This window comes from Gouania willdenowi, chromosome 21, assembly GCF_900634775.1.
Source record: "Gouania willdenowi chromosome 21, fGouWil2.1, whole genome shotgun sequence".
Taxonomy (NCBI): Eukaryota; Metazoa; Chordata; class Actinopteri; order Blenniiformes; family Gobiesocidae; genus Gouania; species Gouania willdenowi.
The window spans coordinates 35,611,896-35,733,791 of record NC_041064.1 but is presented as its reverse complement, the minus strand read 5'-3'; the positions used below and the strand labels follow the sequence as shown (position 1 = coordinate 35,733,791).

Genomic DNA, 121,896 nt, shown 5'->3' with positions numbered 1-121,896 from the left:
TGTGTGTGTGTGTACACACACACAGATTAGCAGAAAACATTTTTTTCTAAGACTTCAAACGCTTGAGGAGTTTATGCATCACAGCTGAATATTCTTGTTATCAATACTGGCAGTGTCTGACAGGTAGGCGTGGCTTGTACGATATACGCGCACACACATTTGTTGTTTATTGGTGTGTTGGGGAACGTTGTGCTATTATTGAACAGAGAGGCCAACACTGCCTACTGTAAGAGTGCCTAATCCATTCTTTTCTCTTTTTATTTACTTTCCTCCTGTTTGCAGCAGCCTTGTCTTTTTCACTCTCGTCACACACACACACACACACACACACACACACACACAGAGAGATATTAATCCTCCCCTAGCTCCACAGCATCTGCCCTTCCACTGTTATCCAATTTGTTTTCAACCAAAGCCCCAAAAGGCCACAGTGGGACGAGTGTGTGTGTGTGTGTGTGTGTAGTATTTTTACATCACTCTGATTCACTGGCTGCCTTTGTTTCCTCCCTAATCGATTCCTCATGATTTGGGTGTTGGGTGTGGCTGCTCATGCTCTGATGGAGGCTAAAAACAGAGCTTTGGTTAAACTGAACCAGTTTTCACTCAGAGATGCTTTAAATCCTGCAGCTGTTTAACTTCCTGCAGCGCACGTGAGTGTGTAAGCAACATATTATGGGTTAATAATAGGGATGCACAATATTATTGTATGATATCGGCTTTAAGATGGAAGATATCTGTCATTCGGCAGATATAATTAACCAATAAAATAACAGGTTTTGCTTTCTTGATCAACCCGTAGGCGTCATATATGTACACGCCTCCAGTGCCGTTTAGAGAGAGAGTTACGACATCTCCGTTTTTAACAGCAATGGTGATTCATGGAAGCTCACAATAGTTCCTGGAAGTGAACCGTTGACTATTGCAGCACAACGGAGCTGAAAGACTTCCTAACAAAATTCTAAATGAGCTGTATAAATGAACCCACAAGAAACAAAACATACATTTTTCCGTGCACAATTAAATCAGCTTTAAAAACATATCAAATATCAGTTCTAAGAACACTTGTGGAATTTGGGTTTTTAAATAAACGATGGATGGATAAAGAAATAAATATCATGTCACGGCATGTACATATGTGCTGCCACTCATCATGTTTTACAGAACATAAGTTGAAGACTTTATATATATTGAAGGACAAATAATTACTGATTACATTATTTAGAAATGATCTCTGCAATCAGGTGAGGGAGGGGAAAGATTGGTATTGGTTATCGGCCATGAATCTAATATCGTGCTACCCTATTTGTCTCCCAACATTGCATAGTTTGAATAAACAAAAGGATTCAAGCTTTTCATCTATTTTTAATTCATTTAGGACGGTCACTGTTGTTGGACCATCACCATAGCAACAGCTGAAGGGAAGCAGAGCGGCTGCCACTGCTCAGAGTTTTCAAAGTGTTTTTAACTCCTTTCTGAAGCTCTCGCTTCCATCTGGACCCGATCTGTTCATGTGGATCATCAGCAGTGATAAAAACACTGTAGAACATTGTACCCTAATGTCCACTGTGGGGTCACGTTGGACAAATGGGCAACACATTATTCTGTCATTAATTAGCATTAATAAGATGTCATAAAGGTTGTCATTAAGTCTTGTTTGCTAGATTATGACACCTTTGGAGCTATGTTGGCAATTTTTGGGTTAGGTGGAGGGATCTAGTAGGGTTAGGTAGGGTTAGGGTAACGAAGGGTTAGGGGCTTGGGGTAACAAGGGTAAGGGTAATGAGGGGTTAGGGTAACTAGAGGTTGGGGTAACGAGAGTAAGGGTAACAAAGGTTACTTAATGACACCTTATTCATGCGAATGACGGTCTTCATGTCATAATAATGACAGCATAATGTCAGTAAACTGTTACAAACAAATGTTTGAGGTACTCAATGTTTACATCTTCATCATCTTCCAAACCCAGTGATGACATGAGGTGAGGAACGTGAACGTGTGAGATGTTTCCACCAAACACAGACCTGAGCTCAGTGTCTACATGTCATTATTTATCCTCTCATTGTTTAAGAGATAGTTTTATCAAAGTGGGTGGAGCTAAACAAACAGGTTCCATGTAAACATCCAGATCAATACATTAAGCCAAAAGCCTGCAGGTAGTTTGATTAGAGTACATGTGTCAAACTCAAGGTCCAGGGGCCAAATTCGGCCCTTTAAAGCATCCAATTTGGCCCACAGCAGAAAACTGATTCTGTTGCAAATATCGAGATAATAATCCAAATTCATTGAAACTTCAAAATATCAGCAGGGCTCACATTTTCTCCCATGCTTAGATCACATGAAGGCAGTTATTTTTAATCTCAAATTGTTAAAAGAACTCTAAATTTTTCCTCAATTTCTTCAAATTATTTCACAAATTTCCCCCCAAATAGTATAAAAATTGGCCATGAAATCAAATAATTTAAAAGTGAAGATCCTGCAGGAACTAAAATCTGTCACTTATTGCTCTGATATTATCCGTGCCCTATATATTTTTATTATTTATTATAAATAATGATTAAATTACTAGTTTTTCCACCTAAAATTTGCTCCCCACTTAAGATAAACTGCTCCGTATTTGACCCCTGAACTAAAGTGAGTTTAACACCCCTGGATTAGAGAGTGAAACCTAAACAGAGCCAGTGTGTCCGTATGAATGCAGTGAATGATGTGTATTTAAAATGTGTCAAAGTCTGAAAACATCTACAGCCAAGAAAACAGAATCCACAGACAGAGATATTAATATTAATCCCCCTAAAGTAGGAGAATTATTATAAGAAGTGACTGAATGGCCTTCATTGAAACGACTTTATTATATTGTACATACACGTAGAGCACGCGCTTCTTACCCTCCCATGATGCATTGCTCACTGAAAGTCCTCTGGTAACCTTGTGCTACATCACGTGGTTACTGCTTCGCCATTATTTGTACAACCTTTTGTTTTCTTAGAGATATATTGTAAAGATGGTTCATTTGGAATTAAAAGTAAATATATTCGTACCACTTTGTTGCTGTTCCTCTTTATTGTGTCAGGTCTAAACATGGAGAACCTTCACACTGACCGTACGTGGTGCAACAGTGACACCTACAGCATGGAGAGGCTACTGCAGATCCTCATCTCTATTCTAATTATGTTGTAATTGAGTTCAAATAATTGACTTTGTAATTGTATTTGGCATGAAAATTCAAGATAAACTGTCAATGCCACGGCATGAAATGGAAATGGAAATTTATGTTCTGAGATTCTTATAAAAGCCTAAAAACCAGTTCAAATATTTTGAAGTGAAAATGCAGAAAGGCTTAAAAAAAATGAGAAGAATTTGGAAAAATACCAAAATTGTGGAGGTATAGGCATTAACATGGAAAAATGTTGGACTTTTTTTCTGGACTAAGGCTACATATATGTAAATATAGTGAGGCATAAAAGAGGGGGGACTTTTTAATTTCAAATGCCTCAAAACAAAGGTAAGGCTATAGTAAGACATCAAAAAGGGTAAAAAAAAAAAAAAAACCTCAAACGCCTCAAAAAGGAGATAAGGCTATAATAAGGCATAAAAAAGGGCAAAAAAAATTTAAACGCCCAAAACAAAGGTAGGGCTAGAGTAAGGCTTAAAATAGGGCGAAAAAATTTAACATGCCTCAAAAGAGAGATAAGGCTATAGTAAGGCATAAAAAAGGGCAAAAAAAATTAAATTGCCTCAAAATGGAGATAAGACTATAGTAAGACATAAGAAAAGGCAAAAAAACTTCAAACGTTTCAAAATGGGGGTAAGGTTATAGTAAGGCATTAAAAACGGCGAAAATTTGTCAAAAGCCTCAAAATGGAAGTAAGGCACAAGAAAGGGCAAAAAAAACTTAAAATGCCTCAAAATGGAGATAAGGCTATAGTAAGGCAGCTTAAAAAGCATGAAAATTTAAAACTCCTCAAAACAGAGATAAGGCTTTAGTAAGGCATAAAAAAGGGCAAAAAAAAAAAACTTCAAACGCTTCAAAACGAAGGTAAGGCTTAAGTAAGGCTTAAAAAAGGGCAAAAAAAATTTAAAATGCCTCAAGACGGAGATAAGACTATAGTAGGACATAAGAAAGGGCAAAAAAACTTCAAACGTTTCAAAATGGGGGTAAGGCACAAAATAAGGCAAAAAAAATTTAAAAGCCTCAAAACGGAGATAAGGCTATAGTAAGGCATGAAAAAGGGAGAAAACAAACCTTCAAACTCTTCAAATCAAAGGTAAGGCTATAATAAAGCATAGAAAATGGCGAAAATTTGTCAAAAGCCTCAAAATAGAAGTAAGGCTATAGTAAGGCATAAAAAGGGCATAAAAACTTCAAACGTTTCAAAATGGGGGTACGGCTATAGTAAGGCACAATATAAGCCAAAATTTTTTTTAAATGCCTCAAAATGGAGATAAGGCTATAGTAAGACATGAAAAAGGCCAAAAAAACCTGATGCGCCTCAAAACGGAGGTAAGGCATAAAATAGGTCGAAAAAATTTAAAATGCCTCAAAACAAAGATAAGGCTATAGTAAGGCATAAAAAAGGGCTTAAAAACTTCAAACGTTTCAAAACGGAGATAAGGCTATAGTAAGACATCAAAAAGGGCAAAAAAAATTTTAAACGCCTCAAAACAAAGGTAAGGCTTAAGTAAGGCTTTAAAAAGGGCAATTTTTTTTTAAAACACCTCAAAACGGAGATAAGGCTATAGTAAGGCATAAAAAGTGCGAAAATTTGTCAAAAGCCTCAAAATAGAAGTTAGGCATAAAAAAAGGCAGAAAAAATTAAATTGCCTCAAAATGGAGATAAGGCTATAGTAAGGCATAAAAAAGGGCAAAAAAAACTTCAAATGCTTCAAAACGGGGGTAAGGCTATCGTAAGGCACAAAATAAGGCAAAAAAAATTAAAATGCCTCAAAATGGAGATAAGGCTATAGTAAGACATCAAAAAGGGCAAAAAAAAATTTAAATGCCTCAAAACAAAGGTAAGGCTTAAGTAAGGCTTAAAAAAGGGCAAATTTTTTTTAAAACACCTCAAAACTGAGATAAGGCTATAGTAAGGCATAAAAAAGGGGGAAAAAAAACCTTCAAACTCTTCAAATCAAAGGTAAGGCTATAGTAAGGCATAGAAAATGCCGAAAATTTGTCAAAAGCCTCAAAATAGAAGTAACGCTATAGTAAGGCATAAAAAAGGGCAAAAAAACTTCAAACGCCCAAAACAAAGGTAGGGCATAAAAAAGGTCAAAAAAATTTAAAATGTCTCAAAAGAGAGATAAGGCTATAGTAAGGCATAAAAAAGGGCGAAACGCCTCAAAACGGAGATAAGGCTATCGAAAGACATCAAAAAGGCCAAAAAAAAACCTGAACCGCCTCAAAACGGAGATAAGGCTATAGTAAGGCATAAAAAAGGGGGGAAAAAAACTTCAAACTCCTCAAATCAAAGGTAAGGCTATAATAAGGCATAAAATTGGTCGAATAAATTGAAAATGCCTCAAAACAAAGATAAAGCTATAGTAAGGCATAAAAAAGGGCAAAAAAACTTCAAACGTTTCAAAATGGGGGTAAGGCTATAGTAAGGCACAAAATAAGGCAAATTTTTTTTAAAAGCCTCAAAACGGAGATAAGGCTATAATAAAGCATAAAAAGTGCGAAAATTTGTCAAAAGCCTCAAAATAGAAGTAAGGCTAAAGTAAGGCATAAAAAAGGGCAAAAAAACTTAAAACGCCCAAAACAAAGGTAAGGCTATAGTAAGGCATAAAAAAGGGCGAAAAAAATTTAAAATGCCTCAAAAGAGAGGTAAGGCTATACTGAGGCTTAAGATAGGACGAAAAAAATTTAATTGCTTCAAAATGGAGGTATGGCTATCGTAAGGCATAAAAAAGGGCAAAAAAAACCCTCAAACGCCTCTAAATGGAGATAAGAATACAGTAAGGCATAAAAAGTTCAAAAAAACTTGAAACTTCTCAAAATGGAGATAAGGCTCTAGTAAGTCATTAAAAAAGGGCAAAAAAAAACTTCAAACGCTCAGGCTATAGTAAGGCATAAATAAAGGGCAAAAAAATGTAAAACTCCTTAAAACAAAGGCAAAAAACCGGGCGAATAAAATTCAAATACCTTAAAACTGAGGTAAGGCTATAGTAAGGTATAGAAAATGGCGAAAATTTGTCAAAATCCTCAAAACGGAAGTATGGCTATAATAAGGCATTAAAAAGGGCAAAAAAAACTTAAAACGCTTCAAAACGGAGGTAAGGCTATAGTAAGGCAACAAAAAGGGGGAAACATTTTCAAACACCACAAAACGGTGGTCAGGATTTAGTAAGACATACAATCAAGTTAAGCAGAGCAGAGTCTGGTTAGAACTTGGATGGGAGACCAAAGACAATTCCATGTGCTACACAGTGGTAGACCTGGTTAAGTTTAGATTTTTTTCTGAGATAAAATTCCAAGCGCCTAAATACGGAGTACACTTGTATTGATTTTCCACAACTGAATTATTTTTTATACAATGATACATTGCTCTAAAGGGCTGGATTTGGCCCCCGGGCCTTTGATCTGGACACGTGATTTAAAGACACAGAATAGAAGCTCCATTTATTGGTGGATTTATGGATCATACAAACGACCTGGAACGATAGTCAATAAACTGGTCTAATGTTTGTTTTTACCTGTGTTATTATTATTTATTTTTTTATTAATATACTTGTGAACATTGAAACTCAAAAACCAATCAATGGATTTTGATAACATTTTTTGTAAAAATCCTGATTTTAAAAGGAACAAGTGATTAGATTTTGGGGATGATTTGGATCAATAAACTGACTCAACATGGGATCACCACTCTAAAATAATAAAGAAAAGGTTTGAAACCACTGATTTAAAGTGTGAAAGATCCTGGTACCATGATTAGGATCCTTGATCCAGATCACTGATCAGGATTATTGATCCAGATCACTGATGGATCAGAGTTAAAGATGGGAGGCGGCTCCTGATTGAAAGCTGATTGGTTTTGTTTTTCAGCCAATAGCAGGAGGGAGGGAAACAAAACATAACGACTTATTCAGAGTCAGAAGATGAGGGAAATGAGTGAAAGAAAACAGAGTAAAGTGTGAACACAGTTGAATGTGATTTCACAATAAGGAGCTATAGGCTACATATCAAACCTAGTAAATAATGAATACATGATATAATTCATGTTTCTTAAACAGTAATTGTGTTACATGATAATATGTAGCCACATGGACCTGATGGAGAAGGTTCTGAACATGAAATCCCATCAGTCACAGATTCGTCCTCAGACTGCAGAGCAGAGGATGAGCTGCTGTTTATAGAACGTCCAGAAAACGTCACAGAAACTCCATGAAGCATCACTTTGGTTTATATCTGCGTCCTCTGCTGTTTCTGAATTAGTCAGAAGGATGGTGATGATGAAGATGATGATGATGACTTTCTTCGAGAATGTTCAGAGCTTTTAAACAGTAGCTGTTGTGTTATTTCATTTCATAACCAACACTGAGTTTATTGTGTCCTCACACCACAGATCCTCTGATGGATGAGGATGTAAATACAGTTTATTCATCCGTTCATCTGAGGGGTGTTCCATAAAGGAGGGTTAACGAACTCTGAGTCTATCCATAAACTCTGGGTCAACATACCCCGTGATGGAAAACTCTATGTATCTGATTCCATTACAGCTGGTATGAAGTGGGTTAATCAACCCTGAGTATGTAAACCTTGGGTTACTGACGTGCACGCACACGATAAAAAGCCATCATCAATGGATCAGAGATTTACTCGAGCTGCCATGGCAACCACCTGAAAGAGAGTGATTTATTCACCCTAATGGGTGAAATAAGCCAGTGTTTGAGGAATATGATCCTGTTCTAAAGGTGCGTTCAGTCTTCAGTGACAATAGTAGTTTAAATCACCTGTAATTAGTCACACTTTTTGGTCGCTTCATCACTTTATAGCTCCAGTGCTTAACGAGCGGTGAATAATATGAATAAAATGTGTCTGAGGAGGCGTGGCAGCAGCATAGGATGTCTGCATTGAGAGTCCTCCTGTTACACTGGATATAAAGACAGTAAATGCCGCTTGATATCGAATCAATTATATAGATTTTTAATGATGATTAATAATGTCATCTCAACGTCCTAAAAAATGTCATAAAAAAACACTGAAGCGGGACGCGAACCCGTGACCCATCACTTCTAAGAGCAGCGTCACAATTCACTGCCTTCAAAGATGTGTGATCTACAGATTTAACTGTATAACAATATAAAACAACAATCAAGCCTTAAAAGTGGATTCATTAAAATGATCATCTCCTCATTTGAATTATCCACAGGTTTGTATTCAGTGAACTTTACTACAGACGTCAGTAGATGTTTTAATGCAGATCAACCTTTGTCTTTAACTTAATGATCTGTATCCACAATGTTAGAAAGAAAACTACCATTTGCATAAAAAAAAAAAAAAAAAAAATATAAAGCAACACAACATTAGTAATGATGTGAACACGTCTGTGGTGTGTGATGTTACTAATGTGTTTCAGAGAAAAGTGTTAAGGTTTATTAAAGGGTTCAGAAACGGTGTTCAGGTGGGCGGAGCCAGGTAGAAACCCAGGATTTCTTTGATGAAACCTGTCAGCGACCAGGTTTAGTTCACGGACAATGTTGCCATGGTAACATACTCAGAGAAGAACATACCTCACGTTTAGGAATGAGATACTCAGAGTCTCCCTCTTTTAATCCTGAACCTACTCAGAGTTTGAACATAACCTGTTTTATGGAACAAATGTCATCTTTACAAAGTGAAACACTGACACCCTGTGGGCTCTTGATGTAACAACACCTTATAAAGACCATGGCGGTGTCTGATTATTCCCTCCTATCTCCTTTCCTATCCACTTTCCTTTAATCCCTTAAGTGTTTCAGTGGCGGTCATGATAAGGAGTGTTCCAATTCTCTAAAAGCTTAGGAAAGGAGGCTCAATGCTTCCTTTGTTTCCTCCTTTAGCCTAGGAAACACTGATACATCCTTTACCAAAGGAGACCAGATAGTGGTGACCCACAATTCTTTGCGGTGACATCATTTAAAGGGACCCGCTCATCAGACTGTTCCCGAAAACTCACAAAGACTGAAAGGGGATGGAGATCATGTAAGTTACCAATGCAATAAAATGCTTTGAACAACTTTAAATACATGATCTAAAACCAATTTATTATGATATGCAGACATATTATCAGATTATAACTGACATAAAACAGACACTCTGTGGTTCTAGAAAAAGGATCAGAGACATTTTTATCCACATGATGTTTTATTCAACATAATTCACATTAGTGAGTGGAAGGTGAGTGTGAACAACCATTCTCAATGTGCCGTACTTTTAGTTTCACTTTTGTTCCTTGTATTTAAACCTTCAGATATTTGAGATTATATCCGTGGTTAGAGGCACAGGGGAAAGTGTATTAAATGTGCTTTTAGTCCATTTTTTGAAATGTGTATTTTTTTCACCCCGGCAGACGTCACTAACCTTTACCGCCATCAGATTATTGCGTCACCTAGTGGAAGTGTGTCTGATTGTTAAAACAAAGTGATGTCCTTCACTAACTCCTTTAGGAAGTCTCCTAACACATTTCCTCAACCCTGTGACGTCATCCACGGGGTTAAGGAAAAGTGGATAGGAAAGGAGATATAGGGACTATTCAGACGCAGATGAATAGCACAGAAGTGAATGGTTATAGTAGCAGGGTCACATGATCAACATTCATGTCAGTAGAGGTGAAAGTAATGGATTACAAGTACTCACATTACTGTAATTGAGTTGCTTTTATGGGTACTTGTACTTTTTTGAGTATATTTCTAAATCAGTAATTTTACTCGTATTTAAGTACGTTTCAAAAGAAGTAATTTGTTACATTTCTACAACCAACCATTACTGAGTAAATTGTTTTTTTTGTGATTATTTTTCATTTCAGTTTCATGGTCTCTATATAAACTGCTGACCTCAGGTACGTGGCACTGTTTTAGATTTTTTTTTATTATTGAATCAATTGGTGTTATTTTATTTAAAAAATGAATTGTACACTTTGACAAATGTTTTATTTTATACACGTCTTTGTGGAAAATAAACAAAGTTCCAATTGAGCAAGATTTGGTGTCTTCCTTTTTAAGTTTATTCATGAGACGTTTACTGTATGCAACTTCTTCAGATAAAGAAAAGTAATAAAGCACAGATTTAGTCTCAGAGTTGTATAATCTTACGGAGGACAGTAGTGTATAGAAGAGTGATGTACGTGTGTTTGCTGCTGAGCTACTTGCTGTTGGTATGGCAGTGGAAAGGATTGAACAGACTGGCTGTTATTTGCAGTCATTCTGCGGCAGCATTGACGAGTGTAGGAAAAGGTGAAGCAAAATCTCACAAATTTAGTTTTTAAAATATTGAACTCTAATGAAAGAGTGAAAAGCGTGTGTGAGCTTGCGTTCCTTTGGGTTCCTGCACATGTGGGTATGGTTGGAAATGAAAGGTCCGACAGACTAGCACAGGAAGCAATCAAAACACAAGTCAAGATGTCAAAAACAGAGGGCAAAAGTCTGGTGCGAAGCAAAGTAATCAAGATATGGCAACAAACTGGGACTTTGAGGTAAAAGGAAGTAATTTTGAACAGGTAGTGCTGTGAAATTTGTATTTATTTTTTGACAAAAAACCTATCAGCCTTTAGGCCTATTAAAAATACATTTTAAAAACAAATAAATGGATTGAGATTCACTACTGTATTGTCATATACACTTCAGTGCACACGGCCAGAGTCTGTAATGCACAGAAAACATCATCATCAGAGGTGGGGACGCAGCGTCTGTCTGCAAAGACTTCCTGGTGATAGATAGATGAGACAGCCTTGGATAGCTGGCTTTGGGAGCCAAAAGAAGATAAGTAATGTGTTTTTGATTTACGCTAGCTCAATTTCAATAGCCTCGTGTCCTGGTTCTCTCTGCATTAATCCAATAAAGTGGCCTTAATTTACAAGCCGGAGACTCAGCTTCTCCAAATTTGTTTCAATACCACGTAAACAATCCAGAAGCAGCTCCTGCTTGCTTTTGAGTTCATTCATCACATAATCCTGAGTGCTGAGAGTCCTGCCCCATCCTTCAGAAATGACTAGCAGCCTTCTCAAAACAGTAACACGTAATACGAACTTTGCGATAGGTCAGAAAGCTGCCAGCTCCAATCAGCAGCATGCCTGCCATCATAATTCCAATCATGTGATGTCTTCTATGGAACGTATCGACAGACACACAAGTCACCACATGTTCCAAGGGTCCAGTGTATATCCAGCCGCAAACGTCCTGCTTGGACACGCGGGCTCACCACTGCCTGATCTTTGCGTCAATAAAATTTGATCGATTGCATTGAGAGACAAACTGATCAATTCCAGAATTTAAGTTTTGGATGAGATGCAAAGAGAGGCTCCTATTAGATTCACAAGACCAGACAAAACAAAAGCAGCAGCAAAGACAGATACAGGTGGGATGAGAGGGAGCAAAGAAAAATGCTGCCGCCTTCATCGAGTAGCAGAAGAGAATTCAGTTAACGTCCAAAACACATGTAATAACCTCCCTCTATTCTCTAATGTACTGTATGCATGTGTATATATATATAACCTCACCCTCTAATAGCACAATACCATTATTATCTCACGCACACACACAAATATACTGTAGGTGGTCTTTGGCCTATGGTCTTTTTTTTCTAATTGTCTCTAGAAAGGAAAAGTAGGAAATAAGACAAATATTGATTAATCAGCAGTGCACAAAATATAATTTTTGTGCAGTACTTCATGTTGTATTATAAAACATGCCAGTTAAAAAAATTAAAAATATTTTTTTCATCTATCTCTCGCCACTAGGAAGCGCTACAGCACCGCCACCTCCCATGGCCCTGAAAGGAAGAGATTTATATACAATACAAAATAGAGTAAAATCCTTACGAAACAGAGGAAATAATAGAAAAGAGCAAGTTGTAACAGCCAGATGAAGGATTGGGCATAGCAACCTAAATAACACATTGCGTATTATAGGAAAACAGGATTGTGTGATTATTGCCAGGAACCAGAAACAACAGAGCATGACCGTGTATCGTGTAATACATACAGTCAGGAAAGGCAGGTTCTGTTTGGAGAGGGTAGAATGAACAGAGACGAGTGTTCTTATTATACAGAAGACGTGAAAGTCAGAGAGGAGTTGATGACTTTCTTAACTGGGACTGGACTGGTCAATGGAGTGTAGGGGTGGACTGGTCATAAGGTGGCCATAAATGGCCCAAAATTAGAAAAAAAAAAATAGCAAAAAAGAGTGAAAAGTAATTAAAACGGGCCAAAAGCAGTCAAGAGTGGCCAAAAAATGTACAAATAAAAAGGAACCATGTAATGGGTAGCTTAAATTAGGTGGTCAACAATAATGAAAAAGGGCAAAAATGTGGAACAAATACAGGCAAAAAAAGGAAAAAAGTGGTATTTATTGGGCCAAAGGTAGTTTATTAGGATGAAAAATGGACAAAAAAATACGGAAAAAAGGAATTTTTTGGCAAACAGTAGCTAATGTCTGAAAAAACCTTTACTGAGATAAATGAATGTTTAAACTGACAGCAGTTACGGAGTGTTTTGTTTCTCAGAGTGTTCTGTTTGATTGTCTAAGCTAAGCTAGGCTAAACTAAGCTAGGCTTTTTGTGAGTGCTGTGACAGAATGATAAGGGAAACAAACAGAGTGAGTTCACAGATTTTATTGAAATGGCAGGATTCAGTCAACAGTAGAAAAGGCCTCATTCTTCACTTTACCAACGATCTTCAGTGTGTGGACACACACACACACACACACACACACACACACACACACACACACACACACACACACACACACACACTCAGATGGATTTAAGGCACTTCCAGAGGTCAGATGAAAAACAGCCAATCAGAAGCCGTACTTTTCCTTCAGCTCCTCCACCAGAGCCACGTACTCCGTCATGGCGTCCTCTTTGCTCTTTCCTGAAAGAAAAGAAAGAAAAACACACTCCATCATGTTGATCTGAATCAGTAGCGTTACGTGTACACCTGGGGGTACGCAATGGCACTACAGTGGGTAATTGAATCTTAATATTCCACTTATTTACAAAATGAGATTATTTAAAATGTGAGTCACTCATTTATTCCATCATTATGATCTAAAGTTATATTTTCACAGAATTCTGAACAAAATGTTCTCAAAGAAACTAAATTTATAGTTGACTTTATATTTTTGCCCTCCCGTAGGCCCACCACCCGCAGGAGGGATCATATGAGGCCGGTGCAATGTGGATCGGGCAGTCATCCAGGGCGGGGGCCTTGGCGATCTGATCCCCGGCTACAGAAGCTAGCATTAGGGACGTGGAATGTCACCTCTCTGGCGGGGAAGGAGCCTGAGCTTGTGTGCGAGAAGAAGCCAATGAATTTAAATTCTAGTTCTATAGTAAACAATGCAAAACTGCATAATAGTTCTTTATCTTTTTAAAAGTGCAACTGAAAATGTATTTTGTGCCTTAACAATTGGAATTAAAAAAAAAAAAAACAGTAATTTCACTGTATTTACGTCAGATATTTGTTTGGACCAGCAGAGGGCGCTGGTAACCCAGTGGTCAGTTGGCATGCAGATATTTTGCAGTGAAAAAGAGATGCTATGCTAGCAGACAGAGCTAATAGAAAAATGTGACTTTTACAAACATTCATGTAATACTACAGATATTCTTTTGGTGCTAAAGGGGTAAGGAATCATTTATGAACATGTTTAAGAGTAGAAGGAGGCCAGAAAGAAAGTAGTAGCAGATTCCGCCCGCCGCCAACACTTCTGGTTAAAAAAAGTACTGCGATTCAATTTTCACAGTATCGACGTGAATCGTGATACCTATGAATCGGTTTTTAACTGCCTTACGATTAATCATTACATCACCAACATCAATCAATATGGTTGATACTGTGAGAGTCATGAATGTGCACCCCAAATTAGAAAATATTTGGATGAAAGATTTTCCAGATCCACTAACGCTAAAACTGAAAGTTTGACCAGATGGTGGCGTGCAGGAAAGATCAAAGGTCATATCATCACCACAACCAATAGGGTTGTTAGGATTTTACTGCAGTTGTTCTCAGTAGATCATTTTTCATTACAAACACTGATGTTAGAAGTGGAAAAAGTCCATCTCAGGTGAACTTGTTGGTTTTAAAATCATATTAAATATCAGGTAAGAAGAGGTAAACACAGGAACGTGAATCTACTTTTCTAAGTCTACGCACCTTTCTGCTTCTCCCAGGCATCCCATTTAGCTTTCCCAGTGAAATCCAGCATTCCTGGACGAGCTTTGGAGAGAAGAAAAGACCAGAAGATGAATAAAAGACTTCTTCCTGACCAGAGGTCAAAGGTCACAGTTGTTCACCTGTGTTGACGTCTCCCACTGAGGACTGTTTGAACAGAGCGTAGACACGTAACATCTCCTCATCCACTGGTTTGGCCTTTAGCTGCTTCACCTCTGATGCTGCAGCATCAAACTTAGCCTACACAACACAAAACAACACAACACAACTTTATGATCACGTGGTAAAAAAGAAAGTTTCAGATAACCTGGATTACATTTTGGCATCCAGAAGATGATTTAAGAAGAAATTTAGAAGAAAAAGGAGATGTTTTAGATAAGGCTGCATAATTAATCCAATTTTAACAACTCATTGGCTGCCAGCCATTTTCAGAACAGATCCCCCCCCCTCATTGCCCGCAATTTTAGAGTATTTTCACTGATCTTTTAAGACCCACAGAATATTTGGTACTTTGACTATGTAAAATCTGAAACCAGATTCTGAAAGAATAGACTCTTTTTTTTTTTGTAGTTGGTTTCATTTTTCCGTAATCAACTGTTCACAAAAACATCAGTTTCTGACCAAAAAGCTGAGAAAAAAGTATTTTTGTGAAAAAAAGCAACAACAACAAAAACCTGTAAAGCAGAACAGGGACTTTGAGGCTAATGTTGTGTTTTGCTTTTGTGACATCTCAAACATCTGAACACTGGTTTCTTTCTATAAAACATCATCAACAACAACAACAAAAACACTGAGACTGGGCTTTTGATGGCAAAATTCTTATTGTTTTACAAATATAAAACAATATACTGTGGCGGTCCACTAGGGGCACTCATCGCCAGATTGGCCAGGGTATGTGTCACGGTGGGATTGGTTGCACAATCAGGAAGTCTTGTATATATGGTGGTGTTGTCTTGTAGTGAAGTCCTACAATAAACCGCTGGCATCTACTCCGTTCTCTCCGCGCCTCTGTCTTGCCTTGCCTTCCACATTGGTGACCTCGACGTGATTTTCTTTTTCCGCTCTCGACCATGTCGCTTGCCGCTGGCGATGCCGTTCCGCTTGCGCCGGTTGTTGCTCCTGCGGTCTATGCGGCTACTGTTAAGCTTCCGGAGTTTTGGCAGCACGACCCCGAGCCCTGGTTTCAGCATATCGAGGCTCAGTTTCGGCTTCGTGGGATTACTGTGGATGACACCCGCTACTACCATGTTGTCGCTGCTCTGGATGCTCAGACTACGCGTCGGGCGATGTGCGTGTTGCGGGAACCCCCGGCGGACGGTAAATATGCCGCTATTAAGGCTTTGCTTTTAAGGCTGTATCAGCTGTCGGATGCCGAGCGGGCCGACCGGCTCCTGTCCCTCAACGGTTTGGGGGATGGTAAGCCGACGGAGCTGATGGAGAACATGCTGGCGTTGCTCGGTTCGGGGGATGCTTCCTTTTTGTTTGTGCAGCTTTTCCTCCGTCAGCTGCCGCCTCCTGTACGTACTGCGCTGGCGAGCTCGCCGCTGGTTGCTACCAAGGACTACAGGGGTTTGGCGGAGGAGGCGGACCGGATTCTGCTGGCTAACCGGCCGTGCGGCGTGCATGCCCTGCTTCCTGAGCCTTCCTGGTCGGCGCCGGACGAGGTGGGCGCTGTGGCCGCGGTGACGGACCGTCGCCGGCGGGAGGACGCGCTTTGTTTTTACCATCGGCGGTTCGGTGCTAAGGCTAAGCGCTGCGTGCCGCCGTGTGCTTTTCTGGCTCAGGGAAACGCCAGGGCCATCCAATGTGGAAGGCAAGGCAAGACAGAGGCGCGGAGAGAACGGAGTAGATGCCAGCGGTTTATTGTAGGACTTCACTACAAGACAACACCACCATATATACAAGACTTCCTGATTGTGCAACCAATCCCACCGTGACACATACCCTGGCCAATCTGGCGATGAGTGCCCCTAGTGGACCGCCACAATACCTCTGTGTGCTACAGAGAATGTAGTTGAAAATAGGAGTTGAATGAGAGCCTGTAGAACAAGAATGTGTTGGAGTTTGCTGAAAACTATTTGATTTTCAATGAATTTTTAGGACAATAAGCCTGTACAGTGCTGTTGGTGTGATTTGAGGTGTACTTGAACGCACCGTGAAGCTGTCACCATGTCACGGTCTGAGTTCACATCAGTCTGTGATCGGTTATGAGCAGTCGCACTACCAGAAAATGAATATTGAGAGTGAGGAGTCACGTGGTGAGTTGGGTTGTTTTGGGGGGGGTCTGAGCCCGTCAGTCATGATGGTGGTAGACGCCCCCAGAATTTCACGCATTCGCCAGTGCTTTACTTTTTGCGCATTTACGTAGAGGAATACGACAAGGAAAAAGAAGAAAAGCAATGCAAAAAGAGAAGGCGAAAGAAAAGTGACCTCACCGGGACAAACTGATACCAAGAGCAAAAAAGATGTATTTGGAGAAGCTAGTGGACATTTGCATCATCGACCCGTACGAGCTATCTGCAGCGGAATGGCACAGAGACCTGGACCTTTTACCTCCGTGCACATACATGGACATCGTAAATTACCTAGTTTTTGGTGTACGTTCCTACACAATGCAGGAGTTCAAAAGCCACAAGTCTCTGGAAAGTTACGAGACTTTCTGCTGCGGCTGGGTCCAGGACTTGGTAACCTAAAAAACTGTATCCCGTTGTTCCTCCGTCTTCCATGGCTATCGTGGGAGGTATTGGAGCAGTTCTTAACGCAGCAGTGACTTCCAGGCATGGTCAAACAGTGCGGAATAGCAAGTACCTCCGCTACTACTACTACTAAAAACACATGTAAACAATCTGTTTTGCCGCGGGACTTATGCCAACATGACAGCGGGGAGGATCGGGGGGAGGGGCTCTAGGCCGTGACGACAACGCCTCATTCTCAATATGCTACGTCCTCTTAGCTTATTTCTACTTCCGCCGTGCTGAGATAAAAAATGTATTTCAAAGCTAATATTATTAGAAGAGTGCTGAATGACTCCTTTTCTTGTACAGAAATGTACAACTGCTCAATATACGAGGCAGGAGACGTTCCAACGCCACAAAGAAATGATAGACAAGTTAATCTTCTTCATGTGAAGGGCACGACATCACCAGACACCGACAAGAAGGAGCTCCATACGAAAATAAATAATTTATTTTCCAAAAAAAACATGATTATAATATACATTGCAGTAAAAAACAGTTAACCTAATGTAACTTTATTTTTAAAAATCAGTATAACCCAGTACGGGTACATCTCAGTACGTAGCAGTCACAGAACTGAGATGTACCACTGATTATCTCAGGTTCCTAGTTTAGTTAACTAGCTCGTGGCTTTTTTTTATTTTTTTTATCTCATCCATGTCTCTTACCGGGCTCCGTAAAATCCAATCTTTGTTTTGAGTTTTTTTCTTTTTCTTTTTTTTTTAAAATCGGGATTCGAATCGAATCATTGGTTGAGTGTATCCTTACAGCCCTATTACACATATATGATATGATACACACATGACGTGGTAACCTCAGCTCTACAGCAGGCCTTAAGGGCAGGAACTGATGCACTTTGGAGTTTGATCTCAGCCATAGACATAGTACACATAGACATAGTACACACAGACATAATACAGTGTTCTTTATCTGCAACGTGTGTGCGCGTGCATGAGAGTCAGGTGTTTAGGTGGATATTCCTTTAACTCTTTGTTCCTGTGTTCAAATATAAGAAGTTTTGATGTTAGCTGATTATAAAGAACTAAAATATTAAAGAACGGATTCATTCTATTGTAAACTAATGGTCATTTTAGCAACAAATCCAACATATTTTTTTAACATATTCTCTATTAGAAACAAATAGCTCAGATAAAGGACTTCAGAGCTGAACCTCTGAATGACTCAGTTCATTGCTGCTAGTGCTGCTAGTGCTACTAGTGCTGCTAACGTGTTTCCTAATGAACAGAGCCGCACATAACGGACTCTGTTGCCCAGAAGTCGCGGACTAACGGCGGGTTTCCGGGTCGCGGTGCTCCGTACCCACCTGGAGGTCAGCCATGGTCGACACGGTGCGTTCAGGGACAGAGAACCGACACAGAGCAGTCAGTGAGCGGTCAGTGAGCAGCAGTCAGCGGTCAAGCCCAGCAGCTCCACCCGATCTATAGCAGCCATAGAGCACCAGCTGCAGCACACTATAGATGCTGCATTGACCGTAGAGGGGGCTCGCATAAAGAGCCGCCATCTTGGGACAGGACGACTCTTTAGTGCAGTCAAAGATAACGCACAAAAACTGACTAAATAGAACAAATAAATGAAAACAAAACACTCAAAAATACACTAAATTACTCTAGAAACACACATGCGACTCAGTGCAGCAATCAAAGATTACAACTCCTATAAACTATACACAATTACAGGAAAATACACAAAAGGTCAACAAAAATATACAAAATTACTCCTAAAACACTCAAAAGAATACAAAAATACACTAAATGATCCAAAAAATAAAAAAAAATGTGGAAAAAAACACAAAATGAGAAAAATATATACAAAAATGACTAAAAATACCTAAAACAACGAGACAACAGAGAAAATATACAAAATGGCACCAAAGACAACAAAAAGTTGACAAAATGACTCCTAAGACACTCAAAAGACGCAGAGACACAACAATCCGTAAATCTGAAAGGATTTAAGGAGAAAACACGGAGGATATTTCTACACGCATACAGGTCTCAAGTCAACTCTTCATCGAACTCTACAGCGACGACATGGAACTCATCAACTGGTCACTGAGCGCCATCGACAAAATCTTCACGACGAGGCAATTACTACAGCACGAACCAGCGTGTCCAAAGGACACATACCCAAGTGGATATGTCATGGATGCATGAGGGAGAAGCCAGATGCTCTGTCTCTCCCTGCTGACAGTGGAAGATGTGGAGGACATCTATCTGCTAGGGGTCATGATCTTTGGCCTGCTAATGATGGGGGTATGTGTATGTGCATGTGTCGTTCTGATGCATCGTAAGCTGAGGCGACTTTCCGAGGATATGAAGGTTCTCCGAAAGAAGAAGAACTTTTCGTTTGGAGAGTTGGAGGAACGTAGACAACGACTGGAAAAGAAAGCTCGAGGAGATACGGAAAAAAAGGACAGTGAAGAGGAGTAACAACAGGAACAATGACTGCAGACGAGAACACGTCACATAAAAAAGGAAAAAAAAAAAAGAAAAAAAAAAAGAGACGTTAATGAAAAGATGAAATTATGGTATGAAGAAAATAAGAATGTTTGACCAGGGAAGAAACGAGGTTTGATGTAAAATTATCTGTGTTCAAATCAGGGGACGGATCTGGATAAGCAAAATGCTTTTTTCCGTCGCCCTTTCCGGCATGCAAAAGGACAAAAAAAACAAACAAAAAAAAAAACCAACGATGTGATTTTGCTCTGAATGTCAAAGTGAATTTCTGTGATTGCAACCATGTCGGAAATGAACTGAAAAATAAAAAAAATAAAAGAATACAAAAATATACTAAATGGTTGAAAATAAAAACAAATGAATGAAAAACACACAAAATGAAACATGTATACAAAAATTACTCTATATACACACACAAAATGAGACAAAAACACACAAAATGAAACATGTATACAAAAATTACTCTATATACACACACAAAATGAGACAAAAATACACAAAATGACAACAAATACACTGAAATACTGTAAAAACACAAAAATATACTGAATGACCAAGTTAACACACAAAAATGACTCCCCAAAACATCAAAAATAACAGGAAAATGCACAAAAGGACAACAAAAAGACTCCAAAAACACACGCAACAGCAACAAAATACATAAATGAGAAGAAAATATACAAAATGTCAACAAAGACAACAAAAATTCACTAAATGTGTCAAGGGGTGTGAGGAGAAGGGGACTTAGAACCCGAAATGGGATTTAGATTCTTTATTGCTTGGAACCAGGCGGTGGTTACAAGCGGGCAGAGGCACCAGGGGAAGACGAAGCAGGATGATCAGAGTTCAGTCACAGGAAGAGCAGCCGAGACGGCAGAGGTGTCCAGGGGAAGAAGGTCTGAGGAGGGTACAAAAGCCGAGGAAACAATCCATGATCACAGTAGGAACGCTGAAGTTCTAGAACATTAGAGAACACAGACAGTCTGGCAGTGACCTAGAGACACAGAGGGAGCTAATGCCAGCTGGTGAGAAGGTAGGGAAACTCTTCAAAATAAGAGTGCATCATGACAAAATGACTCCTAAGACATTAAAAAAAAAAAAATCAAAATTTGACTAAATGACTAAAAAACAAAAACAAGTCAATAAAGTAAAAAAAAAAAAAAATATATATATATATACAATATATATACAATACAATATACAATGACTCACAAAAAATACAGAAATTGACTAAAAAATACACTGAAATACTCCAAAAACACAAAGAAAATCCAAAAATGGCTCCAAAAATATACAAAAGAAGAAAAACACACCTTAGTTGTTTCTTGTATTAATGCTTAGTTATTATTCTAAATGTTGACATGAATGTTGATAATGTGACCCTTGGATCAGACAATAACATTATTGTGGCCCCTGCTGTACTAACAGTTGTAGATCTCTGCAGTCGTGCATAAATTATTCACTGATTTACAAACTGTTAAATTTGTTAAAAATGTCACAGGATGTTTGGATAATTCAAAAATACTGGTTTTACTTCCCAGACGTATTACATGCCTGTTTACATGTGAAATAACTAATTTGAGACACAATTTCAGTAAAATTCAATGTTATTTAATTAATAAACTGCATCTGGGACGATAATATTGATAGTATTTATAATATAGCACTACAAAAACACGACAACAAATGAGTCAATAATGATCACTTTAATAATGCAATGCATTGAAGGCGTAAGTATCCTGTACCAAGATGGCCGCCACAAAGGCAGGTTGCTCCAATGGACAGCAGCCAAAGCAGCGTCTACATTAATATATCTATGTGCACCATGCACGTCATGTGAGCAGTGAACCTTCCACGGGGTCAAAGGGGGTGTAATATATGGGGTAATAAATGTGTAATAAATGAGTAATAAATGAGTAACAAAACCACAGTATATAAGAAATAATGTTTTCTAACTCAAAAACTCTTTACAAAAAAGGTTCAAAATAAGGAATATATTTATGACTATTCATGTCTTTGTTTGGTTTGATGACAAAGCATTAAAGAAAAAGGGTTTAATTCATGTTAGTATTTAGAATAATGACTCATAAATAATCTTAAAGGCTTTTTGAATTCGTCATCGTTTTATTTCATTTTGTTGTTCATTAGTACGATATAACTTTGGGTTTTTTTTTTTGTAATTTTGAAGTAATTGTTATTGCTTGTTTTTGGTGTTTTAGGAGTCCCTTTGATTAGATTATTTTTAGTTTTGTGTATTTTTTTGATGTCATTCTGTATCTTTTTGAAGTAATTTTGAGTATTTTTATGTAATTTTGTATATTTTTTTGTAATGTTTTTCATTTTGTGTATTTTCCTGTGGTGTTGTAGTAATCATGTTACAATGTGTATTTTTTGTTGTTTTGTGTGTTTTAGGATTTCCTTTAATTAGATTTGTGTGTGTTTGTGCAGTCGTTTTTTGTATTTACCTTTAAACAATCTTTTCTGTGTTTTTCTGTGTTTTTTGTGTTTAAGGAGTCACTTTGAATACAACTGTTGCAGTTTTGCAACAGAATTTTCTGTCATTTTACGATTAGATATTGCAGTAAATGTGTTGTTATTCTGTGTATTTTTGTTGTCGAGTGTTTTAGGGGTCCCTTTGTTTACATTATTGTTGTTTTGTGTATTTTTTTTGTCAGTCTGTATCTTTTTGACGTCATTTTGTGTGTTTTTTTCTGTGGTTTTGAAGTAATTGTGTATTTTTTAGTTTTTGCTTTATGCGTTTTAAGAGTCCCATTGATTAATTTTGTTGTTTTGAGTGTTTTTGCAGTCATTTTTTATATTTTCTTTCATTTTGTGTTTTAATCTTTTTTGTTATGAGTATTTTTCTGTGTTTTTGGATTGTTTTGTGTAATTTGCAGTTTTGCAACATAATTTTTCTGTAGTTATCAGTTACTTATTGGAGTAATTATGTTGTTATTCTGTGTTTTAGGAGTAGCTTAGTTTACATTTGTTCTTTAGTGTATTTTTGTTGTTATTCAGTATCTTTTTTAAGTTATTTTGTCCATTTTTAATATAGTTTTGTGTATTTTTATTGTGGTTTTAGTTATTGTTCTTGATTTTTTATGTTTTTTTAAGTCATTTAGTGTATTTTTGTTGTTATTTTAATTACTATTCTTGTTTTCCAAGTCATTTTGTGTGTTTGTGTTTATAACTCTTTGTGATCAGCTTTGCTGGTGTCTTATCCAGGCAGAATAGTCAGTCACATTAGCATCAGAATTCTCACCGCGTTAAACTTTAATAAACCCAAAACTTAACCTTTTATAATCATGTTATCATCTAAGTTAGGAATAAATTAAATGCACACAAGTTCAGATACAATTTTGAAAATGTATTCAGCAGTTTTAAAGATGATTTGACCAAAAAAACGTCTGTGGGTTTATTAAAAATAACTGTAGCTACAAGGAGGCGTTTGTTTTGTCCTTTTTTTAAATTCGTCCAATGTCTCTGTACTTTAACGAAGGGTCACCAGGTTGTTTTTGGGTTTGCTTTAAAAAGACCGTAATCCTCTTTTTTGAAGAAAGCCACTTCAGTTTCATTTGCTGAAAAAAGAAAAGCAGAAAGACAAAAATTAAACATTAAACAACCAAAGAAAGACTCTCCATGTGATGTTTGGTTATTAACATTAATCTTCATGTAGAATCTGTGTTGACTTTAACATAAAGAACATGTTTACGTCTAATTCTACATCGTGGATGCACGTCGAGTCCTGTCTGGAATAACAAAGTCAAGTATGAAAGAGTTTATATTTCACTTTGAAGTTTTTAATACCTTCATATACAGTTTTTAAAAAGTTCAAAACAGTGGTGTCAATAGTTTGATCTTAAGAGGGACGCAGATTTTAGGAAAAAAAAAAAACAACAATTTTTGCACTTTGACGTGTAAATGATGTGTAATTAATACATAAAGTATGTAAAGCGCCGACAATATCAAAACAATACGTGACAGATGTCAGACAATGCAGGATTTTCTCTTTTAAAATTTCATTGATTTTGTGACTAAATATTATTTAATTTTGGGAATTCATGAAAAAATTATTTCAGGAAAATTTTAGAATTAAAAAGACGGCAGTCATGTGATACAAGCATGGGAAAAGTTTCATTGAATTAGTGGATTTGAAGGGCTGAGATATCCACAACTGAATTATTTGGTAATTTACACAATAATTTAGTTTTTTTTTTAAAACTTTCTCCTGTGGGCCGAATCGGATGGTCCACAGCAGGGTTTCTCAAATAGGGGTACGTGTACCCCTAGAGGTATGTGATGGCACAACAGGGGGTACTTGAGAAAGAGAGAGAGAGGAAAATTAACAAAAAAAGTGTCAGTCTTGGTCCCGCCCTCGGTGTGACATGACCGGAAATGATAAAAATCACAAAAGGGTTTTTCAACCTTAGGGTCGGGACTCCATGTGGGATCGCCTGGAGTTTAAATGGGGTCATCTAAAATTTCTGAAAAATTTAAATTGATATTTGAAAGTTTGTAAATATTATTCTATTAAAAAAAACAACCAAAAAACCCACACAATCTTAAACAACTGTATTGCTATATTTTCACTTTGTGAAATATAAATCTAGTTAAACTAAAATGCAGTAAAAAAAAAAAAAAAACATATCTGAGATCAAACATGATAAAAAAAAATAATTCTAGAAAAAAATGTTTTTGGGGTCGCCAGAAATTCTTGATATCAAAACGGGGTCATGATCCAAAAGATGTTGGTCACCACTGCATTAAATACTGTTTATTTCCTCTTATTTACAAAATGAGATTCTTTAAAATGTGTGATATTACTCATTCATTCTATCATTATGATCTATAGATGTTTTCTAAGCAAAATGTTGTGGTTGGATCAAGGGGAGACTTTGATTCAGAAATAAGAAGAAAGGGCCGCCATAGTTTGGCCCCCGGACCACGTGGTTTAAAATCTCACACAAGGTATTAAACAGTTTAAAATCAAGCTGTATTTTGGAGCCGTTTGTTTTTAAAGTTTCTGTTTAAATACAGTTTAATATGAAGAGATGAATTTAAATTTTAGCCTCAGAGACTAATTTAAAAATAAAGTGTATTTAAGGAGAAGAGTGAGTGTTCATCTCTTACCAACACCAGCAGCTTTCAGCGTCAGATCGCTTCCCAAAATCAGCGTTTCATCGTCATCTAAACTCATCACCAACTCATTAGTCTAGAAAAACAAAACAAATAAAAAACATTATACATTTCATGTTTACACATTTCCATTTCATTGTCTTTCCCTTTGACGTTTAGCTGTTAGCTATGCATGCTAACGCTAACATTAGCCAAACCGTTTTAAGTGAAAAATTCCCAAATCATGTGGGTGAAGGTTTAGTTCATGTCATAGAAATATTTACATTTCAGAAACTGAAAGCTGTGCTTCAGTAAAAAATAGTCTTAAATCTATTTTAATTTCTGTTCTGTGAATGTACATAGTTGTATGTAGTGTATTTGTTTCTAGCCATTTATATATTTTTGATAAACATATGTTTCCTTTATCATATTATATGTACTACTGTCAGTTTTTGTCTCTCATATTACTTATTTTAGCTAATTACATGGTGTAAGCATCTCATAAACTCCTCATGGTTTCACTTCTTCCAGCACTGAAACTGTAAATGTGTTTTAAATGTAATAAATAATAAAGTTATGATGTTTTAATAGATTAAAAAATACCTTTGCTCCATGAGCCTGGTGAATAATCTTCATCGTATCTACAAACCAAGAACAAAAAAAGGAAAGTATAATATTTGTTGACCTTGTTATGGCAATTATTATATTCATCATCATATCATCAAATGTGTGTTCATGTGTACAATTTGTCATGTTTTAATACACAGTGACTACATTAGTCTTTGCACTTTTGAACAGCTGAGTCATGTTAGATTAACAGCACAGATCGTATTGTATCCACAGTGCAACACACAGTCTCTACTGAAGGCCAAACTCAAACTCACATACAGATATACACGCACACACACTATCAAAGACAGATACCAGTGGCGCAGGCCTTCCTCATAATATACACGTCTTCATCATACTCCAACGTTTCCACTGTTGGGAGCATCTGACTCCCTCCTTTTCTTTCTTTCAGGGTTGGGACTTGTTCTCATACCTGTATAAAGCTTAAGCTGTGAAACTGTTAGTCAGTCCTGTATATCCTGCTTAGTACCTGGCCACCTTTCCTTCCCACAGGATGGGACTCTCCTCTTTTTTATACTTTTCATTAAGTTTTATAATAAATCCTTTTTTTTATAAAATCATCGAGCTTTGACTGGACATCATCATTCAGCACAGAGCATAATTAATGTCACCAAATGAGGTCAACCGCAAATTTGCCATGACAACCCTCATAGAGAACTTTAGTAAAAACCATTAGAAATAATAACCACACAATACCTGAACCAGCTCCTACATACAGTACGTACCATAAGCATAATTCTTAAAAGGAGGAGGAAGTCCAGCCCTGGTCGCCACATCTGGAAGGAGAAATGTTCATGTTTAATACAGCGCTGACTCAGCATTTTATATTATGGTCATGGAGGACTGCTGTCCTGCTCCACCTGACAAAAATAATTAAAGTTTATCTAAAAACTGCCAGAGTTAATAAAACAAGACCAGGCTTTAGCACAAAGAAAATGTTAAAACTTCTACAAAAAAAGAAGAAAACATGTATAACCAGGGGTTCTCAACCTTGAGGTCAAGACCACTTTTGGGGTCGCCAGATGCCTTCAATAAACCAAGAATATTTTTTATTTCTATTTGAGCCCATATTTGTTTATTTTTACAATTTTTAACCTTTAACCTATTTTCATCACTTTTTCTTGCCATATTTTTACTCCTTTTGATGCATTTTTGCTACATTACTTCCATTTCTGACACTTCTACATCACGTTTCAATGCATTTTCTGCACATTTGGCACCTTTTTTTTTTTTTTTTTTTTTTTTACCACTTTTCTGTCTGTTTTATCCACTCTAATTTGCAACTTTCAAGCAATTACTGTAATTTTTAAATCCCATTTCATCACATTTTCCACCATTTTTGGTCACTTTTAACGCATTTTATTCTGATTAAAACAATGATTTCCATCTTTAAGATGACTATAATAATAATAATAAACGTTTCTGGATAACAGTGAATATTATTCAGATGAATAAATAAATGTGGTTATCACAGATTCATAGAACAATGAACCATTATATTAACAACTACCAGAAACAGTGTTTAAAGTTAACTAGTTAGAGTTTGTATATAGTGAATTTATTACATGTTAACTAGTGAATATAGTGAAAATTGTACTAAACTGTATAAGATTCAGAACGGGCTAAAAAAGATACACGTTCATGATCAGTTCCATTTGTGACTCAGATCAGTTTGACATTATTTCTAGTTAATATCTTTTTATTTATCATTTAATGGTGGAATCCACCATTTTTTTCATTGAGGAAAACTTCTGTATCTATTCTTACAGTCTGTACATTATTTAATACTAATAAGAACAGTTGTCAAATTAAATGCATGTAGATATATGTTCAGTTTGAACTGATGATACATTAGGGATGGAGATCCAAACTCGCTTAGGGCCCAAATATCATCATCAAAGGTTTTTCTATAATCATTTACGGTCAAAGTAAAGAATTGAGTTGCTTTTATGAGTACTTTTACTTTTTTGAGTGTATTTTCTAAATCAGTAATTTTACTTTACGTTTTAAAAGAAGTACAGTAACTTGTTACATTTCAACACCCAACCGTTACTAAGTAAATTAGATTAAACGTGATGTACCGCACCAAAACAGACACAAAACAGGTTTTACAGTTCATAAATGTATCTATTCTTAGAGCCTGAGAATTTTTTTTTTTTTTTTTCATTTTTATTTTAAATTGAATTAATTGGTGTTATTTTATTTTAAAAAATAATTATACATTTTGACAAACCTTTTATTTTATACAGATGCCTTTGTGGAAAATAAATTAAGTTGAAATTGTGGTAGATTTGGTTTCTTTCTTTTTAAGTTTCTACATGAGATGTTTACTGTATGTACCGGACCCGTACCAAGATTTATTACCAACAATAAACGTGAAGGATGAAAGTAACTTTAGTAACTTTTACTTTGAGTATTATTTAATTGAGATACTTTTTACTGGTACGTGATAATTTTATGTATGGTTTACTTATAAATGTACATGAGTACAATTTTAATCAAGCAGCAGTATTTCTACTAGAATACTCTACAACTCTGGTCATTTATCAGCGTTGTTACGGTAAATTATATTTCTATTTTTTCACTGTATTATTAGTTTATGTATTTGCGTAAATATGTATAATTCTGAAAAGCTGAATAGTGAAATTAAAGCCACAATAAATCAGAAACCAGCGGTTGTTTATTGTTGTTTACATCGTCATACTGGCGGTTGTTAGGTATACCAAGATGGCGGCCAGTGACGTCTACTCCGTTCAGAGGCTCGCTCCGCGCGGCGCCTACAGTGCTTTATATGAAGCATCGGTTTCATCCTAAAGGAGCCTCTCAGATTAAATTAAACTTAACAGATGTGGGTGCGTGTGAACCGCTCACCGTCTCTCACGAGCCTGATGAAGTCCTCCACCTTCTGCTCCAAGCACACTCCGTGAAACACCACCGACCGGAAGTTCCGGTGCTCGAAGGAGCGCACGAGACGAACCGTGACCACCGCCTCTTCAGACATTCTACAGCGGAACACGGTCTTTATTTAGAAACAGGATAAGCCGTGTTTTTTTTTATTAAGAACCAGGATAACGCGGGTCTTTATTTAGAAGCAGCGGTTCACTCCACGATGACTGATCCAGTCTGACTAGGCAGAGAAGAGCGTCGATCAAGCAGACCTGATCAGTAGATAATAGAGCATGTAGAACAGAATTAGCGCCCCCTGCCGTTCGCAGTTCAAACACCTGCAGGCTGTTTGAACTACGGTGTGGACGTTTTATTTGTATTCCTTATGCTAACTTGTAATTTTCATATTACAAACACGTTTTGTGAGTTCACTTGTATATTTGAACAGCACCTGTGTTTTTAAATGTTGTGTTATATCTGTTATAACACATACACCTACAACTGTATGTTTTACTCTGTCAGTCATAATAATAATAATAATAATAATAAAGAAAAAATGTTAATATGAATTATTCCTATTATTCCTATTCTTATTATTGAGACAAGCTTTGATGTAAATTTTCTGTGTTCAAAACAGGGGACGGGACTTAGATAAGCAAACTGCTTCTCTCGTCTCCTTTTTCGGCATGTACAAAAAAAGAAAAAAGTGAATGTAACCATGTCGGAAATAAACTGAATCAATAAATAAATAAATAAATTATACTCATTTTTATTAATAAAAATAAAGATAATAATGATGATGATAATTATACTATAATAATGATAATATTTAGAGTAATACTGCACCTTTAAAGTAAATATAAGGAAAATATTTTTGGTTTAAAGTTGTGCTAATAATTAAATACATTGAGTGATAATTGTGAATCAGAAGTGTTTTTTTTTTTTTGTACTTATAGATTTTTTTAATAATATATTATTCTTCAATAAGATAGGTCAAATTCAGAGACAAATTTCACTGTAAGGCTACACTGTATATGACACTACATCATCATTATTTTTAGTAGGACGTACATGGGTTCAGGTTAAATGTCTGATGGAGTACAGGACTGGGAAAAGTTTAGGAACGACTGTTGTAGAGTTTTATGTAAAACCCAAAGGTCACATTTATTGTTTTGTTGTAACACAAAAAAGTCCGACGTCACAAAGTATTTAAAACATTGAATATTTTAGTGTACACTTAATTTTATCACAGCAAGGCCACAAAAATGTGATTGTATCTGATTTAAGGACTAAATTATCAACATTTAGAACAATTAGTAACACAAGAAACAACAAAGTTTTGTCTGTTTTTATGTACTTGTTTTGTCATATTGTATATTTTTCCAGTTGATTTGTGTATATTTGTAGTCGTCTCATATGTTTGTGAGTAAATTTGTGTATTTTTGTTGTCCTTTTGTTAAAAAAATGTGGTTTTGTTTGTTTTTGGGAGTCATTTCATGCATTTATATTTTCCCATAAAGAGTATTCTGTATCCAGTTCATGCAACAGTAATAAAGTTAGTTTTTTTATATTTGAATGAACATCTTTATTTTCTTATGACGAAATACAAAACTCTTTGAGGACGAGTATGTGTCACACAAACTTAATCCAGGAAAACTGAAAAAAAAATATAAAAATTCAATAAACAGGCAGTTAGTGGCATGACTCATCTAAGAATTATTAATACTGTATTAAAGCACTGAGTAATAAGGCTTCAAACATACTGAAAAAAATCTAAAAGTGAAATCTAAATGCTAAATGTTAAATCTACATCTAGATGTTAAATGTAAATCCCAAATGTTAAATCTAATTGTCACAGGTGAAACTAAATATTTAGCTATAATGCAAATTCAGCACTTAGATTTAAATGTAATATTTAGGTTTAAATGTAACATTTAGATTAAACATTTATAATTAATATTTAACATTTAGAATGAACATTTAGACATTATATATTAAAGAGAATAAAATCCGACAAATTTCACAAATATTGCTGTAAATCTGCTCAAATAAAAAAAAAAAATCCCATACATTTTATAAATGTGGTTTGTTGCTGATTAGTTGGGGTTTATTTCAGCATTCGTAACTTTACAATCATATTCATATTCAAACATATTAAACATTCAGACGTCTCAAAATGTGCACATGAAAGTTTCACTCTGTGGTGGTAACGTTTAATTAAAAAAAAAATAAAAGTTGAGAAAATGTAATAACTAATGTCTGAGGCATGACTCAACAGCATCAAATCGAGGTTTGTGTATTTTATGCTGACTCGTGAAAAAGAAGGACGTTTTTCATTTTGTAAAAAGAGGACGCTCTTTTTCTTCACTGTTGCTTTCGATGATTCACAATCAGCTGATCACTCATCAATGAGTCACAATAGAATGACCACAGACAGACAGTATAAGACAAACATTAGTCCAATGTGTGTCAAACTTATGGCCCGGGGGCCAAGTCAGGCCCTTTAGACCAGTGGTTCTCAACCTTTTCAGAATACCTTCAAAATAAAGGTTACAGAGAGCTATTTGCTTTAAGTATTTAGATTTTTGCCGATTTTAGCATAAAGGCCAATAAAAAGTCTTAAGACTTGAGAGGCCACATATATCTTCTTTTTTTAAATTGAATTTTGATCCCAATAAAAATGAATTCAGCATATTCAAAAACAATATATAATAAATAAATACTTTACTTGTCATCTATATGTGGAAGTGAAAACTTGGACACAATAATAATGTTGAAAATGCTCATTTTCCCGCCTAAAATCTGCGACTCTATTTGAGGTCAAAGTGCTCCGTATTTGAACTAAAATGAGTTTGAAACCCCTGCATCAGATAATTAGACACAGTAGAAACATTCCCTCTCTGCTCCCTGTATAGTGCTAATTTATAGAAATCAATGACTTTTGTTTATTATGCCTACAACTAAAGTAATCTGTAAAACCTTACACATATGTTCTCTATTCTAGAAGTCCGTTTCTGCCACTATATTAAAAAATCACCATAACAAGTCATAATTATGAGATAGAAAATCATAATCATAAGAGAAATTTATAATTATGGGAAATCAAGTCATAATTATGAGATAAAAGTCATAATTATCAGAAAGAAAGTCCTAATTATGAGATAAAAGTCATAATTATCAGAAAGAAAGTCCTAATTATGAGAAAGAAAAGCAAAGCTATGACAAAGTCATAATTATGAGATAGAAAGTCATAATTGAGATAGTCATAAACATGAAAAAGAAAGTCATAATTATGAGATAGAAAGTCATAATTATGAGAAAGAAAGTCATAATTATGAGATAAAAGTCTTAATTATCAGAAAGAAAGTCATAATTATGAGATAAAAAGTCAAAATTGTGAGAACAAAAGTTATTATTATCAGAAAGAAAGTCCTAATTATGAGAAAGAAAAGCAAAGTTATGACAAAGTCATAATTATGAGATAGAAAGTCATAATTATGAGAAAGAAAGTCATAATTATGAGATAGAAACGCTTCATGAGAAACAAACTGAATATTTGCTACAGTCTACTGACACTGACTGTTTCCATTCTTAATTTCACTTTGAATTAAACTCATGGTTTATAATTGTAGAAAGTAGTAGAAGTATAATAAATACGTATTTATTTAAAAATTATTCCATCAAATTTTTGTTTGTTTCTTTGCAAATTTCCAAAAATATATATTTTTAGTGGCAGAAACGGGCTTCCATACCTCCCAGTGCAGAACAGTGCTGAGGAAATGTTGTGAGAATAAATCCTTGAGTTGAGGCTCAAAGTGCAAAGTGCAGAGTTTACGTCACACGTGAAGCTTCAAACGTCCCTGAATCTCTGAGGATTCTCAACATGTGACTCCAGAGGGCGGGGCTTCCTCTCCCAGCCTCTACGGATCCTCGTCAGACGCCTGGACACACACGGTAGAGCCACCATCACCCGTCCCACCAGCACCAGGCAGGGCAGCACCAGGGCCAGCATGTGCACGGGGGGCATGTAATAAGGGTAGGCACTGGGGTGGAAGACCAGGTCCCAGCCAAAGAACAGCGTGTGCATGGTAGAGAGAGTCAGCGCGGTGAAACCCAGTCCAGACTGGAGGAGCAGAACAAGATATTAATATGTCACACACACACACACATTTATTATGAAGAACAGCGTGTTTTTATTCCACCATCTTTAAATGAGGTCCAGAATATTCACATCAATGCAGTTTTTATATTAAATATTGATGGAGGACTGAGTGCAGATTAATATTTTATCATTACAAATTATATCTGCTGCGCAGCAATGGTCGGGGCCAGGCAATTTTGGAAAAAACAGCAGCTGCTAGCGTCTAAAGCAGGGGTCACCAACCTTCCTGAAACTGAGTTACTTTATAGATACTGTATAGTCTAAAGGACTACCAGTTAGAAAAGCACTTCTAAAATACTTTAACTAGAGCAGGGGTCTGCAACCTGTGGCTCTGGAGCCTCATCTGGCTCTTTGACTGTTTTGCACAGTCAGAGGGTATTAATGATAAATGACAAATATGACACCAAATAAAATCATGATAAAACAATTTGTTAACCTAAAAATAAATCACGTTGTGCAATAACTCAGCCACCTTTCTACTCCGCCTCCTCCAACATATACATGTTCCTGCACATGTGGTGAACCTTAGGTTTGAAATCCCAAAAAGACTATTCTGGAAGAAAATGGAGATTTTATTTGTGTGGGGAAAGATTTCATTAACTGCCAATGTGCCAAAGAAATTAGCAATTAGCATATGTTGACCGACATGATCACGTGTTATCAAATTCAAGTTATTTTTTTGTAACTAAAAAAACATTGAGAAGGCATTTTTTCGGCTCCAGAAGAACTTTAATCCAGGTGAGATGAGGCCAAATGTTAACAGGGAGGACTAGCAGTAACTTAACTGTTTAAGTTTCAACATGCAACACTTTATTTCTCCTAAATTATGCAGTTTTATTTACATTACATTTCATAGAAAAGGATCGTCTTCCAGTTAAACTAGCTACAAACAATGTTTGAATAGTCATATAACATACAACAACTGTAAAATGTAACAATTATGTCATATTTTATATTATATGTAACATACCACAACTCATACACAAAATCTGCAACACTTAAAAACATGTGTAACAATGTGTCAGTGAAAATAAACATTTAAAGATGGTAATCTAATACTAAAACTTGATCACGTGCAGAAGTATTTAACTCTAAATAATGACTACATCTGTCATATGTATTTATCTTTGTGAGTTTGAATCAGATTTTAGATGGCGCTCCTGAGGACCTCTCACGTGGTCCACGTGGGCTACCTGGGGCCCACAGGCACCATGTTGGTGACCCCTGGTCTAAAGGCAGTTATTAAGATAAAAATCCAAAAATATACAGATTACATCCAGACATCCAGACTATATTATTATTTTTTATTTTCAACACATGATCTACACCAGTGGTTCTGAACATTTTCAGCCCACGGCCCCCAAAATAAAGGTCCCAGAGAGCGGGGACCCCCACTGTAGCTGAAGGTGGTTGAACACAGACATGAACATTGAAGAACAGTCATGTGGAGACAGGACCATCAATAAGGGGGAATAAAGGAGAGATTTTTGGGGTCCATCCATAAAGTCAGTAAAATGATGGTCTATTGTTCTATGAATCTGTGATAACCACATTTATTTATTCATCTGAATAATATCCACTGTTATTCAGGAACATTTATTATTATTATTATAGTCATCTTAAAGATGGAAATCCTGGTTTTAATCACAAATAAAATGGGTTCAAAGTGAACAAAAAATAATAGAAAATGTGATGAAATGGGATTTAAAAATTCGGTTAAAAATTGCAAATTAGAGTGGACAAAAACAGACAGACAAAGTGGTAAAAAAAAAAAAAAAGGGTATTAAGTGTCAATAATGGAACAATTGATTTAAACTGTAGACGTAGAGAGTTGGTTCACAACAATTCCAGAAAAAGAGAAGGAAGTTTGGTTTATTCTTGGCAGTGAAAGCATGTGTTTGTTTTCCATTTCCTGTGGACACTTATTGCACCACCGTAACCATGACAACCATAACATCAGAGCACGTTGTTGGACAGAAAATGTGAATCATTGTGTAAAATAATTCAGTTATAGATATCTCAGCCCTTCAAAGTACATAATTACAATGAATATCCACATTATTTCCCACGCTTTTTCCACGTCAGTCATTTTTAATTGCAAATTGTTGAAAAATAAATCTCCATCTTTTCCAAAATCCCTGAAAAGTTAGAGATTTTTTGGGTCCATCCATAAAGTCAGCAAAATTATGGTCCATTGTTCTATGAATCTGTGATAAACACATTTATTTAATCATTTGAATAAAATAAATAATAATTTTTCTAAATTATTCCATTATTTTTTTTCCAGAATTTAATACATATTTGTCACAAAATCAAGGAAATTTAAAGACTATATTTTCTGTAACTTCCATTACGTTACATCATAGGCGAAGTTTGAGATTCTTACCAGGGGGTTAAATAAAAAATAAAATTAAATATATAAACCGTCTCATTGTAAATTCATGATAAAATCTTTCAGTTTCTTTTTTGCTGCAGTACCATTAATGAACTGCTGGGGGCAGTGTTCCTTCACCATTTACATTGTGAAGAAGAGAAAGAAGAACCAACCTAAAGTCTTTTTAGTATTTTTAAAAGAACAACACATGAATTCATATGTATTTTGTACAGTCACTGTGATTTATGACACTTAAAATATTTGTATATTATGTACATTATAATAGGAATTCAATTTTCTTGGATTCAATTTGAAAAACTGTGATAAAAAACTTTTGACCACTAGGGGGGGCAATGCTCATGTATGCTTTACGGAGGCAGAATAATGTTGAAAGTTCTCTTTTTCCTGACTACAATTTGTGGCCCTACTTGAGATCAAACTGGTCCGTATTTGGCCCTTAATACGTGTATGTTTTAGTTGTTCCTCAGGTCTCAGAGTCAGGTATCAGGAAAACCTCTGTCATTGGTCAGAACAAACGGACTCATGACTCACCTGTCAAATGGCACGTCCTCAGACTTCAAAGTAAAAGTCCTCAGACTCAATGGCCTCAGGCCTTAAAACACGACATGTTGTTTTATTTTGAAGGAACCAAAAGTACCAATGAGAAGTAAGTTGAAAACCGTTCGTTCCTTTTATTTTTAAAAGTTAAGATATATCAATGTATTGTTTGATTAATAAATACATAGTTTAATGAAACATTGATACAGCTTAACCTTTACAAATACATAAAAAAAATAACAGCTTTCAATTTACTCTCTTTTCTTTCTTTCTTTTTTTTTTTTTTAAATTGAAAAATTTAAATTTACAACAGGTCAGAAGTGAACATTATAAAAATATACAGAAAGGGGACAAGAAAGAATCACATATACAAAATTGAAGGAGAAAAATAAAAATAAAATAAATAAGGGTAAATCAGTAATAATTCCACTTCAAAAATACGATTGTATATTGTCACATTCGGATGTTTTTTTTTTAATAAGGGATATAGTTTTGATGTATTCTTTAAATTCACACAGAAAGTTACAAAGAGGAGCAGATTTGTTGATCTTACTTTCTATCAGTAAGAACACTGAGTCTCCATCTTTAAAAGCTAAAGACCAAATATGGTGTTGTGATGGACTCAGATCAGATCAAATCTATCACAAAAACATCTTCTACCACCTAAAGAACATCTCCAGAGTGAAAGGTTTAATGACTCAGAAAGATCAGGAGAAACTGGTCCATGCTTTTATCTCCAGCAGACTGGACTATTGTAATGGTCTTCATCAAACATCTACAGCTGGTTCAGAACTCTGCAGCTCAGGTCTGAACCAGAACAAAGAGGTCAAAACACATTAGTCCAGTTTTAAAGTCTTTACACTGGCTCCCAGTCAGCCTCAGAGGAGACTGTAAAGTTCTGCTGCTGGTTATAAATGTGTGAATGGGTTTGGTCCAGAATACATCAGTGAGATGTTAGTCAGGTATGAACCCAGCAGGTCTCTCAGATCTATGGACACAGGTCAGATAGTGGAGCCCAGAGCTCACAGTAACCATGGTGATGCTGCTTTTAGTTGTTATGCTGCAAAGAAGTGGAACAAACTGCAGCAGAGCTGAAGTCAGCATCACATGTGAACATTTTTAAATCAAAGTTAAAGGAACTTTTTTTCTCTACTGCATATGATTGAGAGAGAGATTTATGGTCATGTTGATGATGTCATGTGTTTGTTTATGAATTTAATTGATTTTACTGATGATTTTAAATGTTCTTATTGATTTTAAACAGTTGAATGTTTTATCATGTAAAGCACATTGACAAATACAAATAAATTTGCCTTGTCTTACATTTGTGAATATAGAATTTACCATATAAAATAAACAGGTTTACAATGAAATCAACATTGTTATTCTTATCTTCAATATACATAATGACACATTTACAATTAAATTGAATATTATTAATCTTATCTTTTAAGTAATTTTCCATTTGAGCCCGAAAACTAATTGAGTGAATACAGTAATAAAATAAATGTGAGAGGGATTCTGGTTCGTTATTACAAAAACTGCATTTATTGTTGGTGTCTAAAAAAGTTTCCCCAAAAGGCCTTTCCCCTTGGAGATATTTTCAACTCCGACGACTTTTCATTAAAAGGGATGAATCATCAGGAATAGCTTTGGATACGATGTTAAATTATTTGCTATTAACAGGGAATGATTTGATTAGAAGGAAACACTCATAGCTTAGTAATACTCCTTCAGAGTAAAAGAGATGCTTTCAATTTACTCTTGTATCCGAAGCAGCACATATTGATGACGTCATGTGTATTTCTGTATACAGTATGTGTATTTTGAAAGCTATTATTTTATTTGTTTATTTGTAAAGGTTAAGATATATCAACATTTCATTTCATTTAAGTATGTATTTATTAATCTAACAATACGTTGATGTATCTTAACTTTTTTTAAAAAAAAGGAGAGAACAACTTTTTAACTTACTTGGTCATGTGTACTTTCGGTTCCTTCAAAATCGTCTTGTTTACTTTCGGTTCCTTCAAAATAAATACCATGTCGTGTTTTAAGGCCTGAGGCCGTTGAGTCTGAGGACTTTTATTTTGAAGCCTGAGGTTGTACCATCTTATGGCGCTTGTTTTTGATAAGTGACGCCGTGTAATTTGACGGCGCTTGGTTTGACATGTGAGGCCGTTAGATTTGACGGAGGTTTTGCTGAGTCATGAGTTTGTTTGGTGTGACAAATGACAGAGGTGTACCTGATACCTCACTCTGAGCTTACATAGAGAGATGATGACAGTCGTACCTGAACAAAAGTAAATTCTCTCCAACTGAGCATTTTTCCCACTGAGGGCAGCGATGAAACAGCCAGCAGAGACAGAACTCCAAGTCCCAGAATTCCACAGGTGAGGAACAGATCAGACCTCCACACAGACCTCCCCACACCAAGGTTTTCCACCTAAAACCAGGGAAATGAACCAATGATTGAGAAGCAGTGAACACAGAGCAAAGCTGGAGCTACAGACGCTGCACATGCTCAATGCTGACCTGCTGGTGCTCGATGGTACCCAGCGTGGAACCAGCAGCCCGTCTCAGAGCCAGACACAGGCTGTAGACGGTGTGGAGCAGAGCACAGAGGAAGCTCAGCAGACCCAGTTCTTTCCTCCTGCAGAGCCACACGTCCAACCACGCAGGGAACCTCTGATATTTGGTTCCCCTCCAGAGCTGGACCCCAGCCGCCAGCAGACCTGAGACAGCACAGCTTAGATCAGGACCCCAAACTCACCCAACACAACAAGTGTTGTGCACTAGGGCTGGGCAATATGGACCAAAACTCACATCTCAATATTTTTTTTATCTCAAAACGGTGATTTACGATGCTAACCTATAGATATTTTTAACTCAAAGTCTGAGCAGAAAGACAATTCTGGGTTAAATTTGCTGCACAATATGTGCCACTTTAGTCTTTTTCTACTCTAAGGCAGTGTTTCTCAAATAGGGGTATGTGTACCCTTAGGGGTACGCGATGGCACTGCAGGGAGTACCTGATAGAGAGGAGAAAAAATAACAAATAAAAGCACTAAAAATAAAGGTTTTATAATGTTTATTGTTAGTTAAAAATGAAAATCATACTAAATATTACCAGAAACTCACATAACAACAACCACACAACATAAGATAAAAATATACTGAATAATGAAAATAACAGACAAACAACAACAAAATACACAAAATGACACAAAAAACACACACACCAAGAGAGAAAATACTTACGATGACCAGCAACACACAAAACGACAACAAATACACACTAAATAAGAATGAGAACACACAAGATCACTCGAAAATACACAAAAATAACAGAGAAACATACAAAACGACATAAGACATACCAAACGACATCAAACACACACACACACACACACACACACTGAAAGAGAATTATTTAAATAATACCAACAACACAGAAAGGAGAAACATATACTGAATAATACACACAAAAAACAAGCAAAATGATGGTAGAAATGATGATGATTAGAACATGAAGTGAAAAAACAAAGGTCAGTCTTGGTTCCACATCAGGAGGGAGATGATAATGATAAAAACTATAGAAATAAATCTATTCAGGAGGCAATAAATACTGTTTTATTCACTTATTCACAAAATGAGGAGCTTTAAAATGTGTTATCACTCATTTATAGTTGTTTTTTCACTGAATTCTGAGTAAAATGTTAGAGTCAGACATACTGTAAGAGAGGAAAGCAGTTTGAGAACCACTGCTCTAAGGGACAGCACGTGTGAGTGAGTTGTGTAGTGTGGCTTGTATAGATGAAGGTCTGGGTTAGAACGCACTCAGGAATCCATCTAACTGAGCTTTTCATGTTGTTCTGAGAAGTAATGAAAGCAGCGACTCCTAAAACCAGTATTTTAATAGAAAATAAGCTACAAATATATACCTCAGAAATAAGTTCAAATTTTAAAGAAGCACAATTAACAAACACTCACTTCCTTTTTTTTGCTGGATCACAAAGATGCTAAGAAAAAAGGTCCGCACAGCTGCGTGGTTAGCTCCCATCATGTCTGATGAAGGGCGGTCAGCCCGAAACTTCACGTTTTTAGTGTAAATTAAAACTGAAATTGGGAGCTAACCACGCAGTTGTGCAGACCGTTTTTCTTAGCAATTTTTAAAGAAGGACACTGTTTGACTGTACTCTGTGAACAATATTAAATACTTGCATTATTTGATTGTATAAATGAAAAGAAGTTAAAAAAAATATAGATATATATCGATATAGGTGATATTGTCATTTTCTATATCGCTAAAATAGAAAAAATATATATCTTGAATCCCGATATATTGCCCAGCCCTACAGTGCACGTTTACTAACGAAATGAACTGTATGTGTCCACACAAGCCTGTCATTGGCCGATCCCGTTAGATCTCAGAAGCTCAGCAGGTCTGGGCCTGGTTAGTAGGTGATGGAGACCACTGAGAATTCCAGGGGCCACAGTGGGGGACAGTCACCTCAGTGGTATCTGTCATTGTGTCCTTGGGCAAGGCACTTCACCCACATTGCCTGGTATGAATGTAGTGTGTGAGTGAGTGTTGGTGGTGGTGGGAGGGGCCGATGGTGCACTATGGCAGCTTCGCTTCTGTCAGTCTGCCCCAGGGAAGCTGTAGCTACAATAGTAGCTTACCACCACTAAGTGTGGAGTGAAAGAATAATGCCTTAATTCCGTAAAGTGACTTTGAGTGTCTAAAAAAGCGCTATATAAAAAAACTATATAAAATCCAATGCATTATTATTATTATTATTATTATTATTATTATTATTATTATTATTAATAATAATAACTCAAATTAATATTAAACATTTGATGTGAGAAATCATCACACAGATAGATATTATTTAACATTTGAAATAATTTTTTTAGCCTTTGGAGCGTTATCTTGTCTGAATAACCTGCTGTAGGGGTTCTATTGTTTTTGTATATTATTTTATATTTGTATTATTTTTGGACATGTTATATTTATATAACTGATGTTTTTCTACACTGGCATCCTGTCCCGGGTGCAGAGGTGAAAATATTGGAATACAAGTACTCACATTACCGTAATTGAGTTGTTTTATGGGTACTTGTACTTTTTTGAATATAATTCTAAATCACTAATTTTACTTGTATTTAAGTACGTTTTAAAACTGAGTAAATTATTGATTTTTTGTTTTAAAATGATCAACGGACATTGTGGAACTATAAAACTGAAATAAACAGACAACAAACAAATGCATCACATCATAGCTAAACGTAATGCATAGCGTCAAAAACAGCATTGAATGGATGTTATTTTCTCTGTTTTAGAGCAACAGCTCAGCAACAGGATAAAGGAGGAAAAATGTACCCGAAATAAACAAACTACAGATTGTAAACATACACTGAATAGATACTATGAAAGTTAAAGGTATATTTCTCACTGTCTACACATTACATCGTGGATAAGCGTAGTTAATCTACGCTTTGGAGTGGGACAGGGTCATCAGACCAAGTGATGAAGTTGGTTTGTACCTGGTAGATAGACCAGAGCCAGTAGAACCAATGAAATCGACGGCAGAGTCTGGTTCATCACCATACACCAGTGGAAGTTTGTAGAAGCTGTTCTCCCTCCGTTGTCCAGGTACGGCAACAAAAACGTTCCTCAGAAACAAGTAGAGATAGAAGAAGAGGAAAAGGAGAAAGGTGGCCATGGGCAGGGCCCCCCCAGGATGGAAAGAGGAGGAGCGGGACCTCCTCGATTTCTCTGGAGGCGCAGAGACCTCCCAGGTCCACGGGGCTGAAGCCCAATCTACGGGTCAGATCCAGGACTAAGGCTTTGGATTCAGGGCAATCACTGCAGACCAGAACCTGGAGATGAGAAGGTTCAGGTTTACTGTAACCTGCTGCGTTCAATACATCAGACACACACACACACACACACACACACACACACACACACACACACACACACACACACACACACACACACACACACATTCCATCACTGAGTGCTACATCATGTTGTAATATGAATAAATAATATTATGACTACATTGTTCACAAAGCGTTAAATTAATATTAACTAAGATACATTCATTGCTTTTCTGGATTTTTAGTAATTTTTAAAACAAATGTGTTTTTGTATTAAAATAAAAAAACATAATTTAAGTCCAGAACATTCCAGAGAATATAAACTGAACAGTGTAAAATAGTTAGAATATCTGTGGATATCATGAAATAAACAGAAGAACTGATGAAGATGATGAATTTAGTTTGAAATAGTTTTTCTACATAACACTACAATCATTTATCACTGACTTTGTTCATTTGTCACTCATGGATTTATTATTGGTTCTGAACCCTGTCTGAGTGTCAGTGTGGATTGGAGACACTGTCTGCTCCACTAGGACATTGTCCCTGCTAGCTGCTACATGTTAGCATTGAGGTGCTAGCTGCTACATGTTAGCTTTGATGTGTTTGCTGCTACATGTTAGCATTGATGTGTTAGCTGCTACATGTTAGCATTGAGGTGTTAGCTGATACATGTTAGCATTGAGGTGCAAGCTGATACATGTTAGCATTGAGGTGCTAGCTGATATATGTTAGCATTGAGGTGTTAGCTGATACATGTTAGCATTGAGGTGCTAGCTGATACATGTTAGCATTGAGGTGTTAGCTGATACATGTTAGCATTGAGGTGCTAGCTGCTACATGTTAGCATTGAGGTGTTAGTTGATACATGTTTGAATTGAGGTGTTAGCTGATACATGTTAGCATTGAGGTGCTAGCTGATACATGTTAGCATGGAGGTGCTATCTGCTACGTATTTAACATTGAGGTGCTAGCAGCTACATGGTTAGCACTGAGGTCAAACTCATTTTAGTTCAGGGCCAAATACGGAGCAGTTTGATTTTATGCAGTAAAATGAGTAATTTCCCTAGTTTGCACTTCTACGTATTCATAAAATACTAAATATATAAGAAACTGACCATATCCAAGCTGTAAGTGACAGATATCAGTCCCAACAGAATCTTCACTTTAAATTTTGTGAACAATTTCTATTTAATTAACTCATTCAGTGCCAGAGATTTTCTACCCCCCTCAGTACCCAGCCGTTTTTGAGCATTTCGACTGATTTTAAAGACCCACAGAATATTTTCTACTATGACTAGTATTAAATTCACAAATTCACCAGATTCTGAAAGATTGAAGCCTCTACTTTCATCAAAGAAAAAAAAAAAAAATCATTTGTTTCTGGCTCATTTCATTTCTTTGTAATCAGCCTTTGAATAGAGCAAGTTTGACATAAAATCTTCAGTTTTCAGAGCAAAAAGCTGGAAAAAAAAGCCTTTTTGTAAAAAAAAAAAAAAAAAAACCCTGTCAGTGACTTTAAAACTATTTTTTTTTTTTTTTTGCTTAGGTGACAACTCTAACATCTGAACATTGTTTTTCTTATATAAACACACACAAAAACACTGAGACCGGGCTTTGATGGCAAAACTATTATTATTTATCTATCTATGTCAGAGTTGAATAGATTTCTTACTGTATTTTGGAGTTCCTCCAACTTTCTCTGCCGTCAGTCTGCACAACACCAACTTACGTCCTCCTCCTCCCGGACATGCAGATGTGTCACTCTGCGTTCCCCAGTTTTTTTTATGGTTTTATCTCACCATCGCCACACTATCTATGAGTTCCACACATGCTCTGGTTGAGTAATTCCGCTGGCTGTGTGCTGCTGAAACGTCAACTCTCGTACGTAGCCACCATTTTTCCTGTCTCATAAACGCCTTTCCTCTCTCCCTCTGAGCTCTGCTTGAGCATGGATGATCTCTCATCCAAAGGTGTGCTGCAACCTCCTACATCATTGGTAGCATCAGTGGCTAATCTCTCATCTAAAGGCGTACTGCTGCCATCTTCAGGGCACAGTTGGTCACTACAACACCCCACAGCTTAGATATTAATGAGGGACCTCCGCCAGGGTGTTTTCTAGTAATCCCCGTGAAAAAACGCAAATGACGAGTCATCTCGTCAATGGCACTGAGTGAGTTAAGGTAAATATTATGTCATGATTTGAGGAAAATTAAAGGATTTTGTAAAAGATTTTGAGTATTTTCAACAGTTTAACATTAAAAATTCATTTACACGATTCATGTTTTCTCTGACATTTCTACTTTCTCCTGCGGGATGAATCGACCGTATAAAACAAACATCACATGATGACGACTGACTCTGATGACCTTGTTGCAGGTGGTGGTGCTTGCTTACTCACCTGTTTGCTTCCATCGTGGGCCCCGGTCTGCAGGTCCCAGGCTGAGACCACATTGAAGCCCTTCACCACTCTGCTCTGAGGGAAAAGCTCAGCCATCTTCTCAGCGTTGGATTCCCTCCTGAGGTCCATCCTGGTGGCGTTGCTCACATCCACCAGCACCTTGCCCACCAGCTGCTCCCGAAGCCCCACCAGAGTGTGGTAGTACTCTGGGAACATGGCCACGAACACCACGCGTTCTGCTGCCTGGACCACCTCCCTGTGTGAGACCACCTCCACCCCATCAGGAAAACTACCAACAGCAACTCCTGTAGGGTTACGGCTGCCCACCATCACCCTGAACCAGAGGCCAGCAAACGGATGGAGAGGGACCCGCGAAAAGTCTCCAGAACCAATGATGGAGATCAATGGGCCCCCCCCCCCTGGGGGCAGGCTCTGACAGGATGGAGGTAGAAGTGCTCAGCAGAGGCGTCACAAGGTCGCTCTGCATTTTCTGAGAAGTTGGTGAAGGTTTTTACCCCAGTTAAAAAACTGCAACGAGATTTAAATAAAAATATTCAATACATCAAAAGAAATCAACTATACACTGAAAAATCACTGTTTTAATAATCAAATAACACAGACAACATCCACAGGCTTGTAGAGAACATGCAACAACACATACAGAATAAAACCTGGACCAACAAAAACACAACCTTCTAAAGCAGTGGTTCTCAACCATTTGCGGTTACAAGACCCTTGGAGGGGGTCACCAGATGCCTCCTACACAGTAAATTTCGCAGTGTTAAATATGCAGTGTCAACGTTCATTGACTCTTTCAGAGTTATTACAACAACAGATTGAGTAGAATGCCCCCTAGTGTTGGTGAAAATTTCCAGAGTTATACGACTTAGTGTTGATAGTGTTAGTGTTGTTTGTGAGCTGTTCCACTTATTTCATGTGAGTTTGCTCATTTATATTTGTTCTCTATGTTCTTGTACATGCTTTAGCTTTATATAAGAGTTATACGCTCCTGCTTAGCTGCACTTTTGTATTTGCAGGTCTCATTCATCTCTGTCATTAAAGAAAACCATTTGACATAGAGGAGTGTGTTTCTTCATGAATGAGACATGAAATAAGTGGAACAGCTCACAAACACGTCTTAGCAGGAGGGAATCAGCAGAAAACATGGATGCCTCCTGACTAACTCAAACACCAACGAAGCAGAGGCCTACAGTGGGCCCTAGTGGCCGGTGGTAAACCCTGCAGATTTGACCCTGGAAAGCCCCGCCCATGTCATCGTCGATGTTCAAACTGACCGGGAAAGATTTTTTCTGGAAACCATTTTCACCTCGTCGAACGGCAGCGGTAAGTGTATTTTTTTCCCCCACATAATAACCCCAATCTTACGTTGGTATTTCAACAAAAATGTTGGCTTAGAAGAACATTGTGCTGTTTGGTCCCCGTATTTGAGTGGGTTTTCTATTTTAATACCAAATTAAAGACGGCTAATGTGACCGAGTGAATGTGACCTAGCTTAAAATGCGCGCGTGTCCGCTAAAGGTAGTAAATTTAGCAATATGATGTGGAAATATAGTTTTTTTTTTTATTATTAAACATGACTTAAATTCTGTTTAAAATCACCGTGGGTTGAGAAAAATGTAACGTTAACTCCCACAGAGGCTGTTCATACGGTCAACGGTTGAGCACTTTTTTTTCTCGTTTTTTTTTTTCTCCTTCCAAATAAACTGGTGACTAAACAAATCCACGAGTTAAGTTAATGAATCATGTTATATTCAGATTTTCCTGTGTTGGTTTGGGTATTTGCTAAACTAGTTAACGTTCGCGTTAGTTTAACCTAGAAATTAGTTTGAAATTACTTGGCTGCATAGCTTTAGACATTATATTCTACCTACGGTAAAGGATGTGATGTAAGGCTAAGTTATGTTCGGGTTGTGGAAAGCAGTTTGCACGTTTGGGGAAAAATTGACCGGTGCCGCCTCCCCTGCAGCTTTGTCTGACAACAGGCGGCTTGTGTGAGTGATTTCTAGCCTCCTCCAGTAACGTTACCGCCACCAGACTCGGGTGTTTTTAATTTGAAGTATAAAGGGAAGTAGTCCGTGTGAAATGCTGCTAACTGTTGGCAGTGCATGATGTACAGTCAGCTGTAGCAGCTGGTGTCTCCCGCCCTTTGTTTTCTCATTTGCGTGCTGGCATGTTGCTGAAATCACAAACGTTGTCTGTTGAAATGTTACGGTGGATGCAGGTGGAGCCTCATAAGCTCACGTGATTAAACGGTTCCCTGCTCGTCATTGCTGCAGAGTTTTCCTCAGTAGATGCGGGGGTCTAAGGGTATGTTATGATGCCATGTAAAGCCCTTGAAACAAACTTTGTAAAAACAACCTAAATAAATTAAACTAGCCTTGCCTAGCTGATAATTTGTCTGCTGTTTGATGGCCTGAAGCAAACAACTCATCTTATTTTCAAATCTAACATAATTCATTAAAGTTGGTCTTGTTGACAGCTCTGTTGAAAACCGCGTTGTTGATGTTATATTTGATTTTTTGTTATAATAAGCATACTCTGTTGTGACAATGAGGAATTATTCTGCAGGAACCATGTTGATTAAGGCCAGGCTTGGAGATATCCAAAAATTTGTGCGAGTAACAGAGCCGCATCTGAAGGACTTTTTGATTGCAGGTAAGAAATTATCATTGGAATTAGGTTTTCCACCAGAAGCTTTAAGGTGCTAAGAGTAACTGCTATGGTTACTTTTTAGTACAAATGTTACCATCTCACATTGAATTATTCTGAATGCATGCTTTGCTTAAGACATAGTTATGAGTAGTTTTATTTCACACTTATTTATTGATGTTTATTCAAAAGTAATGTTCAAGATTCATTGGATATTTGTGAGTATTAAACCAACATGAACTAGGGATGCACTCGATTATCCGTTTAACCATTAACCGATAACAGGAACTTTGACCGATTTTAATACTATCGGTTAATTTTTTTTATGATGTCATATCATGGGGGTTTGTCAGCACGTGCCTTCAGTCATATTTCCCAGCAAAAGGTTACACAGGAGGACTGACAGTAGCCTATGTGCCGTGCAGTCTCTGTGAAGGAAGATCAGACAGCAAATGTTAACCTCCAGCTCCACAGAGGAGCCTCTATCTGCTGTTCCCCTCTTCAGTCTAGTGTTTGGCTGCACTTTGTTGAGAAACAGTTAAAAATTTGATGATCTAACCCTACATGTGTAAAAAAAAACGTGATTGCCCTGCAAGCGTTGTAATCTTGTCAGTTAACGGTTAATAATTGGTTAACGAGTATATGCTTTATTGATCAGAAATGTGCATTTCTAACATGAACTCATAAGTCATTTGTCTTTTACTCTAGCATTTGCAAAGTTTGGTGTGCCAGCTGTGACAGAAGGTGTAAAGGTTGTTGACAGTACGGGGACTGAGTTGGATGATGACGTATTTGAGGATGTTGTTAAGGATCCTTCAGTGGGAGTGCTAACCATCAAATATGACACTGGTTTGTCTCAGTTATAGTTGTAATTTATAGTGCAGTATTTAATGGACATACTAATTCCTGGTGCTTAATGTTTTTCCTTTCATCTGCTTCTCCGATCGTCATCAGAAGAGTCTGTCTCCATGGCACCATCTCCTGAGCAGTCAGACCTACAATCCCGTGATTTGTCTGATTCTCAAGATACAATCATCCTTTCAGAGAGTCCTTCCGCTAAACAGCAGAAACTGGATACAGAAGCCAAGAATGTAAGAATTAACACACAAACACCAGAGCACAACGGGAATTATTTTTAAGGCCACCAAGGCTGTAAAAAAGAATATAGCGTCATTTTAAAGGAACTACCAGGAGTTTTGGAAAGTGAAGTGTTTTCACACCACGGTTCCCAAGAGCCTCCACGCGCACAGTCAGTGAAATTCTTGAATCGGCGCAAGACGGGTGAAAGCATTTGCATCAAGAACAAAAGTCAGAGGTTTGAAGACTATCAGATACGATTGTAGTTCTGACCATAAACAATGCCAACTAGCGATCCGGTGGTGTGAATCCCATGATCCGTCGTGCAGCATCCGTGAAACCGAAACTAGGAAATGCTGGGCAGGTCAACCACTAAATAAAAACAAAAATAACTATAAAGAGAAACCGATATATTTATCGAAAACTGATCCATTAACAAGTGTTGGTAAACGTAGATTCTTCTACATTGAGACATTTTTATAACCAAATACAAATACCTCAGGGTCTCTTTTAAAGAAAAGTTTACTTATTATTGTGATGTGTTCTCAACATGCTAAATTATTTTGTTTTTTTTTGTCTGAAGTTGGTGGAATCCATTCTTACCAAGAAACCTGGTGAGGAACGCATAATGAATGAATACAATCGAAGCAAGTCCCTGACAGATGAAACCAGGAGGAAAATGGTGAACATACTGGCAGCTGACATGACGGGACATGACAAAAGAACGGGTAATTTTACTTTTTAGTTTACTCACTGTAGCTTTTACATTAAATTCAAAACTTTAAATCCAGTGCAAATAAAAAATCTTTACCATTTTATATTTTGCAGTACATCACCACCCAGACAGGTGAAAGAAAAGTATGCCAGAGGAATTGTGAGCTTATTCCCCTACCTCAGTGATCCGTTCTCCAGGACTGGTTATGTAAGTCACACACTATAATGGCTGTAAAAATAATAAATGCAACACCAAAACCCTTTGATTTCTACTAGAGCATATTTTTAAAAGTTGATAAATCACTTGAGTGCACCTTAACTTAAAAAAAAACAACTTGTGAATGGATTGTCTGTTTTTGTTATCCTTTTACCCTCCAAGGACCATTATTATGATGGCGAGAGTGGCACTGGGTACTTGGCCTGGAGGATTAAAACTATACAGAGATCCACTGCTAGAGACAGACGATCATCGTATGGCGGTAACACAATAATAATACTAGAAAATCTGGACTGATTTTTTTTTTTTTTGCTTGTATGTTTTTATATGGTTCTCAAAATATGCTATTTTTCTATATTTTGCAGCGTCATCTGAAGGAACATCTCGTGAAGTTGGGCTTGGAGGACCAACTGCCAGACGAGAGACCCAGTTTGTTCCAGAGACTGTCCTGAGCGAAAATGAGTGTAAGGAAGCAGTTGCACTGATGAAACATTGTCCTGATGAGGACACAATCAAGAAGAAGATGAAGCTGACATTTGATTTCCGCCACAACATGGTCCTCGACCCACAGCAGTCAAGCAATGTACTGTCTGTCTTTCCACGTTTCAAAGACGTCAAAGGCTTGGTAATTGATTTTCATTATTTTGGCAGTGTTATGACAATTTCATAATTATTTAAAAAGTATGTGTGTATTTTATTAACGTTCAAACAATGAACACAATTCATCTGGCTGTGAAATCTTTAAGTTCCCCATTATCCTCACCCTAGGAAGTGGAAGATTTGTGCTGGCGATGTGGGGAGTGGAACAGGATTTTGTTCTGATGTTTGGGGAGGATGTCTCTGGCAAGTTTCTGGAGAAATGGACGACCACATTTAAGAAAAAGATCATCCAACAATGCAGAAAGCTTCCATCCACCAGTGAGCTTGAAGATCTCCTCCTGGCAGCTGATACTCCTGAGGATGGCATTGAAGTGGATGACGACAAGTAGTAAGTATGAATTGCTATTGAAATCAAGACAGTCTGGCTGCAGACCTCCCCTCTCAGGTCCCTTCCTCACAGAACTGAGACCTTTGCTTCTATATATTTATCATTGAAAATGTAGCCTCCTGTAACTAAATTCCGGTCGTGAGAGTGGAAGAGACCTCATAGTGCAGGTCTGCAAGGAAGGGTCCTGAAAGTAGAGGTCTGCAGCCAGACCCCTCTCATTGAAATAGCAGAATCACAGAATTTTGCTGATGGTCCACATAACATTAAATTTGTGTATTTACAGGTTGGGACAGTGACCTCTCATCGATTTTGCTGCTGTTACACCTGATTCCTCCCTCTGCCCAGGGTCGTAAAAGACCAGGAAAGGTGTCTGCTTCCCAAGCAGAGAAGCATCTCGTGGTCTTCAAGAAGGTTTGTATTTGTTCTTAATTTAATTTACCTTTTTTTTTTATTCAAGGATGTTTCACTGAGGGAGCCTCGGTTTTTTAGGTCGTGATCGCGTACAGTACCAGTCAAAAGTTTAAAACATGAATATGGGATAATGTTTCAAACTTTTGACTGGTACTGTACACACTCAGTTAAATACTATACAAATACACACGAAGGCTGATTTTCTTGTGCAATATTACCACGATGTAATTGTAATAGTTTTGCCATGTGTTTTTGTTTTCTCAGACAGGAACCAACATCCAGGAACATCTTGATTCCATCACGACAAGCACACAACCCTACCTCCTGGCTTTAGGACGAAAAAAAAAAGAGGTCCACCAGTTCTTTGTCATACTTGACAAAAATGCTATCAGTTGCAAGTCGGCCTCCTCACTTGGTGCCATCGACGAGCTTTTTAAGGTGCATTACGTTTTTGCCACCTCATATCACCCCATGCTGAACAACATGTTCATGTTCATCCAGACCACTGTGTACGGCATAGATGTTGGCAAAGTGAAGGAGAGTCCCCGTGTTGCAGAAGTTCGGGCTAGGTTGCTTCATTAGTACTAGTACTTGAACAAATCTGTTTGACATGAAGTGTTTTGTTTGTCAGACTCAGTTAACTTCTGCAAATACACTTGTTCGGCATTTACGTGTAGTTCATGGTTACTTAGATGGAAAAAATCTTCACCTTAAATGTGCTCAGTCTGGATGTGGCCGTGTGCTTGGAACCTTTTCTGGGTTTAGGAAACATTTAAACACCAAACACACTGACAATATCGACCAACAAGTTAATAATGATGTCAATATAAGCAGAGCAGATCTTGGTGATGCAGGAGAGCTGGTGGCAGCTAATGTAGAGGAGACAGCCACAGCATCTACTCCACTGAAAGAGTCATGTAGCAGCACGTTAGATATGTGCGCCACTGCTATTGCACAACTCAAAGCAGCTGGATTAAGTCAGTCTAATGTTAAGAGCTTTGTCTCATCCATGGAAGAAGTGATTTTTGAGATTCACAATCAGGCTAAGGATGTAGCTCTACTGTGCTTCTCTCCACAGGATACCGAAAATAGGAACAAAATAGAAGAGTCCTTCCAAACTTTGGAAAATCCATTCACACCTTGAAATTCAGAAGCAAAACTAAACAAACACATGAGACAGAAATGGGGACTTGTTGAGCCTGTTCAAAAAGTGCTTGGCACAAGATTCGACAGCAGAAGAAACAAAACTACAGGGACATATGACCAAGTCTTTGTAACCGATATGTTTTCATATGTTCCAATTTTGGAAACACTGAAGAGTATTTTACAAAAAAAAGAATATGCAGACATGATCAAAGTCCCAAGGACGGTGTATATGCAGACTTGAGAGATGCCACCTATTTTAAAGAAAGTCCCCTATTTTCTATTGAAAAAGATGCCTTGCAGATTCAGCTGTTTTATGATGACTTTGAAACTGCAAATGTCTTGGGACCCAAAAGGGGTTTACATAAATTAGGCGCTATTTATTTTACTTTAAGAAATTTTCCCCCAATCTTTAATTCATCTTTGATTAATATTAATTTGTGTGCGCTATTCCATGCACAAGACATAAAGCGATATAGTTTTAATTTGATACTTGAACCACTTAATAATGATCTTAAAGTGCTTGAGACAGAGGGATTTCAAATTCCAACTTTTGAACATACGATTCATGGTACTGTAGTTCAAGTCACTGGCGACAATCTTGGCTTGCACGGTCTATTTGGCTTTGTAGAGTCATTTGGGGCACGATATTGCTGTCGTTTCTGTCTCCTTGAGAAACACTGTTTTCAAACTATATTCTGTGAAGATGAGCCAGAAGTTGTTTTAAGAACAGTCGATGCGTATGCACAGCACTGTCAGACTGTACAAACAGATCCTCTGCTGCCTCATGTATATGGTGTGAAACGCAGTTGTCTGTTGAATTCACTGGAGTATTTCAAAACAGCCAACAACTTCTCAGTGGATATAATGCACGATATTTTAGAGGGGGTTTGTCAGTTTGAGGTGAAACTAATTCTGAAGTACATTCAAGGCAACTTTCTAAGTGCTGAACAAGTGGTTGGTAGAATACATGCTTATGACTATGGTTTCAATCAGCAGCGAAACCGTCCACCTCTGCCATCAGACAAGTTAATGGATGGAAGTAATGATTTGGGGCTGAATGCCATACAGTCTTGGTGCTTGTTACGTAATATGCCTTTACTATTTGGTGATGTAATCGAGACCGATGATAAACACTGGCATCTCCTACTTTTGCTTCTACATATTGTTAACATTGTATTTTCACCAGTCCTGTCAGAAGGCATGACCATATACCTCAAACATTTAATCATTGATCATCATCGGCTTTTCAAGCAATTATTTCCTGAAATAAATCTCTTGCCCAAACATCACTTTATGATACATTATCCTCGAAGCATAAGGTACATTGGTCCGATTTTGCATACATGGTGCATGCGTTACGAGGCCAAACATAATTTCTTCAAGCAACAATTAAAAAGCTTTAAAAACATCACAACAACATTGGCCAAAAAGCATCAAAATTATATGGCAATGTATCATGAATCTTTTAGCAAGGAAAGATTAATTGTAGGTCCAGGAAAAATGATGACACTTTATGAGTTAAACCAGGGTGCAGCAATTGCTGAAAAACTTGGAACTGTTATGTCAACCAGTGTGTTTTCTGCCAAATGGATAAAATATCACGGTACAGAGTACCGTTGTGACTTCATTATATGTACTGAGGTAGCATGCGAGATGCCTGTGTTTTGTAAGATCAACACAATTGCTGTAAAGGATGACTTTGTTTTGCTCTGTGGAAAATTGATGGAAACTATGTGTTTTGATGATCATTACCATGCCTTTAAGGTCAAGCTACATCCAGACAAGGTTCTAAAAGTGTTGCACATAAATTATCTTTTTTACTCCAAACCATTTGATGTCCAAATGAAGTATGGTACGACAGATACGCCTTATATATTGTTCCATATTGCCATTTTATGCAGACTTAAGGTCAGTGTTCTCAAGTGGTGGCATCGTTAGGCTGACCAAAAGTTAAGTGTTTTTATGCAGACTTGAGATCAGTTGCTTGGCACGGCAGGCACACTTAACTCATGGATGTTGTATTTACAGTTCAATTGGAGCTCTGTACACTGTTACATGACCTTACTGTAACTGTTTGTGTGGCATATGTTTTTCTGAAAGTGAATGTTGTTGTATTGGTGCCTGGCATGGCAGGCACACCCATTGCACAACTATTCACTTTTTATTTTTTTTCTAAAGTGCAGAATGTCAACAGTTAAGTGCTCTTGTACAACTAAAAGTTGATTTACAAATGTTAAATACACTTTCAAAAGGTGCTTTTGTGAAATAAAAAGTGAGAAGTTAAATGCATTTTTGTGATAGCTTGTTTTATTCAATGGTAGATTTTCAATTATTGATTGAGCCAATTTGACACTACACAAGTGTAAAAATAACACTACTTATTTATCTGTGTAGTGTTAAGAATTGACTGAGTTGTTTTTTCACTGCAACAGAGTAAATCATTAACACATAAGTGTGTTAAATTAACACTTTTCTGAGTTACATTAGCCTCCAGTGTTAACCTTCAGTAACTCAATGCAGTGTTAAAAAGCACTAGAATCAGAGTTAAATTGTCACCACAGTAGAGTAACTTTTCTACACTGCTGGGAGTCATATTTACTCTCTCCAGAGTTATTCAACCTGTAGTGTTAAGTTTCATTAACACTGTGCAGTGTTAGCCAGTGTTAATTTTTTACTCAATTTTGAGTTAATTTTACTCTAAAATTTTAACACTATGGAAAGAGTTAAATTAACACCAATTCCGATAAGGACCAAATACACTCGGACACAGTGTTAAATTTTACTCTTTAAGTGTTGATTTAACACTGCAAAATTTACTGTGTACTAGGACTATAATTTGAACAATTTGAGCCCATTTTTGCTTATTTTTACCCTGTTTCTGTATCTACACCCAACTCACCATAGTTTAACCTATTTTCATCACTTTTTCTTGCCATATTTTTGCTTCTTTTATTGCATTTTTGCTACATTACTTCCATTTCTGACACTTCTCCATCACATTTCAATGCATTTTCTGCACATTTTTCCCCTTTCCAGACATGTTCAGCACCTTTTCCACCACTTTTCCACCTAATGTTGCATATATTGACCCGTTATTGTCACTTTTTACCTCTTTTCACCATATTTCATGCTCATTACCAGATTCACTATTTGTCATGCCCATTATTTGCCCGTTTAAACTACCGGTAATTGTTCCTACTTTCTTCGGCTATACTTTTAAAGCTGCAATATGTAAATAAAAAATTGGCATCATTTGGTCAAAAATCCATAATCATCTTTGAGCATATTGTAATCAAAGTGTTCTGAGTGGACAGTGAATCTATTCTCCTTATCCTGGCTCTGTAAAATGCGCTCCTGGAAACTGGATGTCAGCCAATCACAGATCTTTCTACAAACACGTGTGCTTCATGAGCTGTTGTTGGCATTTCTAATGGCTGCTCAACTGAAGACAGACGCATTCAGGAGTAACAGCGTTAGACACAATCAACGCAGCAAATCAAGCGGAAATTGGCCACCTGAGGTGGAGAAGCAACAGTTTAGAGCCACAAACACTAGGGCTGCACGATTTTGACAAAAAACCTAATTGTGATTTTTCTGACACATGAATTCGATAAGATTCAATTTACGATTTTACATTTTTTTTTTAATATATATATACATTTAAATGCATATGCGTTTATTATTTTTTTTCCAAATTCTGTTTTCTACATCATTTTTTTTTTTTTTTTCGTTTCTTAGAAATATTATCCATTTTTTCAGAAAATATTAGTTCCTGTGACTCCTGTATGGAAACAAAAGACTAATAAATAAAAAAATTATAATTAAACAAAAATGTATGTCAAAAATAAAAATGATTTTAAATGAGTAAGAAAACAATAAAGGTAGATATAAGTTTGTAGTGACATGGATTATTCTGAATGCTCCTTTTTAATTATTTATATGTCATATAAAGATGTATGTCACTCATTTTCCCCTCAGGGATCAATGATTTAATGAATTTGATCAGGTTTATTGATGAAGTTTTGATAAACTTAATTTAAATTAACCTAATTTAAATGATCCTGATGACATTGTTCCAGAATGTAATGATTAAACAAAAATAAATGTGCAACACAAAATCTTCAATGTTTCAGAATCTACAATCCCTGGTATCGATGGTCTCGTCCACAACAACAGAACAACTTTATCCATAGATCTTCAGTAGCTCTGATGAGATGTTTAAACGCTCTGAGCAGATGAAGCTGATTAAAGCTGATCATGTTCTCATGTAGCACAGCAGCGCTATATGAGAAACAGATGGAGTTTTACAGACAAGTTAAAGTTAAACGCCCAAGATGAGAGTGGGAAGGACATTAACGTATAAAAAATGTCCTTTCCCTCATGGTGACAGCGTTTAAATCGCAGCCCCCTCTGTGTGATCTCTGGCGGGGACGAGCTGACGGCAGCAGCCGCGTTACTCAGGGCAGTAACTAGAGTGATACATGCGTTTGTGTTAGAGTCTCTAAAACACTAGAAAAATCTCCACCATCACAAGATAAAATCCATACATAAAACACTGGTAAGGGAGGTTTAGTTTCGGTTTTGGTTTCAAAACGGAGCCGAGAGAGGATTCTGCATACTGCAGCTTTAAGCCAATATTGACACTTCGAACCCTTTTTTTCCACTTTTTCTGTCCTTTTTTACCCACTATAATTTGCAACTTTTAATCAATTTCTGTGTATTTTTTAAAATCCCATTTCACCACCTTTTCCGCCATTTTTGGTCACTTTGAACCCATTTTATTTGAGATTAAAGCAATGATGGTATGTGGCTCCAATCTGACTCACATGCGCATTGTTGCCTTTTTTCTGCAGCGGAGCCGGAGAATGAATGAGCAGGTGGGGGAGAAAAGAGAGACAAATATTTTGTTTTGACGTTTAGTGACGTTGATTTGCTTTTAAACACAGACCATCTATGATATGAACTTTATTCAAGCTTTGACCAGAACCCGACAAAGCAAAAGTGAAACCTACAGGTCTGACAGTCATTAGGTATTTATATCAGAAAACCTATTTTTTCCTCATACAAATGACATATTTACGTTTGTTTTAGTGGTAAACCTGCTTTTAATAATAAACAACTGTTAATCCAGTGATGTGTTTTTAAGCCACGCCCACACAGAACATCGGAAAAAACAACATTTTTAATGAACAATAATAGCTTTAAAGAACTTACTGAGCCTGTCAGTCCTCACCGCGGGACAAAACATTCATCAAGGTCCACGCGCTGCTCAGAGGACAGTTTCCTGTGTTCTGTGTTACATGAGAAACAAGCCCCGCCCACTGCTGCGTTCGTGGACCTAATGAGAAGCTCGGATTTCCCAGAATCTCCACGTTAAAGGGAGTACAGTATTTCATAATTATTAAGAAATTAATGTGAATTTTTCAGGCACAAGCATTTTGACTCCTGAACTTCATCTGTTATTGTTACATCAACAGCAACAAGAGCTGTGTTTCACTGATGGTCCTTGAAGGCATCCTATGTGTGAGACACAGATAAGGTGTTGCAGTGACGCTTACTCACTGATAATAGATCGTACACTAAGCGCACATCTACTACTGACCTGAAAACAAAGATATAAGTCCTTGGACTTGGTCAAACCACATGTTTAAAATAAGTACATTAGTACATTAAGGGGCGTGGCAATTAGGTTGGTAGAAGAGGGTGAAAAGGTTCTGTTGGGAAGGACAGGAAGCAACAATCCACACAACTATTAATTCACCAGGGTTGGGGTAAATTCCATTTTAAATTACATTCATCGCTGTCAATTATCTATTGTTCAATTACAATTTTTGCACGGACATTTTTCCACAATTACAATTAAATGACAATGATTTTCTATGCCCTGAAAGTCAATTAAATTACATTCTCGCCACAAATTTTAGGTGGAGGAAAAAAAAGAGCAATTTTGACATTATTGTGCTCTAGTTTTCAATATCGTCCCTGCAGGATCTTCCTTTAAAAAATTATTGATTTTGTAACAAATTTTTGTGTGTAATTTAGAGAAATTATTTGTAAGAAATTGCCAGATTTTTTTGAAAAATTGAGATTTTCCCCCATAATTTCCCTAAATATATTGTGGAGTTTCATGGAATGTGTAAATTTGAGATATCTACAACTGAAATATTTGGTAATATACACAATAATTCATGTTTCCTCTATCATTTTTACTGTCTTCTGTGCGGCCGAAGTGGATGCTCCAAAAGGACCGGATTTGGCCCCCGGGCCTTATGTTTGACAGATGTGTCTGATAACTGTTTGGTTTTGACCTACTGTATGTCTTAAATCAGCTTTAAAATCACTAAAAACAATTATTTATCATCTGCTCATTTAATAATTAACTACTCTAAGCCATAGAACTGTAATATGGTCTCACAGTTTTATCATTTACGCACTGCGTCTTTATCCCTGTAAAGCGTCTGTGAGCACTGTAAAAACGCTATACAAATAAAATGTATTATTATTAATTGACAGTTTTCATATAATTTATATGTCAATTACACTTACAAAGTTGATATTCTGAACCCAATTACAAGTCGTCATGGAACATTTACGGTACCTTGCACTTCAGTCCAAAGGTGGAGAAAAGCTGAGAAAGTGCAAATGGTTGCAGCTGAAAGCTGTTAATGGTGGAGCTGTAGAACTGGAGACCACTTTTTTGAAGATTTTGTTCTTGTCTCGGACTCAAAAGCATTTTTATTCTGTCTTTGTCTGTGCCCAGACTCTGACCAGCCACTGATTTCTGCTATTCATCCTGTATAAATGTAATAGTTATGAGAAAAACTTGTTAAAGGTTCAGTATTACGCTAATGTTCAGCCATCTCCATTTGTTCTAAGACGCCCAACAACATTATTTCAGGTTTATTTTCCCAAACTCGCCTGTTTTCCAGAGTTTAGCCTCTGAAAAGTGACTTTCATGACACTTCTAAAAACAGGCTGTTTTGGGGCCTTCATGCATATGCATGAGTGGGTGTGTCTATAGACGCTGACTTCTTGTGAAGGAGATCAGTGATCATCAAAGCCATTTTATTTTGCTATCCACACGCTTGTTGTTTTCAGCCAAAAAACTGCACATTACAGTAAAACACATGGATATTTAAGAGGCTATTGTGATTGTGAGTCTGACAAACGCTGCTTCAGGTGGTGTGTGTTTATCACAGCAGCAGCAGTGGAGTCAGTCAGCTGTTTCAAACTCTCACCAGAGTGTTAAGCTGCTAAGTCACTTTTTTCTCCTCCTCATCTCTATTAACTACAGGAATCGTGCATTTAAGGCGATAGTCCATTGTTATGTCCAACCGCTGCGTTGCATTGGGTCACAAACATGTCAGATCAAGTCAAAGGCGATACAAGGTGATATAACAGTTACTAAATATGGAACCCTCCCTGGGCGCTACACCGTAGCAGCCCACTGCTCCTCAGGGAAGGGTTAAACGCAGAGAACAATCATTAGAAAGTGAATATTTCATAATGCTGCCCGTTTAAAACGAGAAATATCTTCAATTAATGCATTAATCCACCCCATGATGAGTGCAGCCTCTACTACATTGTGACTGAGTGACTGAAAGTTGGAGGCGTGGCTAAAGGTGTTGAGCTTGAATTTTTTATTTGCTTTTGTATTTTGTTCCTGAACTTGTTCAGACTGAACATTTGACATTCATGTGCACATATTACTTACTTATTTGTAAAATTTGCTCCTTTTAATCACACCACAGTATTTGATATAATAGGTATCATCATGTATTAATTGCACGCCAGCATCTTCATCATGGTTACAGTTGTGATCATTGATCTAAGCACATTGCACGCCAGCATCTTCATCATGGTTACAGTTGTGAACACCAACTGCGTTGCTCGGGCAGTCAAAGATATCACGCTCTGCTCCCGAGCATCTCAGCTCATCCAACCAGATACTCCCAGAGCCTATAGGGATACAGACACAAGTGTTATTATTATTACACTGTATGATTGTTACCTGTCACCGTTCCCACGTCCTACACTCTGATTATTTCTATTTTATTAATTATTATTGAAGAGAAAGAACAGTAGCTTCTACCTAGTCAAGATGTAGCTTCGTTTTTTTTTAAAAAAAAAAAAAAAAAAAAAAAGATGTAGCTTCGTTTAGTTTTCAAACCCATAAATTTGTGTTTCTGTACTACGGTAGCAGCTTTAAAAAGCAATGTAGAAAAAACAATATATGGGGCGTTGATTTAAAGTTGGCATGCTAAAATAAATAGCAACTTTTGCAACATTTAGCAACAAATAACATTTAAGTTTTATATTTAAGTTAACAATTAGATTTAACATTGCAGATTTAACATTTAACATTAAATATTTAACACTGACATTATATTTTTACAAGAAACGTAAGTTTTAACATTTAACATTTAGATTTAATATTTACATTTAACATTTAGATTTAGCATTTAGATTGATATTCAGATTCAACATTTCAATTTAACATGTCAGATTTAGATTTAACATTTCGATTTACATTAAACATTTAGATTTAATTTAACATTTAGATTTAATTTAACATTTAGATGTATTTATATTTTTATTTGTTCCTTTCATTAAAATGCAAACCAACATAGATTATTAGATCAATAATATCACAGTCCAAATGAAACATTTCATAATGGCATTATATTTTTAAGAGAAAAGTAATTTTAAGATTTAAACATTTAAGGTTTACATTTAACATTTTGATTTACTGTAGGTTGAACATTTAGAATTTATCATTTAATGTTTAACATTTAACATCTTACAAATGTAAGAAAATGTTGTGGAGAACATTTAATTGTATGAATGATTTACAGAAACCACAGAGGATGAAGCAGAACTCTCACCTGGTGCAGCAGTGAAGGTTGTTGAAGCCAATTGGTAGCCCAACATCTTACAGATCACTTTGGCGTCCAAAAGACCAAACGAGTCGTCACAAACGGTACCCCAAATATTGTTGTATTAACCTCTACTCGGCCCCCTGGATGGTCCTGGTACAAGCCGCACCTTGACTGATAGGACAACCAAATGTAGATAACAAGGAACAAAGGGAGGATTAGAAATCAACAAAAATTCAGCCACTGGCATTTTCCATCATCCCAGCCCACTACTTTATCAGAGGACACCACGTAGAAGTCCACAAATCTCACGGTGTCCTTCTCTCATACTACTACAAAGCAGAGTCATATTCCTTGATAGTGAACAAAAAAGCATGTAGCAGAAGGACTAAAATTGACAACTATATCAATCAATATTTATTGATTACAGTGTCAAATCACAACAGAAGTTACAGTATGTTATAACTAAGGATGAGAGGAGACCAACAGGCAGGGCTGTTTCTAGCTTTATGGGGGCCCAATGCAAGATGCTGTTTGGGGGCCTCTATTGCAAAACTAGGATGGAAAAATTCCTAATCCATTAGATCCCAACCTGGAGTCCGGGACCCCAGGGGGGAGCCAAATATTTTGGGTGTGCAAGCAGGCATGGACTGGCCATCTGGCATACCGTGCAATGCCCGGTGGGCCGTCTACCTGAAGTGGGCCGGTCCGGTGCACTAAGTTTTTTTAATGATTATTTTGACATGACACATCAGATGGCATATGTGGGGCGGTGCAAATTTCATTTTCTAAATTACCTCCTATTGGGCCACTCATCATTGGCTAGCAGTGTGTGGCCAGCGGCCATCGACACATAGTATTGGTCCATTGTTTGTCATTGTCAATCAATCATTGGCTCAGAGAGCCCTGACAGTAGTGTCAATCACAACATGAGCCAGGAGGGGGCGGGATCTCATGGGTGCAACGGGAAAACTGTCTGCTAACTTTACCTAAACGCCGGGGGGACACTGAGAAACAGTGCGCCAAAAAGATAAAGTCACCACCCAGCAGTGCTACTGACAATGCTGCCTGCACTGCTGCTGCTGGGCTGAGAGACAAGTGAGCAGGGGCCGACTCAGCAATGGAGACTAATGGTGATAAAGTCTGAGACTAGCGATGAGTTAAGTGGAAGTAAAGTGACAAGAAGTAAGTAACAAGTGGCATTAAAATGGTCCAAAAGTGGCAAAAACGTTGCAAGAAAAAAGTGAAAAGTGACTAAAAAGGGCCAAAATAGTCAAGAGTAGCAAAAAAGGAAACAGTTCTAATGTATATATATATATAATGGTCAAATGTAGCTTAAATGAGCAAAATGTGGCAAACAATAGTGAAAAAGGGCAAAAATGTGGAACAAAGCAGGAAGGTCCGGAATGTGACTTAGGACATCAGAAGACACCAATAAATGCTCAGAAATGTTTGACTGACCGTACCCCGTGTACCACTCATTGTTCTCTTCTTCTGTAGGTCTTTCTCACTGAGCCCAAACGTACCCAGACTCTCCTTCAGGGAGAATACCTTCTCCTTTTGTCCACACCATGAATAATTACTCAACTCGGCCTCTCGGTGCGCCATGCCGGCTGTGCTGCGCTAAACAAGGTCCTGGGTCTCTCCAGAGTGTCCTGGGTCTTCCACGGGGTCTCCTACTGGTGGGACGTGCCCTCAATGCCTCACCAGGGAAGCGTCTAGGCATTCTCCCCTGGCCTACGTCTGTCTAGCGTGTCCTAGGAACTATTTGGGTATTATATCTTCTCAGTCCGCTCTCTTCCTTACAGTTGGGTATGATGGCATTCATCCAATCATATTATGACAATCTCCTGTTGCCAGGGAGAAGATATTTTTCTTAACTATCTTCTGTTCCATCCTATTTTTACTCTTCAGGTCATGGGGTCAGTTGGTGCCAATCACCATCTTAATTTGCTATCCTACTTACAGACACACTCTCTTTAATTATTTCTTTCATAAATGCAGTGAATCTTTGATTGCTAAGGTAACCATGAAGAAAAGCTAGTCCTAGTCTTGATCACTTTAGCCACCAAGACCTTGATATTTGTTCCAAACAGGATCAAATCTGGGACTTATTTGAGTGTCTAGCACTTCAAACATCACTTGTGGCTATTTTTCTAAAAAAGAAAGAAAAAAGTTGACCCTTCATGTAAAACTACATCTTTATCATTCTCCAGAGAAATGTCTCTGAGCTCTCTCTTTCATACTGATTACTTACCATTTTGTGCTGCATCTCCTTTTTCTCCCTTAGCGCCTTGCGGTCCTGGTGGACCTAAAGAGGTAGAAGCAGCAGATGGTGTGGGTTAGTCTGACTCTATCATCTATGATGTCTAATAAACGTCTACCACAGTCTCAAGTATTTTTAAAGTCTCCCTTTTCTAATATTCAAGACGTGACTATAATGTCGCTTCTAGTTATAGTTGTTTAATTAAATTTATGTGCTTTTAAATGACTTTGGGTGAATTGAAAAAACTTGTTCATTTTGGTCTCAACTTCAGTTCCATTGAAACCAGCCGGTCCTTCTGGGCCTGTCAATCAAATAACAGAAAAAGTCTTGATTGTAAACTGCTGTTTTATGCTTTGATTAAAAATTGGTCTGAAGTTACTTTACACGTCATGGAGTCTGGAGAAAAGGAACTTAGGAATTTGAATATGTAGAATTAGAGAAAAGCTTGTCATTGGCAGACATTCAAGCTTCAACAGAAGTTCAGATCAGTTTACTTAGAATGACTCCATTCTTAATGGAAAACCAGCTCACGAGATAACATTTCTTCAGTCTTTAACGGCCCAGGTTTGATGAGCCACTGTGACCTAAAGCATTAGTTTCCTGTTATTTGTTTGTTCTCCACTGCTGTAGTCCACATATGTTGTGATTGGGCATGTTGTGTAGTCATAAATGGTTTTCTTTGTTCCTGCATACTTTTGTGTTTGTGGGCCGTTTTGTCCCTTTGTCCATGTCTAAAAACCCTTTGTTGCCATGTGATAGACATATACGCGATTGAGATGTTGAGATAATATAGGAATACCTATACAGTAATTCTCTATAGTACTGTCAAACACATTTGAAGCAACTGTGAAGTGATTTTCCTCTAACCAGATCTTTACACAAGTAAGAAAATGTGGGTATCACTTGGAATAAATCTTTTTTCTTACATGGCTTTGTTATGGATTTTATGAAAGAAATAGATGTTACAATTCCTGGTGTTTGCATTACTTCTGCTGGGGAGTTATTTAGGGGATGGCAGCTAAGAGGCTTTACCATTCTTGTTGCCTTAAGTGACTCACTTTGAATGAGAAACGTGATGTGGCCTTGCTTTGTTGAGCCAAAACATAAATAATAATAAAAAACCTAATATGAATAGTTTTAATCACATCAACTGGTGAAGCCATGGAATAAAACTACTGATCGACTGTTGTCAACAGAACATACTGTCATGAAAAGAAGGAAAGATTATTTTGAGGAAGCCATTACGGTAAGGAAAGGGAAACAAAGCAGTAAAAACTTTGGGTCATTTTAGGTCATACAAAAGCCAAAGCAGAAGTTGTTGAAGTTGTGAAGATTTGTGTGCAAGTTACTGTATGTTTCTGTTCAGTTTGGTGAAAACTGTAATTCCTTCTTTTTTTTTTTGTAAAACGAAACTATTGGAATAATTTATTGACATTAAGAGATATGTTTTAGTCAGTATTGTAATGAAGAAGAACCTGTAATATTGAGACACAAACAAGTGCCAGATTTATTTTGTGATACTGCAGTAACTTCAGCTTACCTGGAAATCCAGCACGTCCAGTTACTCCTACATCTCCTTTGTCTCCCTTAGGTCCATGTTCACCAGCAATACCAGGGGGTCCTTCACAACAAGCCAATAACAATAAACCAATGTCCAAGAAATATTGTCATGCAACATATAATTAATCATAAATGACTGAACTTCAGTACTGTACCTTGCAGGCCAAGGGTCCCAGGGTCTCCTTTCTCACCTGGAGGACCTGGAACCATCAGACATGAGACAACAGTGAGCTTTTTAATTTTAAGGAAACGTTTTTAAAAACTGATCTCAGTTATTAAAGAGAGCTCTCTCTCATTAAAAATACAATAGTTTTGTAGAAAAACAGGTAAACATATTAAATAGAAAGGAAAGTGTTAGCACCAGGTGTTCCAGGTTCTCCTTTTTCTCCCTTTTGGTGTTGTGTTGCGTCTCCAGGTGGACCTAAACACACACACACACACACACACACACACACACACACACACACGCACACACACACACACACACACACACACACCACACACACACACACACCACACACATACACACACACACACACACACGGTTGGAGTCTATTACTATTACATTTTTCCGTTACAATTACGTTTTCAATTACCTATGTTCAATAACCCGGTATGATTACAGTGACCAGCATTTTTTCCAATTACAATTAAATTACAATATTTCTTTATCCTCAGAAAGTCAATTACATTCTCAATTACTAAATTTCAATTACAATTAATCACAATTACTGAGCTTGAAATAAATAACCTAATAAAAGTTAACCTTCCTCTTATGTTAGCTTTCTGTTAGCATCTCTTAAGCTAAACAGTTTTGCTTTAAATTATAATTGAAAATTTTATAGAATTTTCATGGCAATAAAATTACAGTCAATTACTTAAACTCAATTACAACTTAATTATGATTACAACAGTAACAGATTTTTTAAAAATACAATTATAATTATGCCATAATTGTAATTGATTATCAATTATGCAATTACAATTATAATTGACCCCAACCCTGGTGACAGATCATTTTACATTCATCATTCATACATTCACCTTATAGGGATTATAATGAAGCAATAAAGCCAGGTTTTAGGTGCCAACTTTCAGCCTTAATTTAAATACATTTAACTCGAGTAAATGGTGTAAAGTTTTCAACATATTTTGAGCGTAAAATAAAAACTGGATTCTCAACTTTTCCCCAGCCATGCATGTCTTAATTTACAGGTGTTTCATTCAGAAAAGGAGTTCATTTTCATTTGGAATTTATGTTTGAGCTCAATATTAAATGTGATCTGTTAATATTGTATCATTTGGATTACAAATCAGACCATCAATAATCAAACCAATATATAAACGAATAAGACCATGTTTGATGTTTTGTCCGTAGAAATAAAACATTTAAATCTACATCTGAGCAATCAGCAATGCACTGCTTTGACTTTAAAAATATGATCACTGACATCACTAGAGTTTGATTCTTTCTGACGTTGCTTTACGTCAAGGAAACCAATGATTAAACTGTTGAATCTTTGGTTTCTGAAGGTTGAATTTCAACATATAAGCCGCTCTGAAAGGCCACACATACACGCATGCAGACACACACATCTTACCCATGACTCCTGGATCTCCTTTTGTTCCATTGTCCCCTGAAAAAAAGCGACAAATTAAGTACAACTTAATTTCGCCGACTGTGGCTCAGGTGGTAGTGGGTCGTCTTCTGATCGAGAGGTTGGGGGTTCGATCCCAGTACCTGACTATGTGTCGACAAATGGGCAAGACACTGAACCCTAAGTTGCTCCCAGTGGTAGACTAGCGCCTTGCATGTCAGTCCTGTCCCACTGGTGTGTGAATGTGAGAGTGATTGGGTGAATGAGCTGATATGTAAAGCTTTGAGACTGTTTCAGTGGTGATAAAGCGCTATATAAGTCCATTTACCATTTAATTATATAATTGCTTAAAATAATCAGATTTTACTGAACATCTGGTTTGTTGTATGTCTGTAAACCACTTGTCTTGCTGTTCAAGTGTCTCTACTAGAGTCAGTGAAATTTAAGGAACATGATAAACTAAAAAGCAGCAAGTCTCTGTAGCCGAGACACGTGGGCCCAAAAGTAAATGCACAAAAGGACTTTTTAAAAAACAAGCAAAAATATACAAAAACAGCAAAAATACACAAAATGACTCCAAAAACACACAAGACAAGTGCAAATAAACTGAAAATTACACAAAAAAAACTACAATAGAGGGTTTTCACGGCTCGTCATCATCCACGTCATCAACCCGGAAGTCGCCATTTTGGAGATTAGCAGCAGGTTTACAAACAGCACACAAATCAGCAAATCCCGCATTTTGAGAGGAAATGGTGAACTATTGCCGTGTTTTTGGCTGTACTAATTGGTCAGACCGTGAAAAACAAGTAGAGTTTTATAGAGTGCCAAAAGTTATAACAGATCAGGGAAGAACAATGTCTGCATTTTATAGTCATAGTTCTACATCAGGAGAGCAGTGACATGAGACTAGCTCACCGTTGTTATTGGTGTATATACAAACACCGCCGCCCTCATCTCCCGTCTTCAGTGACGTGCCGTCAGGGTTGGCAAGGTAGGCAGTGCCTACCCAAGGGTAAATTGATATTTTGATTATTTGTTTTAATTAAAATATAATTATAAATTATTTATTTTTTCATTTCCAAAAGCCTACAGTACCTATAAGTTTGAAAGTGTCCGCAATTTGTGCGTTTCATAGCCAAAATTACTAAACAGCGCTATTCCCTGGAACAGCTGCAGTCTCACTCCACTGTAAGGCAGAGGGAGGCCACACCCCCTCCCAAAAGCACATTGCTGCTCTGCCTCTGTTCCCATAGTGTGTTTTTATGTTTGCGCATGCGCAGTCAGGTCCCCAAGATGAAAACCATTTACGTCCAAAGGCAGGACGTAACCGTGCTAAGCTAAATGCTATACGTAAGTTCACAGTGCATTGGTGAATGGATCCCATGTGACCGCTGCTGTTACGTTCTCTCTCGCTCTAGCAAGTGGGCGGGATAAAACTACAGTCAGGATGACAGCGCTAGAGACGATAGAGAAACTTTTGGTTTCTCTATCATCCAGCTGTGATATAAGTTGCCCATCCCCGTTCCTACCTTTGGGGCCTTGTGCTCCTGGAGGTCCCTGGGGTCCCGCTGGACCTAAGAGTCAACACACAGATAGAGCGATGAAGTTGACATTGCACTCTCTGGGGTCTGGGTGTGAAAACGTAGAAGCTAAGTTGAAGAAATGAAGACGCAGACCTGTTTTGAGGCTGATGCTGTTTAGCTGACTCAGCAGATTTGAGCTGCTGCTGTTGAGCTGATTCACGTCCACCCTCAGCCTCCCCAGCTCAGATTCATCTCCACACATGCTCGTTACCTGTTGACAAGTCAAAGAAAAGTCCAGGATAAATGTTTTCTACTCTTTATTTCATCCATCCAGGATGGGTTCATTCTGATATGACAGGAGGAGGGGGGGGGGGACCTGCTTCTGCAGAGCCCACACGTGGCTTTTTAAGCTTTTAGTTTCTTCACTGTTGTTGTGGATGAACTTTTCAAACTTGACCCCATCCTGGGATTGGAGCTTAGACACTGACTTGGCTGATTGTGGGTCAGTCAGAGACGTTTCTAAAGAGAGAACTGAACCGTAGAGATGGAAATGTTAGCACAGCTTTACTCATGTTTGGGAAAATAATGCATGTTTTACCTTTGTAGAGAAGATAGAAGCTCAACGCAGTTAGGAAGACTAGGTACACAGTTATTATGTAGATACAGATCGGCCTTTTGCGTCTCGCTGGCTTCAAATCTGAAAAACAAGCAAATGCTTTTCAAACCTCACTTTGAGAAAAACGTAAAGTTTTTCTGAATGACAAGCTTTTTCCCCACAAAACTCTTCTAAATTAAAGTTATGATTTTTGAAGTGTTGATCGTGCAGGGAATGATATCCGTCACTTATTACCAGAGGGGAAGTATTCAAGCTATTGTAACTGAGTGGCTTATATGGGCATTAGTACTTTTTCAGTTTATTTCTAAATCTGTATTTGTGAATAAGTACATTTTAAAAGAAGTAAAGTAATTCATTATATTTCTACACAGTTAATCAGTAAATTGAACATAATTAATTTGTTCATAGTCGTGTAATTTCTGACTGAAGCCACTTTCTATGGTTCAGATTATGCTTTCTATGCTGTTACCCACATGGATCTGTTTTAAAGTTCATACATTTAGCTGATTTGATGCTGATTTGATGACTGAGAATTATTTTTATTTTGAATTTAATTCCTTGGTGTTACTTTATTTATTTTTTTTAAAAGAATTCTACATTTTGACAAACCTTTTTTTAATATACAGATGCCTTTGTGGAAAATAAATTAAGATTTGGACTACACATTTAATACCAGAGGTGACAAGTAACAAAATACAAATACTTTGTTACTGTACTCAAGTAGAATTTTTCTGGTATCAGTAATTTACTTGAGTTTTTTGGTGACTATATTTTATTTTTACTTATTGCTTTTTAAAACAAATATCTGTACTTTCTACTACTTACAGTACATTTTAAAAAGGAGCTCATTACTTTTAAGACCTTTGAAGATGACATCACAACGTAAAAAGACCCAAACCAACAACCACGAAACTGGAGAAGACCAAAACGGGAACATCTGCATTTTTAAAAATCTGGAGAACATGATTGTCTTGAGACTAAATGAAAAATGTATTTCCATTTACGTTTCCTACAAGTCCTTAAAAAATTAAATATATGGATTTTGCTGGTTTAAAAACCCTGTCTTATTATCGAGTCATTTTTTATTCAAGTATCTATACTTTTACTTGAGTACTGCAGACCAGTACTTGTTTAATACCAAAAATAAACATAGGGGTGAAAGTAACTAGTAACTTTACTTTGAGTACTATTTCATTGAGCCACTTTTTACTTGTATTTTATATATGACTTACTTGTACTTAATTTCAATCAAGTAACAGTGTTTCTACTTGAGTAGAATACATCAGTGCTCTTTACACCTCTGTATAGATCTCAGGTTAGTGATAATAATATTCTGATCAATGCTCACCATCAGGCTGGAAGCTGCAGAGGTCAGTGTTGCTGTTCATGGTGTCAAACAACGGGTTGGTGTGGGTGTAGGACACCCTGTCCCTGTGGTCCACTGATGTGTCCATGCTAGAGTCCATTCACTCCCACAGTGTGATCTCTGATCTCACACTGTGTGTTTTACACTCCTGTTTGTTCCTCTTTCGGTTATACTGGCAGAACTTCCTCCCCCAGCTGAGGGCTGCGGACACTCAGCCAGGGGGAGTTTGAGCAGGCGACCCATACAGGGGCCAGCATGCATGGAGTTTGCGTGCGGGCAGGGGGGCATTGCCCCCCTGGAGATCAAAAGTTTTCACAAATTCATTCAAAAAAATCAAGTCAAATGTTTTAAAGGACCAGCAGCTGATGTCATGTGACCCATGCTTCCCGTAGCAGCTCAGAACTTTATTTACAACATGGCGGACACCGCGGGTGCTCCGTAGACTCATTAGTCTGTTGTTTGTGGTGATGCACAAGAAAACAAGCAACTGGAACAGAGAACGAGCAAACACCGTTCAGTGTCTGGCTATAAAGCAGTGATTATTGTTCTAATCTACTGCCCCCTCCCCGACCCAATTGGCCTCCACGGGCCGCCACGGGAGTGTGCATGCATTTAGCGTTCAGCAAAGGTGGAATAACGTTGTTAGAGACTTTTAATGCCATAATCTACGTTGTTGGACTTTTAAATGCTTTTAATCCTTTTATTCTCTCCTACCTGTGTCTAACTTAGTGATTTACAACTGACAGAAAGGCTGTCCTTCCATGTTAAAGTGTATCTCACATATTAAAGCACATGTATCTAGTGTTGTATCATATATCATGTAGAACATCATAAATAATAACACTGTGTCATGCCCTCTGGCTTCTAGGTGGGTGGCAGCTTGGCAGGTGGATTGTCTTCCAATCAGCTGTTGAAGTGCACCTGGGTCTGATCTTCTCCACTGAATAAAGCTTCACTCTGGACTTCAGTTCCTCGTCGGACTGTAAAGCTGAATCGTCAGTGTCTGACCTCCAAAATCAGTCTGTTTGTATATTTGTTGCCAATACTTACCGTTATCTTTATTTCTTCAGTTGGAACTCTGCACACCCTGGCCTCCAAACCCTCCTCTAATAATAATAAAAACAGTTATAATTGTACTTTCTTATTTCATCAGTTTTTTGTGAAGCGAAACTCGATATAAATATTTATTTATTTTTGCTGCCCCCTCCCCCCGGCAAGAATCTCAAACTCCACCTATGGTTGTCAGAGGAGGAACCCTGGGTCTGCAAAAGTCCTGCTGGTCCTTGATGGTATCCCTGCTACCTAGTTCTCCTGTCACTACTGTCAGTTCAGATCCCTCATGCCCACTAGCTACCCGTTTAGTTTTTTATTGCCAACTGGTTTTCAGAAAGCTAGGGCTGCGTCTGAATCGTCTCTACTGTATTTTTTTCAAACATAACATATTACTGTTAGTTTCATGTCATAGATTTTAATTCTACCTCAGGCAAGGCAAGGCAAGGCAAATTTATTTATATAGCGCATTTCATACTCAAGGCAACTCAATGTGCTTTACATGATAAAACATTCAATTGTTTAAAATCAATAAGAACATTTAAATCAATAAGAACAATTAAAATCATCAGTAAAATCAATTAAAATCATCAGTAAAATCATCATTACATCAACAACATGACAAAAAATCTCTCTCTCAATCATATGCAGTAGAGAAAAAAAGTGCCTTTAACTTTGATTTAAAAATGTTCACTGGATGCTGACTTCAGCTCCGCTGGCAGTTTGTTCCACTTCTTTGCAGCATAACAACTAAAAGCAGCATCACCATGTTTACTGTGAGCTCTGGGCTCCACTATCTGACCTGTGTCCATAGATCTGAGAGACCTGCTGGGTTCATACCTGACCAACATGTCACTGATGTATTCTGGACCAAACCCATTCACAGATTTATACACCAGCAGCAGAACTTTAAAGTCTATTCTGAGGCTGACTGGGAGCCAGTGTAAAGACTTTAAAAGGTGTGTAGTATACGTTTTCAGTGAAGTGGTCCCAAACTTTTGAGACTTTAGGTTGGTCTTCTTCTGTTGCGCAATTTTTTTTATCACAATGTAAATGGAGAAGTGACACTGCACCCAGCAGGTCATGTATGGTACTGCAGCAAAAAGTGAAGCAGAAAGGTTTTATCATGAATTTACAACATTAAACGACGCATCAACGTACATTTTTGTAGTCAACATTATCAATAAGCCTTTTCACATTATAAAAATGTAAACACAGCGCTGTTTGTGCTATGCGCTGAGATATTCAGCAAACTTTTTGTACAATAAAGGTCGGGGTTATCTAATCTATCTGACATTCCAATATAGTGCAAGTGTAACAGTCAGACTGCAGTCACTCACTTATACCAGCTTTCACACGTTTCATTGAATATTTGAGCTTTTATTAGGCTGGGCTACCGGGCTCAAAACACCACTCACTTTGTTGTTGTTCCTCTTGTTGTTTACACTAGTTAAAATCACTGCTCCGCTGTTATTCGAGAACAGATCGGGCTGAAATTAAGTAGCTATAATCTATGGATGTGTACGCAGCAACGCTCGGAGACTGATTTTCGATTTGTTTTTAATGTGTGAATAAAATTGATGAATATAAATTATTATATTGTTTAATATTATAAATAAACATAAATTAATGGTAGTGGTACTGTGAGATAGTTAAAATACACAGAAGAACAGAATATACTGTATTGCCTATTTCTAATCACTTGAATCTGACCATTATTTTGGCCTTTTATCATGTTTAGCACTGTACATCATACCAGTGCAATATACCTAAAACATTTTATGGAGCCTAAGTAGTGTAGGCAGGACCTTACATTTAGCACAACAACCTCCATTTACTTATTTTGACAAATAAAAAATGATTAACTATATACTCTGTAAACTTCATGGGATTTGTTAATTGGTCGTTTATTTAAATAAAGTATTTTCTGAATCTGATTAAGTGAAACAGCACTGATCAGCCCAGTCATGTTTACAAAATGTGACTATAACCTGGGTCACTGTTGAAACGGCAGGAAAAACTGGAATTTTCAGCTCGTGTGCAGCATTAGCTTTAGCAGCATTAGCTTTAGCAGCATTAGCTTTAGCAGCATTAGCTTTAGCCGCTAACTTTGTCTTTCTGCCTTGGAGACTGATGCCAAGTTTGCGCAAAACATTTTTAAGGAATCAATGATGCAACGGCAAAATTAATCAAAATCTCTGTCAGACTCGTGTCCTACACCGTCAGCTATGGCGAGTTTATCCCTCTTGACCTTTGACCTAATGCAGAAGAACTGAACCAGAGCGAGAGTGTGAAAAGGCTTATTGTGTTACTAATTATTTTTGTATTATTGTATACGTTACACACATTGTGCTGGTGCAAATCTAGAGACGGTCTATATATATTTTATTTTTATAGTGTTTTTTCATCTCAATGGAGTGACCTTAAAAAATGTCATGTGTTGCAATTGTAATTTATCTTAAAATGAATTGTTTAATTTCCCTAACATACTTAAAGTTTATGTTACATGGTCTCCCTAATTAAAAGTGTTAGGAAAATAAATATTTATATTTCTTTGAATTTTTGTAAGTAATGGATTCACATTTTGTTCTATAATGTCAAAGCCCGTCTTTTGTTTGTCTGTGTGTGTGTGTGTGATGGTGATCAGGCTCCCTCCTGTTTTCCACTCAGGTGCGCTTCATGAATCAGCCTCCTTCATTATTAAGCTGAGTGTTTGGACGCTGAATGGTTACTGGTTCATATGATGTGGCGTCCTCACTTCAAATCAACTCAGGTTTTGTTTCCTTGGATTCATTTTTATTCCTTTCCTTGTAGATGTCAGTTTATGTAAATAAACCATGGACTTGTTATATCAATGCTCCTCCTGCTCGTTGCTTCTTTTCTCCGAGTGTCTTGGTCCTCCAACATCTCACCTCGTGACACACACAGATCCAAAGGTTTATATAAGAGGGGCATCTTTGTCCTTCATTACAACATTGCTGACATGAGAAGTGCTGAAAGTTGAGAAAAACTGTAATTCCGCCGCTGATGCGTGTTATAAGAATGAGGAAGTGGGCTTGTGGAACAGTAAATTTTCATTACTTTTTTGATGACTCTGCAAAAATTACTATTGTTTCCTGTGAGAAACTGAGCCTGAACGATGGGCAAAGCCCTGCAAACTAATCACTAAATGTACTAAAGTATTAAAATCACAGAAAATAATTAAATTAATGCCCAGTACACATACTTTGTTACTGTATGTACTTTACTTAAGTATTTATTTTTTTGGCAACTTTTTACCCTGTACTCTTTACTTTTTAAACAAATATCTGTACTTTCTAATCCTTACATTTAAAAATTGAGCTTGTTACTTCTACGACAATTCAAAGATGACGTCACAACGTAAAAAGAGGCCAAACTTTTGTAGTTTGAGATTTTCCTGACAGGCAAGTCCTTTAGTTTTATAGTTAACATTTTCATGTTTTTAAAAATGTTGAACTCAAAGCTGCTCTGGGTTTAAATGAGCATTTGCATTTGTTTTCTTAACATTTTTAAAATTTTATTTTACCCTGAGGTATGCGATGGCGCTACATGGGGTACCAGAGAGAGAGAGAGAGAGAGAGAGAGAGAGAGAGGAAAAGCATTAAAAATATGGGGTTTTATAATGTTTGTTTTAGTTAAAAATGAAATTAATACTAAATATTACCAGCAACTCAAAATACAACAAAAACACACAGAATAAGAGAAAAATATGGTTAATAAAAAAAGAACAGACAACAACAAAATACACAAAATGACACCAAAAACACACACTAAGAGAGAAAAATATTTGCTATTACCAGCAACACACAAAACGACAACAAAGACACAATAAATGAGAGAAAAATACATAAGATCACTACAAAATACACACACAAAAAAAACAGAGACATACAAAATGACACACACACGCACACACTCAAATAATACCAACAACACACAACAATGACAAAAAAAAAAACATAAAAAAGGAGAAAAATATACTCAAAAAAAAAAAAAAACAACAGAAGACACAAAATGACAGAAATGATCTTGATTAGAATGTTCTAATGGTGTTACAGTAATGTCGGACAAATTTGGGGGTACTGGATTCAAAATAAAAGAAATGGGGTACCTGAGCTAAAACATTTTGAGAACCACTGTTCTAAAGGTAACAGATTAATTTAGTTCCATGTACCAGTGTTTACAAGTTCTTAAAAAAAAAAAACATGGAATTTGCTGGTTTAAAACCGTCTTATTTTTGAAGTGACATTTGTTTTACTTAAGTACGTTTAGTAGCATGTACTTTATTACTTTTACTCAAGTAATGGTGCAACTGCAATACTTTTACCAGAGTCATTTTTTATTCAATCATCTATACTTTTACTTGAGTACTGAAGACTAGTACTTGTTCCACCTCTGAGTATGCAATCAATGAGAAACAAACCTAATAAGCATATTTTATTTTCCATATTAGCAGCGGATATAGTTAAGCAACCCATGCGAAACCACTTTGGGCGAAGCAAACAAAAGAATGTGAAAAATCCCTGAAACTAGAAGCTGTTCCTCATATTGACGAGTCTGAATGCTGAACAATCTGCATCTAAATGTAATAAATAAATAAAGCAGCTGGGAGTTTTCTTATTTCAAATGACAGTGATTGTTACGACCCCCTCTAGGACGTGAACCCAAAGGCTTGAGGGGCCACAACATAAATTTGCCACACAGAACTAATGATTATCAAAGTATTTATGACCACAAAGTGATAAAAGTAAAGCGATAAGGTAAAAGTAGAAACAGAATGAAACATTCAGCATCATTTATGGTGCTGCCCCTCAAGCCTTGGGTTCACATCCTGGAGGGAGCCGTAGCATAATTTGGGGGCTTGTCTGGGATATGAACCCGAGACCCCTCGCACCACCCTCTAAATCAGTGTTTCTCAAATAGGGGAACGCAATGGCACTACAGGGGGTACTTGAGAGAGAAGAAAATTAACAAATAAAAGCATTAAAAATATGGAGTTTTATGTTTATTGCTAGTTCAAAATGTATAATCATTCTAAATATTATCAGCAACTCACAAAATGACAACAACAAAAAGCACAAAATATGAGAAAATATACTGAATAATAAAAAGAACAAATAAACAACAACAAAATACACAAACTGACACCAAAAACACACTAAGAGAGAAAAGTGTGTACCATTAGCAGCATCACACACAACAACAACAAAGACACACTAAATGAGAGAAATACAGACAACATCACTACAAAATACACAAAAACAACTGAGACATACAAAAAGACATAAAACGACAATAAAAACACACAACATATGGGAAAAATATATTGAATGATAAAAATAAGAGACAAACTGACAACATACACAAAAACACACAAAACTAGGAGAGACCTGTATTCACGAGGCAAACACCCCAGTGGCATCTGTCATTGGTCCTTGGGCAAGGCACTTCACCCACATTGCCTAGTATGAATGTAGTGTGTGAGTGAGTGTTGGTGGTGGTGGGGGAGGGGCCGATGGTTCACTATGGCAGCCTCACTTCCATCACTCTGCCCCAGGAAGCTGTGGCTAATAGTAGCTTACCACAAAGTGTGGAGTGAAATAATAATCCTTAATTCTGTTAAGTGACTTTGAGTGTCCAAAAAAGCGTTATATAAAATCAATGCATTATTATTATTGTATGATAAATATTCCTGGAGATATGGAAAATGTTGGTTTTTGACACTTGATGCGACCTTGAGGCTCCAAAAAAGGTCGACTGCACATCCTTGACATTGTCCTATGAGATGACATACGTGTTATTAGTGCTGCATTAACAGCCTATGGTTCCACGACAAAGGAGTTGCGGAAGAAAAATAACAAGAATTCTTAAGAGACAATGTATTTGGCAATTGAAAAGTGCCAAATACAATGAGACAGAAAACACAGAAAACGATGATAGAAATGATCTTGATTAGAACATGAAGTGAAAATACAATGATCAGTCTTGGTCCCACATCAGGAGGGAGATGAGTGAAAATTATTAATAAAAAAAAAAAATAGAAATAATCTTCAGGAGGGACTAAATAATGGTTCTTTTCACTTATTTATAAAATGGGATTCTTTAAAATGTGTTATCATTCATTCATTCCATCATTATGTTCTATAGTGCATGTTTTTCACAGAATTCTGAATAGTCGGACAAAGAGGGGACTTGGATTCAGAAATAAGAGAAAGGGGTACATGAGCCAAGAAAGTTTGGAAACCACTGCTCTACATTATAAAAAGATACAACAACAAACTGAAGAAACGTCTCCCCACATGTCTGCTGCTGGTCGAATGTCATGTTCTTCTTCTTCTGGTCCTCTCAGTCTTTTATAAGCTCCTCCTCCCTCTCCACTGATTACTGGTGTGAATCAGCTGTGTTCATTGTGATAGATCTTCGAATAATAAGTACATTTCCAAGATTTTAGGCCAAGCTTGTAAAAACTGTGGAGGATCCACTGTATTAGAGCCACCCTTTCAATAAACACAATACAATTTAAAAATAAGGGCTGACAAATGAACACTTGTAAAATCAGGAGTAAAAATGCACATTTAAACTTTGATACATGAGGAAAAATAATATAACAAAGTACACAAAATCAATATCAAAAACAATGAAAACATTGAACAAAATATGAATTGAAATGAAAGAAAGAAATACAAAAAAATAAACATATACATATATCCGTATACACATGCAAATACAAACAACAGTACGTATTACACGTGGATCATATGGTGAAACGGAATAGAGTATGTTTTGTGCAATTGTTATTTGTGTATTTCATGTCATTTTGTGTGTTTTTGGAGTTGTTTACTTTATTTCATGTTCAGTGTCTAACAGTAGAATGGGAAAATATCCACAGTTACACAATGTGAATAAATGTGAGTAGTGAAATGAGAAAATAAGCATCATAGACATTTCTCAGGTTTTTCTTCCTATTGGTTAATACATGTTCTTCACCACTAGGTGTCCCTCTCATACTGAGATATTGTGTTGCTCACTGTATTAAAGACTAAACTGTGTGAAGGTATTGAATAGGTTGGACTGTAAGAGTGTGATTGTTTCTATTCTGAACATTTTGACTCCATTCAAAGGGATTTAAAATAATAATAAAATCCATTATAATGAACCAGTCGGTATTAAGAATCATGGCTACATGATAAATGGGAAGGACTGAACAAAATGCAATCCTTCCAATAAAACAAATTAACATGTAACAGCTTATCTTAAAAACATGAACAAAAAGTGAAATTGTTCCTTTATGGTAACTTACATGTGATCATATTGTCAATTAGCAGCTATAGGTTGTGGATCATATATAAATACACAAAATGACTCAAAAACACGCAAAATGGCAACAAAAATGCTCATGAAATACACAAAAGATTCTAGAAATGCAGAGAATTACACAACATGCCTCCAAAAACAAGACAAAAATACACTAAATAAGAACAATGCATCACGAAAAAATACTAACAAAATTACTCCAAAAAAAAAAAAAAAACAATAAAAATACAGATCATGTCTGAAAAAAAAACAAAATTCATGACTCCAAAAACATACAAAACACACAAAATAAAAAAAAATACAGCAGATGACAAAAAAATGACACAAAATGACTCCAAAAAGCTCTTAAAAAACTTTACCCTAATAGGATTAAATAGAAATGTACTTTTTATTTAATATGTATGTGACTATAACCTGGGTCACTGTTGAAACGGCAGGAAAAACTGGAATTTTCAGCTCGTGTGCAGCATTAGCTTTAGCAGCATTAGCTTTAGCAGCATTAGCTTTAGCAGCATTAGCTTTAGCCGCTAACTTTGTCTTTCTGCCTTGGAGACTGATGCCAAGTTTGCGCAAAACATTTTTAAGGAATCAATGATGCAACGGCAAAATTAATCAAAATCTCTGTCAGACTCGTGTCCTACACCGTCAGCTATGGCGAGTTTATCCCTCTTGACCTTTGACCTAATGCAGAAGAACTGAACCAGAGCGAGAGTGTGAAAAGGCTTATTGTGTTACTAATTATTTTTGTATTATTGTATACGTTACACACATTGTGCTGGTACAAATCTAGAGACGGTCTATATATATATTTTATTTTTATAGTGTTTTTTCATCTCAATGGAGTGACCTTAAAAAATGTCATGTGTTGCAATTGTAATTTATCTTAAAATGAATTGTTTAATTTCCCTAACATACTTAAAGTTTATGTTACATGGTCTCCCTAATTAAAAGTGTTAGGAAAATAAATATTTATATTTCTTTGAATTTTTGTAAGTAATGGATTCACATTTTGTTCTATAATGTCAAAGCCCCGTCTTTTGTTTGTCTGTGTGTGTGTGTGTGTGATGGTGATCAGGCTCCCTCCTGTTTTCCACTCAGGTGCGCTTCATGAATCAGCCTCCTTCATTATTAAGCTGAGTGTTTGGACGCTGAATGGTTACTGGTTCATATGATGTGGCGTCCTCACTTCAAATCAACTCAGGTTTTGTTTCCTTGGATTCATTTTTATTCCTTTTCCTTGTAGATGTCAGTTTATGTAAATAAACCATGGACTTGTTATATCAATGCTCCTCCTGCTCGTTGCTTCTTTTCTCCGAGCGTCTTGGTCCTCCAACATCTCACCTCGTGACACACACAGATCCAAAGGTTTATAAGAGGGGCATCTTTGTCCTTCATTACAACATTGCTGACATGAGAAGTGCTGAAAGTTGAGAAAAACTGTAATTCCGCCGCTGATGCGTGTTATAAGAATGAGGAAGTGGGCTTGTGGAACAGTAAATTTTCATTACTTTTTTGATGACTCTGCAAAAATTACTATTGTTTCCTGTGAGAAACTGAGCCTGAACGATGCAAAGCCCTGCAAACTAATCACTAAATGTACTAAAGTATTAAAATCACAGAAAATAATTAAATTAATGCCCAGTACACATACTTTGTTACTGTATGTACTTTACTTAAGTATTTATTTTTTTGGCAACTTTTTACCCTGTACTCTTTACTTTTTAAACAAATATCTGTACTTTCTAATCCTTACATTTAAAAATTGAGCTTGTTACTTCTACGACAATTCAAAGATGACGTCACAACGTAAAAAGAGGCCAAACTTTTGTAGTTTGAGATTTTTCCTGACAGGCAAGTCCTTTAGTTTTATAGTTAACATTTTCATGTTTTTAAAAATGTTGAACTCAAAGCTGCTCTGGGTTTAAATGAGCATTTGCATTTGTTTTCTTAACATTTTTTAAAATTTTATTTTACCCCTGAGGTATGCGATGGCGCTACATGGGGTACCAGAGAGAGAGAGAGAGAGAGAGAGAGAGAGGAAAAGCATTAAGAATATGGGGTTTTATAATAGTAATTTTTTTGGTTAAAAATTAAAATCATACTAAGTATTACCAGCAACTCACAAAAACACACAAAATAAGAGCAAAACATACTGAATAATAAAAAGAACAGACAACAACAAAATACACAAAATGACACCAAAAACACACACTAAGAGAGAAAAATATTTGCTATTACCAGCAACACACAAAACGACAACAAAGACACAATAAATGAGAAAAAAATACATAAGATCACTACAAAATACACACACAAAAAAAACAGAGACATACAAAATGACACACACACGCACACACTCAAATAATACCAACAACACACAACAATGACAAAAAAAAAAACATAAAAAAGGAGAAAAATATACTCAATAATAAAAAAAAAAAAACAACAGAAGACACAAAATGACAGAAATGATCTTGATTAGAATGTTCTAATGGTGTTACAGTAATGTCGGACAAATTTGGGGGTACTTGGATTCAGAAATAAAAGAAATGGGGTACCTGAGCTAAAACATTTTGAGAACCACTGTTCTAAAGGTAACAGATTTAATTTAGTTCCATGTACCAGTGTTCTACAAGTTCTTAAAAAAAAAAAACATGGAATTTGCTGGTTTAAAACCGTCTTATTTTTGAAGTGACATTTGTTTTACTTAAGTACGTTTAGTAGCATGTACTTTATTACTTTTACTCAAGTAATGGTGCAACTGCAATACTTTTACCAGAGTCATTTTTTATTCAATCATCTATACTTTTACTTGAGTACTGAAGACTAGTACTTGTTCCACCTCTGAGTATGCAATCAATGAGAAACAAACCTAATAAGCATATTTTATTTTCCATATTTAGCAGCGGATATAGTTAAGCAACCCATGCGAAACCACTTTGGGCGAAGCAAACAAAAGAATGTGAAAATCCCTGAAACTAGAAGCTGTTCCTCATATTGACGAGTCTGAATGCTGAACAATCTGCATCTAAATTTAATAAATAAATAAAGCAGCTCTGGGAGTTTTCTTATTTCAAATGACAGTGATTGTTACGACCCCCTCTAGGACGTGAACCCAAAGGCTTGAGGGGCCACAACATAAATTATGCCACACAGAACTAATGATTATCAAAGTATTTATGACCACAAAGTGATAAAAGTAAAGCGATAAGGTAAAAGTAGAAACAGAATGAAACATTCAGCATCATTTATGGTGCTGCCCCTCAAGCCTTGGGTTCACATCCTGGAGGGAGCCGTAGCATAATTTGGGGGCTTGTCTGGGATATGAACCCGAGACCCCTCGCACCACCCTCTAAATCAGTGTTTCTCAAATAGGGGAACGCAATGGCACTACAGGGGGTACTTGAGAGAGAAGAAAATTAACAAATAAAAGCATTAAAAATATGGAGTTTTATGTTTATTGCTAGTTCAAAATGTATAATCATTCTAAATATTATCAGCAACTCACAAATGACAACAACAAAAAGCACAAAATATGAGAAAATATACTGAATAATAAAAAGAACAAATAAACAACAACAAAATACACAAACTGACACCAAAAACACACTAAGAGTGAAAAGTGTGTACCATTAGCAGCACACACAACAACAACAAAGACACACTAAATGAGAAAATACAGACAACATCACTACAAAATACACAAAACAACTGAGACATACAAAAGACATAAAACGACAATAAAAACACACAACATATGGGAAAAAATATTGAATGATAAAAATAAGAGACAAACTGACAACATACACAAAAACACACAAAACTAGGAGAGACCTGTATTCACGAGGCAAACACCCCAGTGGCATCTGTCATTGTGTCCTTGGGCAAGGCACTTCACCCACATTGCCTAGTATGAATGTAGTGTGTGAGTGAGTGTTGGTGGTGGTGGGGAGGGGCCGATGGTTCACTATGGCAGCCTCACTTCCATCACTTGCCCCAGGACAGCTGTGGCTACAATAGTAGCTTACCACCACAAAGTGTGGAGTGAAATAATAATCCCTTAATTCTGTTAAGTGACTTTGAGTGTCCAAAAAAGCGTTATATAAAATCAATGCATTATTATTATTGTATGATAAATATTCCTGGAGATATGGAAAATGTTGGTTTTGACACTTGATGCGACCTTGAGGCTCCAAAAAAGGTCGACTGCACATCCTTGACATTGTCCCTATGAGATGACATACGTGTTATTAGTGCTGCATTAACAGCCTATGGTTCCACGACAAAGGAGTTGCGGAAGAAAAATAACAAGAATTCTTAAGAGACAATGTATTTGGCAATTGAAAAGTGCCAAATACAATGAGACAGAAAACACAGAAAACGATGATAGAAATGATCTTGATTAGAACATGAAGTGAAAATACAATGATCAGTCTTGGTCCCACATCAGGAGGGAGATGAGTGAAAATTATTAATAAAAAAAAAAAATAGAAATAAATCTATTCAGGAGGGACTAAATAATGGTCTTTTCACTTATTTATAAAATGGGATTCTTTAAAATGTGTTATCATTCATTCATTCCATCATTATGTTCTATAGTGCATGTTTTTTCACAGAATTCTGAATAGTCGGACAAAGAGGGGACTTGGATTCAGAAATAGAGAAGGGGGTACATGAGCCAAGAAAGTTTGAGAACCACTGCTCTACATTATAAAAAAGATACAACAACAAACTGAAGAAACGTCTCCCCACATGTCTGCTGCTGGTCGAATGTCATGTTCTTCTCTCTGGTCCTCTCAGTCTTTATAAGCTCCTCCCTCTCCACCTGATTACTGGTGTGAATCAGCTGTGTTCATTGTGATAGATCTTCGAATAATAAGTACATTTCCAAGATTTTAGGCCAAGCTGTAAAAACTGTGGGGATCCACTGTATTAGAGCTCCACCCCTTTCATAAACACAATACAATTTAAAATAAGGGCTGACAAATGAACACTTGTAAAATCAGGAGTAAAAATGCACATTTAAACTTTGATACATGAGGAAAAATAATATATCAACAAAGTACACAAAATCAATATCAAAAACAATGAAAACATTGAACAAAATATGAATTGAAAATGAAAGAAAGAAATACAAAAAAATAAAACATATACATATATCCGTATACACATGCAAATACAAACATACAGTACGTATTACACGTGGATCATATGGTGAAACGGAATAGAGTATGTTTTGTGCAATTGTTATTTTGTGTATTTTCATGTCATTTTGTGTGTTTTTGGAGTTGTTTACTTTATTTCATGTTCAGTGTCTAACAGTAGAATGGGAAATATCCACAGTTACACAATGTGAATAAATGTGAGTAGTGAAATGAGAAAAAGCATCATAGACATTTCTCAGGTTTTTCTTCCTATTGGTTAATACATGTCTTCACCACTAGGTGTCCCTCTCATACTGAGATATTGTGTTTGCTCACTGTATTAAAGACTAAACTGTGTGAAGGTATTGAATAGGTTGGACTGTAAGAGTGTGATTGTTTCTATTCTGAACATTTTGACTCCATTCAAAGGGATTTAAAATAATAATAAAAATCCATTATAATGAACCAGTCTGTATTAAAGAATCATGGCTACATGATAAATGGGAAGGACTGAACAAAATGCAATCCTTCCAATAAAACAAATTAACATGTAACAGCTTATCTTAAAAACATGAACAAAAAGTGAAATTGTTCCTTTATGGTAACTTACATGTGATCATATTGTCAATTAGCAGCTATAGGTTGTGGATCAATATATAAATACACAAAATGACTCAAAAACACGCAAAATGGCAACAAAAATGCTCATGAAATACACAAAAAGATTCTAGAAATGCAGAGAAATTACACAACATGCCTCCAAAAACATAGACAAAAATACACTAAATAAGAACAATGCATCACGAAAAAATACTAACAAATTACTCCAAAAAAAAAAAAAAACAATAAAAATACAGATCATGTCTGAAAAACACACTAAATTCATGACTCCAAAAACATACAAAACACACAAAATAAAAACAAAAATACAGCAGATGACAAAAAAAATGACACAAAATGACTCCAAAAGCTCTTAAAAAACTTTACCCTAATAGGATTAAATAGAAATGTACTTTTTATTTAATATGTAATGTGACTATAACCTGGGTCACTGTTTGAAACGGCAGGAAAAACTGGAATTTTCAGCTCGTGTGCAGCATTAGCTTTAGCAGCATTAGCTTTAGCAGCATTAGCTTTAGCAGCATTAGCTTTAGCCGCTAACTTTGTCTTTCTGCCTTGGAGACTGATGCCAAGTTTGCGCAAAACATTTTTAAGGAATCAATGATGCAACGGCAAAATTAATCAAAATCTCTGTCAGACTCGTGTCCTACACCGTCAGCTATGGCGAGTTTATCCCTCTTGACCTTTGACCTAATGCAGAAGAACTGAACCAGAGCGAGAGTGTGAAAAGGCTTATTGTGTTACTAATTATTTTTGTATTATTGTATACGTTACACACATTGTGCTGGTAAATCTAGAGACGGTCTATATATATATTTTATTTTTATAGTGTTTTTTCATCTCAATGGAGTGACCTTAAAAAATGTCATGTGTTGCAATTGTAATTTATCTTAAAATGAATTGTTTAATTTCCCTAACATACTTAAAGTTTATGTTACATGGTCTCCCTAATTAAAAGTGTTAGGAAAATAAATATTTATATTTCTTTGAATTTTTGTAAGTAATGGATTCACATTTTGTTCTATAATGTCAAAGCCCGTCTTTTGTTTGTCTGTGTGTGTGTGTGTGTGATGGTGATCAGGCTCCCTCCTGTTTTCCACTCAGGTGCGCTTCATGAATCAGCCTCCTTCATTATTAAGCTGAGTGTTTGGACGCTGAATGGTTACTGGTTCATATGATGTGGCGTCCTCACTTCAAATCAACTCAGGTTTTGTTTCCTTGGATTCATTTTTATTCCTTTTCCTTGTAGATGTCAGTTTATGTAAATAAACCATGGACTTGTTATATCAATGCTCCTCCTGCTCGTTGCTTCTTTTCTCCGAGCGTCTTGGTCCTCCAACATCTCACCTCGTGACACACACAGATCCAAAGGTTTATATAAGAGGGGCATCTTTGTCCTTCATTACAACATTGCTGACATGAGAAGTGCTGAAAGTTGAGAAAAACTGTAATTCCGCCGCTGATGCGTGTTATAAGAATGAGGAAGTGGGCTTGTGGAACAGTAAATTTTCATTACTTTTTTGATGACTCTGCAAAAATTACTATTGTTTCCTGTGAGAAACTGAGCCTGAACGATGTGCAAAGCCCTGCAAACTTAATCACTAAATGTACTAAAGTATTAAAATCACAGAAAATAATTAAATTAATGCCCAGTACACATACTTTGTTACTGTATGTACTTTACTTAAGTATTTATTTTTTTGGCAACTTTTTACCCTGTACTCTTTACTTTTTAAACAAATATCTGTACTTTCTAATCCTTACATTTAAAAATTGAGCTTGTACTTCTACGACAATTCAAAGATGACGTCACAACGTAAAAGAGGCCAAACTTTTGTAGTTTGAGATTTTTCCTGACAGGCAAGTCCTTTAGTTTTATAGTTAACATTTTCATGTTTTTAAAAATGTTGAACTCAAAGCTGCTCTGGGTTTAAATGAGCATTTGCATTTGTTTTCTTAACATTTTTTAAAATTTTATTTTACCCCTGAGGTATGCGATGGCGCTACATGGGGTACCAGAGAGAGAGAGAGAGAGAGAGAGAGAGAGAGAGGAAAAGCATTAAGAATATGGGGTTTTATAATAGTAATTTTTTTGGTTAAAAATTAAAATCATACTAAGTATTACCAGCAACTCACAAAAACACACAAAATAAGAGCAAAACATACTGAATAATAAAAAGAACAGACAACAACAAAATACACAAAATGACACCAAAAACACACACTAAGAGAGAAAAATATTTGCTATTACCAGCAACACACAAAACGACAACAAAGACACAATAAATGAGAAAAAAATACATAAGATCACTACAAATACACACACAAAAAAAACAGAGACATACAAAATGACACACACACGCACACACTCAAATAATACCAACAACACCACAACAATGACAAAAAAAAAACATAACAAAAGGAGAAAATATACTCAATAATAAAAAAAAAAAAACAACAGAAGACACAAAATGACAGAAATGATCTTGATTAGAATGTTCTAATGGTGTTACAGTAATGTCGGACAAATTTGGGGGGTACTTGGATTCAGAAATAAAAGAAATGGGGTACCTGAGCTAAAACATTTTGAGAACCACTGTTCTAAAGGTAACAGATTAATTTAGTTCCATGTACCAGTGTTCTATAAGTTCTTAAAAAAAAAAAAACATGGAATTTGCTGGTTTAAAAACCGTCTTATTTTTGAAGTGACATTTGTTTTACTTAAGTACGTTTAGTAGCATGTATTTTATTACTTTTACTCAAGTAATGGTGCAAACTGCAATACTTTTACCAGAGTCATTTTTTATTCAATCATCTATACTTTTACTGAGTACTGAAGACTAGTACTTGTTCACCCTCTGAGTATGCAATCAATGAGAAACAACCTAATAAGCATATTTATTTTTCCATATTTAGCAGCGGATATAGTTAAGCAACCCATGCGAAACCACTTTGGGCGAAGCAAACAAAAGAATGTGAAAATCCCTGAACTAGAAGCTGTTCCTCATATTGACGAGTCTGAATGCTGAACAATCTGCATCTAAATTTAATAAATAAATAAAGCAGCTCTGGGAGTTTTCTTATTTCAGATGACAGTGATTGTTACGACCCCCCTCTAGGACGTGAACCCAAAGGCTTGAGGGGCCACAACATAAATTATGCCACACAGAACTAATGATTATCAAAGTATTTATGACCACAAAGTGATAAAAGTAAAGCGATAAGGTAAAAGTAGAAACAGAATGAAACATTCAGCATCATTTATGGTGCTGCCCCTCAAGCCTTGGGTCACAATCCTGGAGGGAGCCGTAGCATAATTTGGGGGCTTGTCTGGGATATGAACCCGAGACCCCTCGCACCACCCTCTAAATCAGTGTTTCTCAAATAGGGGAACGCAATGGCACTACAGGGGGTACTTGAGAGAGAAGAAAATTAACAAATAAAAGCATTAAAAATATGGAGTTTTATGTTTATTGCTAGTTCAAAATGTATAATCATTCTAAATATTATCAGCAACTCACAAAATGACAACAACAAAAGCACAAAATATGAGAAAATATACTGAATAATAAAAAGAACAAATAAACAACAACAAAATACACAAACTGACACCAAAAACACACTAAGAGTGAAAAGTGTGTACCATTAGCAGCATCACACACAACAACAACAAAGACACACTAAATGAGAGAAATACAGACAACATCACTACAAAATACACAAAAACAACTGAGACATACAAAAAGACTATAAACGACAATAAAAACACACAACATATGGGAAAAATATATTGAATGATAAAAATAAGAGACAAACTGACAACATACACAAAAACACACAAAACTAGGAGAGACCTGTATTCACGAGGCAAACACCCCAGTGGCATCTGTCATTGTGTCCTTGGGCAAGGCACTTCACCCACATTGCCTAGTATGAATGTAGTGTGTGAGTGAGTGTTGGTGGTGGTGGGAGGGGCCGATGGTTCACTATGGCAGCCTCACTTCCATCACTCTGCCCCAGGACAGCTGTGGCTACAATAGTAGCTTACCACCACAAAGTGTGGAGTGAAATAATAATCCCTTAATTCTGTTAAGTGACTTTGAGTGTCCAAAAAAGCGTTATAAAAAAATAAATGCATTATTATTATTGTATGATAAATATTCCTGGAGATATGGAAAATGTTGGTTTTTGACACTTGATGCGACCTTGAGGCTCCAAAAAAGGTCGACTGCACATCCTTGACATTGTCCCTATGAGATGACATACGTGTTATTAGTGCTGCATTAACAGCCTATGGTTCCACGACAAAGGAGTTGCGGAAGAAAAATAACAAGAATTCTTAAGAGAACAATGTATTTGGCAATTGAAAAGTGCCAAATACAATGAGACAGAAAACACAGAAAACGATGATAGAAATGATCTTGATTAGAACATGAAGTGAAAATACAATGATCAGTCTTGGTCCCACATCAGGAGGGAGATGAGTGAAAATTATTAATAAAAAAAAAAATAGAAATAAATCTATTCAGGAGGGACTAAATAATGGTTCTTTTCACTTATTTATAAAATGGGATTCTTTAAAATGTGTTATCATTCATTCATTCCATCATTATGTTCTATAGTGCATGTTTTTTCACAGAATTCTGAATAGTCGGACAAAGAGGGGACTTGGATTCAGAAATAAGAGAAAGGGGGTACATGAGCCAAGAAAGTTTGAGAACCACTGCTCTACATTATAAAAAAGATACAATAACAAACTGAAGAAACGTCTCCCCACATGTCTGCTGCTGGTCGAATGTCATGTTCTTCTTCCTTCTGGTCCTCTCAGTCTTTTATAAGCTCCTCCTCCCTCGCCACCTGATTACTGGTGTGAATCAGCTGTGTTCATTGTGATAGATCTTCGAATAATAAGTACATTTCCAAGATTTTAGGCCAAGCTTGTAAAAACTGTGGAGGATCCACTGTATTAGAGCTCCACCCCTTTCAATAAACACAATACAATTTAAAAATAAGGGCTGACAAATGAACACTTGTAAAATCAGGAGTAAAAATGCACATTTAAACTTTGATACATGAGGAAAAATAATATATCAACAAAGTACACAAAATCAATATCAAAAACAATGAAAACATTGAACAAAATATGAATTGAAAATGAAAGAAAGAAATACAAAAAAATAAAACATATACATATATCCGTATACACATGCAAATACAAACATACAGTACGTATTACACGTGGATCATATGGTGAAACGGAATAGAGTATGTTTTGTGCAATTGTTATTTTGTGTATTTTCATGTCATTTTGTGTGTTTTTGGAGTTGTTTACTTTATTTCATGTTCAGTGTCTAACAGTAGAATGGGAAATATCCACAGTTACACAATGTGAATAAATGTGAGTAGTGAAATGAGAAAATAAGCATCATAGACATTTCTCAGGTTTTTCTTCCTATTGGTTAATACATGTTCTTCACCACTAGGTGTCCCTCTCATACTGAGATATTGTGTTTGCTCACTGTATTAAAGACTAAACTGTGTGAAGGTATTGAATAGGTTGGACTGTAAGAGTGTGATTGTTTCTATTCTGAACATTTTGACTCCATTCAAAGGGATTTAAAATAATAATAAAAATCCATTATAATGAACCAGTCTGTATTAAAGAATCATGTTTTGTCTACATGATGAATGAGAAGGACTGAACAAAATGCAATCCACAACATGCCTCCAAAAACATAGACAAAAATACACTAAATAAGAACAATGCATCACGAAAAAATACTAACAAAATTACTCCAAAAAAAAAAAAAAACAATAAAAATACAGATCATGTCTGAAAAACACACTAAATTCATGACTCCAAAAACATACAAAACACACAAAATGAAAACAAAAATACAGCAGATGACAAAAAAATGACACAAAATGACTCCAAAAAGCTCTTAAAAAACTTTACCCTAATAGGATTAAATAGAAATATACTTTTTTATTTAATATGTAATGTGTAAATACATGATTTGGCATTGAATATCCTATTAGGAAATAATAATAATAATAATAATAATAATAATAATAATAATAATAATAATAATAATAATAATAATATGTTGTTGTTTTTAACGTTTATTTAAGTTACTGATGTTTTTCTATTTTATTTGTTGTTCTTTTATACTATTTTCTTTTAGTTTATTAATTCTTTTTAAGGGAACTTGGGGACATTATTTCGTTATTTACATGTTATGCACATAATGACAATAACAAAAAACCGTGAATCCTAATTTGATTATGATTAATTCTCAAAGAAGTCAATCCAGAGGTGGAAGAATTTGCAGCTGTAATGAGAGGCTTTGATGAAGTGGTGATTCACGTGTAAACAAAGCATTTGTTTAATGTAAATTACACCAATTAACTCGTCCTTTTCACGCTCATTATCCCACTGACCACGGCTTTCTTTTCTCTGCTGCCCGTTCCATTCTCCAGCAGAGGAATATACTCTCTCAGCACGCACGTGATGGAGTGTTTGGCGCGTTTGGAGCTGATGATGAACGTGAGGCTGATCGTGCACGAGGAAGCTCATTAAAACTCATTAAAATCCATCATTTATCCTCAGCAGCCGCTTCGTCTCTGCAGCGATAAGAGAAGCTGAGAACAATCATGGCGGGAAGCGCAGAAAGGATGGGCGGGGGGGCGGGGGCGTGCGCGCGGATGATGGAGGAGAGACGAACAGTGGAGGAAACACGCACACACACACACACACACACACACACACACACACACACACACACACACACACACACAGTCATTTCATAATGTGATGATGTTACGCAGAAACATCCCTAAATGAAGGTATCGGGTCTGAACCTGAACCTCCATCCTTCAGCTCCAGGAGCCCAAAAAGATGGAGTCAATTACATGTTTCAGTTACAATTACATGTTCAATTACGATTACCGTGACCACCATTTCTTCCAAATCCTATGAAATTACAATACATTTTTAATCCTGCAAAAGTCAATTATAATTACGTTCTCAATTACTACAGTTCAATTACAATCAGGGTTGGAGTCAATTTTTTTATTTCTTATTTACAATTACGTTTTCAATTACCCATGTTCAATTATCCTTGTTCAACTACAGTTCAATTACGATTACAGTTACAGTTACCAGCATTTTTTTCTTATTACACTAAAATTACAATTTATTTTTTTTATTTTTTCCCTCCGAAAGTCTATTACAATTACATTCTCAATTACTATCGATCAATTACAATCAGGGTTTGGGTAAACGTTATTTTTCAGTTACAATTACGTCTTCAATTACCCATGTTAACCCTGCCCTAATCTTCTCTCTTCAAAAAAAAAATAATAATAATAATAATAAAACTTGAAATTGACATTATTCTATAGAATTTCCATGGGAACTACAATTACAAAGTCAATTATCTGAACTCAATTACAATTCCATTGCGGATACAATGACAACACATTTTTTAAATTACAATTTCAATTATATTTACACCATAACTGTTATGAATGATCAATTACGCAATTACATTTATAATTGACCCTAACCCTGATTGTAATTGAACTTTAGTAATTGAGAACGTAATTGTAATTGACTTTCTGAGGATAAAAAATAATTGTAATTTCATTGTGATTGGGAAAAAAATGCTGGTCACTGTAATCGTAATTGAACTATAATTGAGCATGGGTAATTGAAGATGTAATTGTAACTGAAACATGTAATTGACCCACACCCTGATTGTAACTGAACTTTAGTAATTGAGAATGTAATTGTGATTGACTGGTCAGAAAGCAGACTGCACAGCACATGCACGTACCCGGTGCACGTGCTGTGTGTGAAACGTTAACTGGTAACGGACACCGCACAGTAAGCTCACGGCGAGTCTGGACCAGTAGCCCCCCCAACTCCCCTTCCCTCTTCCTCCTCCCCCCTCCCGCTTCACACGTCGTCACTCCAAGTCCAAAAGTGTCCCGCTCGCTGATTGGCCGCAGCACTTGGGACGTTAGTATTGGTGCACAACATGTGTGTGTGTGTGCGTGTGTGTGTGTGTGTGTGTGTGTGTGTGTGTGTGTGTGTGTGTGTGTGTGTGTGTGTGTGTGTGTGTGTGTGTGTGTGTGTGTGTGAGATGATCAGAGGCTGCGGGAGGAGGTGGAGGAGAAGGAACTGCCGACAATGACGCACCGGGGCTCCGATGCACCGCGTGCACGTGCACATGGTCTCCAATCGTTCCCCAAACAATAAGAAATACCTGTGATACCTTAAATAGAAGCATGTGTTAGGGCTGACGGTGCAGGTGGACTCAGACACAAAGAGAAAAACAGATCTTAGGATGGAGGAGCAGAGGGACCGGACCGGGACCGGGTCGGACAGCAGTGAGGCGGACAGCTCCTCTCCACCCCCCGGCCCTCCGTCACAGCCCGTCCCGGCCCTGCTGCAGGCCGCTCCCCCGGTCCACAGAACCACCAACTTTTTCATCGACAATATTCTCCGGCCGGACTTCGGCTGCAGTAAGGAGCAGGGACTGCAGGGCGCAGGCGCACGCAGCGCACAGGGCGCACGGGCGTCGGACCGGGCCGTGAGCAGACCCGGCCTCCCCCGGACCCCGGGCCAGGACTCCAGCTGCAGCAGCGACAGCTCCTCGTCCTCCGCCTCCCCCGCTGCGTCTCTCAGTCCCACTAAAAGCTTCGGCCTCGGGGGACGTGGAGCCGCGGTTCCCTCCGGTGACTCCACCGGGACCAGCGGGTGCGTAAAGGCCGCGCAGAGGAACGGGACCGAGCCCAGCGGGACCGACACGGAGACGCCCTCCCCGGAGAGCCAGCCGCTGCTCTGGCCTGCCTGGGTTTACTGCACCCGGTACTCGGACAGACCCTCATCTGGTAAGACCAAAGATCCGCGAAGACTCCCCTGAGTTTCCTCCTGCTTTTTATATGGTAAATATTATATATGTATTAATTATAATAAATGCACTGTGATAAACAAACTGCAGTAGAGCCTATTGTTAACTAGAATATAAAATAGAGAAAATGAATTCATATGAAATAAAAACTATAAAGATAGTTAAATTAAATATAGTTATATCAGATTAAAAACGGAGGATTTTAAATAAGCGTCTGTTACGTTCTAAAAAAAAAAAAAAAATCATTATTAAATCGAAAAAATATAAAGGTGAAAAATATTATTTCAACGTGTGTTTGATAAAAAAAAAAAAAAAAAAAAAACGTAGTGCAAATTGTCTGTTTTTTATCTTCTTCGGCAAATATAAGCCATCCCAAAAAAAAGACGGAAAAACATTTTTCTCTTCCATAACTAATTATTTCAACAAAACGAAAGTAAAACAAAACACACAAAAGTAAAATCTGTTAATTTTACAATTCATGCAAAGCTCCTGATTTTATTATTGACGCTCTGACAAAAAAAAAAGAAGAAAAAGAAACAAATATAAATAATATTAGAGATATAACATTGTTATTTGTTTTTTCCACATAACTTTTAGGTTGTGGTTTCTTGTTTTGATATTAAAAATCTAAATTTGTGAAGAAAAACGGGTCGCACCGTTAACGGAGACGCGCTCCGTTGCGCACCGGCTGCAGATATAAAGGACTCCATGGTTCGGTCTGTTGGTGCTGGATGGAGATCTTCATTCTTTAGACACAGACTGCACTCATTATGGCTGAGCTCACTGAACAATCAGTTTCATCAGAATAGCTTTAGGATTTACTGACTGCGTCTCTAAATGAGATTAAAACACATAAATCACGACTAATTCAATGAATAAAGTCTCTAAAATTGAGAAATGTGCGGAAATTATAATTATTAGAAGATTTAGTATAAGCTTTAGATTATTCTGTGACTGTGTATTCTACGGTGATATCATGCAAAATTATTAGTGTTCGTTTTTGTTTGTTTATTCATTTACATGTTTACAGACAATGCATACAACCGCGTTGATATGCATTTGATATACATTATTATTATTATTATTATTATTATTATTATTATTATTATTATTATTTTCTAAACATTTAGCGGGTTAGTGAAAATATATTACGAATCATCAGCATGTTAATGTATCGAATCATAATTAAATTTGGACTCAAGAATTTTTGATTGTCATTTTGTGCATAACAGCATTTATATAATGTCTACGCAAAAACATCCCCAAGTCTCTAATTAAGCCCTTTAAATGAATAAGTATAGAGAAACAGAATTTTTTTTTATAAAAGAATAAAAATAGAAACACACCAGTAGAATAAAAACGTTAAAAAAAATAAATAAATAAGCATGAAGTTTTATTATTATTGTGCAGGACACGTGCACGTATGAAATGTATATTTCTCGTGCAGTTGGACAATGACCGTCTGGATGCTTGTATTGATTAAATCCATTTATTGTGAGTGTTTAGTGGAGCATGACGCACTGCTACATATATATATTTATGTTTCCGCTCTCGTCTTTTCGCCCCTACTGCAGGCCCACGGACACGGAAACTGAAGAAGTCGAAAAGCAGCAAAGAGGACAAGCGGCCGCGCACGGCCTTCTCCGCCGAGCAGCTGCAGCGGCTGAAGACCGAGTTCCAGGTGAACCGGTACATCACCGAGCAGCGGCGCCAGTCCCTGGCCCAGGAGCTCAACCTCAACGAGTCCCAGATCAAGATCTGGTTCCAGAACAAACGAGCCAAGATCAAAAAGGCCAGCGGATTTAAGAACGGGCTTGCACTGCAGCTGATGGCGCAGGGACTGTACAACCATTCCACCACCACCGTCCAGGAGGAGGACAAGGACGACAGCGACTAAGGACGCATGCTCCAGAGCTGCCTCTGCAACAAACCAAAGATCTCTCACACGCGCCCATCACGCGCATTTGCTCCTGTTTCCCTCTGGGCGCGCACTGGATTAAAACCGTCCAACAAAAAACACATTTTACGCACATTTTACGCACGGACCTTCAGATGTCCAGATGTGTTCCTGTAGGATGGGAAGCCAAAAAGAAGCTGCAAAAAAGCGTGTTTCCCCCCCACTCACAGATATTAGACTGAAAAGTGTGGAAGTCACTCTATGACACGCACAAAACCTAAAAAAAAAAGGTTTATTGAAACAAAAAACAAATGCATTTGCAGTGTTTCTTTTTAAAAATGTGGTGTACATACAGAATAGTTTATGCTACATTCTGTATAAGCTACATGTAAAGTATTTAAATGATGAGGTATTCATTTTATACGGTTAAGGATTAGGGCCAATTTTGATGGAGAAAATAATTTTGGGCAAAATTAGAATAAAGTGGAAATGTCGAGAGTAAAGTTGAAATATAATGATGTTGTGATTAAAGTCGAAAGTTTGCTTAATAAAGTCAAATCTACGGAAGCTGACTAGGGCCAATTTTTCAGATGTCCAGATGTGTTCCTGTTGGATGGGAAGCCAAAATATGCTAAGTTGATGCTAGGCTACATGTAAAATATTCAAACGAATTAGGTATTCCTTTTAATAATTACGGAAGCGGATTAAGGCCAATTTTGATGGAGAGAAAATAAAATCAAAATACAAATTTAAATTTTGAGAATAAATTTGAAATTATATCTCGAGATTAAAGTTAAAAAAAAGAAGATTAAAGGCGAAATTTGGAAAATAAACTCAAAACACAATATTATGATAAAAATCTATGGTTTGCTCATAAAGTTAAATCTATGGAAGCTGATTAGGGCCATTTCGCCATACGACAACAGTCTCCATCAAAACTGTTGCTGAAAATTCAAGATTAAAGTGGAAATGTCGAGAATAGTTTAAATGTCGAGAATAAAGTGGAATTTTAATGTCGAGATCAAAGTCGAAAAGACAAGATTGAAGCTGAAAAGTCAAGTTTAAAGTTGAATTTTATAGAATAAAGTTCAAATTTTGAGGATGAAGTTGAAATTTGACTTCAAGATTGAAGTCAAAATGTCGAGATGAAAATTTAAATATGTTGCGATTCAAGTTGAAAAGACAAAATTAATAATGTTGAGAATAAAGTAGAAATGTTGAGATTAAGTTCAAATTTTGAGAATAAAGTTTGAATATAATGTCGAGAATAAAGTTGAAAAGACAAGATTAAAGTAGAAATTTCAAAAATAAACTCAGTTCAATGTCGTGATAAAAGTCAAAGGTTTGCTAATAAAGTGAAATCTACGGAAGCTGACTATGGCCAATTCAGCATTCAAACCTTCAATTTTTATCATGTTGTATTTTTACTTCTTTTTTTGAAATTTTTACTTTAATCTCGACATTATATTCCAACTTTATTCACAACTTTATTCTTGATGTTTGCCCAAAATTGTTTTCTCCATCAAAATTAGCCCTAATCCGCTTCCGTATTTTTTTTAATATAAATAGGAAATGCATCAATATTTTATTTTTTTTTTTAAATCAACATTATAAACCTTTATTTTTGTTCTTTTCTAAACTGAGGAAATCATCCAAACAAACGGTTATTTGTGTCGTTCATTCGGGTTCAGTCAGTGTACCACATTTAAACTGTTTCACAATAAAACGTTTTTGTATATTGGGGAAATTCCCTTCCCTGACCTTATTTTTATATCTCTAACTAAGGTGTGTATGACGGTCTCACTTCATCGAGAATATTATTGAGTCCATATATTTATGGCCTTTTGGAAACGAGTGGATTTTACACTAAAGAAGAAAAAGAAGAAGAAAAAAGAAGAAGAAGAACGGGCTGCTCAAAGCTTCCTCGAGCATGAAATTGCCTCCGACTCTCCTTGTTCATCCATTTCATCCATTTCATCACTCCTCCTGAAAGCAAAATACAGAAGTGCTGGGATGGGAGACAGAAGAAGAGGGATCTGTGCGTGAATGCGTGTGTGCGTGCGTGTAACACCCGCGGGTAAGAAAAAAAAAACACAGCTGAGGAAGAAAATACATATTTAGTGCAGAAGCAATACAAAAAACAATATGTATATTCAAGTTAAATATCTTTCTTATCATTTTTGTTTTTAAATTGCACTTTTTCGTTTAATATATTTGGAGTTTGGCGGAAAAAAAACGTCGTTTTTCTTTTGTTTATTGGTTTTTTTCCCCCCTTAATTGTCAAATTTGGCAAATTAATGTTCTACAATATCATTCCTTATTCTGTGATGTTTTTTTTTAAATGATTATTTCAGCTTTAAACTGCTTTATATTTGTATTTATTGGAATAGTTACGTCCAGACATGGGCAACTGGCGGCTCGGGGGCCTAACGTGGCCCTCAATCTAATCCCCAAAAATTGTATTTCAAGAAGTTGGAAGGAACATAAAGCCCAATATATATACATATACAAAATAACTACCAAAACACACAAAGTAGGCTACACGAATACACAAAAAAAAAACAAAAAAAAAAAAAAACAAAGACAGACACAGCAACTACTTCAATAAACAAAATGACAACAAAAACACACACATTTCCAACACATTACAGAATAGTTCCAGAGACACACAAACTGTCAACAAAATTGCACAAAATGACAGGAAAAGACAGAAAACAGTAACAAAAATACAGAAAGTGACCCCAAAAACACAGAAATCGACAACAAAAATACAGAAAATAAGAGAAAAATACACTAAATTACAACAAGAACATAAAAAAATAAAAACAAACATAATTACTGCAATGACACACAAAATGACTAAAAACTGACAGTACAATACAACAAAACCACAGACTAAAACCAAAAGAGGACAAAACCCTTTTCCCCCCTGTATTAATGCTCAGATCGGTTATTATTCTATTGTTGATAATGTGGCCCTCAGATCAGATACAATCACATTTTATGGCCCCCAATGGCTAATGAAGGTGAAGTTATTTAAATATGATGTTGGGAAGCCATCAAATCAGAAGCACTGATTTAGTGTCAGCCTTTACCTTTTTTTTAATTTAAATTTAAATTTTATATTTGGCAGTCTTCAGGGAAAAAAACACCTCTCGTAAACTGCGGATTAAAAAAAATAAAATGATTAACAAAGGGATAAAAACTTAAAACGTAAGTGTAGCTACAACCTAAAACACACCTTTCAGCTTGTTGGCTACACCTTTCATTTTTCCCAAGCGGTTTGATTACGAGTGTCAAACTCGTGGCCCGGGGGCCAAATCTAACCCTTTGAAGCATCCATTCGGCCCGCAGGAGAAAATAAAAATGACAGAAAAACATGAATCATTGTGTAAACGAAACTTAACAATATTTGCAGGTGCTCACAGTTTTCCTAGTGCTTATATCACACGATTGCAGTCAATGATATATTAAAACAGTTGAAAAAACACTACATTTTTTCATAGTCCTTCAATTTTTCTTAAATTATGACGTAATCTTTCCCTTAATTTTTTTCGGTCACAAAATCGAGGAAATTTAAAGTGAAGATCCTGTTGGGACTGATATCTGTCATTTTTGTATTTTATGTATACTTATAGAAGTGCAAACTCGAGAGCAATAATGTTGAAATTACTCGTTTTCCTGCTTAGATTCTGTGGCCCACTTGAGATCAAACTGCTCCATATTTGGCCCTAGAACTAAAATGAGTTTGACACCAGTGTTAGATTATCAAATAGGCTAGAGTTTACCTTTAGGATGAAAACAAAGACAACAGTCTTTTAAAGAAAAAATAAAATAAAATACCATAAATATATACAGTAAATGGCATTTTTAAACGATTTTATTTGTTTTCTTTTTTAAATTAAACAGAATCATTTGGTGTCAGTGTTTTGGCTGTGATGATGATATTTCATTTACTTTCTATTAATTCAGATCTACATTAGCCTCAGCCTGATTATCATTTACTGTAAGCTATTAACACGTATAACAATTTATTATCCACAAGAACAAAACACACAATTATTAACCTTAATTACATCACAATGACAACTCCCACAATATCTTCATTAAAACATATTTAAAATTATTATGAAACATTGCTAAGACATGTTATCAATTTATTTATTTCTCATACACACATTTATTGTGAGCTATACTTTCTATATTACTTTCTCAGGTGAAACAGAAAAAGCCAATTTCTAATTCTTCACATTGTCATTTATTAATGAATCTATTTTGCTGCTACAACCTCTACTTCAGTGTTTTTCAACTTTGGGGTTGTGACCCCATGTGGCGTGACCTGGATTGAAAATGGGGTATCCTGAAATGTCTAGTAAATGATAAAAAAATACTCAGAATAAAATTATATATATATATATATATATTTTTTTTATTAATACATTATTATTTTTTACCTCACATAATCTCAAACAAGTTTTCAGTTCAAATAAAATGCAGTAATGTAGTGTATCTTCGTCCACTAATCCTGTAAAACAAAAACAAACCTAAAATAATATGAAATAAATAAAACAGACCCATCAATCACAGCGCTGGAAATTAGCACATCAAAACTAACATTGCTCATCACAAAATTAGTCACTTCTAGTAGTAGTAGTAGTAGCCCCGCCCACATCCTCTACCACGAGAGTGGTCGACTGTATAAAAATTTATCCAGTGACTTTGTTCATTTGTCACTCATGGATTTATTCATTTTGGCTCTGAACCCTGTCTGAGTGTCAGTGTGGAATGTATGAAGCACTGTCTGCTCGGTCGTGTGTACTGTCCAAAGGAGCCCTGTCCATGCTAGCTGCTACATAGTTAGCATTGAGGTGGAAAAGCTCCGCTGATCCACAAACTCTTTCTTGCACAATTTGCACACAACTGGGCTTTAGTTTTCCATCCAGTGTGTGTGTTTTTTTTTTTAAACTATAATTAATGCGCACAAAGACTCCCCAGCGTCTACCGTTGAAGCCGGTGCATCAGTATTTATGCGGGTATACCAGGAACACACACAATGGGGAAAAGTGCGCAAAAAAAAAACAATTAAAGAGATTAATTTTTTTAGCACGTACATTTTTCCTGTGATTAATGAATCGCAATTAACATGTTAAGGTGACACCCCTAATTAAAACCTATATTTTCATTGATTAGGTAGCCTAACAAGGTAACTATAGATAGGAAAGAAATTAGATGACAGTTGTTTTTAGTGTATTTTACAGCTGGTTTAGGACCTGTTAGCATTAGAGATGCTAACAGAAAGCTAACACAAATGGAAGGTTAACTTTTATTAGGTTATTTGTTTAAGACTCAGTAATTGTGATTAATTGTAATTGAAAATGTCAATGTAATTGACTTTCTGAGGATAAAAGAAATATTGCAATTGAATTGTATTGAGGAAAAATGTTAGTCACTGTAATCGTAATTGAATTGTATTTGAACGTGGGTAATTGAAAACATAATTGTAACTGAAAAATGTAATTAACCCCAACCCTGTCCTCCATCTTCATCAGGTCGTGGGCCTTGGATGGCTTGTAGTTGGGTAATGTGGGAACCTTTTCCATGGCTACAAGATGGATTGATTTGCTGCTTTTTCTCTTTGCATCATTAAAATAATATTTATTATTATTTAAGTATAGCATAGTCAGCATGGAGTGACGTTATGATGATATATCTGCCTGTAAGGCATCCAAACATTGCTCACTGCGTGCAAAGCGTTTCTCTTCCCTTCCAGCTCGAGCTGGGTTTCCATTACAGTTTTTTGCAAAATAAAAGAGATGTTTTTTTAAATTTCACCAAAAATATAAATGTGCTTTGAAAGTATTTCCATTGATGGTTGTTTTGGGGGAGGAGCCTGGTAATTCTGCTGAAATTTCATCTCGTGAAACTTCTCTGCAGGAATACGGACGCTCCAAACCTCCTTAGAACATTCTGCATTCAAAGGTTGTTTCACGCCTAATGTAAGAGAAGTGGTCATGTGACCATGAGGTACGTCACATCCTGTGACGTGTATTTGTGTAAAAAGTGTTTCTATTAAGCTTTAACCATACATTTAATTATGAAAAAGTAAAAACTTTTCAGCGATACTTGTGTTTTTAGAAATTCAGGAGTTTCCTTTACCAGTTTTTATTGAGATATTTAGATTTTGTGTATTTTGCTCACGTTTAAATAGTGACTCGTCTCCACAGACGGTTGTTCGTGTTGCTTTTATTTCCACGTGGGCAACTAGAGGTGTCTCACACCATTTACACTAGTTGCTGCTGTTAATTTAAACTCTCATTGTGGCTTATTTTGAAGTATTCCCATCACAGCTGCTAACTGCTACATTGCTAGGCCACCATCTTGACTTTGAGTTTCTCACTGAAAGGATCCATAATGCATTTCAATTGTTCTTCTTTCCAAAATTGTTGTTCCACAGCTTAACGCTCACCTGCCTTTGGAACTAGTCATTAAAACGACATCTTAGAGCAGGGGTTCAGGACCCCATTCAATCCCATTTATGCTTATTTTTACCCTTTATCTGCAACTACACCAAACTTGCCATATTTTAACCCATTTCTTACCATATATTTGCTCCTTAGGGCACTCAGTGACATACTTTTAAATTTAAATTTTTTTAAACCTTAGAGTGTTATTGGATGATACAACAGGTGTTGTAATTTTTTTGAAAACTTTTTGTGTTCATGTAGAAATTGAGTTTATTGTATATAATATATACGTATTTGGGTCCTTGCCCATAAATTGTAAGAAAAATCCAAAAAGTGTGAAGATACAAACTGTAAGAAAAGCATAAATAAGGTCAAAAGAACCTGCATTTTTTAGCATGAGATCATCACTTATAGAAAAATACAACATACAGTAAGTGTTGACACAGACACCTGTCAACAAACGCATTGTAAGTTTAGAAACCATTTGGATACGTTTGATACATTTCGAGTTTCAAAATTAAAAAAAAAATAATCACTGTAAAGCAGGTTTGTTATAAAAAACATTTGGCAACATTAAAACATAATGTCCTAAGTTAAATTACCTTTTTTCTTGGTAAATAAATTGTGCCAAGTACCTGTTAGATGCTTTGGGCATACGTCCAAAAGCAGTCACACCAAACTCACTTCCATTTTTAGAACCGGGCGTGTGATCAAATATAGAGCCTACATTTTTCTTGCAGTAATTTCACTAAATTCACTATGTTGTCTACAAATAAAACATATTTCCTCCCCTAGTACAACTAGTCAACTAAAAAAGGTTTGAGTTTCATGACCTTACCATGGTTAGTTTAGATGTTTCAATCATAAATGCAGAGTAAGTTGAGCCACATGACCACGTGTTTCTGATTTCAGAGAAAACAGGAAGTTGGAGGTCTCCCAGGTGGGTCTCTGCTGATTGGTCAAATGTCAATCATGTGATCTGTGATGAAGAGTAATCTCTTTTGATTGGCTGGGTGAAGACCACATGGTTCTTGAGCTCACCTATTGGCACAGGCACAGGACTGGTGCCAAATGTAATGTGTGTGAAAATGACCAACAACACTAACTTACTGTAACACAGTGTTGCGTCGTTACTGCTACATAAAATTACTCACATTTCTGGCACGTCTCCAAATTTCTATGCCTTTTCTGCACATTTTTTTCCCACATTTGTGACATTTTGCGCCACTTATAAACCCTTTCCACCACATGTTGCATATATTGACCCATTATTGTCACTTTTAACCTCTTTTCACCATATTTCATGTTTATTTTTTCCAATTTAACCACATTCAGCCAATATTGACACTTTGAACCCTTTTTACTACTTTTTCTGTTTGTTTTTATCCACTCTAATTTGCAACTTTTAACCAATTTCTGTAGGTTATTTCAAAAACCCATTTCACCACCTTTTGGTCACTTAGAACCCATTTTATTTCTGATTAAAACAATGATTTCCATCTTTAAGATGACTATAATATTAGTAAATGTCCTGGATAACAGTGGATATTATTCAGATGAATAAATAAATGTGGTTATCACAGATTCATAGAACAATGGACTCTGACTTTATGGATGGACCCCCAAAGGTGCTCATTTCCTGTCATCTGAAGCCCAAACTTTCCTCACAGTCTTCTATTATTACTCTGGAGTGAATCCAAAGAAAGTATTCTTCCTGCACGGTGGACAGAAGGCAAACGAGGCAACAGCAGACCTGGCTCCAATCTGTCAGATTTAAAGGTAAATGTTGTGACAGGTTGACTGGATCCAAGCCTTTACATGTTTTCTTCCTCTTGGTAACTGCCTCACAACTGAAGGACGCTAATAGTGTGTGTGTGTGTGTGTGTGTGTGTGTGTGTGTGTGTCCTTGTTATTTAATCATACTGTGACTCCTTGTGGATGCACCGGGTGCTTTTCTTTTTCACTAAACTTTTATTTAAACACAGCAAGTTAATTATTCATTAGATTACAAAAGAACATGAGCGATAGAGACAAATACAACAATAAAAAAAACAAAGCATGCTTGTATTAATAGGAGATGAGCAGGTGATAATATGTGTGTAAACAGATCAAATAGGTGTAAGGTATTGATCAGGGAGAAAAAAGGGGAAGAAGAAGGAGCAATTGGTTCTAAAATGTTAACAGTGTGTGAATAACAACACGTTTAATATGATGAGCTGATGCAGATCTATAGATGCTGTAAATTAGATTCATCTTTAGGTGAAAGAGAAACATGAGTTCAGCCATTTTCTACAGAGAAGAAGAGACTATGGTCGTGTTTTTATGTCAATCTGTGTATGTTTTGTTGCATTTTGTCCATTTCTGTTTTCCTTTTGTGTGTTTTTCCAGTAAATTATATTTATATTTTTTGGACTCATTTTGTGTATTCATTTTGTCATTTTATGGAGTCATTTTTGTGTATTTTGTTTGTTTGAGAGTACTGTGGGTTGCAGAGTTATTGTTTATAATTTTCTTGTCTTTTTATGTACTTTTGTTGTCATTTTCTGTAATTTTGTAAATTTTTGAGTGATTTTGTGTATGACGTTGTTTTGTTTGTTTGTTAGTACTGTGGGTTTGCTGAGTACTTGTTTAAAATTTTCTTGTTTTTTGTGTACTTTTGTCATCATTTTGTCTTATTTGAAGTAATTTTGTTTATTACTGTTGTCAGTTTGCTCATTTTTGCAGTAGTTTTGTGCGTTTTTGGAGTATTTGCCGTGTTTTTTTCTGTCTTTTACTGCACTTTTCTGCAATATTTTAATTCTTTGTATTTTTTAATGTATTCCTGCTTTTTTTTGTGTATTTTTCTGTCATTTTGTGTATTTTCTGCCATATAGTATACATCCAGGTATTTCTCGCGTACTCAGTCTTTCCATACTATCTAATGTGAATGCACTACATACTCATTTTGTCAGATTTAGTATGAGTAGTACGTTAGTATGTTATTTACAACATGGTCGAACTTCAGGTTTGTTCTTTCCAGAACTGTAGGATGTGTTTCCTGAATCATTGATAAGCCTGGCTGCGTTACTTCTGTTTATGTCAACAGAACATCCAAATTGACCTAAATGCTACACTTGCTAAAGCTAACATTAGCCCACCTGTTCTACAGTAAAAAAATATGGTGGAAATGTGTGAAATTGTTCCAAATAATGTGGGTGAGGGTTTAGTCATAGAGATTATCTCTATTGCAGAAGATGAACTCTGTCATATTACGTCAGATTTTGAGCAAGAATTGATATTTCCATCGCACTGAGTTCGCGTTCACGAAACATTGTTCCCAAAACGTGCACGTGAGGCTCATTATGGACACATTGGGAAAAAAATATGTCCGGGCCTGATACGTTTTAACATTGTTTTCAGGAAGAATTTGCACTGAAATATCAATTAATTAATAAAGCAGAGCTTTCTACTTCTGTATGTTTATTTTTTTTGGTTCAATTGACAGTTTTCAGCACTTTTCATTTCCCCTCCGTTACCATCAACCGTAACCATGGACATTCCAGAATTTTCTGATGTCAGTTTTTAAAAAGCCAGTGAAGGACATTAGGAACCATTGAGTTGTAGCTCAGTGTGTGATGCTGTGACCAAAGACCTTCATCATTCAATCCCATGTTAAACAAACATTAGTGTTGTTTAACAGTGTTACATGACACTATGCAGGGTTTGCATCTTTTTTTTGTTGATTTTTTCAGGTGAGTCACATTAGCTGATGACAATTATTATTATTTGTTTTGCATCATAAATATCATTTCAAAAGCTTTTAATTCTGGCGTTTTTAAACAACACTGAAGCAGAAATACTGAAGTCGCTGCTGATGCTTGTTCTGAAATGTACTTACCACACCCAGTGTTGCACTTGTTACCTCGTAGACACCAGATGATAGTTGGCACACACACACACACACACACACACACACACACACACACACACACACACACACACACACACACACACACACACACACACACACGAGAATAGCAGCAGTCAGCATCATGTGTGGTCCCAGTGGTAAAGCTGTTAGTCATGCTCACTGTTGATCTCCATTCCTAGAATACCTCCCAGTTGTAACTTGAATCCTTGGTAGAACATATGGGATGAACACTTCTCTGACAGTCCACAGCTAAAGAATGAGAAGGAAAAAAAATCAACTCCAAGCAGGTCTGAGGGGTTAAAACAGATCCTTTATAACACATGTGTCAAACTCAAGGCCTGGGGGCCCAATCCGGACGTTTTCTAACATCCAAATCGGCCCGCAGGGAAGGTAAAAACAGTGTGGACTAGAGCACTCACAGAGCGCAGACCTCCGCCAAGTCCAGCACGAGTACCGGGCGGGACATACACACAATGCACTTCACGACCACTACTACATTACCCATAAGCCACCGCGCTTAGAGGAACAGGGCCAGGCACAGCTCTTATTTTACTATATTTTGGTATTTGCTCATTTTTGGTAATCCAGAACATCACCAACATTTAATCACATGTTTCTTGTCCCATTATCAACATTTCCTGAAAATTTCATCCAAATCCGTTCATAACTTTTCCAGTTATCCTGCTAACAGACGAACAGATAAACACAGGGTAAAACTTAACTTCCCGCTCTGCGCCTCGTGCTTGGCGGAGGTAATTATCAAATAATGTAGTTTGGGATATACAGTATATCTGTAGGGTTGCAAAGGGGCGTAACACAAGAACTTAAAAATAAGCATGAAATATGATGAAAAGAGGTTAAAAGTGACAATAATAAGTCAACATATGTGACATTTGGTGGAAAAGTGGTGGAAAGCATTTAAAAGTACTGAAAATGTCTTAATAGTGGAAAAACGTGCAGAAAATGCATTGAAATTTAATGGAAAAGTGTCAGAAATGGGAGTAATGTAGCAAAAATGCATTAAAAGGAGCAAAAATATGGTAAGAAAAAGTGATGAAAATAGGTTCAAATATGGTGAGTTTGGTGTAGTGGCAGAAAAAATGGTAAAAACTAGCAAAAATTGGCTCAAATTGTTTATAAAATATTCTTAGTTTCTTGAAGGCATCTGGCGACCCCCTCCCAGTGTCTCACGACCCAAAATGGGGTCCTGCCCAAAATGTTGAGAACCCCTGCCATAGAGGATGGGTGAAGGGTCTCTTATAGAAGTTTTAGAGCCTTGATTGATAAAAAAGCCAAACACTTAAATCTAGAAAACGGATGTAAAAACTGATGAAGTCATTTCCTTTGAACATCTGAATCATAGGGAGGAAGACTCCGCCTCGTCCACGCCCCCCTATTTATGTATGCAAATAATATGTAAATGAGACACCCCTACAATGCATAATCAGAAATGATTGGGAAAGGTGAATAATCAATATTCCCCACTGAAATCAAGGTGGTATCACCACTAAAGATGAACTGGGGAGTTTCACGCTGTTCCAACAAAACTGGTTGGTCCTTTATCTTAAAAATATGTTTCTTGTGATATCAAAGACAGGGATTTCGCAAAAAAGTGTTAAAAATAGAACTTTTAATCTCCGTACAAGGTAAAATGTGTCCTTGCAGAGCTTGTATCCATAACTATTTGTTATTTATTGAGGATTCCACAGCACAGCTCTGAAGTTCCTCCTGCTGCGTAGCCTACAAATGTTGGACTCACTGTTGCCATTTACTTTGAAATGTTGTTGCAGGCGATTGTAAACAGTTGATGTGGAGGAAAATGCCAGTGCTGTCACTTATCACTGTTTTAACCTTTTTATACACTCAGTGTTTAGATGTGGACAGAGGAAATAAATAAACACAAAGCTGGTAAAATGTAATATTCTATGTGTTTGACTAGAAACATTCGTTTAACGTTACTGTGCTCGTAGCACATGGAGTGGGAACCAATGCACACGATTAAAGAGCAAAACTCAACGATGAAAAGAACCAAAAAAAATTAAAACAATACATCATTGAAATAAATAATAAAATTAAATGCAGAGCACTGACACTGTTGACCCTTAAAAGGCTTTTAATCCTGAATGTTTCCTGTTCACGCCTCCTCACAGATTCCCTCCATGTCAAAATATACAGTATGTATCAAATATATTAATGACTAACAAAAAATGGTGGGAAAAAAATACAGGTCGTATTTAATATGAATATTTTTTTCCCGTAATCAATTTTTGTTATTTTCCCGTGTGTGCATATGTGCTAGGTTGAAAAAAAAAAACCTTAATCAATATCACAATTATTGTTACTTTATTATGAATCATAATTGCAATGCATATTGAATTGACACTAAATTATCGTGGTAAAGTCAAATAAAGTCTGTAGTGTTGGGGTCACAGATTATAGATCGTCAACATCCAGCGCGTCCACACGTTCAGGGGCGAGAATGAAAATTTAAAACAGATATTTGATCTTTTCTTACATTCCCACATGCAGTTATGGGCCAATAAAAAAACAGTAGTTTACTGAAGACCCAAACATGTTCTAGACCCAAACATGTTCTAGACCCAAACACACACTGACTTAGTGACTATTTAGAGGAGCTGACATGTCCACCAGATAAATATGATGTATAGCAGATCTATTTCTATATTCTGAGAGAGTGGGTGGAGCTTATTACTATACCATATTTACCTTTATATGTGATGGAGTTACAGACATATTGGAAGATGAACATGGAAGAAAAATAAGGACACACCTCCACACACTAAAATGTCCATATCTCATAAAGTATTGATCAGATCAAACTAAAAATGTGTCTATTGAATAATCACGGAACAATTGGTCAAAATTTCAGAATTTTTTTAAACCAAAGTGTGTGGGTCATTTGTTGAAAATAAAGAGAATTATCGACATTTAAATTCAAAAATTTCAAACCTCCTAAAAGTGGCTTTAATTAAAATGTTTAACAAAACCTGGAACTGATGACGTCCTTATGAAAATAACATGAAATTATGCAAAATAAACAGAAATAGAAACAAGAGTTTGAAAAATGTGTCTATTGTGATTGTGATTATTGATTATTAGACTTAATAATGATTAGTGATTATTAGACTTAATAATGATTATTGATTATTAGACTTAATAATGATTATTAGACTTAATAATAATTAGTGATTATTAGACTTAATAATGATTATTGATTATTAGACTTAATAATAATTAGTGATTATTAGACTAAATAATGATTAGTGATTATTAGACTTAATAATGATTAGTGATTATTAGACTTAATAATAATTAGTGATTATTAGACTTAATAAGGATTATTGATTATTAGACTTAATAATGATTAGTGATTATTAGACTTAATAATGATTATTAGACTTAATAATGATTATTGATTATAAGACTTAATAATGATTATTGATTATTAGACTTAATAATGATTAGTGATTATTAGACTTAATAATGATTAGTGATTATTAGACTTAATAATGATTATTAGATTTAATAATAATTAGTGATTATTAGACTTAATAATGATTATTGATTATTAGACTTAATAATAATTAGTGATTATTAGACTTAATAATGATTATTGATTATTAGACTTAATAATAATTAGTGATTATTAGACTTAATAATGATTATTGATTATTAGACTTAATAATGATTAGTGATTATTAGACTTAATAATGATTATTAGACTTAATAATGATTATTGATTATTAGACTTAATAATGATTAGTGATTATTAGACTTAATAATGATTAGTGATTATTAGACTTAATAATGATTATTGATTATTAGACTTAATAATAATTAGTGATTATTAGACTTAATAATGATTAGTGATTATTAGACTTAATAATGATTAGTGATTATTAGACTTAATAATAATTAGTGATTATTGGACTTAATAATAATTAGTGATTATTAGACTTAATAATGATTATTAGACTTAATAATAATTAGTGATTATTAGACTTAATAATGATTAGTGATTATTAGACTTAATAATTAGTGATTATTAGACTTAATGATAATTATTGATTATTAGACTTAATAATGATTAGTGATTATTAGACTTAATAATAATTATGGATTATTAGACTTAATAATTAGTGATTATTAGACTTAATGATAATTAGTGATTATTAGACTTAATAATTAGTGATTATTAGAATTATTAATTATTAGTGATTATTAGACTTAATAATGATTATTGATTATTAGACTTAATGATTATTGATTATTAGACTTAATAATGATTAGTGATTATTAGACTTAATAATGATTAGTGATTATTAGACTTAATAATGATTATTAGACTTAATAATGATTAGTGATTATTAGACTTAATGATAATTATTGATTATTAGACTTAATAATTAGTGATTATTAGAATTATTAATTATTAGTGATTATTAGACTTAATAATGATTATTGATTATTAGACTTAATGATTATTGATTATTAGACATAATAATAATTAGTGATTATTAGACTTAATAATGATTAGTGAATATTAGACTTAATAATGATTAGTGATTTTTAGACTTAATAATGATTATTGATTATTAAACTTAATAATGATTAGTGATTATTAGACTTAATAATGATTAGTGATTATTAGACTTAATAATGATTATTGATTATTAGACTTAATAATGATTAGTGATTATTAGACTTAATAATGATTAGTGATTATTAGACTTAATAATAATTAGTGATTATTAGACTTAATAATTATTATTGATTATTAGACTTAATAATAATTAGTGATTATTAGACTTAATAATAATTAGTGATTATTAGACTTAATAATGATTAGTGATTATTAGACTTAATAATGATTAGTGATTATTAGACTTAATAATGATTATTAGACTTAATAATGATTAGTGATTATTAGACTTAATGATAATTATTGATTATTAGACTTAATAATTAGTGATTATTAGAATTATTAATTATTAGTGATTATTAGACTTAATAATGATTATTGATTATTAGACTTAATGATTATTGATTATTAGACTTAATAATAATTAGTGATTATTAGACTTAATAATGATTAGTGAATATTAGACTTAATAATGATTAGTGATTTTTAGACTTAATAATGATTATTGATTATTAAACTTAATAATGATTAGTGATTATTAGACTTAATAATGATTAGTGATTATTAGACTTAATAATGATTATTGATTATTAGACTTAATAATGATTAGTGATTATTAGACTTAATAATAATTAGTGATTATTAGACTTAATAATGATTATTGATTATTAGACTTAATAATAATTAGTGATTATTAGACTTAATAATAATTAGTGATTATTAGACTTAATAATGATTAGTGATTATTAGACTTAATAATGATTATTAGACTTAATAATGATTAGTGATTATTAGACTTAATAATGATTAGTGATTATTAGACTTAATAATGATTATTAGACTTAATAATGATTAGTGATTATTAGACTTAATAATGATTATTAGACTTAATAATGATTAGTGATTGTTAGACTTAATAATGATTATTGATTATTAGACTTAATAATAATTAGTGATTATTAGACTTAATAATGATTATTGATTATTAGACTTAATAATAATTAGTGATTATTAGACTTAATAATGATTAGTGATTATTAGACTTAATAATGATTAGTGATTATTAGACTTAATAATAATTATTGATTATTAGACTTAATAATGATTAGTGATTATTAGACTTAATAATAATTATTGATTATTAGACTTAATAATTAGTGATTATTAGACTTAATAATGATTAGTGATTATTAGACTTAATAATTAGTGATTACTAGACTTAATAATGATTAGTGATTATTAGACTTATTAATGATTAGTGATTATTAGACTTAATAATGATTAGTGATTATTAGACTTAATAATGATTAGTGATTATTAGACCTGATAATGATTATTGATTATTAGACTTAATAATTAGTGATTATTAGACTTAATAATGATTGGTGATTATTAGACTTAATAATGATTAGTGATTATTAGACCTGATAATGATTATTGATTATTAGACTTAATAATAATTAGTGATTATTAGACTTATTAATGATTAGTGATTATTAGACTTAATAATGATTAGTGATTATTAGACTTAATAATGATTAGTGATTATTAGACCTGATAATGATTATTGATTATTAGACTTAATAATAATTAGTGATTATTAGACTTAATAATGATTGGTGATTATTAGAGTGTTCTAAGGAGGTTTGGAGCGTCCATCTTCCTGCAGAAAAGTTTCACAGGATGGGATTACACTAGAGTTAACAGGCTCCTCCCCCAAAACAACCTTCAATGAAAACAACTTCAAACACACATTAGAATTTGTCGACATCTTTGAAATATTGTTCTTATTTTTGCAAAAAACTAGTGTAGTGATGCGTTTCTCCATGAGATTGCGTTGTCACTAAGGAAGTCGTTTTACTTCAAACGCTCATTGTTCAGTATCTGGTTTGAGTTTTATTTTGGTCAGCGTGATTTTACCCCGAACATGTCCTCTTTTCACGCCTTGTCTGGGCTGTCCGGCGATAATTTACAAATTAACTAAATCGTTTGGATTCCCCAGGGACCTTGAACGAATCACAGGGAACATGTTAATTTAAAAGACTAACTCTGCTAATATTTGCTCTATCTGAGAAATTCCACCAGTTTTTCTGACAGTTAACTAGTTTCTCTTTAAAGCCAATATGTTTCATTACAGTAATTTAACCCACACGTGATGGAATTATTAACAATGCCGCTTTATTTTGACAAAATTACACACGAGGAAAAGAGAATGAGGACCAAAGTCAAAGAGAATAGGACAAATTAAAAGATACCAAATAGTGGTGGATTTAATTGAAAATGTTATTTATTGAAGTGCATATTTAATTGTTATACTGAGTTTTTTGGTAATAGTTTTAATGTCTAGGAGGAGGTATTTCTGATATTGTTTCACTGAATGAACACATGGAACAGGCTTCATCGGACTGGTGATTATAAAACCCGGAGATGGAGTAAATGCGTCCCCGTACTGTATTCACAGGCTGTAATATCACCAAGTTTATCATTGTACTGATTGTTAGAGCTACTATCTTTACCAGGGAGAAAATATTTATTCCTGGTTATTGTTTTCTGGAGTTTTACTGTGATTTATTTACCAATGATTAGTTCATATCTTCTCCTGCTCAGCTGACCAAAGTGAATCCATATGTTACTGTCAAGCTGCTGCTTCAGAACTACAATCAAAATAAAAGTGAAAATAGTTCTATTATGTGGTCTTCTATGTTGAAGCCAAAAATCAAAGGTTTGTTGTGTGTTTTCCCCAATAGACCCCCTGTCCAATCAGAATGCTTCCCAATCCCCAGACCTAAAGCAGAATGGAATAAAGCCAAATAAACCTGTTTTCCATGTAAACCTCAATTCGGAATTACTATTTTGGTGTGAACACGAAACAGAATACATTAAACAGGCAGTATTATGAAAAAATCACTTTATAATGGTTTTGCTACAGTGATATACATTCCTTTAGCCTCATTCAGAGGGACAAAAGTTGAAAAAGTTCGGTTTCCTCCCTCCCTTGTTATTCAATATTTTGTAAAAAGTCAGCTCCAAACAGGCCAGTAAGATTTTTCTCGCTAGGTGACGTCACCTAGTGGAAACTCCACCTCCTGACAATCCTGGCTCCTCCTACCCTATAAGAATGTGAGCTCAGCTCCCTCTCAAACTACCTCACAGGTAAAACAAACACTGTGGTTTAATATAGAATATACAGTAGTCCCTCGTTTATGTTCTAAAAATAACCTGCAATAGGCGAAATCCGCAAAGTAGTCAGCTTTATTTTTTACAATTATTATACATGTTTTAAGGCTGTAAAACCCCTCCCCACACACTTTATACACTTTTCTCAGACAGACTTCAACATTGTGGGTTTTGTCAGGGAGTACACTTGCAAACATACAGCACAACTCGGTGAGTTTCACTGCCTGCTGAAGCGAAGAGCTGTGCTCCTTTTTCTCAGCTGACTGACTCCGCAGCTGCTGCCGCACACACCCTGAAACAGTGTTTTTCTGACTCACAATCACAATAGCCGTTTAAATATCCATATGTTTAACTGTAATGTGCAGTTTTGTGGCTGAAAACAATAACAAGAGTGTGTGGATAGCAAAGGAAAATTGCTAGTGATCAGCTGTTGTGTGAAGTCAGCGTCTACAGACACGCCTACTCATGAATATGCATAAGTAGGCCCCAAAACAGCCTGTTTTTAGAACTGCTCAGAAAGTCACTTTTCAGAGGCTAAAACTTTATAAAACAGGCGAGTTTGAGAAAATAAACCTCAAATACTAGTCGTTGGGGTTCTTAGAACAAATGGAGATGGGTGAAAAATAACAGAATACTGGGCCTTTAATTCTAAATGATTTAATTCTGAATAACTAATTCTGAATTAAAAAACATCATGTAACCGTGGCCAATGTGTCTTCTCTTTTTAACAAAGGCCTGTTGGCTGGTTCTTCACCAGATGATCTCAAAGCAAATCTATTGTGGCCTTTTTTCCCCCAAGATAGCTGGAAGAAAATCTATGTCAGTCCATCTCACTCATTCTTACCGACACGTCAGAGAGAAAATCATACAGTGAAAAGACAAAGGCCTCGGGGTCAGAGAGGACGTTTTTTGTGCATGTGTTGGAGCTTCCAGGGACACAGCAGTGATCCTTCATCCCTTATCAGAACCATATCTGTGGAGGTCATTAAGGCCGGGTAATGTCTTCCTGCTGCCTCCATAATGACAGGCTTTCCACTGCTCCTCCTTAAAGGTCACCACTAATTCCCTTCATCACACACCTTGACACTGTTCAGCCGGAAAACACCATCACACTTTTATATGGATCACTGCAAAGCGCCATCTTCAAAATTCAAGGGCCCAATTACAACCAGAGCTGAAACTACTTTGGCCCAAAGGTTATCACTAACAGCTCTGACACACACACACACACACACACACACACACACACACACACACACACACACACACACACACACACACACACACACACACACACACACACACACACTCTAAGAAGATAGTGTGTGTATACAGTTTGCCGTGCTTTGCTATGTTCATCAAATCTTTCACCACTTGCAGGTTTATTTATTCAAAACGTAAATAATCAATAATGAATAAATAACCAAGCAAATGTTCTCTGTGTGATAACCACATACATCGTGTCCTCCTCCACTTTCTCATCCAGACAGACAGCAACAGACGCCTGTGTCGTCTGCAGGCCCAACACAACCTATACTCTGTTTCCCATTAATCACCAGTGGAGTGATGCTATCAGAGAGCTAAGCTAACCTGTGTTTAGACATGATGCTATCAGAGAGCTAAGCTAACCTGTGTTTAGACATGATGCTATCAGAGAGCTAAGCTAACCTGTGTTTAAACATGAAGCTATCAGAGAGCTAAGCTAACCTGTGTTTAGACATGAAGCTATCAGAGAGCTAAGCTAACCTGTGTTTAGACATGGAGCTATCAGAGAGCTAAGCTAACCTGTGTTTAGACATGAAGCTATCAGAGAGCTAAGCTAACCTGTGTTTAGACATGATGCTATCAGAGAGCTAAGCTAACCTGTGTTTAGACATGATGCTATCAGAGAGCTAAGCTAACCTGTGTTTAGACATGAAGCTATCAGAGAGCTAAGCTAACCTGTGTTTAGACATGAAGCTATCAGAGAGCTAAGCTAACCTGTGTTTAGACATGATGCTATCAGAGAGCTAAGCTAACCTGTGTTTAGACATGATGCTATCAGAGAGCTAACCTAACCTGTGTTTAGACATGAAGCTATCAGAGAGCTAAGCTAACCTGTGTTTAGACATGATGCTATCAGAGAGCTAACCTAACCTGTGTTTAGACATGAAGCTATCAGAGAGCTAAGCTAACCTGTGTTTAGACATGAAGCTATCAGAGAGCTAAGCTAACCTGTGTTTAGACATGAAGCTATCAGAGAGCTAAGCTAACCTGTGTTTAGACATGATGCTATCAGAGAGCTAACCTAACCTGTGTTTAGACATGAAGCTATCAGAGAGCTAAGCTAACCTGTGTTTAGACATGATGCTATCAGAGAGCTAAACTAACCTGTGTTTAGACATGAAGCTATCAGAGAGCTAAGCTAACCTGTGTTTAGACATGAAGCTATCAGAGAGCTAAGCTAACCTGTGTTTAGACATGAAGCTATCAGAGAGCTAAGCTAACCTGTGTTTAGACATGATGCTATCAGAGAGCTAACCTAACCTGTGTTTAGACATGAAGCTATCAGAGAGCTAAGCTAACCTGTGTTTAGACATGAAGCTATCAGAGAGCTAAGCTAACCTGTGTTTAAGACATGATGCTATCAGAGAGCTAAGCTAACCTGTGTTTAGACATGATACTATCAGAGAGATAAGCTAACCTGTGTTTAGACATGATGCAATCAGAGAGCTAAGCTAACCTGTGTTTAGACATGATGCTATCAGAGAGCAAAGCTAACCTGTGTTTGGACATGATGCTATCAGAGAGCTAAGCTAACCTGTGTTTAGACATGATGCTATCAAAGAGCTAAGCTAACCTGTGTTTAGACATGATGCTATCAGAGAGCAAAGCCAAACTGTGTTTAGACATGATGCTATCAGAGAGCTAAGCTAACCTATGTTTAGACATGAAGCTATCAGAGAGCTAAGCTAACCTGTGTTTGGACATGATGCTATCCGAGAGCTAAGCTAACTTGTGTTTAAGACATGATGCCATCAGAGAGCAAAGCCAACCTGTGTTTAGACATGATGCTATCAGAGAGCTAAGCTAATCTGTGTTTTAAGACATGATGCTATCAGAGAGCTAAGCTAACCTGTGTTTTAATACATGATGCTCCTCACACACGATGACCCTCGTGTCATAGTTAGACAAACCCACTCGTTAATAATTAAATATTAGCCACTAATAGACTTCCTGCTTTGTCCCTCACACTGTAAAGAAGTCAACCTTAATTAGTGGCCCCCGGGCCAGATCCAGGCTGCTGGAGCCATTCGTCTGGCCCACATCGACCCTGACACTACTTCACAAACTGTCATCATTACATGGATAATTTAGCTCCTCCTCTTTAGCCTGGACTGATGTTGGTGAAACAGAAATGATCAGACTGCTCAGAGGTGATCCTGTTATCCTGGACGTCTATTATAACGTGCTGATGGTTTGTCTCTGATGGAGTGCTGTGTGCACGCCTTGCTTAGGTAAATAATGAGTCAGAAATGATGATTTCTGTGTAAATTTCCGGGCAGACGTGGTAGAGGACGTGCACAGCAGAAGGAGGAGTTCCTTATTACAAGCTAAATCCATGCTCTAATGGATACAAATGGGCTCTCATCTGCTCTACTTTGCATGCTTGGTTGAGGGCATTGTGTGATACCAACAGTTCTGGCTCTGTGGAGACTAAAGTATCTAATTATTACCTTTTTGGTGGCTATTTATCACTGGACTAGCTCTGCTAATCAGCCTTGGTCTGCACATGATGGATGTTTTAGTGTTTCTTAAGCCAGCTCACTGGTGCATGCAGACAGAAGATCAGAAAGGGAAGTGAGAGAATATCTTTTAATTATGATTATGATCCTTTCAGAGGAATTACTATTGAAGACTTCCTGCACTCTGCTATAGAAACTCTCTGATGACTTTAATAATCACTGTGGAGGCCAGCAGGAAGAACAAATGGGAAGTGGCAAAGAGCTGGACGACTAACGGAAGGTGTGGAACGAGGAAAAAAAAAGTATGTGTAAGTTTGTTTCACCAGTGAATATATTAATCCATCGAGTCAAGCACCAAACTGAAACATATATTTATATTCTGGTTATTATCAGTGTTTGACTGAAAGGCACTACTGTAGTCCACCGTCTGTATACTGTTGTGGAAATATTCGAGCATGCACAATGAAAAAATAAAGTAAAAAATGGACCAGACCATCTTTTGCTTTTCAGAGCTATGGCATGAAGATGGTTCAAATGCATTGGGCCCCCATGAAACAAAAAGAAAGAGTGGGCCACACCCAGTAACAGCACAGGAAGGAAAGCTGCTATTGGGAATTGTTATGAGACTGAATGTGAGAACGAAACATCTTTGTGAACTTGTGTATATAACACGACAAGGTGTTATACATCTAAACATCTATATATAGTTATCTATAAGCAGTGGATCTCATGTGCCTATAATTCTTTCACTCAGCATTGTCTTGTACCACCTTCTAAATCCTCCCTGATGTGCAGCTGTCGTGAACAAACTGTTTTTTTTCTATTTTGTCTCATTTCATTGTTGTTTTGTGTGTTTCAGTGTGTTTTAGGGCCTGTACTACGAAGCCATATGCGGCCCTCGGTCTAAACGTACAAAATTACAGAAAAATACACAAAACAAAAGCAATAACACACAAAACTACTACAAAAATGATCAGAATGACAACAGTAATACACATTAGTAATATACAAAATTACATAAAAAGTAGACAAAAAGACAAGAAAAACACACAAAAAACCACAGTACTAACAAACAGGCAAAACAACAACAGTAATACCCAAAAATTAACCCAAAAAAAACACCAAATGGCAGCACAAACACACGATATGAAAAAAAATATACGAAAGGACTACAGAAATGCACAAAATGCCTCACAACGAGCAAGACAACAACAAACATACACAGAATGACAGAAAAACACACAAAATTACTATAAAACCTATTTGTTATTTTCTGTAGTAATGCTCAGATTGCTCGTTATTTTACACACTGACATGAATGTTGATCATGTGATATAACATATTTTTTTTGGCCCCGCTGTGATAAGAGTTGCGTACTCTGCCCTATGCTATAGTGACGCTGTCAGCATCATCAGGAACATACTACAGTAAAGCAATGTGTTCACATCCCAGTGTGTGTGTGATAACTAGAGGAGGACTACCTAAATTGAATGTAATAAAGTAAAAATGTCAACTATCATCCCATGGATTAATATTGATCATTAACAGTGTCAGCAGCTTCCTGTCTGTTTTATTTTCTTCCTGTTTTTTCTGCAGCAACAGTGTTGTTTTTGGTCTGAATTAAAGATTTGAATTATTCATATTTTAAAAGAATTATTCCTTTTTTGTTGCTCTACACAGTTTGGTCTGACGCTGAAATCTCCCCCTGTCACAGGAGCGTGCACGTAGCCAGGCTGAAATCACCTGAGTTAGTGAACATGTTTATATCCTGCTTCATAGTACAGCTGCTCTCTGATGGAGAATGTTTGGTTAGGTGAAGCTAACGGAGAAATACATCAGGATATACTGATCCAGCTTCATAGTACAGGCCCTATTTGTGTCCAGTAATACCTACAAACTGCTCCTGATCAAGTCGTGATGATGTCATAATAGTGTCACACTCTGTTTGCTGTAAATGACCTTATCAAAGTACTGCGGGTGAGAGAATAGTTGTGATTTCTTTTTTTTTTTAAATCCTTTCTCACTAAGATCACGCAGCAGAAATGATACAATAAGACAATTCTACTGATGGATTTTTTATTTTTCTTATAAACTGAAATGCTTTGTCTTGCATGTTACAGTTTCTAAAATAGGATGTCTTCCAGTGAATTGTTTTCTAAAAAGAGCAGATTAAAGGAGAATTATTAGATCACTACAGCCCTGAGGAAAAGAGGAGCGGATATGGGAGGGTTTCTAGTCCTCGGCCTTTTTCAGAGGCCAGCAGTGATTCTGGAGCTCTTTGGCTAATAAAGCATTATCGAGGCTCCTGCATTATTTGTCAGCTGAGTAATGTCAGAGGGGTTGACACACAGGGCCCATCCACGGGCTGATAAAAGGGCGTTGGGATTGGAGGGAGCAGGATGATAAATGAACTACACGCTTCTACGACAGCGTCTCATTACTGAGCTCCTGCACTTGGACCTGGAAGTAATGTAGCACGTCAGCGCTAAAATGGCAGGCTCAGGGGAGGAAACCTGCAGGAGACCCCGAAGCACCAGGAGGAGGAGGAGGAGGAGAGAAACAGCTGATGGAACGATAGGGGTGAGCAGTGCCATGAATCAGACCATTCGCTTCACGATGTGCATGTCACCAGACGATATATCCCGATACTAAACAATATGAAATACATTGCGAGATATAACAATATCACTGATTAGAAATTTAACCTTTACAAGCACTTGTTTAACTTTTTTAAACTTGCAAGAACAATTAAATGATAATTAACTGTAATTCAAGTGCCAATATCAAAAACAAGTGGTATTTTTATAATTTTTTCCAAAAATAATATACAAAGTTGCAATAAAATTATGCAAAATTACTGTAAAAACATAAAATTAAATCCTGATAGTGTGTGTGTGTGTGTGTGTGTGTGTGTGTGTGTGTGTGTGTGTGTGTGTGTGTGTGTGTGTGTGTGTGTGTGTGTGTTTCTGATCTGTCTTTCCACAAGTGAAAATGTACATATTAGTTTATGCCTAATATTATTTAATTCTATTGTATTTTTTTTCCTTTATTTAATTCGTGTTTGATGCTGTAATATTTCCTGTTTCCTTTTTTTTTTTTTTTTTGAGCTGCTGCAACATCCAAATTTCTCCCATTGGGGGATCAATGAAGTTGATCCCTTATCCTAAACAATACAAAATAAATTGTGATATATTGCAATATCAATAATTAGAAATTTACTTTTTAAACTTCTAAGAACAAGTTAACTAACTGTAACTAACTGTAAGTACCAATATAAAAAACAAGTGTTATGGTAATCAATTTTTCAAAATAACAGAAAAATATACAAATTTGCAATAAAAATATGCAAAATTACTGTAAAAACACAAAATGGCAGAAAAAATCCACAAAATGACAGCAAAACACACAATTACATCAAAAATACACAATATTACATCAAAAATATACCAAATGACAGCAAAACACACTAAATGACAGCAAAAACACACAAAACAACAACAAAAAATACACAAAATAATAACAAAATTACACAACTTAACAGCAAAAATACAAAAAATGACAAAGAAAATACATATGACAGCAAATGACAGAAAAACACACACAATTACATAAAAAATACACAATATGACAGCAAAAATATACCAAATGACAGCAAAAACACACTAAACAACCAGAAAATACAAAAAATGACTTTAAAAATGCACAATATGATAGCAAAAAGACAACAAAATGCACAAAAGTACTTTCAAAAAAATCCACATAAAACACATTACACAAACTTAAACACCCATAATGAAAGAGAAGTATACAAAACAACAAAAATTACTCACAAAATACACACAATGAACTTTTTCTTAGAGAATGAGACATGGAACAACACAGCATGGGACTCTTTTACACTTTTATACCTTTTTCTCCATCTTAATTGAAAACGACTGCATTATTATTATATTAGAAGATTAATAAGTGCAATTCTCCAGGCTGTATTGTTTGTTGTCGACTGTTTCCATTGGGGACGGTTGGTAGAATTTCTGCTGAATATTTATGGAAACATTATCTTTTTTTACTGCTACCAGCTGTACTCCCCCCTCTATTAAAAAATCAATTACATGCAGTGTTACAGAGCTCATTGATATCTAATTAGATCATTGTTAGGAGTGACAATAAAAGCCTTGAACCCCTGACCCCACGCTGGTTTGGAGGTGTGCCGAACCAAGCAGGAGGGATTAAAACCATCTTTGCACCAAAGGAGATAAAGTGTCTGGAGACCTGAAAAGTACTTTAGATTTAAATGAACTCCAGCCCTACATGGTCTCATTATTCATAATTACCAACACCATTAAATGCACACAGAGATCTATAGAACTGCTGTGAAAACCACCCAAACAACATGCACGTCAGATTTACAGATTCAATAAACTGGTACAAAAAGTCATCAAACGCTGACAAACATCATGATGGGATAACAGTAATTTAATCCTTTCAACACAGGACACTGGCATGGGTTTGTTGATGGTTTTCCTCCAGAAATAAGAGTGGCCCACCCACCACTAAACCACTGTAAAGGACTAAAATAGATCCATACGGTGTCCAAGCAGACGCTTACTTTAAAGAAGCAAATTTGTGTAAAAAAGCCAGGAATCAGGACATTTTAACACCTGATTCAGCTCAGTTTGTGTTTATAATACACTTTTTTAAAATGGCTTAAAACTGACAGATTTTAAAAGAAGAACAGGGTGAACATTATTGCATCACAGAACCCTTAGTGTGTAATCATAGATGTTGTTACTCCACTAATACGTGTTAAAAACATCCACACACTGCTTCAAGTCTACAGATGAGATGTTTTTAATATTTGCAGTTTAAGTTTCACAGCAAAAATTCTCAAAATGGCAGCAAAAACGGACAAAATCACAGCAAAAACACACAAAACGGCAGCAAAAACGCACAAAATCACAGCAAAAACGGACAAAATCACAGCAAAAACACACAAAACGACAGAATAAAACACAAAACAACAGCAACACAGCAGAAAATGACAACAAAAATACACAAAAAAACAGCAGAAACTCACAAAACAACAGAAAAATACACAAAATGACAGCAAAGCATTTTTAATGTTTTAATTTTTTTTAAGCTTTGTCATCAAGAAGAAGTTCAACAGTATGGATGGGACAATGAATATATATATATATATATATATATATATATATATATATATATATGCTTTGCTGTCATTTTGTGTATTTTTCTGTTGTTTTGTGAGTTTCTGCTGTTTTTTTGTGTATTTTTGTTGTCATTTTCTGCTGTGTTGCTGTTGTTTTGTGTTTTATTCTGTCGTTTTGTGTGTTTTTGCTGTGATTTTGTCCGTTTTTGCTGTGATTTTGTGCGTTTTTGCTGCCATTTTGAGAATTTTTGCTGTGAAACTTAAACTGCAAATATTAAAAACATCTCATCTGTAGACTTGAAGCAGTGTGTGGATGTTTTTAACACGTATTAGTGGAATAACAACATCTATGATTACACACAGAATAAAACACAAAACAACAGAAAAATACACAAAATGACAGCAAAGCATTTTTAATGTTTTAATTTTTTTTAAGCTTTGTCATCAAGAAGAAGTTCAACAGTGTGGATGGGACAATGAATATATATATATATATATATATATATATAAAACAATTGACAACAAAGTAATGTCAATGTGCTTATCAAAATTTAATATTCATGATAAGAAAAAGAAAACCCAACAAGATCCACATGAACAAGCATTTAGTGACAGTGAGAAGAAACAACTCCCTTTTAACAGGAAGAAATCTCCGTTAGAACCAGGTTCAGAGGTGGCAGCCATCTGCGTGGACTGGTTGTGGTTAGTAGACAGAAGGACCAACAGAACAGGATAGAGAGATAGAACATCAGAGTGTCTCAGACTAGTTGTACCGTGAACCACAGATCAGGAAGTGACATCATCAGCTTCACGACACCTGAAACAGAGCAGAGAGAGAAGGACAAGGAGAAGACACTGACTGCAGAAAAACATGATACATTATTATCTAGTCAGTCTGTCTTGGCCTTGGGTCTCACTCCCAGTGGCTGAGTCAGCACTTATTATAAAGGTGATGAATCTCTTCCTGTTTATTGGTAAGAAAACAGTGACTTTAAGGTCTGTAAATGTGACGTTTCACATACGAGCTCATGTTCGCTCTAGTGTTTAGGTTATGTTATGATTTGTATAACAAATATAATACCAACAAAAAAATATGGGCACATATTTACAATATTTACACACAGGCAAACTCTGACATAAATATAATAATATAGATAATAAATAGCACTTTTAAAATGAATTATTATGTTAAAAG

General features: G+C 36.2%; 6 protein-coding genes across 8 annotated transcripts; 2 read left to right on the top strand and 4 right to left on the bottom strand.

Moving 5' to 3' along the window:
- Window positions 1–318: 318 nt before the first annotated feature.
- On the bottom strand, window positions 319–18,566 carry dbi (diazepam binding inhibitor (GABA receptor modulator, acyl-CoA binding protein)). 2 transcript variants are annotated; one of them, XR_003672634.1, is made up of 5 exons: window positions 18,429–18,566; window positions 14,492–14,609; window positions 14,352–14,414; window positions 12,885–13,070; window positions 319–342 (listed from the first exon to the last, which is right to left on the bottom strand). XR_003672634.1 is itself a non-coding variant. In XM_028435573.1 (4 exons), exons 1-4 carry the CDS (start codon window positions 18,441–18,443, stop codon window positions 12,997–12,999), a joined length of 270 nt encoding a protein of 89 aa, XP_028291374.1. In that variant the 5' UTR covers window positions 18,444–18,566; the 3' UTR covers window positions 12,794–12,996. The 2 variants fall into 2 exon arrangements, 1 of the variants encoding a protein (XP_028291374.1); XM_028435573.1 differs by lacking the exon at window positions 319–342 and having other exon boundaries at window positions 12,794–13,070.
- Window positions 18,567–22,457: 3,891 nt separating this feature from the next.
- On the bottom strand, window positions 22,458–28,478 carry c21h2orf76 (chromosome 21 C2orf76 homolog). The gene is made up of 5 exons (XM_028435572.1): window positions 28,198–28,478; window positions 26,052–26,102; window positions 25,300–25,337; window positions 24,712–24,793; window positions 22,458–23,159 (listed from the first exon to the last, which is right to left on the bottom strand). Exons 1-5 carry the CDS (start codon window positions 28,325–28,327, stop codon window positions 23,083–23,085), a joined length of 378 nt encoding a protein of 125 aa, XP_028291373.1. The 5' UTR covers window positions 28,328–28,478; the 3' UTR covers window positions 22,458–23,082.
- Window positions 28,479–31,718: 3,240 nt separating this feature from the next.
- LOC114454808 (metalloreductase STEAP3) lies at window positions 31,719–56,116 on the bottom strand. The gene is given in 8 exon segments (XM_074783791.1): window positions 31,719–32,335; window positions 37,600–37,752; window positions 37,842–38,041; window positions 40,860–40,926; window positions 40,928–41,053; window positions 41,055–41,195; window positions 43,600–44,127; window positions 56,037–56,116. Coding segments are annotated over 7 exon segments (1,290 nt in total). The 5' UTR covers window positions 43,930–44,127; window positions 56,037–56,116; the 3' UTR covers window positions 31,719–32,062.
- Window positions 45,999–49,266, top strand: LOC114455712 (uncharacterized). Its single transcript, XM_028437093.1, has 8 exons — window positions 45,999–46,275; window positions 46,978–47,118; window positions 47,224–47,360; window positions 48,070–48,074; window positions 48,175–48,268; window positions 48,440–48,539; window positions 48,643–48,860; window positions 49,024–49,266. Exons 1-8 carry the CDS (start codon window positions 46,170–46,172, stop codon window positions 49,264–49,266), a joined length of 1,044 nt encoding a protein of 347 aa, XP_028292894.1. The 5' UTR covers window positions 45,999–46,169.
- Window positions 56,117–58,439: 2,323 nt separating the features above from the next.
- On the bottom strand, window positions 58,440–68,802 carry marco (macrophage receptor with collagenous structure). Its single transcript, XM_028436226.1, is given in 12 exon segments — window positions 58,440–58,781; window positions 59,708–59,872; window positions 61,956–62,009; window positions 63,505–63,585; window positions 63,680–63,724; window positions 63,886–63,945; window positions 65,126–65,161; window positions 66,655–66,699; window positions 66,802–66,919; window positions 67,025–67,179; window positions 67,247–67,345; window positions 68,613–68,802. Coding segments are annotated over 12 exon segments (1,107 nt in total). The 5' UTR covers window positions 68,731–68,802; the 3' UTR covers window positions 58,440–58,650.
- Window positions 68,803–90,932: 22,130 nt separating this feature from the next.
- Window positions 90,933–94,798, top strand: en1a (engrailed homeobox 1a). Of its 2 annotated transcripts, none has more exons than XM_028436566.1 (2): window positions 90,933–91,678; window positions 93,273–94,798. In XM_028436566.1, the coding sequence occupies exons 1-2, from the start codon at window positions 91,132–91,134 to the stop codon at window positions 93,593–93,595; spliced, it is 870 nt and encodes a 289-aa protein (XP_028292367.1). In that variant the 5' UTR covers window positions 90,933–91,131; the 3' UTR covers window positions 93,596–94,798. The 2 variants fall into 2 exon arrangements, with proteins under 2 accessions (XP_028292367.1, XP_028292366.1); XM_028436565.1 differs by having other exon boundaries at window positions 93,270–94,798.
- Window positions 94,799–121,896: the final 27,098 nt, after the last annotated feature.

Coding starts and splice junctions, on each gene's coding strand:
- LOC114455712 (XM_028437093.1), top strand. CDS start 46,170: ATGAGGAATTATTCTGCAGGAACCATGTTGATTAAGGCCAGGCTTGGA. Junction 46,276..46,977: donor GAAGGACTTTTTGATTGCAG/GTAAGAAATTAT, acceptor CTTTTACTCTAG/CATTTGCAAAGTTTGGTGTG. Junction 48,540..48,642: donor CAGACGATCATCGTATGGCG/GTAACACAATAA, acceptor TATATTTTGCAG/CGTCATCTGAAGGAACATCT.
- c21h2orf76 (XM_028435572.1), bottom strand. CDS start 28,327: ATGTCTGAAGAGGCGGTGGTCACGGTTCGTCTCGTGCGCTCCTTCGAG. Junction 25,338..26,051: donor TTTTAAGAATTATGCTTATG/GTACGTACTGTA, acceptor CTTGGTTTGTAG/ATACGATGAAGATTATTCAC. Junction 23,160..24,711: donor GCTGAAAGCTGCTGGTGTTG/GTAAGAGATGAA, acceptor TTCTTTTTTCAG/CAAATGAAACTGAAGTGGCT.
- en1a (XM_028436565.1), top strand. CDS start 91,132: ATGGAGGAGCAGAGGGACCGGACCGGGACCGGGTCGGACAGCAGTGAG. Junction 91,679..93,269: donor CTCGGACAGACCCTCATCTG/GTAAGACCAAAG, acceptor TCGCCCCTACTG/CAGGCCCACGGACACGGAAA.
- dbi (XM_028435573.1), bottom strand. Junction 14,415..14,491: donor AGTGGGAGACGTCAACACAG/GTGAACAACTGT, acceptor TTCTCTCCAAAG/CTCGTCCAGGAATGCTGGAT. Junction 13,071..14,351: donor TGCCTGGGAGAAGCAGAAAG/GTGCGTAGACTT, acceptor CTTTTCTTTCAG/GAAAGAGCAAAGAGGACGCC.